We start from the raw sequence: 144179 nt of genomic DNA, 5'->3' as shown, positions 1-144179 counted from the left end.
AGATTAATATAGAATTTAAATGGTTTAGCTCAATACATGTGAACTGAGGTCACACTACAGTCCAACTTTAAAGTAGCCATAGAGCGTAGTACTGAAGGGAAATTGTCCCAGGTAGAAAATGAGATTTTGAGATTTGATTGTTCAGATATTTGATGAGCTCTTGGTTAACCTCCTTTTGGGTAGGAAATAGGATGCTATTAATCCATATTACTCAATGAAATGAAAATGACTCAAATTATTAGAGGTTATAGCATGGGACACAATACAAGTAAGAAGAAAAGCTTTGAGAGATTAAGTGGTTATGGGACTTAGTCACTATGGTGACGAATGGTGACAATTAATGACTACAGAGACTTTGAGGATGGATTTGCGGCCTGCTTTTGACTGTCCTGAAGAGCATAACTAAAGAAGGAAAAAAGAAAGAACTTAAAGATTTGATTTCCAAACCAAGTCTCAAGTAAAGCATCAGAAAATTTTTGTGGAGCATAAAAAAAGTCACCGAAGGGACTTCCCTGATGGTGCAGTGGTTAAGAATCTGCCTGCCAATGCAGGGGACACGGGTTCGAGACCTGGTCCAGGAAGATCCCACATGCTGCAGAGCAACTAAGCCCGTGTGCCACAACTACTGAGCCCACATGCCACAACTATTGAAGCCCACACTCCTAGAGCCCATGCTCTGCAACAAGAGAATCCACTGCAATGAGAAGCCCATGCACTGCAACGAAGAGTAGCCCCTGCTTGCCCCAACTAGAGAAAGCCTATGTGCAGCAACAAAGACCCAACGCAGCGAAAAATAAATAAATTTTTTTAAAAAAGTCTCTGAAGTGGCAAAGCAGACAAGTCTGAGGATCAAGCTTAGAGCCTGCAGAATTGCTAAACCATTTAATTGTGCAATTGTTATGGATTACATGCTAAGAAGGTAAGTAAGCTGTTTATATAAAAATAAGGCTTTGGGACTTGGGTTGGAGACATTTGGACAGACTCAGATGATGTTGAGAGTTTTGACATTCCAATTTGCCTTGAAATTTGCTGAACATTGGAAGAAAAATCCACCCTCTCCCCTTCTAAGAGACCATAATTTTCCTGCATTAAAATAAATAAACATACAACCTTCAATGACCCTCCCTGGGGTACTTGCCTCAAAAGGGAAATCTATTCTATCACTACCCCTCATTCATACTGAGATTTAGATGCCAGCATCACTCAAAAGGAGAAGTGTTGGGCCTTCTTGGGAAACAGATATGTTAAAGAAGTTGTAGGGTGTTGCCTATTTACATTAGAAAACTTCTTGGAGACAAAAATGGTCATAAACTGTAAGAGAATTCAATCACTAAATATAAAGTATTAGATTGAATCAGGCCAAATCTAATGATATGTGTTTACTCCCCTAGGGATTCGGATGAAATGTGTTGAGAGCAGTGTTAACAGTCAGCGAGACTGTTTAATTAAGCCTGGACTTAACAGTAGCCCACAGCGTTTTGATTCAAAGCATAGTCAGAGAACCATCTGGGAACATGATTTAGCCATGCAAAATCTCAGATTCTACACTATATCTACCGAATTTGACTCTGCATTTTAACAAGGTTCCCAAGAGATTTGTATGCATATTAAAATCTGAGACTGCCTTTAAGTCAGAGAGTTTCCTAGTCATTTTGTAGAGGAAGGAGTTCTAAGAATCAGGAATCATAAGTGTTAGAGTAGATCCACTATACTGGTTCAGGTACCCTCTAAACATACCCTGTAGGAGTGTTCTTGGACACTATCTCCATTAAGACATTATGAAGTGTACTAATGAGAAGTCCAGCATATCTGAAATTTATTGAAAAACCTTTGTCATACTTTAGACATTGTCATTCATTAGGCTGAAGATTGCAGTGGGAAATGTTGCCTTAGAGTGGTCTAAAAGTATAATTATTAATTAGGTCTCATGATTGATTATTATTTTTAATAGTTATTTTTTTCTCCTCTATCCCTTTACTCCTTCTGCTACTTTACATAATGAACAATAATGATAGGTAGTATTGCAATTCAGATTTTAAGAGTGAGTGGGACTAAATGGCTGCTTTCATTCTACAGCAGTAGAATTGATTAGTTGTGACAGAGACTTGTATGACCAGCAAAAATATTGGCTATCTTTAGAGAAAATCTTTGTTAACAACTAATCCAAGCAAACCATAAGATTGCAAGTTGAGTGACAGAAGATTTGCCTGTGCTAATTATTCTCCATTTATATCATTAGATCTTTCCTCAGCCTTTCTCTGCCCTCTGTCAGGGAAAGCTGACCTCTATAGACTGCATTGCCTAAGGAACCTTGCCTTCAGGCTTCTGGTTGGATTTGAATAATGGGTACCACAAACAGGACATCAAAAACTGAGAAGAGAGAGAAGAAGAGGTATTGATTTCTCTTCCTCCTCTTCCTCTCTGTCATTTTGTTTTTTGTTTTCTTCTCAGTGACCACAGATCCTGAAGGATAGGCCATCTCCTGTGGCTAGGAGAGGCTCAGAAAATGCTCTCCTGTCTCTTGCCTTTCAGGCCGGTTACTGGTCCCTAAAAACTTTATGATTACTTTTTGGTTCCCTTAGCCCTGATCACAATTCTGGAAATAGTCCTTTCTTTATACATGTTTCCATTAAAATTTTAACTGTTGCATTCATCTCCTTCTGGCAACACAAACAGATTCATAATGTTACAAGTTTTGCGCTGTGCTGTAATGCTGTAACGCTGTAACAGGGAAGAGCTAAATCGGACTCCACGTTGGATCTGTTTCTTTGACTTTAACTCTTGCTTTTCATTGCTTTTGTTATTATAATCATACATAATGGCCTGCCTCAGGGAACCCTGCCCACCTGTGAATGGCTTCAAGAAAAAAAGAAACTAACACATCCCCTCACCAAGGTTGGTCATTCCAGAAGATGTTTTGCAAGACTGATGGCCCTTTTACTTTACTTCCTCACCGCCTTTACTTCTCTATTCTTCCTTTTTACTTTACTTCCTGAAGGCATTTCCCTCTCTGATTCTATAAAAAAAACTGGACCCATATAAGATGGTTTCTCAGAGACACTTGTCTGCCATCTTCTCAGTCGGCTGGCTTTCCAAATAAAGTCGTATTTGGAGCCTCGTCTCCAATTCATTGGCCCGTCATGCGGCAAGCAAAGCAAGCTTGGACTCGGTAACACTACCGCTTTGTATATCAATATATGCATAGGTTTGTTTCGGGGAATCCTATTCATTTCACTGGTCAATTTATTTTTTATCTTCACCAATAAAGTACTGACTTAAGTGTTCCAACTTTAAGTAGTAAGACACTAAGGGGGTAGTGCTTGGGAGGTATTGGCCTCTGCATGGAGGAGAATTTTAACACTGATATAGTTTAGAATTACCAATAATGTTGCTGATATAAAAACAAAAATATTTTAGCTTATTTTATTATTGCTTTTGAATTCTTTACATATAATGCACCTTTCATTGTCTGCAACCAGTGCAAACCATCACCCCCTCAACCTTTGCACACTGCAGTGATTAAGTATAAATGAGTAGGAATAACTTGTTCACCCTTTTCTTCTTCAGAAGGATTTCCTACTCTAGCCAATTTAATTCCTTTTGAAAATAAATTTTAGTGCCAGTTTATCAAATTCTAAAGAAAACACTTTGATTTTTTATTTAAATTGCATTGGATTTATTGTGCTGATTTGTTTGGTCAAATTTTATATTTTTATAATATTGCATCTTTATACAAATGAAGATGGATGTCTTGTGGTTAATTTTTCAATAAAATTTATAATTTCCTATACTACAGCTCTTGAATATATTTTATATTTCTTTCTAGAACCTAATGGTCTTTATGGCCATAAAAATATTGTCTTTTTTAAAAACTTACATTCTCTCTTTTTGATGCTATATCAGTATGAAATGGATTTTTGCCTATTGAGCTTGTATCCAGACAATTTGCTAAACTTCGATTATTTCTATCAATATACATATGAACTTTCTAAGAGATCTTCTACATGGAAAATTGTCACTTTTTAATAAAGGCATTTCTGTTTTTCCTTTCAATCCTTATGCTTTTATTTGTCCTTTTCCTCCTTGCTGTTTTCCTTATTCAGAGGGCCAGACAATGGTGAATGAAAGTGGTGATAATAGACATTTTTGGGTTTTTTTGTTTTTTTATTTTATTTTATTTTTTTATTTTAAAGGGAATGCTACTAATGTTCCCCATTAACAACATGCTCTGCTATATTTTTCTTGTAAAACCCATTGTCAGGTTTAGGAATTTCTCTTTAATCTATTCTTAGATTAGCTTCCCCCCCAAACTCACCCCACCCAAATCAGGAATGGGTTTTGAATTTTATCAAAAATGTTTTTACTGTCATATAAAATTTTGCATATGTATAATCTTATTGTGGTAAATACCAATTATACATTTTCTAACGACAAACCCTCCTGTATTTTAGGATAAATGTACTTTGGCCTTGGTGTAGTATATTTTATATAAACTCGGTGTGTTTTTTTAAAAAAATCCTATCTGGTTTGTTTGGTGTGGATATTTTCATCTACATTTATGAGTGAGTGAGATTGGCTTGCCCAAACTATTATTGCATAGTTCTGGTATCAAGGTTAGGCTGTCCTCATAGAAAAAGTGGGAGCAGGCATTTTTTCATTTACCTATTCTTTGAAAGACTTCTTTATATGGCTAAAATGATCTGTTCTTAAAAATTGGCTTGACACACTCACAAAACTATTGTTCCTATTTCTTTAATAACTAAACCATTCAGCTTTCTCTATTTGAGATAGTTTTTGTAAGTACTATTTCCTAGTCATTTTCCATATCTATATTTTAACCTGTTCCAATATAAAATCAATCATTGTAGTCTCTCTCTAATCTGTGCTGTAATACCTTTTTTTCCCCATAAGGTTCATTTGTGTTCTCTCTGTTTCTCTCTCCATCTCTGTCTCTGTCTCTCTCCTTTCTCTCTTTCCCTTGCTCTCTCTTTCATTTCACAAAAAGTTTGTTTCATTTATTACGCTTTTCAAGTTTGGGTTCATTGATTCTCTTTATTATGTATCTCATTTCTTTGTAAATATATTAATTTTTAATTTTGCTTCTATTGTTTTCTTATTTTTCATTTCTGAGTTGGATACAGCTCACTCATTTTAATTGTTTTAATTTTTTAGGTGATTATTATTTTCTAATTCAAGCATTTAAAGTTATAAATTCCTTTTATATACCAACTTCACTGCATTCCACAAGATTCAGTAGCATTAAAATTCTTTATTTGTGTTTTGAATTTGTGTTATATTTGTGTTATAATTTATTTTTTTACTCTTGAGATATTTAGAAATTATTTTTAATTCATTTCCTGAGGGTGCACAGGCATACCTTGTTTTATGTACTTTACTTCATTGTACTTCACAGATACTGCACTTTTTTATAAATTGAAGGTTTGTGGCAACCTTCATCAAGTAAGTCTATCAGCGCCATTTTTCCAACAGCATTGGCTCACTTTGTGTCTCTGTGCCACATTTTGGTGATTCTTAAACTATTTCAAGCTTTTTCATTATTATTATATTGGTTATGGTGATTTGTGATCAGTGAGATTTGATGTTACTGTTGTAATTTGGGGGTGAACCCACAAACCACATCTATATAAGATGATGAACTTAATAGACCAATGTTGTGTGTGTTGTGACTACTCCACCAACTTGCTGTTCCCCCCTCCCTCTCCTTCTTCTTAGGCCTCCCTATTCCCTGAGACACAACAATATTGAAATTAGGCCAATACACAGTTAATTACCCTACAATGGCCTCTAAGTGTTCATGTAAAAGGAAGAGTCTCATGTCTCTCACTTTAAATCAAAAGCTAGAAATGGGGCTTCCCTGATGGTGCAGTGGTTGAGAGTCTGCCTGCCGATGCAGGGGACGGGGGTTCATGCCCTGGTCCGGGAAGATCCCACATGCCGCGGAGCGGCTGGGCCCGTGAGCCATGGCCGCTGAGCCTACGCATCTGGAGCCTGTGCTCCACAAGAGGCCACAACAGTGAGAGGCCCGCATATTGCAAAAAAAAAAAAAAAAAGCTAGAAATGATTAAGCTTAGTGAGGAAGTCATGTCAAAAGCTGAGATAAGCTGAAAGCTATGCCTCTTACACCAAATAGTTAGCCAAATTGTAAATGCAAAGGAAATGGTCTTGAAGAAAATTAAAAGTGCTACTCCAGTGAACAAATGAATAAAGAAAACAAAACAGTCATTGCTGATATGGAGAAAGTTTTAGCCATCTGGATAGAAGATCAAACCAGCCACAACACTATGCCATTCCTTTAACCAAAGCCTAATTTGAGCAAGGCCCTAACTGTCTTTAATCCTATGAAGGCTGAGAGAGGTGAGGAAGCTGCAGAAGAACAGTTTGAAGCTAGCAGAGGTTTGTTCAAGAGCTAATTTTATTACTTTTGTCTTTTAACTTTCATACTAGTTTTATATGTTATTAATCCACTACCTTTTCTATATATTTACCTTTATACTTTCATATTTTTTTATACTTTCATAGTTTTTGTACTTCCACATGTTTTTTCCTTATTAATTAGTACCCATACTTTTCAGCTTAAAGAAGTCCCTTTAGCGTTTTCTGCAAGGCCAGTTTAGTGGTGATTAACTCCTTTAGATTTTGCTTGTCTGGAAAACTCTATATCTTCTTCAATTCTTAATCATAACTGCCAGGCAGAGTATTCTTGTTTGGAATTTTCTTTTTTTTCTTTCAGCACTGTGAATATATCATGCCAATCCCTTTTGGCCTGCAAAGTTTTTGCTGAAAAATCTGCTGCTAGTTTTGTGGGAGATTCCCTGTACACAAGTTGTTCTTCTTTTGTTGCTTTTAGTATTCTCTCCTTGTCTTTAATTTTTTTTTTTTTTTTTTTGCGGTACGCAGGCCTCTCACTGCTGTGGCCTCTCCCGTTGCGGAGCACAGGCCCCAGATGCACAGGCTCAGTGCCCATGGCTCATGGGCCTAGCCGCTCCACGGCATCTCCGCAGCATGTAGGATCTTCCCGGATTGGGGCACGAACCCGCGTCCCCTGCATCGGCAGGCAGACTCTCAACCACTGAGCCACCAGGGAAGCCCTGTCTTTAATTTTTGACATTTTAATTACAATATGTCTTGGTGTAGGACTCTTTGGAAGTCTCTGGGTTTCCTGGATCTGGTTGTCCATTTACCTCCCCAGGTTAGGGAGGTTTCCAGCCACTATATCTTCAAATAAGATTTCTGTCCCTTTCTCTTTTCTTCTAGGAACCCTATGAGACAAATGTTAGTCTGTTCAATGCTGTCCCATAAGTCCCTTAAACTAAGCTAGTTTACTCATTTTTCTTCTTTTTTCTTTTTGCTGCTCTGATTGGTTGAGTTTCATTGCCTTGCTTCAAGTTGACTGATCCTTTCTTCTGATTCATCTAGTCTGCTCTTAAACCACTCTAGTGTATTTTCCAGTTTAGTTATTGCATTCTTCAGCTCTGTGACTTCCATTTGGTACTTTCTTTTATTTTCCACTTCTTTGTTGAAGTCCTCACTGTGTTCATCTGTTCTTCTCCCCAGTTGAGTAAGCATGTTTATGACCATTACTTGGAACTCTTTATCAGGTATATTACTTATCTTCATTTTAGTAAGGTTTCCCACCCACTGAGGTTTTTTTATCTTGTTCTTTCATTTGGAACATATAACTCTGTTTCCTCATTTTGCTTGACTCTGCATATTTCTTTCTATGCATTAGGTGAAACATCTGCCTCTCCCAGGCTTGGAGGAGTAGCCTTGTGTAGAAGGAGAAACTTATCCTTAAACCTTGCCTTAGCTCTTGGTTATCACCTGAACCTTTGTGACTTTGAAAGGAACCTGATTTATTTTTAACACATCCCATTTGTTGAAGGCATGTCAAAACCTATCAGTGTTCCAAAGGGAGGGATTTCTGTCTGCACCTAGTTTCAGGCTACTTGGAAGTCAGACGCTCGGGCAGCAGCTTTTCATGTATGCAGATATAAATTGTCCTGTGAGACTGCAATTGTAAACCCTGCTGGCATCCAGAGCAGGCTATCTGAAAGTGTCCTCTGGATAGCAGCTGCAAAAATTGGGCCTCCAGACAAGTGTATAAGTTCCTTTATGGGAGGTATCAGAAAGCTGTAGCAAGGCAGAGAGAGAGCATAAAGAGGACATCCCCTGGCCTATGTTCCCTGAGAGAACCGCTGTACACTCCAGATGTGTGGCAAACCTGAAGCCTGCCCCTCAGCCTAAAGCTTCAGGACAAGTAAGTAGGCCTGTTTCACAGAAAGACTGGGACTATGTTTAAGACTGCAGTACCCTGGGAGTGATAGCCTCCCAAAATCTGTCTCTCTGATTGTCATTCCATTGGTCCCTCTACCACAAGCCCCCCCAGGCCACCAACACCAGGCAGTCAAGGAGTGTCCACTAAGTGGACATCACACGGGCATCACATGTAAAGACTGGGACTCCAGTGACATGTAAGAGCTCCCCTCAAAGAGATACTTTCAGATGTGTTTCCCAGTTCACTACAGTCTTTTGGCTCTCATGGATATAAAACCTGATGATTTTCAAAACCAGATGTTTTAGGGGCTCATCTCTCCATTGCAGGTCTTAAGAGTTTAGGGGCCTGGGAGAAGCTCCAGGTGGTGAGATCCCTCATGATTCATTGAGAATCATTCTGCTGGTGGTGGGGCTTTGATAAGACCCTGTCTCAGCCTCTCCTACCTATCTCAACATGGCCCTTTTCTCTTTTGCTGATGTAAAGTAGCTAATTGCCTAGTTTTCAGGTCTTTTTCAAAGTTGTCTCACATGTAGCTGTAGATTCTGTGTGTCTGTGGGAGGAAGTGAGTTTGGGATCTTTCTTTGTAGTCATCTCAGATCATCTTGTCTGTGGGTATGTCTTGGATACTTTTTCTTTACTCTCTTTGAGTCCAGCAATGCATTAAAATTTGATTTTATCCAGAATCTAGTTGTTTTGAAGTGAGAAAACCATTTAGACCACATAGTCTTACTCACTAGCACACAAAAATAAAACTATTAATTCATATACAGGTATTTTCATGATTAAAATATATACAATCAGGGAAATTGGTAACGGATAAAGTAATAAGTATTGGCATATATAGAAAAGAGAACAATTTATTTGAGTACTTAATCACAAATACAGTACACATGTTCATATTCCACAACTTAATTTGATTCTAAAGAAGGGGCCAGATAAATTTGACAAAACTTTATAAAAACTTCTCTGGAAAATACTTTGGTTATTTAAATTAGTAAAAAAAAAATTATAATATGTTAATTACTAAAATTAATGATTGCTTTACTTTCTCATTGAATTCTCTTCCCCACTTCCTTAGCCCTCTGTCTGGGTAACCATCAATGTCTTATTTCTTCATCCCAACTTGCACACTTGTATGATCCTTGGTGTAAGGTATATAGCCCTATTGTCTGTCTCTAACAAAATTTCAAAATTTCTCCAATAAATTATAACTTGACCCATGTTCAGTTATTATTTTATGCACATGAATTTCATTACACAGTTTCATTAAAATTAATAAGCTCTAGTCTACAACCTTAACCCCATAGATTACCTCAACCACAGTCAATATCTTCATTTAATTCATTGAGAAATTAGAGAAAAATTATATTAACTTCCTTGACCATCGTTTCTTCTTTGCCAAAATTTCTGTTCTCCCTTGCCCCTGTTATTTTATATCTGTCCCCTAATATTAAGCATCTTTCTTTAATAAGACTGAGCTTTCTAGCTATGTTCACACTTGAGTCTTCTTACAACTTGACACAAGTCTTTCTTCATCAATTGCCCTTCTTTAACTTCAGTTTAAAATTCTTTTTCTCTGTTGATTCCTTTACCTGGGTCTGCAAATGTACTCATCAATCCTAGGAATAGTCTGCTAGAAATTCCTTCCCTTGTGATAAACTCATTTTTAATATACTGAGATAGGGAATAAAGGAATGAAGAGTAGGAAGTATAACTTTCAAAGCATTCTTATTAAAAGAAGAAAGAGAAGGAAATCATATCCAGAGGTAGAAACACTATCTGTTAATAAACTAAACAGAAATCATCTTACTGACTTATTTATCAAGAGACATAAATCAAAAGAAAATCCAGTTTTTAAAAATTCTTAAATATAGCACTATAAAAATGTTACTACAGCCAAAGAGATGTTTAATCTATTTCTCACTCAGCATTTCAGAACACATTTTGTACCATTCACCTTTCTGTAAAATCTTTTTTTAGAGCCATATCAAAGTATACTATTAAGTACATTATAAAAGATTACAATATAATTTCTTTTGGCACTCTATTTATGTTTACTACTGACTTCAAAGGACATTTAAGATGTAGTAGAGTTATTTTTGCCAGGGGTACAAATGAAAAATAATCCTATCAGCAACTCTCATAGACAAGTGATGCAGAGACAGTTTTAGCAGACATAGTCTCCTTTCAACCAGAAATGATTTGTGTGTTTTCTTGAGGCAATGTCAATTTTCAGCAATGTTAACATTGACATCTGTAGCTAGAAAATGACAGCAGAAAACAAATAGTTCCCAGGTGTGAAACTCAGCAAGGGAGAGCTTTGGCCTTTGGGAAAATGTCAGGGTGACCATGAGTTATCATACCACAAAAGGGCCAAAACCCAAAACTTTTGCTTAGATAAAGGTCATACCCCCTACAATGATTCCTGTAGCATTCAAAGAGCAGCAACACTGTCACAACTAATATGTAGATGAGTCAAGGAGAGTACTTAGGTGATATTCCCTAGGGCATAGAGAATAGTCCTTAGACTGTGTGTGTGTGTGTGTGTGTGTGTGTGTGTGAAGGACTTATCCTGTGCACCTATCCCCAGTGAAACCTCTTGAGGCAATGATACATCATTAAGAAAAGAAAGGTGTTTCCATATTTTCTTAGTAGTAAAACTGGAAAAGAATTGGAAGGGGTGTGTAGAACATTTATTGCTAGAGTGGCATGGTCACTGGAGGGAGGTGGTCAAGGAGAATGAAAAAGACCATATTCAAACAGCCACCCCTCAGGTTAGTGGGCTAAAATTGTTGGTGAGCACTGCAAGTAGTTGCGGTCATATGCAAAGTTGGGTAGGCTTTCACTATTAAACTGTTTATTTCTGTTGTTTAAGGCATAGCTTTATTCACTAAAATAAATAAATAAGTAAATGAATGAATGAAAGAAAAGAAAAAAACTATTGTTAGCATTTATATGATAACATTCAACAAAATAAGTAAAATATGGAGGGATGTGGGAAATATACATTTAAATATCAAAGAACTAAAGCTAAGTCATTCTCTACTTCCAGAAATATACATTGTGCAATCCTAGAACATCATTTAAAAATCTCAGTTCATCGCTTCCTTCATTTGCCTATCATATCTGGTGAATTATCCTTTGCACACATGAGCTCTGAGAATAATAGCTCATGTTCTAAATAGCCAAGAAGGTCTCAAAAGTTCACAATTTCTTCTAAATCATTTATTAGTAACATTTCATGTAATATAATTAAATATAAAATGGCTGATTATGATAAAGGACAAAAAATTCAATAATAGAGCAACAGTACTGACAAAATTTGCATTCTAAAGGGAATACCTCAGTGAACCAACGCTAATTTATGAGAGAATTCTTCATTCCACACCCTTAGGTAAGGTCACAGTAGGGCTAATAAATATCTTACATTTATTGCTGACAAGTTGAGTTTAGAGTTCTTTCTAGAAACAATAAAAATTCTAGTTTTAATATCATTTAATTTGATCTAGTCTGTATATCTTGAGCTTTTCAAAATCTTTTAGCAGTATAGAAAATAAATATTAGGAAAGAATAGACAAAAGTACAAGGAAGATTTTAGAGATATATATTTGTTTGATACAGTAAGATTTTTCTGCATTATAAAAAGTGAAAAAGGCTGGTTTAAATTCAACAAACAGTTATTGAATTTATAGTGTGAACAAAGCTCTAATAATACAAAAATGGACAATTTAACCTAGTAGGGGAGCAAAACACGTAAACAAATAATGAATGTAAAATGTGGAAAAAATCATACAAAATGAGGATAAACATTCAATGAACCTTCATAAAGATTAAAAAATTGCTGAAATAAATTGAGAAATATTTTTCAGAAAGGGTGGAATTTGAACTGTGTCTGGATAGAGATGAGAGAACATTTCTGATAAAGGGAGTAGCACTGTGCAAAGTTTCAAATGTATGAAGTTCAGTGCAAATACAGGGAAAGAGGAATTGTTCCGTAAGAGGACAACTTTATGGTCAAAGTGGTGAAACAAATGAGGCCAGAAAATTATATGTCTTTAAAAGTACAAACTGCAAAATACTTTATCCATGATGTCAAGGTTTGGACCCATTGACTTTTAGGTGGTTCAGGATATCTAGAGAAAATGAGTCTCTCACATTTGACATTATTTAGATTTTCAGTATGGAGAGCATTTGCTGTCAATCAAAAATATTTTTAAGGGTCAATAGGTAGGAGTCAGAGAACTAGATGATGTAGGAGAGATATAGGTAAAGTAGAAGTCTTCTGTGTTTTAGAGTAACTCATACAATGTATATTGGGAGAAATTCCATTTTCAGTCTGACATGTAAAGACCTTGGAAGTTCTTATTTCCATACTGACAACAGGAAAAAAAGCTGAAGAAACTGAAAATCAATTACTTTTCTTGGCCCCATAAGAAAACAGAGTTCATGGGGCAAACAACCACCTTGAAATCTAGAGAGACAGATGAAATCGGGGGGTTAAAACTTAGACTTGGAGTAGAAGCTGCTAGAGACATAAACTAGTAGGAACACTTAAATGGTAATTTTGAAGGCTGAATGTGGACTAGCATGAAAGTGAGAAATTCTCAAGTCTCAGGGCTACCCCCACACTTTATGGGTTTTACCTTCAGGAATACTGCCAGGTTCTCATAATGAGGAGTCAATATTGATTCCCTACTGGCTCTTACAAGGAGTGTGTGGGGTGGGGGAAGTAACCATGTGAAAAATGTTTAGAGCTTTCTCCATAACAAAGACTTACTATATAGGGGAAAAGAGTTTATTAGAGTCTTATGCTGCCTGGGGAAAAAGCATTTCCCTTAATCCATTTCCCCCTTTAGCATACCTGTCTCAACTAATACAGGGAGGAGGGACACTTGTGAAGGTCATGGCCAAGGGACACAGGCTAGGGTTATAGAATACTTACCTTACCCCATGCCTTACTACTACATCAATGGAATGCCAGGATAATAACCATGGATTACATATGAAAGATCTGAAAGGCACAGACTATTTAATAAGACTTCTTAGTGTCACTCAAGGTCATAAACAAGGAGACTGGGAGAATTTTAAGCTTCTATCACCTAAAGCTACAATAAATATTAAATGCATTCTGACTCCTAGCATGATTGTTTTGAATATTCTGCATAGGCAGAATGGATCTGTACCCCAAATTTGGTTCTGATGATAACACACAATTTTCAAGAAGATATGAAAAGATTTATTATTTGCATAATTAAGACTTTCTGGGGAGAATAGGGCAAACCTCTCAAGAGGATCTGTAATGGTTTAAGAGAATGATGAAAAGGAGAATGGCTCACAGTTTTTATTGTGGTTAGGGGGTAGAACCAAAGTTAAATTTCTTGGGCACATTCAGGGGCTTGAGTGGTTTGACTCTCCTATCAGTGTAAAAGGAGGGAGACCAGGGTTTTCTTATCAGCTTGCTCAGATAATAGGGCAAAGGGGAAAAAGGAGGGTGGGGCCAGAAAAATTTCAGCAGTCAAACATCAAAAAAAAAACAACCAAAAGAAGTCAGACTTCCTATTACACAGATGAACATAAACCTCACATTAAAGGCCTAATAACTCAGACAACCTAGAAGAAATGAACAAATTCTTATAAAGGTATAATCTCCCAAGACTGAAACCAGGAAGAAAAAGAAAATATGAACAAACCAATTATCAGTAATGAAATTGAATCAGTAATTTTAAAACTGCCAACAAACAAGTCCAGGACCAGATGGTTTCACAGGTGAATTCTATCAAACATTTAGGGAAGAGTTAACACCTATCTTTCGCAAACTATTTCAAAAAATTGCATAGGAAGGGACACTTCTGAACTCATTCTATGAAGCCAGCATCACTGTGATACCAAAACCAGACAAAGATATCACACACAAAAAAAATCATAGGCCAATATCACTGATGAACATAGATGCAAAAATCCTTAACAAAATACTAGCAAACTGAAGCCGACAATACTTAAAAAGATCATACAACATGATTAAGTGGGATTTAGCCCAGGGATGCAAGGATTTTTCAATATCCACAAGTCAATCAATGTGATACGTCACATTAACAAATTGAAGAGTAAAAAACATATGATTATCTCAATAGAAGCAAAAAAAGCTTTTGTTAAAATTCAACAGCTATTTATGATTAAAATCTCTCCAGAAAGTGGGAATAGAAGGAGCATGCCTCAACATAATAAAGATATTATATAACAAAACCACAGCTAACATACTCAACAGTGAAAAGATTAAAGCATTTCCTCTGAGAACAGGAACAAGAGAAGCATGCCCTTGTCACTTTTATTCAACATAGTTTTGGAAGTCTTGTCACTTTTATTCAACATAGTTTTGGAAGTCTTAGCCATAGCCATCAGAGAAGAAAAAGAAATAAAAGGAATCCAAATTGAAAAGGAAGAAGTAGAACTGTCATTGTTTGTAGATGGCATGATACTATACATAGACAATCCTAAAGGCACCACCAGGAAACTATTAGAGCTCATCAATGAATTTGGTAAAGTTGCAGGCTACAAAATTAGTATACAGAAATCTGTTGCATTTCTATACACTAACAACAAAGTATCAGAAAGAGAAATTAAGGAAACAACCCCATTTACCATCACATCAGAAAGAATAAAATAACTAGGGATAAATCTACCTAAGGAGACAAAAGACATGTACTCTGAAAACTATAAGACACTGATGAAAGAAACTGAAGATGACACAAATAGATGGAAAGATATACTGTGTTCTTGAAGTGGGAGAATAAATGTTTTTAAAATGAACATACTACCTAAGGCAATCTACAGGTCCAATGCAATCCCTATTGAAATGCCAAGAACATTTTTCACAGAACTGAAAGAAATAATTTTAAAATCTATATGGACATAAAAGACCCCAAATAGCCAAAACAATCTTGAGAAAGAAAAACTGAGCTGGAGGAAACAGGCTCTCTGGCTTCAGACTATACTACAAAGCTACAGTCATCAAAGAAGTATGGTACTGGGGGGGAAAAAAAACAGACACATAGATCAATGGAACAGGATAAAAAGCCCAGAAATAAATCCACACTCTTATGGTCAATTAATCTATGACAAAGGAGGCCAGAATATAAAATGGAGAAAAGACAGTCTCTTTAATAAGTGCTGCTGGGAAAACTGGAAAGCTACATGTAAAATAATGAAATCAGAACATTCTCTAACACCATACACAAAAATAAACTCAAAATGGATTAAAGACCTAAATTTAAGATCAGAAACCATAAAACTCATAGAGAAAAACATAGGCAGGACACTGACATAAATCACAGCAATATTTTTTTTTTGGATCTGTCTCCTAAAGTAAACAAAATAAAAGCAAAAATAAGCAAAAGGGATCTAATTAAACTTAAAAGCTTTTGCATAGCAAAGGAAACCATTGACATAACAAAAAGAAACCTACTGAATGGGAGAAAATATTTGCAAATGCTATGATGGATACGGGATTAATATCCAGTATATATAAACAGCTTGTACACCTCAACATCAAAAATGAACAAACAGAAATAGATCACTAGTGGGAAGCAGCCGCATAGCACAGGGAGATCAGCTTGGTGCTTTGTGTCCACCTAGAGGGGTGGGGTAGGGAGGGTGGGAGGGAGACACAAGAGGGAGGAGACATGGGGATGTATGTATATGTATAGCTGATTCACTTTGTTATACAGCAGAAATTAATACACCATTGTAAAGCAATTATACTCCAATAAAGATGTTAAAAAAATTAACAAACAAACAGAAAAACACACCTGATTAAAAAATGGACAAAAGACCTGAATAGACATTTTTCCAGATAAGAAACGTAGATGGCCAACAGACACATGAGGAGGTGTTCAACATTGCTAATCATCAGGAAAATGCAAATCAAAACCACAATTATATACCACCTCACACTGGTCTGAATGGCTATCCTCAAAAAGAACACAAATAAGAAATATTGGTGAGGATGTGGAGAAAAGGGAATCCTCACACACTGTTGGTGGGAATGTAAATTGGTACAGCCACTGTTGAAAACAGTATGAAGATTTCTTAAAAAATGAAAAATAGACCTACCCTATGACCCAGCAATTCCACTCCTGGGTATATATTCAAAAAAAGCAAAAACACTAATTTGAAAAGACACATGCACCCCAATGTTCATAGCAGCATTATTTACAATTGACTAGATATGGAAGCAACCTGAGTGTCCACCAACAGATGAATGGATGAAGAAGATGTGGTATATATGTACAGTGGAATACTACTCAGCCATAAAAAATAATGAAAATTTGCCATTGGCAGCAATGTGGAAGGCATTATGCTAAGTGAAATAAGTCAGACACAGACAAATACTATGTGATATCACTTATATGTGGAATCTAAAAAATACAACAAACTAGTGAATATAACAAAATAGAAGCACATAGATATAGAGATTTCTTCTCATAGATATAGATATAGAGAAGAAATTAGTAGTTACTAGTGGGGAGGAGGGGCAATATAGAAATGGGGAAGTGGGAGGTACAAACTAATGTGTATAAGATAGGCTCAAGGATGCATTGTACAACACAGGGCATGTAGCCAATATTTTGTAATAACTGTAAATAGAGTTAAAATTTTTATACATTTTAAAAAAATTGTATAAATTTTTAAAAATTATTTTATAAAGGCCTATTACCTTAGTTTCCATTACCCAATACATCACTTTGACTTTCAACAAAAAATTATAAGGCACAAGAAAAGTCAAAAAAAAAATATTCTGAAGAGACAAGTGACAAAAGCATCAGAGCTATATATAACATTTGCTTAGTTGGAATACCAGTAGGAAAATAAAAAGGTAATAGAGCAGAAGAAATATTTAAGCACTAATGGTTGAAAAATTTCCAAAAGTAATGAGATCCTACACCAGAAGTCCAGGAAGCTCAGATAACAACAAACAGGATAAATGCCAAAAAATCTACATGTAAGCATATTATATTCAAACAGCAGAAGATCAAAGACACAGAGAAATAAAACATGTTAACTATAAGGAAATAAAGATAAGCATTGCAGTGGAGTTTTTAATAAAAATTCATAGGTGTTAGAAGAAAGTAGATTGAAATACTTGAAGTATTGAAGAAATTCTATATCCAGTGAAATTATCCTTCAAAAGTGAGGGAGAAATAGCTTCTTACAACAAAAAATGAAGGAATTAATAGCAGATTTGCCAGAAAAATTATATTAAAAGAAGTTTGTCAGGAAAAAGAAAAATGATATGCATGAGAAACTAAGTAAGTAAGGAAAGGAAGATAATTGGAGAAAAAAATTAAGCTAAAATATTTTATTTTTTGTTACACTTAATTGATCTAAAAGATAATTGTTTAAGTATTAATAGTGATAATATATTGGGTAATTATATATGTGGATAAATGAAATAAATGACAGCAATGAAAAAAGGATAGAAAAGAGGAACTGAGAATACTCTGCCATAAGTAAATTTCACTACACAGTAATATTTGAAGGTGTACATGGATTAGGTTAAAAATGTATATTGCAATCTTTAGGGAATCTACTAGAATTAAAAATAGAAGTATTATTCACATTCCAAAAGAGAAAATAATGTGAGCTCACAGGACATGCCCAATTCCAAGATCATAGAAAAAGGTCAAAACAAGTAACATGTGCAAAAAAAAGAAAACAGTGATTGATGTTAACACAACCACATTGCTAATCACTGTAAATGAGTATGATGTAAATATGCCAATAAAGAACAGAGATTGTCAGAGAGGAGTAAAAAAAGTCCAACACTATGTTGTCTATACAAACCAGCTGTGAATAAAAAGACTCAGATATGTTAAAATTAAAGGAATAGTGAATTACATCTCAATAATCCTGTTAAAACAATAAATGAATGAAGAATAATTTTTCATGCTACATTAATCAAAAGATACCTAGAGTAGCTATAACATATTCACTTAAACTAAACTTCAGAAAACAGAAAATTATCAGGGGTAAAGGAAAGCATTACACAAAGAAAATAGGTCATTTCTCAGATACTATCCTTTAATGGTCATATAGCTAAAAATGAATCATCAAAATACATTGTAAAAAAGACAAAAACAAAGAGACAAATATAGAAACAAAAAAATTTATAGAACATCAAGGTGAAACAGAAAATTAACTATTAGAGACTCCAATGCCATTCCATCAGTGAGTGATAGATTAAGTAGGCAGAAAATCAATAAGGACAAAGTTGACCTGATATGCACTATCAATCAATTTGATTTAATTGATATTTATATAATATTTTATCAAACAAGTGTATAATACATATTCTTCTTAAGCTCACATGGAACATTTACTAAATAGATGACTTTCTGGACTATAAAATATACATTAACAAATCAAAAATAATAGAAGTCATATAAAGTGTATTGTCATAACACAGTAGAATTAAGCTTGAAATCAATAACAGAAAACTATTCCCAAACATTTGAAGGTTAAACAACACACTTCTAAATAATATATGTGTCAAAGAATGTCTCAAGGGATATATAAAAAATATTTTGAACTAAGTAAACATCAAAATAAACATTAAAATTTGAGGAAAATATGAAAACAGTGCTGAGAGGGAAATTTATAGCATTAAATGTAATCATGGGTAAAGAAGAAAGATCTAAAACAACCATCTAAAATTCCACCTTAAGAAACTAGAGGAAAAGGTACAATGTAACCTTAAAGCAAACAGAAAAATAGTATTACAATTAGAGCAGAGGTCAATGAATTTGAAAACAAGAAAGCAATAGAAAAATATCTGCAGAACCAAAAGTTGGTTCTTTAAAAGATCAATAAAATTGATAAATCTCTAACTACGGTAACCAAGAAAAACAAAGTAGAAGACAGGAATATATGAAATTATATAGGGATCATAACTACTGATATCAATAAAAAGGCTCATAAAATAAGCTAGGAAAATTATATAACCACACATGTGAAAACTTAGAAATAATGGACCAATTCTTAAGACAACACTACCAAAACTCACACAAGGAGAAATAAATAACTTAAATTCGGTTTATAAATAAAGATATTGATTCAACTGTTAATAAGTTCCAAAAAAGGAAAGCACTAGTCCTGGATAGATTCACTGATGAATTTTACCAAACTTTTGAGGAAGAAATGATATCAATTTTTTATTATAGTTTCCAGAAAATATAAGCAGAGTGAAGGATTTCTAACTTCTTTGAAACCATCATTACTCTAATACCAAAACCCATAATAACATAACATGAAGGGAAAATTATAGATAGATATTGCTCATCAATACAAATGCAAAGATCCACAACAAAATATTAGCAAAAGCAATTTGACAATGTCTAAAATGGAATGTATAGTTGATTCTTAAACAACATGGGTCCACGTATACATGGATTTTTTCAATAAATATATAGTTGGCCTTTCAAATCTGAAGTTTCTGCATCCTAGGATTCAACCAACTGCAGATGACATACTGTGTTTATGACCCCCAGCTGGTTGAATCCATGGATACAGAATCCACAGATATAAAGGACCATGAGACTTGAGGATCTGTGAATTTTGCTGTCTTGGCTGATCCTGAAACCAATCCCCTGTGGTACCTAGGGATGACTGTACACCATGACAAATTAGGATTATTTTCAAGTAAATAAGGCTGGTTCAACATTTTAGTTTTTTAATTTATTTTTTTTGTAATCCACCAAATCACAGGGTAAAGAAAAAATATAATTATATCAAATGATGCCAAAAAATCATTTGAAAAATTTGACACTCATTCATGACAAAAACTCTCAGCAAACTAAGAATATAAATGTAAAGTAGAAAAAGAACATCTAAAATAAAATCTTTAGCTAAACAAATGTCTCACTTAATGGTGAGAAGCTGGGTGCTTTTTCCCTCTAGGGATCAAAGTAAGTGTGTTACCTCTCACTGTTATTTATCATCATACTAGAATTCATAGCTAGTGCAATAAGACAAGAAAAAATAAAAAGGTATATATTGGAGAAGAAGAAAAAAATGTCTTAACAGATGTATAATAGAAAATCCCACAGAATTGACAAAAATTCTGGAAACTAATAAGTAAATGTAGCAACATCACAGGATAAAAGATTAATACACACGTGCCAAATGCTTTCCTAAATATTAGCAATAAACGATTGGAATTTTAAACTTAAAAGAAAACAATACAGTTTACAATAGCACCAAAAAAAGAAATATTTAAGTATAAATATAACAAAATATATTCAGAATCTATATGCAGAAATCTACAAAACTCCAATGAAAGAAATCAAAGAAGATCTAAATAAATGAAGAGATATTCATAATTCATGAAGTGGAATACTCAATATTTTTAACATGTTGATTCTTCTTGATTTCATCTACAGATTCAATACAATCCCAGTCACTATCACAGCAAGCTATTATGTAGATATTGACAAACTGACTTTTATATAAAAAAAGTTTATATAAAAAACAAATGATCTAGAATCACCAACACTATATTGAAGAAGAATCAAATTGAAAGACTTGACTGATCCAAGACGCACTATAAAGCAACAGTAATTAAGGCATCATGGTATTGGTCAAATAATAGACACACAGATCAATGAAACAGAATGGAGAGCCCAGATATAGACCCAATAAATAGAATTAACTGATATTTGACAAATGAGCAAAGGCAATTCAAGCAAGAAGGAACAATCTTTCACAAAAATTAATCCAAAATGGATTATTGATGACTTAAGTATAAAACCCAAAATTATAGAACTTCTAGATGAATATATAGGAGAAAATCTAGGTGATCTTGAATCTGGTGGTTATTTTTTAGATATATCACTGAAAACACAACACATAGAAGAAAAAAGAGATAAGTCGGACTTTATTAAAATGAAAGCTTTCTGTCCTGTGAAAGACACAGTTAAGAGCTTCAAAAGACAATTGTTTAGGAGGTTATGATATCCTGGGACAAAATCCAGAACAGAAGAAAATTAACTATATTACAAATGTATGTAATGACTTCACTGAGAGTGGTTGGAGAAAAAGTGATGACCTATGTAACTTTGTTTATGAGTGGAATTTGTAAGACTAAATACAAAATAAATTTTACATAAGCTTTGAAGGTTAGTTCATAAAGTTATTTCCCAATGAGGTATGAATTAAGAATTCTGATACTGCCATGCATTTACACTGAAATTCTACTATTAAGTAAATGTGTGGTAGTGAGATTTCTCATTGTAGGAAAGGGCAGTAACTGATAAGGAAGGAGAATAAGCTAGAATGAGCCATGTAGTAATGGATTATATTTGGAGATATCAGACTGAACTCATGTTTTGCTTAGTATAGATATAGATGACCTTATCTATTTAAAGATTTATAGATATATATACATGCATAGTTAGTATACACACATATATTTCTTTGCTCGGTCACCTCGAAGGCCTTACAGCACAGGCACTCCAGTAGCAATGAACATACCTAGCGCCCAGATTTCTCATTTCACTGTCCATTAAAAGGAACTGGGTTCCCATTGAGAAATGACTGATTCATTCTAGGACTGGGACAGGAAATACAGAAGATAAGCCTGGAGCATCTTAAAGTATCAGAAAGTAAGGACATATTAAAAAAACAAACAAAAAATCCCACAGTCATGAGGTATGTCAAAGAGACACAGGCACCAAAGGAAATAGTTCTCAGTGGCCAAGAAAACAATGGTGCAATATTCTGTTATAAAACAAAGTATAAAATAAATAACCAAGAGTCCATACTGAAGGGGGAAAAGGGATAGACAAATCTCCCCTGAAGAATTCCAAATATTTTATGTAGGTACTCTACACTCAAAGGAGTGTAACTTTCAACTTTTTAAGTGTGGGCTGCACACACTGATTTCCTTCCAAATAATACAGTATGGAAAGCAGGGAAGGGGCAAGAGAGTTGAGGTTTGGGGCAAAATAATTTTTCAGTGGAGAAACCTGACAAATACTCCCTTATCTAGGTGGTCAAGGTCAACATGATAAGTCATGTTGATAGCCTGACTCTTTGACCCTTGAGATGGGGTGATAAAAATGGCGATTTACCTCTGTGAAGTTCCTCTTATTCAAAACACTCACCCAAGTCTAATCATGAGAAAAACATCAGACAAATGCCAATTGAGGGACATTATATGAAATATCTAACAGTACTCCTCAGAACCTTCAAGGAAGGTTGAGAAAATCTTGCAGCCACTAGAAGCCTAAGGAAATGTAAAGACTAAATATAATGTGGTGCCCTGGCTGAGATCCTAGAATGGAAAAAGATATTATGTAAAAATCTAGGAAATCTGAATAAACTATTGACTTAATAACAATGGAGCAATATATGTTTAATAGTTTTAATAAATATATCATACTAGTGTAAGAGATTAATAATTAGGGAAACTGAATGCAGAGTATATGGAAACTCTGTATTATTTTCACATGCTTTCTCTGTTCTAAACCTGTTCTAAAAAATGAAGTTAATTTTTAAAGTGTATGAGAATTTATATAAAAGCATAAAAATCTAATTAAATTGTAGAATATAGGACCATGTAATCTAATATTGGATGCTGTTTCTTGATATATAAAACTAATATACATTATAACTCTTCATTTTCAAAATTTGTAGTCTTTCATAAGACATAATTTATTCATAAGAAAATAAAACAAGGCAATATGTAAATAAGTTCTAGTTGGTATAGTACAGAAAACAAATGTAATTTGAAAATAATAGATTAGTGTTTCAGTTTAAATGAATTTACCTGATGACTTTGAGCATGCACACTCAGTTAATACCATTATAGCATTCTGGTCACCCAGTTTTTGCTTGGAGATAGAAAGAGGTGTGAACAGTGTCACTCCCAAACTTAAACATCAACAACAAAAAAAGGAAGTCATAGAGCAAGTTCACAACTTTTCTTAAACTATTGGAGTGATTAGTTTATAGGAAACCTAAAATCTAAGGAGACAGAGTTGCCTGCTGGGAGAGATGAGATGCAAGCACAGGCTCACTAGGGCAAGAGGCAGCTGGACACTAGTAAGAAGAGCTTGCTAGGATGACTAGTAAATTGTTGGTGTACATCAAGCATGCACTGGTGAACGAGGTTGAAGTCCCTTGACTCTGCAAATATAGGGGGATTCTGTACCTTCTTATAGGCTTTTTCTCCATGAACCCCGCTAGCTCTCACAGCAAAGACTGCTCACTAATGATGCAGAACTGGGGAAGGGAAGCAGCAACCATTGTAGGAAAGGTAGAATAATCCACGAGAACTCTATCTTCTTTATGGGGAAAAAGCATTAAATCATGGGAAAAAAAGCAACAAAAACTGTCACAATTCATGCATCAATGAAGAGAATCCACTGCAGCTGAGGAAAGAGACCAGAAAAACAAACAAAACAGTCTGACTCTAAGGCAGAGGTAACAATGCATGCTGATTCAGGTTACCACCCTGGAGAGTCTGGAACACAGGAAAGGCAATGCTTCCTAGATCCAGAGGTACAGTGCCTACCACAGACTAAGGCTTAATCAGAATAGCAGAGAATATCCCCTACCCTCATTCCTATCAACAGACAACTGCCAGTCAGTAACAAAGAAAGCTAATAATATTTATAGCAAGTTAACCGCAAGAGACAGACCATCTGAAGCACAGTGCAAAAGGAGGACTAAAGGTGAGAGGGCAACAAGCATTAGAAAACAACTCTGGAGAGGACCTTCAAGGTGGCGGAAGAGTAAGACGTGCAGATCACCTTCCTCCCCACATCAGAAATATCTACAGGTGGAACAACCCCTACAGAACACCTACTGAACATTGGCAGAAGACCTCAGACCTCCCAAAAGGCAAGAAACTCCCCACGTACCTGGGTAGGGCAAAAGTAAAAGAAGAAAAAACAGCAACAAAAGAATAGGGATGGGACCTGCACCAGTGGGAGGGAGCTGTGAAGGAGGAAAGGTTTCCACACACTAGGAAGCCCCTTTGCGGGTGGAGACTGCGTGTGGTGGAGGGGGAAAGCTCCGGAGCTGCGGAGGAGAGCGAAGCAACAGGGGTACGGAGGGCAAAGTGGAGAGATTCCCGCACAGAGGATCAGTGCCGACCAGCACTCACCAGCCCAAGAGGCTTGTCTGCTCACCTGCTGGGGCGGGCAGGGGCTGGGAGCTGAGACTTGGGCTTCGGAGGTCAGATCCCAGGGAGAGGACTGGGGTTGGTTGCATGAACACAGCCTGAAGGGGGCTACTGCACCACGGCTAGCCAGAAGGGAGTCCGGGAAAAAGTCTGAAGCTGCCGAAGAGACAAGAGACTTTATCTTGCCTCTTTGTTTCCTGGTGCGTGAGGAGAGGGGATTAAGTGCGCCACTTAAAGGAGCTCCAGAGACCGGTGCGAGACGCGGCTATCATCAGCGTGGACCACAGAGACGGGCATGAGACGCTAAGGCTGCTGCTGCCGCCACCAAGAAGCCTGTGTGCAAGCACAGGTCACTCTCCACACCTCCCCTCCCGGGAGCCTGTGCAGCCCACCACTGCCAGGGTCCCGTGATCCAGGGACAACTTCCTGGGGAGAACACATGGTGCACCACAGGCTGGTGCAATGCCACGCTGGGTTCTGCCGCCGCAGGCTTGCCCCGCATCCGTACCCCTCCCTCCCACCCGGCCTGAGTGAGCCAGAGCCCCCGAATCAGCTGCTCCATTAACCCCGTCCTGTCTGAGGGAAGAACAGATGCCCTCAAGCTACCTACATGCAGAGGTGGGTCCAAATCCAAAGCTGAACTCCAGGAGCTGTGCCAACAAAGAAGAGAAAGGGAAATCTCTCCCAGCAGCCTCAGGAGCAGTGGATTATATCTCCACAATCAACTATGTACCCTGCATCTGTGGAATACCTGAATACACAACAAATCATCCCAAATTGAGGAGGTGGACTTTGGGAGAAATGATATATATATATTATTTCCCTTTTTCTGTTTTTGTGAATGTGTATGTGTATGCGTCGGTGTGTGATTTTTGTCTGTATAGCTTTGCTTTTGCAATATGGCCTGGGGTTCTGTCTGTTATTTATTTTTTATTTTTTTAGTATAGATTTTAGTGCTTGTTATCATTGGTAGATTTGTTTTTTAGTTTGGTTGCTCTCTTCTTTCATTCTTTCCTTTTTTTATTACTTAAAAAAATTTTAATACTCATTTTTATTTCAATCTTTTATTTTATTTCATTTTATCTTCTTCTTTCTTTCTTTCTTTTTTGTCTCCCTTTATTCTGATCCGTGTGGATGACAGGCTCTTGGTGCTCCAGCCAGGCATAAGGACTGTACCTCTGAGGTGGGAGAGCCAAGTTCAGGACATTGACCCACAAGAGACCTCAGAGCTCCATGTATTATCAAACGGCAAAAATCTCCCAGAGATCTCCATCTCAATGCCAAGATGCAGCTCTACTCAATGACCAGCAAGCTACAGTGCTGGGTACCCTATGCCAAACAACTAGCAAGACAGGAACACAACCCCACCCATTAGCATAGAGGCTGCCTAAAATCATAATAAGTCCACAGACACCCCCAAACACACCACCAGACATGGACCTTCCCACCAGAATGACAAGATCCAGCTTCATCCACCAGAAAACACGCACTAGTCCCCTCCACCAGGAAGCCTACACAACCCACTGAATCAACCTTAGCCACTGGGGGCAGACACCAAAAACAATGGGAAAAATGAACCTGCAGGCTGCGAAAAGGAGATCCCAAACACAGTAAGTTAAGCAAAATGAGAAGACAGAAAAACACACAGCAGATGAAGGAGCAATGTGAAAACCCAGCAGACCTAACAAATGAAGAGGAAATAGGCAGTCTACCTGAAAAAGAACTCAGAATAATGACAGTAAAGATGATCCAAAATCGTGGAAATAGAATGGAGAAAATACAAGAAACGTTTAACGAGGACCTAGGAGAACTAAAGAGCAAACAAGCAGTGATGAACAACACAAGAAATGAAAATAAAAATTCTCTAGAAGGGATCAATAGCAGAATAACTGAGGCAGAAGAACGGATAAGTGACCTGGAAGATAAAATAGTGGAAATAACTACTGCACAGTGGAATAAAGAAAGAAGAATGAAAAGAATTGAGGACAATCTCAGAGACCTCTGGGACAACATTAAACGAACCAATATTCTAATTATAGGGGTCCCAGAAGAAGAGAAAAAGAAAGGGACTGAGAAAACATTTGAGGAGATTATAGTTGAAAACTTCCCTAATATGGGAAAGGAAATAGTTAATCAAGTCCAGGAAGCATAGAGAGTCCCATAGAGGATAAATCCAAGGAGGCACATGCCAAGACACATATTAATCAAACTGTCAAAAATTAAATACAGGGCTTCCCTGGTGGCACAGTGGTTGAGAATCTCTGCCTGCTAATGCAGGGGACATGGGTTTGAGCCCTGGTCTGGGAGAATCCAGCATGCCGCGGAGCAACTAGGCCCATGAGCCACAATTACTGAGCCTGCGCGTCTGGAGCCTGTGCTCCACAACAAGAGAGGCCGCGATGGTGAGAGGCCCACACACTGCAATGAAGAGTGGCCCCCGCTTGCCACAACTAGAGAAAGCCCTCCCACAGAAATGAAGACCCAACACAGCAAAATTAAATAAATTACTTAATAAAAAATAAGGAATGATATTAAAAAAATTAAATACAAAGAAAAAACATTAAAAGCAGTGAGGGAACACAACAAGTAACATACAAGGGAACTCCCATAAGGTTAGCAGCTGATCATTCAACAGAAACTTTGCAAGCCAGAAGGCACTGGCAGGACATATTTAAAATGATGAAGGGGAAAAACCCACAACCAAGATTACTCTACCCACCAAGGAACTCATTCAACTGACAGAGAAATTAAAAACCTTACAGACAAGCAAAAGGTAAGAGAATTCAGCACCACCAAACCAGCTTTACGACAAATGCGAAAGGAACTTCTCTAGGCAGGAAACACAAGAGAAGGAAAAGACCTACAATAATGAACCCAAAACCATTAAGAAAATGGTAATAGGAACATATATATCCATAATTACCTTAAATGTAAGTGGATTAAATGCTCCAACCAAAAGACATAGACTTGCAGAATGGATACAAAAACAAGACCTGTATATATACTGTCTACAAGACACCCACTTCAGACCTAGGGGCACATACAGACTGAAAGTGAGGGGGTGGAAAAAGATATTCCATGCAAATGGAAATCATAAGAAAGCTGGAGTAGCAATTCTCATATCAGACAAAATAGACTTTAAAAGAAAGACTATTACAAGAGACAAAGAAGGACACTACATAATGATCAAGGGATCAATCCAAGAAGAAGATATAACAATTGTAAATATTTATGCACCCAACATAGGAGCACCTCAATACATAAGGCAAATACTATCAGCCATAAAAGGGGAAATCGACAGTAACACAGTCATAGTAGGGGACTTTAACACCCCACTTTCACCAATGGACAGATCATCCAAAATGAAAATAAATAAGGAAACACAAGCTTTAAATTATACATTAAAAAAGATGGACTTAATTGATATTTATAGGACATTCCATCCAAAAACAACAGAATACACATTCTTCTCAAGTGCTCATAGAACATTCTCTAGGATAGATCATATCTTGGGTCACAAATCAAACGTTGGTAAATTTAAGAAAACTGAAATCGTATCAAGTATTTTTTCCTAACAGAACACTATGAGACTAGATATCAATTACAGGAAGAGATCTGTAAAAAATACAAACACATGGAGGCTAAACAACACACTACTTAATAACCAAGAGATCACTGAAGAAATCGAAGAGTAATTCAAAAAATACTTGGAAACAAATGACAATAAACATACAACGACCCAAAACCTATGGGATGCAGCAAAAGCAGTTCTAAGAGGGAAGTTTATAGCAATAGAAGCCTACCTCAAGAAACAAGAAACAACTCAAATAAACAACCTAAACTTACACCTAAAGCAATTAGAGAATAAAGAACAAAAAACCCCCAAAGTTAGCAGAAGGAAAGATATCATAAAGATCAGATCAGAAATAAATGAAAAAGAAATGAAGGAAACAATAGCAAAGAGCAATAAAACTAAAAACTGATTCTTTGAGAAGATAAACAAAATTGATAAACCATTAGCCAGACCCATCAAGAAAATAAGGAAGAAGACTCAAATCAATAGAATTAGGAATGAAAAAGAAGTAACAACTGACACTGCAGAAATACAAAAGATCACAAGAGATTACTACAAGCAAATATATGCCAATAAAATGGATAACCTGGAAGAAATTGACAAATTCTTAGGAAAGCACAACCTTCGGTAAATACTGAAAAGTAGAATGGCTGATTATACGTGAGAGTACACATTATATGTTGAGAACCAGTTATTTGATATTCCCATGGTGTTGTCAATATTTTTATTTTAGAAAATTTAGGTAGGTGTATATTGGTACCTTACTATGGTTTAAATGGCATATATTTAATGAATGATGATATTGAAAATGTCTTCATTTTCTTATTGGCCAGATAGCTTACTCTATGAAATGTCATTTCAAGTTTTTATCCCATTTTTTAGTTGAATGGATTACTTCTTCCCTACTTAAATATAGAAGTCACTTATATATTCTGGTTACAAGTCATTTCTCAAACCTGTGTAATGTGTTCTGCACCCAATTCCAGTGTGTGTGTTAAGGGAGAGGGCTTCCCAATACTAGATGGGTGTTTTACAATTCAACTCAATTCTGACACTACCTATCCAGAGATAGTATTCAGTTCCACCATATCACAAGACTGTCCCTCCCCTTTTGACCCCAGTAGCAAGCTCAAGTTATCACCTATGCTTCTGACTGACCAGCTATAGATTTGAAGTTCCAATGGTGCCCTTGTTTGGTTTGATTAATTTGCTTAGAGTGGCTCACAGAACTTAGAGATATTTTACTTACTAGATTACTGGTTTATTATATAAGAATATAAGCCAGGAAAAACCAGATGGAAAAGATGCATAGCACAAGATAGGTGGGAAGGAGCAGGGAAATTCCATGCTCTTTGAGCATGCCACTCTCCCCAAATCAGGATGTGTTGACCAATCCAGAAGCTCTCTGAACCCCATCATTTAGGGTTTTTATGGAGGCTTCATTATATATTCATGATTGATTAAATCTTTGACCATTGTTGATTGACTCAACCTTCAGGCTCTCTCCCCTCCCCGGAGGTCAGTGGGTGGAGCTGAAAACTTCCAACCCTCTAATCACATGGTTGGATGCCCAGGCAACTAGCCCCCAAACTTAAGTCATCTAGGTGTTTCACCTAAGTCACCTCATTGACATAACCAATGACACCTTTATCAATCTCATCACTTAGTAAATTCCAAGAGTTTTATGGGCTCTGTGCCAGAAATAGGGACAAAGACCAAATAAATTCTAATTATAAATCACAATATCATACTATGTACTACAACATTTTCTCCCTTTCTTTAGTTTCCCCTTTAATTAAAAAAAATTCCTCCCAAATTTTATTATGAAAAAATTCAAATAGCCAAATTTCAGTAATTTTACAATGAACACCTGCATAACCACACCTAGATCCTACCTTTAATATGCAACTATACTTGGTTTCTCTATTAATCCATTAATCCATCCTGTTTTGAATATATTTCAAAGTAAATTATAGTCATAAGAATAATTTTCCCTAAATACTTCAGCATGAATATTAGTTAATAGAGTTCTATATTTTTGGTAGCTTTTAAAGTAGTTTTTATCATGAGAAGAAGGTTTTAAAAGTTGATGCAGTAACATTTATCAATTTTTACTTTCTTTATTCAGAATATCTGGTGTCTTCTCTAAATTCACTAAGATCTAATCTTGTTTTATTCTGGAAGCTTTATAGTTCCAGCAGATTTTATGTCTATGACTTTATGTAAAGTTTGGAACTTTTATAGGATCATGATCCATGCTAATTTTTGTAAACAGTGCAAGGTAATAATGGAGACTCATTTATTTTTCATATTTGACTATTTGGTTATCTAGTTACAAGACAGTTTGTTATTTTTTTTTCTTGTCCAAAATAAATTGCTTGGCATCTTAATTGAATATCAATTGACAGTAGAGTTGTGGGTCTATTTCTGAGCACACTCTCCAACATTATATTTGTGTATTTATATGTATGTAATCTTGAAACCTGCTACTCTGTGTCTTCCAATTTTATTCTTGTTCAAGACTTTATCTTGGTTATTCTAGATCCTTTCTATTTTATACATACGTTTTAGAATCAGCTTGTCAACTTCTTACTAAACTCCTACTGGCGTTTGAATGAGATGGTGCTGGGTGTTGAATCTACAGACAATATACTGAGGCTTATCATCTTAAAAATATGGAACTTTCCAATCAGTGAATATGGTATATATCATTCCATTGATTTAGGTCTTTTAAAATATCTCTTGGTAATATTTTGTATACATCAGTGTAATAACTTTTTCCATGTATTTTTTTATACTTACCCTTAATGTTTAATGCTATTATAATGCATTGTTTTAATTTCAGTTTCCTGTTGTTTGTTGATAATACACAGATATAAGAGATTTTACTTTTTTTACATTGTGTATCACGCTAAATTCTCTTATGTCTTATTTTTTGGTAAATTTCTTAGAATTTTTTGTGTACATAATCATATCTTTTATCATCAAATCCAAAAATCATTGCTAAAACCATTGTCAAGAAGCTTTATGGTTATGAGTCATTCATAGGTTCAAATCTTTAATCAACTTTGAATTAATTTTGTGTGTATAGCATAATATAGTAGTCCAGTTTCATTATTTGCATGTGTCTGTCTAATTTTCTCAACACCATTTATTAAAGAGACTGTCTTTTCCCTATTGTATAATCTTGTCTCATTTGTTGTAAATTAATTGACCATATATGTGTGTTTTTTTCTGGGCTCTCTATTCTGTTCCATTAATCTGTGTGTCTGTTTTTATGTCAGTACCACAGTGTTGTAATTACAATAGTTTTTGTAATGGAATTTGAAATCAGGGAGCATGATACTTCCAGATTTGTTCATGATCTGCAGTTGGTGGAATGCCCAGATATGCAGGAACTGCGTGTATGGAGGAACTGCACCTATGGAGGGCCAGCTATAAGTTATATGCATATCTTCCATTGTGTAGAGGGTCAGCGTGCCAACCCCCACATTGCTCAAGGGTCAACTGAAGGGGGGGAGTACATTTTTAAAATCCAAATATTTATATATCTCAAATGGAATAGAGTGAATGAGATATCATTTCTTACAAAGAAAATAGAAAAATACAAATTCATCACCTTCTCATTGAAATGACTGCTGGCAGAGTTGTTAGTAAACTTTGCCAGAATCTTAGAAAAATTCCACTGTATGTATTGAGTAAAGCTTCAATAAGTAACAAGGAAGGATCTCCTAAGTACGTCTAACATTTGTCCATGAAGTAGAATGTTTTCCCCTTAGGACAGAAAGGCACAGTATATGACTATAATAATTTATTTTTCAATGTATTAGTGATCAGTAATCCTTCAGAAGTTTTCAACAGCATCTTTATTTGGTATCTTTATTTGTAAACAGTGTCATTATTTGTAACCCCTTCATAATATACTTCAAAGGAATCAATCTGTAGGAATCTGAAAATATTATTGGATCACACTGGCCATCTTTTCCTCCAGTATTGCTTTAAAAAATTCAAATGCAAACTGCAGACTTTTATTCCTTCTGTATTTGTGGTGAGAGAATTTGACATATGGGCTCAGGCTCTGAGGGAAAAAAAATCTAAATTTGAAGAAAACGTCTTGAAATTTTTACTACATTTAGAATTTTGAAGTATTGAGCTGAAATGTCAAGGGAACAATATTTTGTTGACAGTGTCATAATACAATGAAATTGATTTTAAATAGAATCCTCTGCTTCTAAAAATACATTGTTATTTTTTGTTTGAATTCTCTGTTTTTCTGCTAGAATGTAACTATCATTTCTCTGTTAACAAGAAAAGATAACCAACCAAAACAAAGAAAGCAATTTAGAATCATTTTTATTAACAATGCTGGTAATATAAAATCTATTTATAGGTGTATATAGCACAGAAACAAATACAGTTTAATTTTTCCTCTTTACCTACCATATTTTTGAAAGGAAGTCACTATGTAGGCCCATACTTAAGGAGTGGGAAGTTATGCTTCAATTCCTTAAAAGTATCTACATAAATTATTGGAAATTCTTTTAAACAGAAGATTTTCCTATTTGCCCCATTTGTATATTTATTCAATCATCTATTTATATATTAGAATGAACTTATAGGTAATAACTTTATAATTTAGGTTACAATCCAATGCTAGTTTATTTGGTTGCTCAAATCTGTAAATGGGACTCTTTCAGTTGGCTCATGTGTTCCTTTGACATACCTCCATCGTTTAAAAAAATTATTTCCTTACTTTCTGACATTACAGGATGCTCCAGCATATCTTGTATGTTCCCTGACCAGCCCAAGAATCAGTGCTTTCTCCAGAGACTCTTTGTTCCTTTCCTTGGAGAAATGATATTAGAAAAAAATCTGGGTTCTAGCTGTGCTCATTGCTACTGTGGTTTCAATTCTTTCTAGCCTTTCAACTGAAAGGACACAGAAATATATGTGTGTATATTGACCTTCATATGTGTATATATATATATACATCTGTATCTATATTAATTTAAACTTGAGTTTATATTGATACCTTCAACTTTAATCCATTACCACACAGAACAATCTAGCCTTCTCCTCAATTGTAATGCCCCCTCCAAGAGTGATCAATCCTTCTTTACTCTCTGCCAACCATTTGCTTAATCGTTTCATTCATATATACGTGTACAGTGATTTCTGAATTTGTAATCAATGCTCCCATGATAGAGAACTTCATCAGCTAGAGTAGGGTGCTTATATATAGAGTTCCTTTTGTCTTTGGTCTTATAGACTCCATTTCCCTGCAAAGGTACTTGGGCCAGCGTCTCCACATATCTTGCCCCACCCTCTCACCACACACACACACACACACACACACACACACACACATACACACACACACAACATGCACTTCACTGATGTCATTTCATAAACAATTCTATTCTTTTGTCACAATCTGCATTCCATCATGGGATTCCACTATCTCCTTAATATATGTATTTTTAAGTTTGTATGCATTAACGTTCACTCTGTGCTATAAAGTTCTATGAGTTTTGACAGATTCATAGTATTATGCATCTATCATTAGAGTATCATATGCAATAATGTCAACATCTCCAAGAATCTCAACACACCCCTCCAAATTTCTACAAGCACTTATCTTTTACTGTCTCTATACTTTTGCATTTTCTAGAATGTCCTCTAAATAGACTCATACAGTATGTAGCTTTTCCACTCTGGCTTCTTTCATTTAGCAGTATTCATACAAGATTTTTCCAAGTTTTTACATGACTTTATAGTTTATCCTTTTTTATTGTTGACTGGTAGTCAAATGTATGAATGTACCATAATTTATTTTTTTAATTTATCTAAGGACATCTTGTTTGCTTCCAGTTTTAGTGAGTATGAATAAAACTTTTGCACAGATCTGTGTACGGTTTTTTGTGGACATGTTTTCATAACAATTTGGTAAGACTCTAAGATAATAATGGTTGGATTATTTTTTAAGACTATGTTTAGCTTTATGAGAAACTGCCAAATGCTCTTCCAAAGTGGCTCTACCATTCTGCACCCTGACCAGCAATAAATAAATAAGGTCTTGTTGCTCCACATCCTCAACACTGACTGGCCTTCCAGTTCATCTCTGTAAGGAGCCATAAATACATATATGTGTGTACATATGTGTATATATCTGTCTATCTACCCATATGATAAATTACTATTCAAAATAAGAAACAATTGATTTGAACAATTATATTTATAACTCAATGTAGCCTTACATAATTTCTATTCCGACTTTGAAATTTGACACCAAAATCAAATGCACAAAATTATAGAGTAAAACAATAGCAATTATACCAGAGCTGATTTAACAGCTGTCAGCTTCTACGAAGAGTGGCAGTGCACCAATTCTCTTAGCATTCAACATGCTGTTACTGTGGCAGTTGTTGCCTCTGTCTTTGCTGAGGTTAACAGCAACCATAAGACACTTTTTTGGTTCATTTACTCAGGCTGTTGATTAACACAGATTCAATGTCAGAACAGTGTTACATCAGATGAACTGCCATTTAGACACTGACAGTATCGAGGCTCCTCTTCCAGTAGTGTTTGTTCACAAGTACATTTTAGAACATCATACACTGCTTCAAGGTCATTAATAATAAGACTTTTATGTGTGAATTTGTGTGTTTTTGTGTGTACGTGTACATGGTTTTCATAGCAGTAAGTGGTGATACATTTAGTGTTCAGAGACTCAGAGATTATACTCTCTGTCACCAAAGCCATATGCTGATTGGTCTCATTATTCTATGAATGTGTTTGGAAGTATTGAATAATCACTGCATACATTTACATAATCTTGCCAGTTTTAAAAGCCCATTCATATCCATTATCTTGCTTGATAATTGCTTCTATACAACCCAATTTCAAAAGCAAAGTAGATATCACTATAACAATTTTAAAGGTGAGAAACTGAGGTTCTAGAAGTTAAGTGATAGTTCAGTACGATATTTGGATCAGATGCCAAATCTGATAAACATGTCCATAGTACATTTTTTTTTCCATATAAGCAGATAGTGCTTTCCACATTTGAGTAAGTCACATTCTAATAGCATACCAAGAGTGAATATGCAAGCATTTCTACTATTTCCACACTGATTATCTCATTTTGGATAAAGTAGCACTATGACTAAAGTTTAGGAAATCACAATAATCTTTAGGTCATATTCTGGTTTCCCAAGTATATAAACAGCAAGTCATATTTGAGTGCATTTAATATGTTGCCTATAATAAATATCATACTCCTTCAGAGGGTTACACTGAGAGAAGATAAACATATATTTCAATAGCACCTTTTGATCTCCATAAATAGCTTCTTGGATTTGTTGTTCTTTTTCTCTCATACACCATTTCAGTAATTAAGCTCGTTAAATTAATTAAACAAGGAGGCCATCAGACTGAGGTGGTTCTGATGTGGTGGAGTCTTACTTAAGCAAACCAAAAGCTAAGCCTGTAAATGCCTCAAGGTTACAAAATTGAAACATAAGGGCGACCAGTCACAATCAGCCAACTAAGCTTTAAGCTAGAGTCAATCAAATAATTTTCTTGCTTTGCTTCTACCTTTTGTCTATAAAAGTCTCTCCCTTGAACTCCTATTAGTGGAGCACTCCTAATCACTTCTGGTTTGGCACAGTCTTAGTCAAATTGATTTTTTGCTCAAATAATCTATTAAAATTTTTAATATGCCTCAGTTTATCTTTTTACAAGCTTATTCCCAAATATTGTTGCCATATTGGTGTTTCATCAGAGTCTGGGAGGAGAGATAAGATGATGTCCCTGAAGTTGAGGAGAGGGTTTTCAATAGTCAAAGAATAGTGATACTTGAATGATAAAAATATAAACAACCCATGAACCAGAAATTCCACTCCTACATTAAAAAAATTCTTGAACATGAGCACATGAAGACACACACATAGATATTAATCACAGGTTTGTCATAATAGCATAAAACCAGAATCCTGAAATGTCAGCCCTGGGGAAAGAAATAAGTGCATGTCTATGCTTATCAACCCTTACAATACTGAAATTATATTGTTGAATAAATATAACATGCTTGATAATCTCACATATAGAATAAGTTCATTTACAGACCTTAAAATATCAAAAAAATACTGCTTATGTACATACCTGTTGTGCCTTTAAATTAATGCTTGTTAAGTAGAGCCTGGGGGTGTCAGATGGTGAGCATTGCTCAACAAAGACTGCAAAGGAAAGTGAAATAGAGAAGTTTATTATTCCTTGGTCCTCGAGGAGGTACACAGGGAGGTTAAGGCAGGGTGTGGGCAAAGAGAGCACAACCGACAGGACATGGGGCACATGACTTTATTAGGGTCCCTTGGTGCAGTGCTTTGAGATTCTTTGGCTAAAACCATATTGGTCAATTCAAACCAAAAACAGTGGGGTTTTAGTAAACATTGGGTTTTATCTAAGGTGCACACATGTTGAGGGAGTTGTATCAGAAACATACTTGTTCTGCAGGCTGTTATCTAGGGTGGATGCTGGCAGGAGGGACTGGTGTCAGTTCAAGGTCTCTGCAGGCTTCTTGGCCACATAAAATGCATATTGTGGCAACAATATTATGAAGTAGTTTAGCTAAATGTTCAACAAAACCATAAGTTAGTATTAAGGTATAAAACCAAGGACACCAAATTCATGAGAGTGGTTGCTTCTGGGGAAGAAAAGAGAGGGGTAGAAAACACTGGGAACGTCAACTTTCATCTGCCTTTATGTTGTGATTAAAAACTGAAAAGAGCTTTAATCACATGCAAATTACTATATTTTTCAATTTGGGATTCTTGACATATCAGCATTTATTTTATTTAGTTATTATACTTTTTAAAACAACAATAATATTTAGAGCACTTAGATGGGAAATTTTTCTTCTTACTTCATCCACTACAATAAATCAGAATTTTCTCTATTTTTTAAATGAAGGAATTTGTTCTTTCAAAATGAAGAAAATTATTTATAAAATGAATATAAAATTTATAAAAATTTATGAACCACTGTGATCTTCATAAAAATCATGTTCTATAGTGTTACCTTATTTAACCCTGCAGCAGTTTAGCATTTTCAGAGAATTGTAGACTTTTGTAGATGACATTCTAGGGAACTAAGCTCAGTACAAAACTTCTATAACCATGCAAGTAAATCAATCCATTCTATTGGTGAGTATATTGGTAAAAGATTTCCAGAATTAAATCTGCTTTACATAAAGAACTAGAATTACCACACAAATTACTTCATAAAGGACATTGCTAATCATAGAAGTTTGAAAATATTTTAAGGTACACATATGATTTGCCTATAAAAGGCAAGTAAGTAACACATAAAATTATTTTACCATCAGATTTGCCATGTCTGAGCTAGTATTTAGTTTATTTGCCAAACAATTTGTTTTAGAGAAGTAACTTTCAGCATTAGAGAATTAAATATGACAGAATAAATTATTCTTATTCAAATATCTAGTACTATGACGACTGAGCTCACCAGACTGTATGTATGTAAAGGCTGAATGAATCAGGTGAACATTGTGAAGGAGTGTCAAGTCAGTGGTGAAATATGGAGCCAGATGTGGCAAGACTATCACCAAGAAATGTATTTGATCTGTGGGATCACAGAGGTGTGGGCAAAACCAGGCAGAGAACAGAAAAGAAATAGGCATTCCTATTGAGGAAGAAGAAACTTCCTCTGTCAGAGAGAATAAGTGGTGGTGCTGAGCTGGCTGCAAGAGGTCAAGGAGAACTGTCACTCTTCTCATTGCTCACCAGGTGCAAGTTGAGGCAACACAAAAGGCAGTGATAAGTGGATCACATGAACAAAAGCAAAAGGATGTTCTTTTGGATTTATTGTTTGGAATAGTGTAGGGGTAGGATTTTTCAAGTTTAAAAAATATATGACCATTATAGTACTATATCATCTTCATGAAGGATGTAACATGGATAAAATCAGATAATCAACACATGTCAATACACAAATATTGGGTGTTTGAATTACCAATGTAAAGCAAATCTTTGAGTGTATGGATGGTACTACTAAAAATGGTGAATCAAAGATTAAAGTCTGTATTTATATACATGCATTTTGCTTTATTGGCACAGATGAATCTAGCAATAAGAACATCTGCACTTAGAACAACTTGTATTGCATATTCAGATATTAGTAACTGAAAGAATAAAAATGTGAATTTTAAGCACTTTACTTAAATATTCCTCCATCTGGAAAAAATCCAGTGCCATAAAAATCAGGTTATTTCATGTTTGCTGACACGATTCATCATGGTTTGGCTTATGCACACTCAAAATAAAATGAAGAATCAAAGCAATTACCTGATAATTTATGCCACCATTTTTTTTTGTTTAAATTGAATGAATAACTATATAGCTGGACAAATTTTCCATTTAACTTTTGATAAATTGTTAAATCATTAAGAAATATATTACTATGGATTATAGATTGGTATTTTCATGTTCACTTTAAGCACATATTTTGAAGAACTTTATTTTTTAATTCGAGTTTTAAAATTATGTTGACATATCTGTAAAATTTATGGGTGTTTTATTGAGTCATTATCTTTTTAGACATTCTATTTTGCTTCACAAAACTGAAAAATCATCATAGGACCTGGAAGTCAGTGTTGTCTTTCTTTCTGATATATTAAAAAATGTCAAACTTAATACCCTCAGTTGGAAAACCAGTTGCAGAACTGTCTAGAAGAACCTAGTGTGCATTAGCATCACCATTTCATTATCAAACTCCCAGATAAACTAATTGTTGACTGACTAATCAGTTCAAGAAACTGGTGTGATGTATTTAAAATCTAGACAGTGGTTACATCATTCTGGGTGTAAGACAAAGCCATATTTAAAAACAAAATAGGATTCAAAAAGGTAATAAGGGAGAGAGCTTCAAGATGGCGGAAGAGTAAGACTCGGAGATCACCTTCCTCCCCACAAATACATGAGAAATACATCTACATGTGGAACTGCTCCTACAGAACAACTACAGAACACTGGCCTCAGACCTCCCAAAAGGCAAGAAACCCCCCACGTACCTGGGTAGGGCAAAAGAAACAAAGAAAAAAACAGACAAAAGAATAGGGACGGGACCTGCACCAGTGGGAGGGAGCTGTGAAGGAGGAAATGTTTCCACACACTAGGAAGCCCCTCGGCGGGTGGAGACTGCGGGAGGCAGGGAACTTCGGAGCCGCGGAGGAGAGCACAGCAACAGGGGTGCGGAGGGCAAAGCGGAGAGATTCCCGCACAGAGGAACGGTGCCGACCGGCACTCACCAGCCCGAGAGGCTTGCTTGCTCCCCCGCCGGGTCGGGCGGGGCTGGGAGCTGAGGCTCGGGCTTTGGTCGCAGCACAGGGAGAGGACTGGGGTTGGCACCGTGAACACAGCCTGAAGGGGCTAGAGCACCACGGCTAGCCGGGAGGGGGTCTGGGAAAAGTCTGGACCTGCCGAAGAGGCAAGAGACTTTTTCTTCCCTCTTTGTTTCCTGGTGCGTGAGGAGAAGGGATTAAGAGCTCTGCTTATAGGAGCTCCAGAGACGGGCGCGAGTAGCAGCTAAAAGCGCGGACCTCAGAGACGGGCAGGAGACGCTAAGGCTGCTGTTGCCGCTGCCAAGAAGCCTGTGTGCGAGCACAGGTCACTATCCACACCTCCTTTCCGGGGAGCCTGTGCAGCCCGCCACTGCCAGGTTCCCGAGAACCAGGGACAACTTACCCGGGAGAACGCACGGCGTGCCTCAGGCTGGTGCAACGTCACACCGGCCTCTGCCGCCGCAGGCCCGCCCCTCACTCCGTGCCCCTCCCGCCCCCCCTCCCCCCTCCCAGGCCTCAGTAATCCAGAGTCCCTGAAACAGCGGCTCCTTTAACCCCGTCCTATCTGAGCAAAACACAGACACCCTCCAGCGACCTACACACAGAGGCGGGGCCAAATCCAAAGCTGAGCACCTGGGAGCTGTGAGAACAAAGAAGAGAAAGGGATATCTCTCCCAGCAGCCTCAGAAGCAGCGGATTAAAGGTCCACAATCAACTTGATGTACCCTGCACCTGTGAAATACATGAATAGACAACGAATCATCCCAAATTAAGGAGGTGGACTTTGAGGACAAGATTTATGATTTTTTCCCCTTTTCCTCTTTTTGTGAGTGTGTATGTGTATGATTCTGTGTGAGATTTTGTCTGTATAGCTTTGCTTCTACCATTTGTCCTAGGGTTCTATCCATCCGTTTTATTTTTTTAATTTTTTTCTTTTTTTTCTCTTAATAATTACTTTTTTATTTTAATAACTTTATTATATTTTATCATACTTTATTTTACTTTATCTTCTTTCTTTCTTTTTTCCTTCCTTCGCTCGTTCCTTCCTTCCTTCCTCCCTCCCTCCCTCCCTCCCTCTTTTTTTTCTTTCTTTCTTTCTTCCTTTCTTTCTTACTACTTCTACTAATTCTTTCTTTCTACTTTTTCTCCCTTTTATTCTGAGCTGTGTGGATGAAAGGCTCTTGGTGCTCCAGCCAGGAGTCACTTCTGTGCCTCTGAGGTGGGAGAGCCAGCTACAGGACACTGGTCCACAAGAGACCTCCCAGCTCCACATAATATCAAACGGCAAAAATCTCCCAGAGATCTCCATCTCAACACCAGCACCCAGCTTCACTCAACGAACAGCAAGCTACAGTGCTGGACACCCTATGCCAAACAACTAGCAAGGCAGGAACACAACCCCACCCATTAGCAGAGAGGCTGCCTAAAATCATAATATGTCCACAGACACCCCAAAACACACCACCAGACGTGGACCTGCCCACCAGCATGACAAGATCTAGCCTCATCCACTAGAACACAGGCACTAGTACCCTCCATCAGGAAGCTTACACAACCCACTGAACCAACCTTAGCCACTGGGGACAGACACCAAAAACAACGGGAACTATGAACCTGCAGCCTGCAAAAAGGAGACCCCAAACATAGTACGATTAGCAAAATGAGAAGACAGAAAAACACACAGCAGATGAAGGAGCAAGATAAAAACCCACCAGAACTAACAAATGAACAGGAAATAGGCAGTCTACCTGAAAAAGAATTCAGAATAATGATAGTAAAGATGATCCAAAATCTTGGAAATAGAATAGACAAAATACAAGAAACATTTAACAAGGACCTAGAAGAACTAAAGATGAAACAAACAATGATGAACAACACAATAAATGAAATGAAAAATACTCTAGATGGGATCAATAGCAGAATAACTGAGGCAGAAGAACGGATAAGTGACCTGGAAGATAAAATGGTGGAAATAACTACTGCAGAGCAGAATAAAGAAAAAAGAATGAAAAGAAGTGAGGACAGTCTCAGAGACCTCTGGGACAATATTAAATGCGCCAACATTCGAATTATTGGGGTTCCAGAAGAAGAAGAGAAAAAGAAAGGGACTGAGAAAATATTTGAAAAGATTATAGTTGAAAACTTCCCTAATATGGGAAAGGAAATAGTCAAGTCCAGGAAGCACAGAGAGTCCCATACAGGATAAATACAAGGAGAAATACGCCAAGACAGATATTAATCAAACTGTCAAAAATTAAATACAAAGAAAACATATTAAAAGCAGCAAGGGAGAAACAACAAATAACACACAAGGGAATCTCCATAAGGTTAACAGCTGATCTTTCAGCAGAAACTCTGGAAGCCAGAAGGGACTGGCAGGACATATTTAAAGTGATCAAGGAGAAAAACCTGCCACCAAGATTACTCTACCCAGCAAGGATCTCATTCAGATTTGATGGAGAAATTAAAACCTTTACAGACAAGCAAAAGCTGAGAGAGTTCAGCACCACCAAACCAGCTCTACAACAACTGCTAAAGGAACTTCTCTAGGCGAGAAACACAAGAGAAGGAAAAGACCTACAATAACGAATCCAAAACAATTAAGAAAATGGGAATAGGAACATACATATCAATAATTACCTTACATGTAAATGGACTAAATGCTCCCACCAAAAGACACAGATTGGCTGAATGGATAAAAAAACAAGACCCATATATTTGCTGTCTACAAGAGACCCACTTCAGACCTAGAGACACATACAAACTGAAAGTAAGGGGATGGAAAAAAGATATTTCATGCAAATGGAAACCAAAAGGAAGCTGGAGTAGCAATTCTCATATCAGACAAAATAGACTTTAAAAGAAAGACTATTAAAAGAGACAAAGAAGGACACTACAAAATGATCAAGGGGTCAATCCAAGAAGAAGATATAACAATTGTAAATACTTATACACCCAAAATAGGAGCACCTCAATACATAAGGCAAATGCTAACAGCCATAAAAGGGGAAATCGACAGTAACACATTCATAGTAGGGGACTTTAACGCCCCATCTTCACCAATGGACAGATCATGCAAAATGAAAATAAAAAAGGAAACACAAACTTTAAATGATACATTAAACAAGATGGACTTAATTGATATTTATAGGACATTTCATCCAAAAACAACAGAATACACATTTTTCTCAAGTGTTCATGGAACATTCTCCAGGATACATCATATCTTGGGTCACAAGTCAAGCCTTGGTAAATTTAAGAAAATTGAAATTGTATCAAGTATCTTTTCTGAAAACAATGCTATGAGACTAGATATCAATTACAGGAAAAGATCTGTAAAAAATACAAACACATGGAGGCTAAACAATACACTACTTAATAAAGAAGTGATCACTGAAGAAATCAAAGAGGAAATTAAAAAATACCTAGAAACAAATGACAATGGAGTTACGACGACCCAAAATCTATGGGATGCAGCAAAAGCAGTTCTAAGAGGGAAGTTTATAGCAATACAATCCTACCTTAAGAAATAGGAAACATCTTGAATAAACAACGTAACCTTGCACCTAAAGCAATTAGAGAAAGAAGAACAACAACAACAAAAAAAACCCAAAGTTAGCAGAAGGAAAGAAATCATAAAGATCAGATCAGAACTAAATGAAAAAGAAATGAAGGAAACAATAGCAAAGATTAATAAAACTAAAAGCTGGTTCTTTGAGAAGATAAACAAAATTGATAAATCATTAGCCAGACTCATCAAGAAAAAAAGGGAGAAGACTCAAATCAATAGAATTAGAAATCAAAATGGAGAAGTAACAACTGACACTGCAGAAATACAAAAGATCATGAGAGATTACTACAAGCAACTCTATGCCAATAAAATGGACAACCTGGAAGAAATGGACAAATTCTTAGAAATGCACAACCTGCCAAGACTGAATCAGGAAGAAACAGAAAATATGAACAGATCAATCACAAGCACTGAAATTGAAACTGTGATTAAAAATCTTCCAACAAACAAAAGCCAAGGACCAGATGGCTTCACAGGCGAATTCTATCAAACATTTAGAGAAGAGCTAACACTTATCCTTCTCAAACTCTTCCAAAATGTAGCAGAGGGAGGAACACTCCCAAACTCATTCTGCGAGGCCACATTCACCCTGATACCAAAATCAGACAAGGATGTCACAAAAAAAGAAAACTACAGGCCAATATCACTGATGAACACAGATGCAAAAATCCTCAACAAAATACTAGCAAACAGAATCCAGCAGCACATTAAAAGGATCATACACCATGATCAACTGGGGTTTATCTCAGGAATGCAAGGATTATTCAATATATGCAAATCAATCAACGTGATACACCATATTAACAAATTGAAGGAGAAAAACCATATGATCATCTCAATAGATGCAGAGAAAGCTTTTGACAAAATTCAACACCCATTTATGATAAAAACCCTGTAGAAAGTAGGCATAAAGGGAACTTTCCTCAACATAATAAAGGCCATATATGACAAACCCACAGCCAACATCATCCTCAATTGTGGAAAACTGAAAGCATTTCCACTAAGATCAGGATCAAGACAAGGTTGCCCACTCACACCACTCTTATTCAACATAGTTTTGGAAGTTTTAGCCATAGCAATCAGAGAAGAAAAGGAAATAAAATGTATCCAAATCGGAAAAGAAGAAGTAGAGCTGTCACTGTTTGTAGATGACATGATACTATGCATAGAGAATCCTAAAGATGCTACCAGAAAGCTGCTAGAGCTAATCAATGAATTTGGTAAAGTAGCAGGATACAAAATTAATGCAGAGAAATCTCTGGCATTCCTATACACTAATGATGAAAAATCTGAAAGTGAAATCAAGAAAACACTCCCATTTACCATTGCAACAAAAAGAATAAAATATCCAGGAATAAACCTACCTAAGGAGACAAAAGACCTGTATGCAGAAAATTATAAGACACTGATGAAAGAAATTAAAGATGATACAAATAGATGGAGAGATATACCATTTTCTTGGATTGGAAGAATCAGCATTGTGAAAATGACTCTGCTACCAAAAGCAATCTACAGATTCAATGCAATCCCTATCAAACTACTACTGGCATTTTTCACAGAACTAGAACAAAAAATTTCACAATTTGTATGGAAACACAAAAGACCCCGAATAGCCAAAGAAATCTTGAGAAAGAAAAATGAAGCTGGAGGAATCAGGCTCCCTGACTTCAGACTATATTACAAAGCTACAGTAATCAAGACAGTATGGTACTGGCACAAAAACAGAAAGATAGATCAATGGAACAGGATAGAAAGCCCAGAGATAAACCCACGCACATATGGTTACCTTATCTTTGATAAAGGAGGCAGGAATGTACACTGAAGAAAGGAAAGCCTCTTCAATAAGTGGTGCTGGGAAAACTGGACAGGTACATGTAAAAGTATGAGATTAGATCACTCCCTAACACCATACAAAAAAATAAGCTCAAAATGGATTAAAGACTTAAATGTAAGGCAGAAACTATCAGACTCTTAGAGGAAAACCTAGGCAGAACACTATATGACATAAATCACAGCAAGATCCTTTTTGACCCACCTCCTAGAGAAATGGAAATAAAAACAAAAGTAAACAAATGGGATCTAATGAAACTTCAAGGCTTTTGCACAGCAAAGGAAACCATAAACAAGACCAAAAGATGACCCTCAGAATGGGATAAAATATTTGCAAATGAAGCAACTGACAAAGGATTAATCTCCAAAATTTATAAGCAGCTCATGCAGCTCAATAAGAAAAAAAAATCAACCCAATCCAAAAATGGGCAGAAGACCTAAATAGACATTTCTCCAAAGAAGATATACAGACTGCCAACAAACACATGAAAGAATGCTCAACATCATTAATCATTAGAGAAATGCAAATCAAAACTACAATGAGATATCATCTCACACCATTCAGAATGGCCATCATCAAAAAATCTAAAAACAATAAATGCTCGAGAGGGTGTGGAGAAAAGGGAACCCTCTTGCACTGTTGGTGGGAATGTAAATTGATACAGCCACTGTGGAGAACAGTATGGAGGTTCCTTAAAAAACTACAAATAGAACTACCATATGACCCAGCAATCCCACTACTGGGCTTATACCCTGAGAAAACCATAATTCAAAAAGAGTAATGTACCAAAATGTTCATTGCAGCTCTATTTACAATAGCCCAGAGATGGAAACAACCTAAGTGTCCATCATCAGATGAATGGATAAAGAAGATGTGGCACATATATACAATGGAATATTACTCAGCCATAAAAAGAAATGAAATTGAGTTATTTGTAATGAGGTGGATAGACCTACAGTCTGTCATACAGAGTGAAGTAAGTCAGAAAGAGAAAGACAAATACCGTATGCTAACACATATACATGGAATTTAAGGAAAAAGAATGTCGAAGAACCTAGGGGTAAGACAGGAATAAAGACACAGCCCTACTAGAGAATGGACTTGAGGATATGGGGAGGGGGAAGGGTAAGCTGTCACAAGGCGAGAGAGAGTCATGGACATATATACACTACCAAATGTAAGGTAGATAGCTAGTGGGAAACAGCCACATAGCACAGGGAGAACAGCTTGGTGCTTTGTGACCACCTGGAGGGGTGGGATAGGAAGGGTGGGAGGGAGGGAGACGCAGCAGGAAGAGATATGGGAACATATGTATATGTATAACTGATTCACTTAGTTATAAAGCAGAAACTAACACACCATTGTAAAGGAATTATACTCCAATAAAGATTTTTTAAAAAAAGAAAGAATATAAAGAATGCATATTTGCTAAACAAAAAACAAACAAAAAAAACATTATGCTAAGTGAAAGAAACCAGTCATAAAAGACCACATAGTGAATTATTTCATTTATATGAAATGTCCAGAATAGGGAAATCTATACAGACAGAAAGCAGAACAGCAGTTGGCTAGGGTTGAGGTGGGGTGGGGAGTGAGGAAAAAAAAAATCAAGTTTATAGAACATATTTGCATATTGCTATAGGTGAAAGAAAATGACAGTTTGAAAAATTGCAGATAGAATGCTTACTTTATATTACATGTTATTAAGGTCTTATTGTTAATGTTGATTGTGATAATGCTGTTGTAGGAGAGAGAAAGAAGGAGTGAGGAAGAGAGATTTTTTTTTTTTTTTTTGCTGTACACGGGCCTCTCACTGTTGTGGCCTCTCCCGTTGCGGAGCACAGGCTCCGGACATGCAGGCTCAGCGGCCATAACTCACGGGCCTAGCCGCTCCGCGGCATGTGGGATCTTCCCGGACAGGGGCATGAACCCGTGTCCCCTGCATCGACAGGCGGACTCTCAACCATTGTGCCACCAGGGAAGCCCGAGGAAGAGAGATTTGATCCAATATAGAGATGTGTACTTACATGCTAATTTATTTATGGATTAAAAATGCTATGACATTTGGGTTTTTCTTTGGAACACTCTAGTGAAGGGATTAAGATTTGTGGATGTAGAGTTAAAATAAGATTGTCAAATTTTGATAATTAATTCACTAAGTCCTGAGTACACAGAGGTTTTGTTTGTAGGCAAGTGTCATGATGACCTCTCCTTTATGGGCCAGGAAAGGTTCTAAAAGCTTTTCACATGATCACCTCTATAAACCTCATGACAACCCTAAAAAGTGGCTATCTTAGACTCTAGGTCTATCCACCTCATTACATAACTGAGTCCCAGAGAAATTAAATATTTGCTTAGCTATATCTCTGCAAATCTTAACAAATGTATCACCTCATATCGTATGTATCTTAACATATGTATCACCTCATATTGTCAGACAGGAAACTGGTTCTTCTAAAGTTAGTGTCATATTTCTGGAAGAGGATGCTCAATGATCCTACTATTAAGTGAGGTGATCTAGGGAGACATGGGTACTACCAATTTCTTCTTCCCTTTCATTCTACTTTTGTTATTATTTTAATGTCTTTTTATTGCCATAAAACTAGGTTTGAAATTTTATTTTATCAGGAGCGGCCTGAAATGTTAAAAATAAAGCAAGGATATTTTTGAGGGATATCAGAAATATTAGCCAGAAAGATGACAGTGAAGGCAGGGATAAAGACCCATAATCTGATAAACTTTTGTTAAATGACAGGAAGAAGGGAACTGTTCACATACTTCTGTGATGTACAAAATAAACCTGGTATAACCCACAGCCAATCTTATCCAAGAGTTAGGATCTCTCTCTCTCTTTCGTTTCTCTCTCTGTCTAGCTGTTTATCCACCTATGCTGTTATTATTTTGGTGACTCCATCCTCCACCACAAGATATATTTTGCATAGAGAAAAGTGCATAAAATAGTCAAGTTTGAGGGATTCTCAAAAGCAAATGTCCATTTAACTATTACCTTCGTAAGGAAATTAGAAATTTCCAGAACTCAGAAGCTCCCTATTGGTCATTTCACAACAAAGTCCTCCCTGCACTTTAGTATGTGACCCCAACCCTGACATACATGGTAATAAGTTTATTATTTGTAATTGTTATATAAAAATATGCATTCTTAAAACATAAGATTGTTTTCTAAATTTTAAACTTGAGAGTAGAAGTGTACCATATTTACTGTTTTGTGACTGTATTTTTCATAGAAACTTATGTTTGTGAAGTGTATCTGTGTTGTTGCTTATAGCTGCAATTAACTCATTTTCCTTGCTTTAAGAATTCCAATGTGTGATTATATACCATGATTTATTTATAAATATTTCTACTAGTGGATTTGTAGGTTGTTACCAATTTATTATGTTTAATTGTAATTGAACATTTTAGCATATGCATCCTGGTACACATATAAAGTTTCTGAAGGGTGTTCACCTAGGAATACAGTTAGAAAGTCATAAGGTATGCCTATGTCCTGTTTAAATAGATAATGCCAAGCTGTTTACAAAGTAACTGTAGCAATTTACACTCCCTGCTACTTCTATTCATAAGACATAATATTCCTATTAAAATTTACATTCCATTTTAAATATGAGGTTCAACACTTTAACACAATCATTGTATAGGTGATTACATTAATTAACTGTCAACTGTTTACTGACATTTTGCATAATCCTGATAACATTTTTTTTAGCAAGTTTCATATTTTAATCTAGGTATATACATGAGATGAACCAGATCTACTGCAATGCATAAATACATATTTTGGCTATGTTGTTACTGCTTTCATTCAACTTTTCATGAACATGTGGTATATTTTTGGCTTTATGCCAAGGCTTGTCTTCAAGGAGGATTTCTCTAGGAGATGGTTTTTCAAGGAGAATTTAATGGAGCCATGTGAAACATTCACTTGAAAGGGAACACAATAAATATGATTTTGCTATCTTTTTATCTTCACTTTTTAGACATACATATTCATACTTGAAATTATTTGTTGCTATATAATTTCATATTTCCCTCTATAAAGCCTACCCTCATAAATTTTATCTATTAAATTATATATATTTATTATTCATTGGCCTGATACAATTATTTTAGAGGTTATATTTTTCCATTAAGACAACTAGAAAAAATATTTATAAAGTGATGAATTTTAATTTTAGCAGAAGAATATCTGCCTGTATATTTCATGTATACACTTTTTAAGTTGGAACAACACTATAAACATAAAAAAATTAAAGCAAGTACATGACAATCTATAATTTCAAGATGAAGACTGTACATTAAAATGATTAAAAATGTATATTCCACTTAATTTTCAACTATAAGCAATATTCTTATCTATAAGGAAGAAACTTAATCAAATTTTAAGTTGTTAGTTAGAAGACATGGTATCATCATCCACTATCCTGATTCAGAAAAAGTCCACCTACCAATGCAGAGAGAGAGTATGAGTCCTAGATAGGGCTTTACCTTTGGGGAGACTAGGTGCCATATGGTGGCTGATTAACTATATCAGATCTCTTCCACCTTGGAGGTAGTAAGATACATAATTATGTTACTCATTTTACCTCTGACAGCACAGTCATTAAGAGGCTCGCAGATTGCTTGTTTCATCAGTGTGGTATCATACACACATACATACATACATACAGTGGTATCATACAATGTGGCATAATTAGTACACAACATTTTCTTGGATCAAAGGATTCCGTTTGCGAAAATCTACTGAAGATTTAGCTAAGGTGCTGGCTTATGGGCAACTTTGCAGAGTTGGACAGCACTCCTCAGCCATAGAGTGTGCACACGAGACAAATAGTCAATATATAAGTCTAATCCCAATAGCTAGAATGCATGGGTTTTTGAGCCAAAGAGTGAAATTAGGACTCTCTCATTAACACTCTTATTAATGCACTTGAGGAATTTATGCTGCTTCTATCTGTAACCCTAAGCTCTGATTGGTTTGAGATGCTTTAATTTCTCACTCTTGTAACTGTAGGTTTTATCTCAGTAAAGTCTTTTTACCGAAGTTTTGTTCAGTCTACTTTCATGGGAAACTGGGTTAAGAGAATAAATATTCAACATGTGTATTTTAAAATTTTACTTAGTGATCAGATGAACATAGGGGAATTACTCAATTGGAATTTATATCCTTAATAATTTAATATGAGGCTTCTATTTTGTAATAGGAGAGGGATTTTTTGTTAGTAATTTGTTTTCATTTATAAATGAATGAATGGTATTTTTCACTAAATATTTTTTGATGACTCTTTATAGTAGACATAAGACATGGTATCTCAGCCTCCTTATTATGTAATTGCAGCTATGTTAAATTCTGTAATTAAAAATTTAAAGAATCATAACATTCTTGTCTGTTTCTCAGAGTTTTAGTGATAATAAAATTGATAATGAAACATTCTGAAAGTTCTTAATTTTTCAGTATCTGTAAGTGACTATTTGTCACTTATCACTAATTGTATCAATAATTCATTGTACTGTGTTGGCCAAAAAGTTCATTCGGGTTTGCCGTGTTACAGAAAATCCGAACGAACTTTTTGGCCAACTCAAATTAGGTTATCATTGTTGTCAATATAGCACATTCCCAAACTCCTCCTTGTAATTTTCTTGCAAGACTCTTTGTGGAACTCCCTTTTCACTTTGGATGGAAGCTTCTTATCATATTGCCCTGCATCCTATCTACCCCCCAGGCAACATGTACATGACATAATCAGAGTATCTTAGGTATGACAAGAAATATTTCCTTGATATTTATATATGGATATTGACAAATATTTTTCCATGTGTAAAAACTAGTGAGAGAATGAAGTCAGAGAAGAATGCACAGAGTCAAAATATGGTCAGTGTTCTATCACTGCAATTTAAGACAAAGAGTATAATTTGTACCTAAAGCCAACTCTTCTCCACTCCTCTTTCTGAGAGGCAGATATATTCTCTAGTTGGAATTGGGTTTCTCACTTTTAAAGAAAACAAGCATTCTAATATATTCCTCTATCTATAATCATGCCAACACTAAGCCCATTTATAATTGACCAGATAATTTATCTATGTTGCCGATTGCTAGAAGGAAAAGTTAAAAATAAGCATTATCAAAATAAGTCTGTGTTATTTAAATTTTTCAGCTATCACACTGCTTGTACAGCTTTTCATTAATTTGATATTAACATTCTTTGAAAATATGGGTATTATATGGTAGGTAGCTAGTTTATTTATAAATATAGGGTGCACTGTGACTAACATAAAGATAATGAAGAATATTGCTTGTAAGAGATGAAAAAAATGTTCATATATATAGTGTCCTCTTCTGGAGATGAGTACATAAACTAAATAAAACTTGGTAGAAAGCATGAAAAATAAAAGACATACAATCAACCTGCTGACTTCTTGATGTATAAAGCTCTTGATGTATAAGGCTTCCTATTTTTCTCTCTAAGGCCAAATCTATACAAACAATGTAGAGAAAAGTACACTAAGACAAGAGTCTGAATGATCAAGTTTAACACACACACACACACACACACACACACACACACACACATCTTACATGGTTGAAGAAAATTTGATGTGAGGTTCTGAAATCTGTATCTATCTCTTCAAATGTTCTTGTACTATGTAAAACAAATTGCTTATACCTTAAGAAAATTATACTTAATTTTGAACACCACTATTCAAGAGATTATACAAATTACAGGATATATTATTTCTTCTACTGAAACTTACAGGTATTCAACATGTCCTTGGTAAATTCATGAATTGACCAACAACTATTTGTCTGTCTGGATATACAAAGTCAAAAGCCCTTATCCTCACTCTCAAGATGTTTATATCAAACAGAATAAATTAGTGACTATCTGGGTGTATATATAAAGACTAACGGAATGGTTGAATTGATAGTTGAATAATATATAAGTCTGATTGGAAATATAACATAATTATAGATGAAATAATAGTAATGTAAAGTTATAAATGCCATATTAAATGTTATGTGAAGTAATAATGATTCTAAAGTGTGATATTTCTGGACATAGTCAAAGAAGTATACAAAAGTTGATATCAAAAGGGAAGGGATATTTATTAAGCATAGAAAAATTTAGAACACATTTGGGGTGCAAACATGAGTAAATGCATCTAACCTATGGGGGAGTAAGTAAGTAAACTACATAGAAAGTAAACCATGTAGAAAAGTTGACTTGTATAAGTGCTAGAGGGAGATATAATGAAGTATTAGTTGAATTCTAAAGAATGTTTAGATTATGGGATTTGTGCTTTAACCTCTAAGTGATTCAATGCCATAATATGTGGATACTCTTTTTTTTTTAAACCAGCCCTTTAAAAAATATTAAAAAGGCTTCTTTGTAGCATTTACTGATTTCCTGATATAAATACTACTGATACAACCATGGATAATATCAAGCTACAAAAAGTGATGTTACTGAATGGAACTAGGATGGAATGTACACAATTTCCTTCCAGGAGAAGGTACTAACTGAATTCAGCACACCATTGGCTGATGACACTGATCTAGTATGGAGATCTTCAAGTCTGGTATATCCTATGCCCAGTGAACCAGACTGAAAGAAGCTCTGCTAGGAAACAATTCTAATCATGTGGGTAAGGGCTTATGATAAAATGTGACATTTAGAATGAGAAAGAAGAAAGAAGTCTTTGAGGGTTAACAAAAAGGGAGAAATGTTCAATGATAGATTTGAAAGACTAGACAAGGAGGAAGGAGGAGCTGAGTGTAAAGTGCTCCAGTAAAAAATATAATGATACTTTTTAATAAAATAGGGTTGGGAAGTTTATTTGCTAGTATGAAATATGTACCTATGTTTCTGTAACATTTACATCCTTCAAAAACTGTTACTATTTAATTGGGTTTAATTCTTGTATTTCCATGGTCCTTTAAGCTAATATTGTAATGTGTGTTTCCCTTATCCTTGAAAAATAAATAAACAAAATAACCCATGAAAATTCTTTAAAACCTGTTATCCTTATCTATTCTTTTCTTGCTTATTTTCTTCATTCCTTTATTTTCTTATAAATTCTTTGTCTCATATAGGTTTTAAATATTTCCTCTAGACTGTGACTAGTTTTTTAAAATGTTTTGTTTAATATTATGTAATCAAATGCATTAGTCTGTTCCTTTATGATTCCTTTATCTTGTAGCATTTTATTTTTTTAATTTTTTTAACAGTTTTATTGGAGTATAATTGCTTTACATCATTGTTGTGTTAGTTTCTACTGTATAACAAAGTGAATCAGCTATACATATACATATATCCCCATATCCCCTCCCTCTTGCGTCTCCCTCCCACCTTCCCTATCCCACCCCTCTAGGTGGTCACAAGCAGCAAGCTGGTCTCCCTGTGCTATGTGGCCGCTTCCCACTAGCTATCTATTTTACATTTGGTAGTGTATATATGTCATTGCCACTCTCTCACTTTGTCTCGGCTTACCCTTTGTCCCTCCCCCTGTCTTCAAGTCCATTCTCTACATCTGTGTCTTTATTCCTGTCCTGCCCCTAGGTTCTTCAGAACCATTTTTTTAAAATTCCATACATATGTGTTAGCATACGTATTTGTTTTTCTCTTTCTGACATACTTCACTCTATGTGACAGACTCTAGGTTCATCCACCTCATTACAAGTAACTCAATTTCATTTCATTTTATGGCTGAGTAATATAACATTGTATATATGTACCACATCTTCTTTATATATTCATCTGTCCATGGACGCTTAGATTGCTTCCGTGTCCTGGCTATTGTAAATAGTGCTGCAATGAACATTGTGGTACATGACTCTTTTCAAATTATGGTTTTCTCAGGGTATATGCCCAGTAGTGGGAGTGTTGGGTCATATGGTAGTTCTATTTTTAGTTTTTTTTTTTTTTTTTTTTTGCGGTATGCGGGCCTCTCACTGTTGTGGCCTCTCCCGTTGCGGAGCACAGGCTCTGGACGTGCAGGCTCAGCGGCCATGGCTCACGGGCCCAGCCGCTCCGCGGCATGTGGGATCCTCCCGGACCGGGGCACGAACCCGTGTCCCCTGCATCGGCAGGCGGACTCTCAACCACTGCGCCACCAGGGAAGCCCTATTTTTAGTTTTTTAAGGAACCTCCATACTATACTCCATAGTGGCTGTATCAAATTACATTCTCACCAACAATGCAAGAGAATTCCCTTTTCCCTTTTCTCCACACCCTCTCCAGTATTTATTGTTTGTAAAATTTTTTTTTCTTTTTTTTTTTTTTTTTGTGGTACGCAGGCCTCTCACTGTTGTGGCCTCTCCCGTTGCGGAGCACAGGCTCTGGATGCACAGGCTCAGCAGCCATGGCTCATGGGCCCAGCCACTCCGTGGCATGTGGGATCTTCCCAGACTGGGTCACGAACCCATGTCCCCTGCATCGGCAGGCGGACTCTCAACCACTGCATCACCAGGGAAGCCCTGTTTGTAGATTTTCTGATGATGGCCAATCTGACCAGTGTGATATGATACCTCATTGGAGTTTTGATTTGCATTTCTCTAATGATTAATGATGTTGAGCATCTTTTCATGTGTTTGTTGGCATTCTGTATATCTTCTTTGGAGAAATGTCTATTTAGGTTTTCTGCCCATTTTTGGATTGCGTTCTTTGTTTTTTTGATATTTGGCTGCATGAGCTGCTTATATATTTTGGAGATTAATCCTTTGTCAGTTGCTTCATTTGCAAATATTTTTCCCATTCTGAGGGTTGTCTTTTCATCTTGTTTATGGTTTCCTTTTCTGTGCAAAAGCTTTTAAGTTTCATTAGGTCCCATTTGTTTATTTTTGTTTTTATTTCCATTTCTCTAGGAGGTGGGTCAAAAAGGATCTTGCTGTGATTTATGTCATAGAGTGATCTGCCTAGGTTTTCCTCTAAGAGTTTGATAGTGTCTGGCCTTACATTTAGGTCTTTAATCCATTTTGAGTTTATTTTTTTTGTATGGTGTTAAGGAGTGTTCTAAATTCATTCTTTTGTATGTAGCTGTCCAGTTTTCCCAGCACCACCTATTGAAGAGGCTGTCTTTTCTCCATTGCATATTCTTGCCTCCTTTATCAAAGATAAGGTGACCATATGTGTGTGGATTTATCTCTGGGCTTTCTATCCTGTTCCATTGATCTATATTTCTTTTCTCTGTGCCAGTACCATACTGTCTTGATTATTGTAGCTTTGTAGTATAGTCTAAAGTCAGGGAGCCTGATTCCTCCAGCTTCATTTTTCTTTCTCGAGATTGCTTTGGCTATCAGGGTCTTTTGTGTTTCCATACAAATTGTAAAGTTTTTTGTTCTAATTCTGTGAAAAATGGCATTGGTAGTTTGATAGGGATTGCACTGAATCTGTAGATTGCTTTGAGTAGTATAGCCATTTTCACAATGTTGATTTTTCCAGTCCAAGAACATGGTATATATCTCCATCTGTTTTTATTATCTTTAATTTCTTTCATCAATGTCTTATAATTTTCTGCATACAGGTCTTTTGTCTCCTTAGGTAGGTTTATTCCTAGGTATGTTATACTTTTTGTTGCAGTGGTAAATGGGAGTGTTTCCTTAATTTCTCTTTCAGATTTTTCATCATTATTGTATAGGAATGCAAGAGATTTCTGTTCATTAATCTTGTATCCTGCTATTCTTATACTCTAAGTTTGCTATACCTGAAGAGAAAAGTAGTTTCTCACTTGATCATTCAGATCCCCCCCCATTTAAAAACTTTTATATTACGCCAAATTTGTGTTTCTCTTCATCAGTTTTCCTTAGATCTTTGTTTGTTTACAATACTGCTTTTCCAAAGAAGTTTGACAGAAGCCAGACTGACTGTATAAATTTGACACTCTTGTGAGGGGATAATTTTTCATTGGACATGAATATATCAGACTGATGGTTGTTTTAATGAGTATGTTTAAAGCTCTGATCTCATACATATTCTGAGAAATTTTACACCAAAAAATATTCTACAAGTTTGCAATTACTCACAGTAGTAATATTTGGTAGTACCTAATGTTCTGTAACTTTTTCATAGGCTGTTTCACTCCATTACTCCTTGCAGAGCAAATTCTGTCCTTTCTGCATTGGTAAACAAGTATATCTTTGATTACTAGGGTTTTATTTTGTTTCAGTAATGAGTGTAATGTAATATATAGAGGTAGTAGGTGAGAAAATTAGAGGCATTTTTAATGACTGGTGTAATATTAAAAAATAAACAAATTTTACTCATTACCATCATGTAAGCCTTGTCTCCTACAAGAAAATATTTCAAGCTCTTTAACACAAATTCTTATTCAAACTAGTAACATTTACAGAAAAATATTTTATTCATGTATATCATATGCAGAAAAGTTCACCAATCAAAAGTAAACAATTTGATGAATTTTTCACAAAATGGATGAACTGGTATAACTGGTACCTGGATCAAGACACAGAACTTTACTAGACATTCTGGAACCCCTTCTCTGGGGCTCCAAACACTACTTTTCCCTAAGATTACTATTATTCTAGCTTGTAGCCTCATAAATTAATGTGTCATATTAGTTTTTGAATATTATGTAAATGATGTACAATATATGTGCATTTTTTGGACTGGCTTCTTTCATTCAACGTTATGTTGATCCATATGGTTGTGTGTGATTATGATTCATTCTCATTGCCTATAGTATTATTTTGTTGTAGAAATATCATATAATATACTTATCAATTTGACTATTGATGGCATTTGCATTGTTTTCCTTTTAAGCAAGTATAATTAATGTCACTTTAAACATCCCAGTACATATCTTTTTTGTGAATAAATGTACATATTTACTCAGGACTATACCTATGAATAAAATTTCTGAGTCATAGTATATTTACAGATCAGTTTTATTAGATTCTATCTACCAGTTTTACATTCCTATTAGGCAAGTATAAGAGTTTAAGCTGCTGTCAATATTTGATATTTTCCTCATTTTCATTTTAGGAATTTTGATGGGTGTGTAGTAGTAAGATATTGCAGTGTTAATTTGCATTTTCTTGATGACCAATAAAATGATTAATTTTAATATGTTCATTGGCTGTTTGGATATTCTATTTCTTAAAGACCTTATTCTATTCATTTTTCTACATATATATTGGATTACCCATTGATTACAAAATTATATATAATTAATTACCAGCCACCTATAAAATTAATATGAATTCTGTTAGGTTTATGATGATTAAACAGAGCACAAAGGAGTCTCTAGCCTTGAAATAGAAGATTTCAACTGAAATGATGATGTCAGTGGATTGCTAGTGGTTGTTTGAAGTTCCGAACACACTTTCATGCAATTGTTAATGGGTTTTTCCACAGCAAAGCTATGTTGCTGCTACCAGAACAAGGGTTAGAGGAGTGGTAGGCAATGCTTTCTTGTCAAGAAAATAATGGCAGATATCCACTACATTCCTTTTAGTGGTGGATGGAAGAACAGAAATGGACCTCCCATTGGAGGTTACAATTTGATACTAACTCCCTCATACTAATCATTTTAAGCAGGGAGATAAATTAAAATACTTTAGTAAGGATGAATGACTAGAGTTGAGCAAAAAGGGTATTATACTTATTAGAATATAACACTGTGATATCATAATGAGAAAAATCTTGAGGAATGCTTAAATGGATAAATATTTTTGATAAAATTAATACTGGTGCAAGTTCAAATGTAGGATTCAGGTTTAAATATGGAATCAATATTGAAATATTTTCACTTAAATGCTTTTGTAAATATATTGCAACTCTCTTAGTACAACCTATACACAGTGAATAATGAGATTAGAAATCATTTAAGCATGTGTTTTTTCCAAGTTATTACTAATCATTTGTGATTGAAAATTAAAAATAGCCTTTGATAGTTGTTGCCTTTTTACTGAGTCATGATGTTTGTTGGAAGTACTAAAGAAGAAGTGGTATTCTTTTTTTTTTTTTTTCCAGAGAGTGATTCTTCCAATGTTTCTATCAGGAAACATGGCCACCTCTCATTAAATGACAAGGCTTCATGTGATAAATAAATTAGTTTACCCAAAAGGACTAAAGTAAAAGCGTGATTACAAATAGAAATAAATAAGGAGAGAGAGGGTTATGATTCTATGCAGTGGGGTGGAATGAGAAGAATAAAAGAAAGTCAAAGTAAGAAAGGGAGGGAAAGAAAGAGAGGATAGGAAAATTAAAGAAATAAGGAGAAAAGACTCAATTTAGAAGGCAGGACACAAGCTGAAGAAAAAAGAGAAAATGATCAAACAGTGTTTGGAAGGAACACTAAGGAAACCTTAGAGCCAGCCAAACAGTGATGCTAAGTCTGATGCTGAGATATTTGCAAAGGGAGTTAGTAAGCCACTGCAAAGCATAAAAGAGCAAGATAAGAGAGCCACCAGTTCAGCAAAAGAGATCAATGCTGATGTTCTGGGATATATTGAAAAAGGACAATAAAGAGAGTTAAAATGAGGCACAGGTGTAGCTAACTCTGGTGATTGAACTGTTGCCCAAAACTGTGGGAGGCTGGATTAGTAATCTCAAAAAAAAAAAAATCAGTTTTTATATAGGTGACTTAGAGACATCAGGGTATAGTCTCTTTTAAAAAATTGTCCTTGCTTTGTTTAATTTAAATGCATACTCAAGTTCAATTATCCTAATTCTCAATGATTGGCAGCCCCCCAAATTTATAAAGAACACAGGTACAAATTTCATATTAGCTCACTGGCAACTAAAATACAGCTTTTGTATTTTAATCTGAATTCCATATAACAACTTACAAGTTTATATCTAAGTTTAGGTCCAAAAGATGTATTTCAGGGTTACTTTAAGAAGATTTATTTGAATATTTGATTGCATTTGCCATTGCTATTTCATAAAGCTTGTGGAAAACAACAAAAAAGTACTATTACAAGTGATAGGAAGGATAGGTCCTATAGAGTTAATAGAACTGAAGAAAAATGTAATAAGAACTCATTAAGTATACTGTATCAGTTTTCACTAGACTTGGTAGGATGTATTCCTTGATGCTGTGTCCATTGAAAATAAATTGTTGAAAAACTTGTTTATAATTCAAGGAGTACTTTCTTTTTGTCCTTTGGAAAGAGAGCTACTATGTATAATATTAATTTGTTGTTCAAAGTACTACCATTTGATTTTGGTACAAGATTTAAAACAATGTTTTTATGAAATTAATAATATGAACATAAGAACATAATTTATTCTCAAATCTTAATTTATTCTCAAATATTTCCATTCCCATACTAAAATTCTAGTTAATAATCCTAAATATATATGAATTACTTTAATTTCTGGAAGATCTTGTCAATTGTCTGAATGTCAAACTGATGGCCAGATTGGTTTCTAGATCAAGAAGACTAGGCATTTTGCCTTAGATCTGGTTAAAGCACAATTATATGCAGGCATACAGCTTTAGATTTAGATTCAGAACTAAAAATAATACATATGATCTGTATGATTTTTAAATTTATAGTCTATGTCAGAGGTCATTAAACTGCAGCCCATAAGCCAAATCTGCCCCCTGAACTATTTGTCTACGGCCCATGAACTAAGAATGTTTTATTTATTTTCATTCTTAAAGGTTATTTTAGGGCTTCCCTGGTGGCGCAGTGGTTGAGAGTCCGCCTGCTGATGCTAGGGGAAGCGGGTTCGTGCCCCGGTCTGGGAAGATCCCACATGCCGCGGAGCGGCTGGGCCCGTGAGCCATGGCCGCTGAGCCTGCGCGTCCGGGACCTGTGCTCCGCAACGGGAGAGGCGGCGACAGTGAGAGGCCCGCGTACTGCAAAAAAAAAAATATATATATATATTATTTAAAAAATTTAAGAATATGTGACAGAGACCATATGTGACTAACAAAGTCTAAAATGTTTTTCATCTGACCTTTTACAGAAAAATTGTATTGACTTCTGGTCTATGTGCATGATTCCCCACCCCCACCCCCAATTTGTTGTCCAGTACACAGCCTGTGTAGCTGTACATGGCTGTTTTGAGCAAAGTAATTACTTTAGAGTCACTGAAACTTACAGAACACTAGTTCATGAGTCATGCTCCTTGAATGATTCTTCTCCCATTTTATTTGCCCTTATGTCTAAACCAAAACAATAGCAAACGAAAATCTAGAAGAAACAACGAAAACATCCTCCGCAAAACCAAAACCAAAAATATTGGTTTAGTCTAGGCCAATTCTCAATCCTTGACCTCCTTAGTCTGGTCAGTTTTGAGGAATAGTGTGTATGTCTGGTGTTCCTCAAAGCTAAATAGAAGAAATCTTTCTCTTGCTATTCAATAAAAGCACAACATGAAGCTGTTATCTTACTGTTATCTGGCTACTGGCCATGATTATTCCAGAGAAAACAAGCCAAAAGTAACATAACAAAAATAAGATCCATATTTTTAACTGCTATTTGTGTAGTTGTGGGTTTTTTTCAGGTCAGCAAAGGTTAGAAATAACAGGTGTGTAGAATTCTTAAATGCAAATACCAACTTTAAAAAGCCTTATAGTGAGCTATTCCCATGATATGTAAGCCAACTATAACCTGAATATACCAAAATCATATTCTGTTTCTACACAGAAAGACGATGTGAACTCCCTAGAAGACACAGCACAAATTTAATTATTAAGAAGAAACTAGGATAATAAGAAAATCACTAGGAAAGAAACAAGAAACAGAAAAATTCAGCTAATCTCTTATTTCCTCAATATAAAAAGGAGATACACCACGAGCTTTGTGCTTTCCCTTTTAAGTGAGAATCCAAAAAAGAACAAAATAGATAGAAAGAATAAAAACAACGTCAATCCCAATTATTGTCATATGTTTGGGTAGATACAGAAGTTCTATGCATACCTTGAGGTTGCCGTGACTCGGTTTTATAAAAATGATTTACAGATAAGTTTGTTTCCTTGAGGAAGCTACAGGTATGCTATTTAAATAAGAAATAGAAATAGACCACAGTAAGCAGAGCTATTATAGTTTTCAAAAATCTTTGAAAAGAACGTGTACATGAACATTTAACATCTGGTTTAGAAATTATATAATCATAAAACTTGGTCTTACTGCATATTGAAGGCAAAAGGATAAGATTACACAGTAGGCAAGTATTTTTGAGGGATATACAATGATAAGACACTTATGGTATAAAACACACAATGTCTAATGAAACACAGATTTTAGTTATAATATCACTACATATTTAAGTGTGTATAGATCAAATAACAACTGTTAGAACCAAGTATAGTCATATAATTTTTCCTGTAATCAATCAATTTTATTTTGAAAGATATATAAAAAGGAATAATAAGTTTATGATGTAAAAGTTTTATTAAATACTTGTGGGAATTGAACACATTAGATGTCTAAATAAAAGGAAACAACAAGTAGACAACTGGACATGAGGAGGCCCAATTTCCTTGTTTACTACCAACCATCTATGTGACTTAAGAGAGTCACCTAAAGAAATTACCGTTCATGAAGCATAGATGATGAATGATGTACATAGATGTACAGAATACTTTACAACTGCCTTGAAATTTTACAGTAGCTTTATGAAGTAAGAATTATCCCAGTGTTACAGATAAGACACTGAGATTCATTAACTATTCAAGGTCACACCATAAGTAAATGATAGAGCCATGTTTTGAACTGGAGTCTAACTTGTAAGCTGATACACTCTTTTCATGACTTGATGCCTACGTTTCTCAGGATCTTATTTTCTGCTAAATGAGGGCCCTGAGTTATCTTATCTCCTTTATTCCTTCTAACTCTATCAATTTCTATATTCTTTCTTTACTATTGGGTACATCTCTTCCTTAAATTTACTTTCTTCTCTCAGTTCACTTCTTTATGTTTTTTCTGATCACTACTCTTCTTCCACTTATTCTTATATATAAGGAATTAAAATTTCTCAACATTCTTTTCTTGGCTTTCTTTTATTCTAATTCTATATATCCTAGTTCTGGATTTTATTTACTTTCATTTTTAAAGTAATCCATGCCCATGGCAATAATCATATTATATAAAATGATATTGCTATTTAATTCACAGTATTACCCAAAGAGAAGAGAGATTAAAAAATTTCACTACTGGAAAATATAAGTATTATTTTATAGTTTTATCAATGTTTCTTCATATCTTAAAACCAAAAGTCAGAGTTTCAAAATATACCATTGTTGCCAAGGAATACTATGACCTGAAATTACATGTAGGTGTATGTACATATATGTTTGTTCTTAAGAGCAATGATATTTATTTAGTCTATTCCTAAAACAGTGATTTTTGTTTGTTTTCTGGAGAGTTTTCTTTATACTGGTGTAACAAGTTCCTAAATAATTGTCACATTATCAGATTCTGTTCTGGACCATAAATACAAATGTGTCAGAAAGTTAAAATGCTATATCCATTTTATAGGACAAAGGTTTATGACATTTCTACTTAAAAGTTGTGCAAGAAAATAAACACCATACAAATGTTGCTGAAGCTTCTATCTGGATAAAAGAATGCCTAAGAAGACTAAGTCTTAAAAAACAAACAATTCAGTAAACTAACATCTGCCAATATACCTTCTAGAAAATATTAGTATAATAGGTCATGACAACATTTTAATTTTCAATTTCTTGCACATGCCCCAATTTTCTATAAAACATAAATTTGTTGGAATTATGGCACTTTATTAGAAAAAAAAAAGCCCAAAAGCTGGAAACCCCCGACTATGGATATCAATTGGCACACTTTAACCATCAAGGTGAAGTTTACATCTCTTTAATGGAAGGAGTAGTCAATAGATTGACAGAGGAGTATCTCAGGTTGGGGAGCACAGGGTGGCAGCGCAAAATTTTAAATTTTAATTAGATCTAATTTATCATTTTTTATCTTTTATGGACAATTAATATGATAAATGTCTAATTCATGAGTATATAGCTAGATCTACATTTGCCAATTCACATAATTTTCTGTTTCTATGCAAGAATCAAGGATGTCTTATTGTATCCAAAGTTTATCATAGGCACTATGTGGAGTAAATAAGGATGTTTGGAACTTTTCTGCCTTATCTAAATAATGAGTGTAAATAAAAGTCAAGGTAACTCTCCCCTCAGAAGTTAACATTCATGTAATCTGTTTATCATGGCCTCAATTCACAGAGAGTAGTCGAGTAAAAGTATGTCATATGTCCCAAAATAACCATCCTCTCCATAGATTAGTTGATGATCTTGAAACTCCCTCTGAAACTTAAGTATGCTCCATTCAGTAAATATATGCTCCTAAAACCTGTAAAGTCACTCTATTTAATATTCCCCCAAACAATACATTCAAGTTGACCATGATATGGCTGTTTCCAAATTTATCCCCATTTGAAAAAAATGAGAGAGAATGGTGACAGAGACAGGGATGGGGAAGTTGCAGAGAGAGAGAGAGAGAGAGAGAGAGAGAGAGAGAGAGAGAGACCTTCCCAACCAGGTAGTTTCTATATTTTAGATCAATTACTTGGATTACATGTCCTGAATGTTGTCCTGAATATAAATACGGCTTTTATAAAGATGCATAACATTCATTGTGAAGGTGCTTTTAAAATGTGTAGTCCAACTGGATTGTTCTAAGTATCTCATTTTGAATAATAGCTCAATAGGTGAGTCGAATCTTTTTTAAATGGTTTGAACATTTAATGGTGTGATTATTAATCCACTGTAATAATCAGACATCTTTATCATTCATTGTTGTATGTTCTATCTATTCAATCATCTCATTCATCTTAACTTTAACAAGTATTGCTACAAGTAAGAGGTTAAATATTAGATGTGAGCTGAATTTGTAGTCTAATATATTAGAATTTTCCTAACCCAGCTGGAGGATTTTCAATTCCTGTTTGATATGTATTACTTATCATGTCAACTAAGCACCCAAAGAGGAAAATATCTTTAGACGAGATCACTGATGATAAATATCATAAGTTCACTCTTAATTCCTCTCTCTTTATCATTCACTACTGCTGCGTAATGTTATAATATTGGGCATTAGCAAAACTGGGAGAGAATAGGAAATACTGTTGCCACGTATAGTGAAAATTATAGGTAGAACATTTTGTGGAAAACTAGTCCTCACAATTAGGTTTGAGGTACAGCAATTTTTACTCCCATAAAATTGGTATGCGTGCCCAAACCAATAAAACCTACACTACTTTCTAAGTAGAATGATCTCTCTCTAGTACCATATTAGCCAGGTGATATTATGGATGTCACAGCTGCTTGTCAGGGCTCCTGTACCAGTAAGAATAAATGGAGAATCTTTAATAATACTTTTATTTCATATAGTTAAATAGAAAATTGCAATCCCACTAATTGTTTTTAGACCACAATAAAGTGTCTATCATATCTTATTCCTTTGTCTTGCTTGATTATTTTCTCCTCCATCCCAGTTCATTTCTTTTACCTTTACATTTAAAGAAAAAAGAGTATTTTGTTATTGTGAATTAACACATAGCACAGCAAGATACTTTTAATATGGTTAAACAATATTAATTAGTCTAGTTACCCTTTTTATTGAAGTCAGAGTAAAATATACACTGACCAGTGGAAGTTAAATGGGCTATGAATTCTAAGGATCATTTGACTCAAATATCTTTCCATAACATGCCCTGGGAAAGATGTGAGAAGTGTAATGTCCAGTTGTGAGTGTCCAGAGATGTAACTCATGTAACTATTATGTGAAATTGTGTTTCAGGGTCTGATATAGACATAGTGCAAAATAGACTCACATCTTCTATTTGTTGCCGTGTGCCTCTTTGATCTAAAGAAAGACCTTATGACTGCATCAAAGTATACATTCCTGAAGGGGTGACTTTTATCAACTATTTTTTCAAGGTTATCTTTTATTATGCCATACTGGCTTTTCCATTTTTTTTAGTGTCATAAAATTTCTGTGTTAATATAAATAATCTGAGTTAACCATATTTAGGTCAAAGATATGTCTAATTAATATAAGCCAAAGAACTAATCATATACTTTATATAAACAGAGCTTTGATATGTCACCTGAAGATGTTATACATGGCATTTTTTTCTATATACAACCAATGTGGCTATATCCATGTAGATCATTCTCTAAGAGCTGAAAACAACAAGCAAAAAAAGCATTATGCTTTTCATAGTACAAGAAGGAAGGGAAATACTATTTCAAACTTATTTTGGAATCTTCCTCTGAACAAGCTTAAGCATTTAAGTAAATCAGTTTCCAAGGAGGCTCTGAAATGGGCCTCAACTGATATTCAGTATGAAAATATGACCCTGTCAGTGTAGCACCCATATGTATCACATTTTTCTTGGTGCCCACCCACATTTCTATGCCTGAGATTTTCTCCCTTTACTAGGGAAAGCGATGCTGTCCCCCTAAGAGTACATGTAACAAGTGAAACATACCAAAGAATGAACATTCCTGTGAGAATATTTCTCAACCAGTGAACCTCTGCTGTTGGTGTATAATTACCCCAGCTCTCTCACACCTTAGATGGGATATTTCTGAAGTGTGTGTTATGCACCTCTTCCCAAAGTTTTCTAGCAGAATTATTCTCAGTCATCCACTGTGGTAGCTGTTTAAAGTGCAAACTTTTTTATCTTCCTTTTCTTCTGTGTATCACTTCTACCACTTTCCCACTAATGTTAACCCAACTTCTTGGTATCCATCTTGCATCAGTACTGTTCTCAAGATCTAATTAAGGAAGGACACAACTTAGACTGTTGGTATGAGATGAAATAACTAAGATGTACATGGACTGTGAGAAACTATAGTGCATACCTTGTGTTAGAGGGCTTATCACTACTTAGGCCCACATTACTGTCACCACGAGAGAAGACAGGACCAGTATTCCTACAGGGCAATAAATATCAGTATGCCAGATTTGGGAAGATAAGCTAGTATTCTCGATTTTTATGTAAAATCTGTTTCTTTTAAACATTGACAAGTAATTAAATTTTATTTAAATCTGTGTGACTATTAAATAAATACATCAAACTAAAATGGCCAACATGGAACAAAATTAATCTGTTTTGAATGGTGCTCTAGCTCCATTGGATCTATTACACATAGCCTCAGAGACCTTATTTGCCAGGCCACCCTTAAAATTTGTACCTTTAACTAAGCTGTTAAATGGGTATATTAGTACTTTTAATTGCTGTATATTCTCCTTCCAAAATACAAAAAGACCTGCAAAAAATCTGCATTTTTCTTAATGGAAGAGGTTCCAAAGTGCAATAATTTGTTCTTTACTTTAGAATTAATATCTTGGCATTTTCCAGATCATTGGACTCTTAACAATTTAACCAATGTCATTGGTTTCTGAATATCTATATACTTATCTCTCATCCTCTGATAAGCATATATCTCTGTTCATTAGGTTTGATTAATATGATGTCATCAAGATAGTGCCCCAATGTGGTATGCTGGAGAATGTTGTAATCTGGGGCCTTCATACTATATCAGTCAGTTTTATTGACATAGTGTTGTATGACAAAACTCAATGACATGGACCAATAACTATTTTTTTTTTTTGCTTATTCCTCAGTTAGGTAATATTTGGATATTCTAGATTGTACTCAGTTTAGCTTTATTCCTAGTTGTAAGAAAAGTTTCAGGCTGCTCCATATATTTCTCATTCTTCTAAAGCCAATGGGCTGCTAGGATATATTCTTTTTTGGCAATAGCTGAAGTCCATACACAACTTTGCAAACACATTTCAAGCTCAGTTCACAGTGACATCCTATTGGTCAGAGCAAACACTGACTTCCTGTTGGCCAGAGCAAGTCACATGCCAAGTCAAATATCACTGGAAAAAAGTAGTTTCCTTACATAATTGTAGGGTGTAAGAAGAGAGAAATTATTAAACAATAATAAAATCTATTGCACCCCATCCTCTTATAAATATATATTCATGTCCTTCATGCATAGAAAATACACTTAGTAACATAACAAGACTCCCCAAATTCTCATTCCGTCATGATGGTAAGCTCAAGATTCAGTTTCTTATGACTTAAAATCAGGGCCAAATGAGACTCCTTTTGTTCCAGACATATATGAAGTGAAAGGCTAGTTACCTGTCCTCCACATATCCAACATACGAGGATGAACAGGGAACTATTAAACACAGCTAATGCCCTCATTTTGAAAACAGAAGGGGATGCCAAGAATAGTTACTCATCAATAGCAGAGAGCATTTGCTTACATTAGTAAATAAAGATCTCTCACTATCTCAGAGGAGAAGAGGGGCAGATGTACCAGTCATACTATAGAAGCTCTGAGTATAACCATCGTGGAGTTCCTCTCCTGTGGTGCAGATCCTGTGGTACATGCAGGTACATTTAGCCTTCACCATGTCCCCCCTTGGGGAATTGAGGTGTGAGGAATCAGCATTGCTAAGATACTACATGAGCAAATAAAGACTTGTTCTCTGATCCAGAGATCTTATCCTTCTTGTCAATATATATGTATGTATATGTATGTGTGTGAAATTACATACATTATTCATTTGAAGCTTTTCATCTCCAAGGAATACCTTTGCTTCCCCTTTCCCCCAGGGCAGCCATACATTAAAATGTATTCTATAAATATTTTTATAGCACTCTTAAATGGGCTATACTGGAGAGGTTTCTCTGAATATTTTATTCCTATATTTTACCAGAAATTATAGCCTCATTTTCCAAATATGTATCAGAGACTTCTTTGCTCTTAAGCTGAGCTGTTCCACATCTATTGTTTTCAGCCCTTTTCACTCTCAGACAGGATCTATATTAAAAAATATTTATGATTTTTTTTCCTGGGAACTAAAACTGATGGGAAAATATCTTCTGTTTTCAATATTATCACACTTAAACCATATAAAAGTCAGATTTCTTAAAGATTCGGACATTTAGATAGAACTTTTATTTTCAGTGTGGCATGTAGTCATGATTCTTTTTCTTATTTACAAATCCCTTGTTCTATTATTGTCTTGATTGGAGGAGCTCAGTTTCTCAGTTCTAACCATGTACTGTCTAAATGTCCCTTCTAATCGTCATTTTTTTTCACTTATAGTTATACTTATCATATTTCTAACTTCATTAGCAAGTTATAAGAGCTCTATTTAGTTCCTGCATGGAACACCAGCCTGATTCTATAACTGCAGCCAAAAATGACCTCTAAATTTCCATAATTCTGAACATGCAATTTTTTGATATTCATTCTGTGATCATACCCTGTCTTGTAAACATTTTTGTTAAGATTTTATTAAATGTTGTACTGTTGCTTAGTTTCCCCCCTTTCATAGGTTGTCACCTCCACTAAATGTTAAATCCTTAGAATAAGATCCAAGTATCCCATGGAGAATTAAAGTAGGCACTCAAATACATATTAAATAAAATAACTGATGAGGAAATAAAATAATCCCTTTTCTTCCACTATAGTTATATACAGGATCATAAGTGATAGTAATATTTTCTTTGCATCACCATATTTAAAAACACAGTAGGTGAAAAGCCTAATAAGCTACAAAAACACATCGTCGAATTATTATAAACACCTTGTATCTTCTTCCTGTTTTGCTTTTTATATCCATATTGCATAGGTTTTTACCCACAATCATAGTACCTATTTACTAAGTCAGCTTGCCAAGTAATGAGAGATTTTGTGCTGCCTATTTCAACAAAAGTCACAATTAACTTTAGATGATTTATTTCCTGTCATTGACTATAACACTACCTAAAGAAGAAACTTTGTAAATAGTGAAGAGCTTTGATGCCTGAAGGTTTATGAGAATGCTGGTCAAAGCGTTCTCTATTTTGAGATATTGTTCCTAAAACTTGTTTATGACATCTTTTAAATGCCTAGTGTCCAATGTTTCTTACCATATTCCCAAATCAAATACAAAAAAGGACTGTAGTGCCAACATGTGACAGATTATGTCACTGTGTGCAAGAATGTCTAAGAGTAAATATGTGTGTCTGTGTGTGTAAAAAATTGTTTTAATGGAGACCAATGTACATATGCATCTAGAAATATAAATAGCAAATTAGGGTCCCATGTAAAGTTCCGTTTGGAGTAATAATAATTTCTCATCTTAAAGAAGAGTATATGTCTTAATTATTATCCTTTATTTAGTTATTGCTATTGTGATTACTATGTGGAAGTGCTGAATGTTCTGAGGTGCTAATAGAGATCACTAAGCTTTTAAAAGCCTCATGTTCTTAAGAAATGCATGGTCATTAGTGTCTTCAGTAACTCTAGAGGTCCTTAAGTCAAATAAATTACAACCACCTATTTAATATAGTGATTTTCCAATTTCCCTTATTAACACTCCCTTAGAAATAATACTTGAGGTGAAGGCCTAGACTCAGGCCAGCCATCTACCCCTGCCTTGGGTTCCCAAACATGACCAAGTTTAGCCTTCCCAGAGCTCTGAAAAATGAAGTTGATATCACTGAATGCCCTGTCTCCACGTTAACAGGGTTGGTATCCAGAAAAACCAAGCTTTGTGTATGCTAGAAATTGTATCCTCCCAGTCATAATAAATGCCCACAGAAGAAGGTATATTCATACAAGTAAATAAATTTCCTTTCAGGCCAGGGAATATTTTTGTTTTTGCAAAGTCTTGTGTTAGGTTATGGGAGTTGTCATCTTCCCTAGAGACAGACTCCATTACAAATACATCATTCCCTAAAGTCATTTGTATCAACCCAGTTGAATAAAAACACAAAATTTGAGAGTCTTGGATATATACTCACAGTAACCCTTATCATTACTTATGCAGTACATTCTGCATAAGAATATAGTGGGAGCAGTTTAGCTGACGCTGCATTTCATTTCACAGACTCTATAGACTTCTCACTATTCATCCTTAAGTGAGCAAAAGTTTAATTTATGAAAGTTTCATATCAGTTTTAAACTATAATACACATGTACATCAAATCTATTAAACAGACATTTCTAGCAGGCATGTTTTAAGTGTACACAATTTTTTTTAAAAGGCTTGCCCTTTTGGTTGGCCTTGTTAACATTTACTCATCTCAAATCTCTTTCATTATAAGGCCCCAAATTAAAGTCACTTTACCTTAAGGGAAATAGATTTGATGTTAGGACATCTAGGATTAAAATCTAGCTCTGACCTTTATTGTCTGTGTGCCAGGTCATCCCACTAAGCCATAATATTCTCATCTGTAATTTGGAGATAATAGAATTTACAGGGTTTGTTTTGAAGATTAAATTATATAATTCATATCATTTGATAGATATACTGGCAGCTTTCCTTTTTCCATTGTGCATACAATGTACAAATTCTGACTTTATTGTTTTGATTGACATAAGTCATCAGTGATTTGGCCAACAGTATCCTTTAGGGTTTGGTTTATCCTAGAGTCACTTGTTTCTCTCATGTAAAAGAAGTTTGGAGACAAATTGTTGGAAACTGGTATAGTAGCTTTATGCTAATCTTGAATTTAGGTCTCCCTTTCTTCTTGGATCACAATCCTTAGTGTTTTATTTCCATACTCAAGGCTTCCTAGTGGTCCTATATGACTGCTGTTACTTCAGCCAGCATGTCCACCTTCTAGACAGGAAGGGGAGGAAGGATACAAAAAGAGCAAGCATGACAGTATTTTCTTCTCAATTGAATCAGCACTCTTCAAAGAGATTTGCTCAACCTCCACCTAACAATTTCCACTTGTGGCTCATGGACCAATAGTAGCTGCTAAGGAAGCTGAAAAAATTTTATTTTTAAATTTGGGTACATTGCCACTATGAGTAAAATCAAGGTTCTATTATCAAGGATAAAGGATTCTAGATAATGAAATCTTTGGTGCAGACAAATTATTTTTTGTACACTTAAAATTTTAACATATTTGAAAATAGTTAATTTTCTTTTATTGTAACTGAGGTTGTTGGAGTTAATTTTTGGTCAAAATGAACTAAGTCTGCAGTTTGGTGGTGACAAAAATTCTCTTATTGTGGTCCTTGGTTGCCTCACAATGTTCCCACTGGGTGGTAGAAGAGCCCTTGATTTGGAATCAAGAGAACACATACTGTTAGGGTTTGATTCTGAACACTTATTAAAACCTTCAATCAGCTTCAGTGACTTCAAAATAAGATAATAATGCTTTCTTTAGGGGTAAACGAAAATGTATAAAAGGTGATTCTTTTTTTTTTTTTGCTGTACGTGGGCCTCTCACTGTTGTGGCCTCTCCCGTTGCGGAGCACAGGCTCGGGACGCGCAGGCTCAGCAGCCATGGCTCACGGGGCCAGCCGCTCCGCAGCATGTGGGATCTTCCCGGACTGGGGCACGAACCCGTGTCCCCTGCATCGGCAGGCGGACTCCCAACCACTGCGCCACCAGGGAAGCCCTAAGAGCTGATTCTTAACTGAGAAATCTTAATAGGCAAAATGTAATTCACGCAGCTGTATTAGACAATCCTCAACTCAGGTTTGTATCCCTTAAGTTAATTGAAGCCTGTGTGCCTTAAATAGTTGATTGACAGTTTAATTACAATAGAGTAGTTTGAATTTAGGAGTTAATGCCATGGTCCAAGTTTAAGAATGTCATTTATTTTAGCTCTGCATTGTGAAAGAATGACCTGGGTACCAGCCTCTTCCTGAAATTTCTTTCTAGTCTTGATGATGATGACAATAATGTTGATTAAAACAATAATAGGCAAACTTTATCCAATGCTTACTATGTGCAAGGCATTGTTCTATGCACTTTCTATGTTTCCATACATTTACTTTCATAAAGCCTAAGAAAATGGTAATGTCATTAGTCTCATTTTATAGATGAGGAAACTGAGGCACAGAGTTCTTATGGAGCTTGCATAAGTTCACATAGCTAGACAGTGACTGAGCTGTGATTTGAACACAGAGTGGCTCTGAGCTAAAAAGACTGCACCCTCCTGCCCCAGGAAAGCAGCACACAGTGGGCTCATAAATATTAGGGAAAGCCTGATGTCTGTCTTCCCAAGGCAACTTGCATCAATAAAAAATAGTTTTCTAGTAGCTGTTTTTGTTACTGCTGAGATGGAGGTAGTGATCTTCCCAGATAAAAAAATGAAGGACTTGTTTCCAAGGAGACACAGAAGCTTCTAGAAAACTCTAGTCCTTTTCATTGATGTCAGCTTATTATCCAACCTGACAAGAATAGTAAAAAATTTACTGTTTTTTCCTTCTTACTTTTTTCCTTATCATCCTTTATGGGTCTTCCAAGGACAGGGTTTTACACATACCTCAGTTAGATTGTGTTCTCTATATAAAGTACCACATATTTAGAGAAAAACTATATGTTCTTGATTCTACTTTTGGAACTAAGATATAAGCCCTTAATCAATCAATCTTAATCAATTTTCTTTACCTCAGCACTACTGACATTTTGGGCTGGATAATTCTGTGTTGTGAGGACTGTTCTGTGCACTGCAGGATATTTAGTAACATTCCATACTCTACCCACTAGGTGCCAACAGTTATCCCCCAGTTATGACAACCATAAATGCCCTATAGTTTGCAAAATCACCCCAGTTAAGAACCTCTAGACTCTAGCACTTTAGTTCAAACATAAAATAAGCTTGATGACAAGATCAATTCAACTATAGTGAGAAAAGTGACCATTACAAGTGACCATTTACTTTGGTCATTTGAGGAATTGTTCCTCCAAAACCAAAGGTAATCAATTAGACAGAATTCTTTTCTTTTTTTTTTTCTAAGTGGTGTCAAAATGTTTCTGTATACCTCACCTATGCATAGACCAAATATCCAACTTGTTCTATTTTCTATTGATAACTCCAAAAAGATTGTCAAACAGGAAATTTACATGACCCTTGTCTTGTATAGGCCTAATAGTCACATAAACCAAACATAATAGATTTACTTCTGCTCCATGACATGGCATATAACAAAATAATGAAATAAACCAAGGCAGGAAATGAATGAAACAGTACAGCAATTTGAGGAGGCATTCCGAATCCAGAGAGTCCCCAGAAGTTAGAAGTCCATAGAGTATTAATTCAAAGTCATAGTGAGCTAAAGGCCACACATCAAGACAGAGTAATAGGTTAAAGCTAGCCAAGCTGCCAGGGATTTAAACGCAACAGTGTGTCTAAAAATAAGCATACCTCAAGTCAGAGAAAAACCCTACCTCACAAATGCAGTCTTTTAGAGCCAGTCCCAGTGATTGATTTCCCAGTGCAGACTATGGTATAGTGTGGTCCACTTAGTGGATGTTGAAAATTACCAATAACAGTTTAAGAAAAGATGAAGAAATAGTTGAACAAATATATTTCCTTAGAAACAAATGATGCAAGTGGTGAATATGTGTCTCATGACTAGAGAAGGTTAGAATAGAAATACAACAGTATTCATAAAAGATGCACAAATTGATGTCCAAAAGAAATTAAATAACCTGTTTCTTATTTAAGCAGATTATAAAAAAATAACTTATAGCTATTAATAAAAATATAAGTCCATTTTTTTTTATTGCTCTGGTGTTATTTCCATTGCTTAGTGCTTGTTTTAGACCAACAAAACATTTCTGATTTTAGCAGTTTGGAAAACACAGAATTTTTGTAGCATATTTTTTTAAAAAGCCCAGTCACATCCCTACAGTTATTGGTAAGGCAATGCATTTTATCAATGAATGAAACTGACAGCAAGATTAAGTACAATTTTTCAAAAACACACTGTTCCTCAACATCAGGTATTCTGTTTGGCTTATTTGGGAAATTACTCCAACTGTGAATAGCTCTTCCTTGGTATATATAACTATAGTATAATTTGTACATTTATGTCTTTACCATCTCTCCAAACATACTGGAAGATAAATGTCTCTTCTGTATCAATACTTCCTCTGTTTTCATAAACCTTCTAAATATAATATATAGAAATTTTACTGAAAGCTGAACTTTTCAACTTAAAAACATATCTTCTTTGAAAAAAGCACTATTTATAATACATCTGTATATTTTTTCTCTAAATATGCCTAAGGACATACAGAAGGAATCTTATGTAAATAAATACATAGCATGTGTAAAATAAATGCATCTCTTAATCAAAAAATACATTTAGGGTAGTGATTTTTCTCTTTGTGTCTCTATCTTAATGAAATTTATCAGGTAAACTATTAATCTTTACTTTCTTGATTAAACTTGCTAATAAAGAAACTTCTTTAATTTTTAAATGATTATAATTGATGCAAATATATCTGTTCACCCTAAAAGAGTCCCTATATTCCATTCCTTTTGAGTATTTTGTCCACAGAATACTATTTATGAGACATCACACTAGAAACTTAAATGTATATTTAAAAAATCTGCATTCAGCATCTATGAACTGGGTTTTCTATATAAGCATAAATTTTAAAAGTACACATTTTGTCATGGAATAATGGTTTGGGGCCATATAACAGATACTCTCAAGACAGAAATGGCTGTGTATAACTCCCTGGCATTTAGGAAGCAACAGGGCATGTCTGTTACCAACCGTCTAAAGTAGGCTGTGGAAACTGAGAACTGGTGTGTGTTAAATTAAAATTGAACCCCTGCATTGTTAACGATTATCGAAAGATAAAGAGACTCATGACCCAAAACATGAAGTCAGTAAATCCATTAGCAGTCAAAGGTATTCACAGTCAAGGCGAGCTTATGTTCAGTATCCTCATGGAGGTTTTTCCCAAGTGTTAAGGTTTTTAAACTGATCCTCACCCCATCACCCACACCCAGTTTTGTCAGGGTGCCTTCAAAATGCTGTATTCTCAAAGTATCACACTGGATTGTGATATAACACAGAGCCGTTCTAGAATTATCAGTTTTAGATTCTATCATGAATTAATTTCTGTTCTGTCATGAGCAAATTATGTACTCCATTTCTCCTGTGGATTGTAACATACTAGAGTGTATTTTCTAGACAAATGGAAAAGTCAACATTAGAAAAATACAGAACAATTTGACTGCATACAAAAAATATTACACTAAAATAATTGGAGAAATTATGAGATTATTGATCTAAAAACAAAAATGTAAATAGCAAGTGTTGGCAAGGATGTAGAGAAATTAGAACCCTTTGTGCACTGTTAGGACTGTAAAATAGTCTTACTGTTATGGAAAAACATATGGAGGTTCCTCAAAAAGTTAAAAATAGATGACCATATGATCTATCAATCCCACTTCTAGATATATAGCCAAAAGAATCGAAAGCAGGGACTCAAACAAATGTTGTTTGTATGTTTATTGCTATATGTTCACAGCATTATTCACAATAGCTGAGAGGTGGAAGCAACCCAGCTGTCCATCAATACATGAATGGATAAAAAAAATATGATATAAAAATACAAAAGAGGGCTCCCCTGGTGGCGCAGTGGTTGGGAGTCCGCCTGCCGATGCAGGGGACACGGGTTCGTGCCCCGGTCCGGGAAGATCCCACATGCCGCGGAGCGGCTGGGCCCGTGAGCCATGGCCGCTGAGCCTGCGCGTCCGGAGCCTGTGCTCCGCTACGGGAGAGGCCACAACAGTGAGAGGCCCGCGTACCGCAAAAAAAAAAAAAAAAAAAAAAAAGAATATTATTCAGCCTCAGAAAAGAAAGTTGGACATGTGCCACAACTTGGGTGAATCTTGAGGACATTACGCTAAGTGAAATATGCCAGTCATGAAAAGATAGATAAATACTGTATGATTCCACTTACATGTGGTATCTTAAACAAATTCTTAGAAACAAAGTAGAATGGTGGTTGCCAGGGGCTGGGGTGGGGGCAGTGGGGACGAGAAAGGAATGGTGAGTTGATGTTCAATGGATACAGACTTTGACTCAAGATGTAAAAGTTCTGGAGCTCTATTCCATAGCAATGTAAAGTTACCTAACACTACTGAACTTAAAAACGGTTAAGATGGTAAAATTTACATGTTTTTTGCCACAATAAAAAATCTAAGAAAGTACAACTGAAACTAATACAACATTGTAAATCAACTATACCTCAATAAAAAGTTGTTTGTTTTGGAAAAAAAAAAGTAATTGTTTTTATTAAATTACCATCATCTAGAATCCATTTTAAAATGTGGAAATATTTGCAAATTTTTTAGTAATGTGCTTGTTGTTCACATTATAACTTTGTTTCAAACTCTATTAATGTAATTACGGCATGACATTTTTAACCAATTTCCTTAAGTTCTTTACTTTTTAAAATTTTGCAAATAAAGATATGATTTTCCACCAGCAAGACCCCTTGAAATATTTTTATATGTTATGACTTGGACACATAAAGAAAATTATTGGTTCACTTCCTTTACTCATTCATAACTAAAAATAGAACAAAATATTCAAATAGTTTAAATAAATACATAACTTAAAGTGAAATATTCAGGAGTTACAATGTTGTAGTTAATACTATCCCACTAACAATGGTGAATTCACAACTTTAGCATTTTTTCAGGTCAAGTATGATGCTTATTGAAGCAAGTATTTGTCTGGATCTGTCTATATGCATAGTCACTTTCATATTTTGGTTTAAAAGGTATAATCAGTTAAATAAAATTGCTGCATAATTAAATAATTTTTTAAAAGGAGACTCAATCATTAATAAGTTTGTAGTATTGAATTAATCCATTGCTTTATTTCTTCACTTTTCAACTTAGTTTTAGCTTTGAACTAACAGTATTATCAATAATGAGCCAGTAAAACATTATCACTCATTTTAATGTCATAATTACCCGATATCTTTTTTTCCAAGTGTGCTATGTATTTTAATGCCTTACTTATTAACTGGAATACTTAGAATCACCTAGGAGAATAATTAACATTTTAAATAAAATGTAATAAGATCCATAAAATATTGATGTTGCAATTACAATAGTTTTTAAGGATAATTGTTAACAGAGAAGTGTACTACTTTTGAAATTTGTAGCAACACTTCTTGTCATAACAGTAAGTCCTCACTAGCAATCCAATTAAAAGCAACCCTGTCACATTCTACTTAGCATACTGTTTTTCTTTAATGGCACTTACACTATCTGATAGTTCTTTTTTATTTACTGTCTTCCACTAATAGAATCTAAGCTACAAAAAAACCAAATAGCTTAGTGTTTTATTTAACACTGTGTCTCCAAAAACCAGAACAGTATTTGCAATGTAGCTGCCACTTAATAAATATTTGTCAAATGAATTAATGCAAGAGTACATAAGTGAATAAATAAATGAAAGATTCCTGGCTGCTGCTCACGCTAGAGCATGCTTCATAGAGTTTTTCATGTGAGAAGCAGCTTAATCCCAAATTAACTCTTGAAATTTAGAATGTCTTCTCTCATTGCAGTAATAGAGCCCTTTACATTTGGAAATAAAGGGATGATGTAAGAAAATCAGTGCTATCAGGGGAAAAATCCTATTTGTTTTGCTGTACCTCCTTGAAATGTGTAGATGCTGTTTTATTAAAGATGTTCAAATTCCAGATGTTGATCTATTGATAAAGATATAAGTGGTTAGAATTGGCATACTAGACTCATTCTGGCTCACGTTTCCATGGCAGGGCTAAGAAATAAAATCACTAGAGATCTGAGCTAAGAACAATATCCTTAGTATAGACAATTTGGGATTGATTTTTGAAATCTCTCCCCTCCTCTCCGTTTCCCTCTTCTCCATACTTCTCCACCTTCCACCCCTCCCCTCTCCTCCTCTCTTCTGTTCTCTCTTTCATCTTGGAAAGAGGCATCCCACACACAGAACTCTGCTTTCTGAGGGCAAGGAAATAAGTGGCTCTGTCACCATGTGTAATCACTAGACCGTCTTGTAGTAGCCCCTTTTCCACTTCTCTGGAGGGTGGTTGCCCACCCATCTAGACACAGGGAAGCATTAGGTTTGGTTTTCAGGAGAGAGGATGCCTCTTCTCTCTGGACAACAAACATTTTTCTTTGCTTTTTTCTGTCAGTTTCATATGCCTTTGAATTATCCTCTCATTCCCATTTGATCATTGTCCTTTTAGACTTCCTCAAATTTTTCCCTAAACAAAAACTCTTTCTGAAAATTATTAAATCCGAATTTAAAAATATAAATAAAAGTCAAACTTCAGAAATATCTGATGTCACTATATTTAAAGAATAACAGTATTTTTCCCAGTTTTATTGAGGTATAGTTGACATACATCACTGTGTAAGTTTAAAGTGTTCAGCATAATCGTTTGACATATATATTTTGAAATGATTACTGCAAAAAGTTTAGGCGGCATACATCATCTCATATAGATAATATAAAAAGAGAAAGCAAAAAAGGGAAAAAAAAGAGACTTTTTTCCCTTGTGTTGAGAACTCTTAGGATTTACTCTCTGAACAGCTTTCTTATATATCCCACAGCAGCATTATATATAGTCATCATGCTGAACATTGCATCCCTGGTACTTATTTATCTTGTAATTGGAAATTTGTACCTTTTGATTGCCTTTCTCTAATTCTTCCTCCCCACAACCCCTGCTTCTGGTAACCACAAATCTGATCTCTTTTTCCATGAGAATTTTTTTGTTTGTTTTAAGATTCCACATATAAGTGAGATCATAAAGTAATTGCTTTTCTCTGTCTGACTTATTTCACTAGCATAATGCCCTCAAGGTCTATCCATGTTGTTGCTAAAAGCAGGATTCTCTCTTTTTATGGCTGAGTAATATTCCATTGTATATATATACACTACAACTTCATAAGCCATTCATCCATGGAAAGACGCTTAAGTTATTTCCATGTCCTGGCTACTGTAAATAATGCTGTTATGCACACAGGGGTAGAGATTCAAAGAGTAACAGTATTTTAGGTGCACTTTAAAGCACAAAACTAATAAATACGAGAGGCCAGGTGATTCAAACTCAAGCCTATTTTATGTTAAAATCTTGTTCTTTCTACTGTACTCAGTGTTTATGGCCAATATTATAGTTACTGTCCTAATCTTTTCCATTTGTCAAATAAAATTAATCTGGAGACTAGTTTGTTCAAGTCATCAAGGAGAAAATTAAATTATGTCAGTAACAAGTCTATATTATAAATAATTTTAAACCTTCTATGACATGAAGGTTACATTGCAACTAATGACAATTTTATTAAGAAACTATATTACTATTTTTGACAATTTCATGTTTTATAAACTACTCAATGTGAGAATCACTCCTTTACTCAATATAAGAAGTCTTGAACTTAATTTTCTGATTTGACCTAAAACAGGTAACTTAACTCTTATTAGCACCCCTTCCTCTTCCCACCATGAAAGTGCATTAAATTTTACTTTTATGGACTCTCTTGACTGAAAAACAATGGACTATGGTCCTTGCATTTTCCAATGTCCCTTTTAAATTTATATTTTAAAGTTAACAGTTTTCACAAAAGCATCAGTGTATTTTAGGAAGTCAGTTAATGTTCAAATTTTTTTCTGTTGAAAACCAGGGGTGTTTTATAATAAATTCCTACAAATTCTGAAAGTAAATTGGACAAACTTCTTCTGTAGAAAGTCTCCTAGAAAACTAATTCTCAATTTTGTCTCAGCTTCATCATCACACTGTTATTAGGAAAGTGGTTTCATCTGTTAGGGTTTCACTGAATCATGCTGATAAATGACTAATATTCTATGTTTTCTAAGGTGTAGCAAATGTATTTTTTTACCATTGTTTCCTCTGTATGAGAATAACCTCCATATAAGAAAGATGGATAAGGCACGGAGCCAGGTATTTGTTGCCTAGATAAAATAAGGCACCACCATTTTCAATAAGTCTTACAAAAGCTCTTTTTGCTTATGACAAAAATTTCCATGGAACTCCTTTTCAGGAGTGATATAGTCTTTGAATATAGTTCTGTAATGAAATTATAGAGTTCATGAAAGAAAGTTGCTTTCTCTTTCATGTTCATCCACTCTATACTATATCTGAACTCAAAACATTCCTTGTTCTGTTCAATGCAACGCTTAATCTCTAATACGCGTTAGACAGGAAAACACTGTGGGTTTATGGTGTCATGGTTAAAACAGACTTCCCTAAACTCCTGTTTCAAATAGTGTCTTTTTGGTGCACTGAAGGTATTTACACTGAGATCAAGGCACCATAGTACCATATGGAGCGGAAAAAATGTGAGCTTTTTTCAGCACTGAAAAACAGCTGGGGAAATGGGAAGTTTTATTCACTCTGAGAGAGTATCATTTTTCAGCATATTGAAGAGGACAATTTGGCAGTATCTATCAAAATTAAAAATAAACATTCTGTATTCTGTGGTAATCTAATTTCAAAAATACTCTCACTCCATACCAAGACATTTGTATAGGGATTCTTATAGTAGCAGCATTTGTAATTATATAAAAAAAATTATAAATAATCTGAATATCCACCACAAGTGCCATGGATTAACAAATGTGAAATAAACGCTTTAAAATACTATGCATCCATTTAAAAATCAATTACATCTCTGTGGACTGATATTAGTAGCATGTTCAATGTTAAATACAAGTTGTGTTATATTTATTTTATTTAAAAAATATATAGGGCTTCCTAAGTGTCAAATACTGTTCTAAATGCTTTATAAATATTAATATTTATTTTTTGTAAGAAACTTGTGAAGTGGGACTGTTATTATTCCTCCATTTTCCAAAGGAGGAAACTGAGGTATAGAGAGGTTAAGTGATTTCCTCAACATCACACTACTAGTAAGCAGGAAAACTGAGATTTGAACTCAAAGGTAGAGGGCATATAGACGTTGGATGGTGCCACATTATTGCCTCCTGGATTAGGAAACAATGTGCATTATTTTCTATGATTATGAAATTCTTTCAAAGAAAATTGTTGAAATGAGAATGATAAAGCATTTTGAATCTTAGGATATTTTTAAACTCAGTATACAGATTTAAATGCCAAGATTTCTTTGAGATTAAAATAACAATACCACCAAATGTGTCTGAAATAATTTGCTAATATTAGTCTTATCTTCTTCATTCCTGCAGACAGATATGATGTCTACTCTCAAATAACTGAAAATAAATCTCTCCAGAACTTTACAATAAAGTGACTTCCTGAGAAAGGCTGCTAACCTTAATCAGAAATCCAACTCATTGTGCTCAGAGATAAAATGCTGCTTAAAGCCTACACTTGTACTAATTTAGATTCCACTTAATAATTCCATTTATCAATTGAAAGGTAATCATACTTTTACTTCCTTAATTCTATTTATTTAATTTTTCAGCTTTATTGAGGTGTAGCTGGCAAATAAAATTGTAATATGTTTAAAGTATACGGACTGATGATTTGATTTACATATATATTGTGAAAGGATTTCTACAATCAGGTTAATTAACATATCCATCATCTCACATAGTGACTTTTTGTTGTTGTTGTTAAGGATGGTTAAGATCTACTCTCTTAGCAAATTTCAACTATACGATACAGATACAGTATTAACTGTAGTCACATCACACTATGTATTAGATACTCAGAATTTATTCATCTATAACTGAAAATTTGTATGCTTTGACCAATCTCTCCCCATTTTCCTCACCCACCAGCCCCTGGCAAAAACCATTCTACTCTCTGCTTCTATGAGTTTGATATTTTTTCTTTATGATTCCACATATAAGTGATACCATACAGTATTTTTCTTTCTCTATCTGATTTATTCTACTTAGCATAATGTTCTGCAGCTTCATCCATGTTATTGCAAATGGCAAGATTTCCCTTTAAGATTGAATAACATTACTCTGTGTGTGTATGTGTGTGTGTGTGTGTGTGTGTGTGTGTGTGTTTCTTTATCCATTTATCTGTCAATGGATATTTAGATTGTTCCCATAATCTAGATATTGTGAATAATGCTGCAATAAACATGGGTGTACAAATATCTCTTCAAGATAGTTATTTTGTTTCCCTTGGATGTATAACCAGAAGTGGGATTGCTGGGTCATATGGTAGTTTTGTTATTAATTTTTTGAGGAACCTCTGTACTATTTTCCACATCTATATCAATTTACATTCCCATAAAGGGTGTACAAGGGTTCCTTTTTCTCTACATCCTTACCAACATTTGTTATCTTTGCCTTTTTAATCATAGCTATCCCAAGAGGTATGAACCCATTGTGGTTTTGATTTGCATTTCCCTAATGATTAGTGATGGTGAGCATCATTTTATATACCTATTGACCATTTGTATGTGTTCTTTGGGAAGATATTTATTCAGGTTCTTTGACCATTTTTTAATTGAGTATTTGTTTTTTCTTTTTGCTATTGAGTTGTATGAGTTCCTTGTATATTTTGAAAATCAAACCCTCATCAGATATATAATATAGTTTACAAATATCTTCTCTCATTTCATAGATTGCTTTTTTTTTTATTTTGTTGATGGTTTCCTTTTCTGTGAACAGTTTTTTAGGTTGATGTAGTCCTACTTGTTTATTTTTCTTTTATTGAATTTGTTTTTGGTGTCAAATCCTAAAATAAAAACATTGCCAAGACCAATGTCAAAGAATATTTCTGCTATATTTTCCTCTAGTTTTACAGTTTCAAATCTTATGTTCCAAGTCTTTAATCCATTTTAAGTTGATGTTTGTATGGTGTAAAATAGCAGTCAAATTTCATTCTTTACATGTGGCAATCTGGTTTTCCCAACACCATTTATTAAAAAGACTATCCTTTCCCCATTGTTTATTCTTGGTGTCTTTGTAGAAAATTAGTTGACCATGTACCATGGGTGTATTTCTGGGCTCTCCATTCTGTCCATTAATCTATGTGTCTGCTTTTATGCCAATGCCATCTTGTTTTGATTACTAGAGCTTTGTAATATACTTTAAAATCAGGGAGTGTGATGCCTCCATCTTTGCTCTTCTTGCTCAAGATTGCTTTAGCTACTCAGGGTCTTTTGTAGTTCCATATGAATTTATGGATTTTTTTCTATTTCTGTTAAAAATTCCATTGGGGGCCTCCCTGGTGGCGCAGTGGTTGAGGGTCTGCCTGCCGATGCAGGGGACACGGGTTTGTGCCCCAGTTCGGGAGGATCCCACATGCCGCGGAGTGGCTGTGCCCGTGAGCCATGGCTGCTGAGACTGCACGTCCAGAGCCTGTGCTCCACAGCGGGAGAGGCCACAGCAGTGAGAGGCCGGCGTACTGCAAAAAAAAAAAAAAAAATTCCATTGGAATTTTGATAGGGATTGCATTGAATTTTTAGATCACTTTGGGTAATATGGATGTTTAAAATATATTAATTCTTCCAATCCATGAACACAGAATATCTTTCCATTTATTTGTGTCTTCTATTTTTTTTTATCAATGTTGTATACTTTTCAGTGTGCAGGTCTTCATTTCTGCAGCTTAGCTTTTCTGGCTAAAGTATTCTTTGAATTATTTTTTTCTTTCAGTATTTTGAATATATCATCCCACTCTTTCCTGTTCTGCAAGGTATTTTTCTAGCTGAGAAATCTGCTAATAGCTTATGGGTGCTTCCTTGTATATGAGGAATTTTTTTCTCTTGATGCTTTAAAAATTCTCTTTGTCTGATTTTAGGCAGTTTTATTATCATGTATGTTGCAGAAGACCTCTGTGAGCTGAATCTGTTTGAGAACATTGAGCTTCATAAACTTGGATGCCCAAATCTCTTTCCAGATTTGGGAATTTTTGAGCCATTATCTCTTTAAATAAGCTTTCTGCTCCTTTCCCCCTCTCTTCTCCTAGGATTCCAATAATGCATAAATTGTTTCATTTGATAGCATCTATAATTCACTAAAGCTTTCTTCATTCTTTCCATTCTTTTTTCTTTACTCTTCTTTGACTGGGCAATTTCAAACGATGTGTCTTTAAGTTCAAAACTTCCTTCTACTGCTTAATCAAGTTTGATGTTGTTTCCTTTCCTTATTGTAATCTTCATGTTTCCTTTCATTATTGTAATCTCAGCTCCAGAATTTCTGTATTGTCCTTTTAAAAATTTTCTGTCTCTCTGTTAAACTCAGTTTATTCATATACTGTTTTCCTGATTTTGTTGAATTGTCTTTTTTTTTTTAAATCACCTGTAGCTTGCTGAATTTTCTTAAAACAATTATTTTGAATCCTTTGTCAACAATTTGTAGATACTCATTTCTCTGGGGTCAGTAACTGGAAAACTGTGGTGTCATGTTTCCTTTATTTTCCATGATCCAGGCAACCAGGTATGGAATTGAAGGTGTTTGGGTGAGGCAAATGGATTGTGGGGTACTGAATGGCCAGTTGTGGGATCCACAGATGAGCTGTCCTTAATGGCTTACAGATAGGCTTCCTCATGGAGTCTGAGTGATTAGTAGGATCTAATTACTTTGATATGCTCTGAGCCCTGGCTGTCATTCTCCTAGCCCCTACCTGCCCCTCAGTCATGCAGCTTATCTCTATATTCTAGGTAGGATGAGAAAGGCGTGAACCCTTGAGCAGCATCACACATAGTGGGGAAAGCTTTGTGCTCAATCACATGTTCTCACTTTCCCCTGTGGGAGAAGCTGTAGGCCAATGTGGTCTATCTTGGCACTGAGCTGTGTTGCCTTGTGAGAGGGGAATGAAGTGAAACTGTTATCTTACTCTCTTTAATGCAAGCAATCTTGGATTTTTTTTTTTGCTTCAACACTGTGCTGGGATTTCTCTGCTGAAATCTCAGACTTTAAGACTTTCACAAAGGTACCTTTGTCCATGGGTAATTATCAAAATTGGTGTTTTTCATGGTAAGATGGTAGAATACTTCTATTCCACCACTTTGCTGATGTTAACTTAGCCTTAATTCTTCATTAATGGTTCGTAGTTGAACATGAAAATAATTGTTTTTTACAAACTATTGACTCACTTAACTGTATATGTTACTATTCTTGGAATGAAGGCTGCAGTTTTACCAAATAAAAATTCCAATGCTCAGTTAAATTTGAAGTTCAGATAAATAACCAATATTTTTGTTAGTAGAACAAATGCAATATTTGGGACATATTCATATTTTTAAAAACTTTGTTTATCTGAAATTCAAATTTAGTAGTGTGCCCTAAAATCTGTGTAGTATTTTATAAAATGTAAGTCTTTATATAAATATAAATATCTTGAATATTTCTATATTCTCTTCATTTCTGTTTTTAAAATTTATCCCTCTATGCAGACTAAAATTTAGAAATATAGACATCTATCTATCTATCTATCTATCTATCTATCTATGTTAGGTAACTCTTTCATATATATACATATATACATAAGACAGTATATATATGTACATACATATACATATATGTATGTATATATGTGTGTGTGTGTATGTGTGTGATTGCATCTTATATTGCAATTGACAACCTGAAAATTTGACTTATCTTTACATGCAGGGATCAAGTATATCAAAATACTCAGGTTACTTTCAACCTCCCCTGATACATTTCAGTAATTAAAAATATATGCTAAATATATATACATATATACATATATAGCATATATGCTAAATATATATACATCAGAATGATTCCCAGGTTAGAAAAATGTTTGAGGATATATTGATTTTCTGGCAAATATTGTAAAGTTCATGAACTCTACAAGTAGAGTTCTATCCAAATGATCTTAGATAGCTTTCTATCAAAAATTTTGGAGCCTTCTAAGTAATGAGTGTTTTAGCTTATCTTAATAAAATTTATGCTACTTTTAATCTTAACAAAAATCTCAAGACTTAAATTCTGAAAACAATATTATAAATTACATTGAAATAGAATTTACAATGTGATCATTGATAATTTTATATACTTTGTAGTCTTGCATATTCATTTCAGTAAGGAAAATAATGATAAAATAATAAAATATTGAGTCCTATGCAGGCTTTTATAGGCAGAGTGCCACTGAGTTAATGTTAAAGGACTGATTTAACATATTCTATATTTTAGAAGTAGACAGTTGATTGATTAGTGTTCTTCAGTGAGAAATACAGGTGCTTGTTCTTGAGGCCCTTCTTCTTTACTCATGTTCCTTTGCATGAGCAGTATGTTGCCCTTCTACCTACTAGGCCTATAGAAAACACTAAAATGAGTTTATCCATATGAGTATATTATGATTTTACTATTTAAAGTAGTAGGTTACTGGCTGTATTATATGAAAGTATAACTTTAAATTGGCTATTCTAAAACTTTCCTTACACTTTTTGGTAGATATTGGCTTAACTTGGGGTTGGCTTATAATTAACTTATAAGTTAAAATAGGAAATAACATTACTTGAAGTTAAACATTAGATGAATGCTTTCCTGAGGCATTATTAGGACTGAAATGAACATTTGGTTATACACAATAGAAAGCATAACATCTTGTAGGCTAGAATTGTTTAGCTATGTTCTAGAGAGCAGAACTTTGGGACCTTCAATGACAGTTCAATATTTCTAAAATTTCAATTCTAGAAGTTCAGTTTCCTTCCTTCCTTCCTTCCTTCCTTCCATCCTTCCTTCCTTCCTGCCTTTCTTCCCTCCTTCCCTCTCTTCTTCTCTCCCTCCCTCTTTACTTCCTTCCTCCCTTTTTTCCTTCATTTTTACTTGAGGAGAAATTTCTCCCTGATAATCATTGCTGTCATTATAGACACCTCAGTTGGTAAGTGGGTATGATATTTTATTCAAGTGATTTTCTTTTATAGGCTTTGTCATTAGTATTCCAGGATGTCAACTGTAATTGGGTCTCATTTAAATTGGCATGAGAGATTATCTGTATTCTAAATACTCTCCAGAAAATAAAACCTTGAACAGACTTCTATTCTTATCAGGACAGAAAAGATCGATAATATTCCTGATGACCTAAATATCATGTGGCCCATTCAGGTTTCTAGATTCTCTGTAAGTGCCCTTAGATTAGTCTAGATCGTCAAATGACCTGTGCTTGCATATATTGTTTGGGTCTCTCAATATTGCTTTCACTGAACAGCTCTTTAGTATTTTGTCAGCATTTTATAATGAAGGATGTTTTATGGATCAATTTTCTGAAGCGTGTTAGATTTGTTGTGAGGATATTATTGAGGATAATATTCATATACTAAAAGTAAATTTTTTTTTTGAGGTTATAGGTTTAGGTCCAGGGATAGAATCCCTGAGCAGTCATTTTGATTTCTTATCTTTTGAATACCATAAGTCAAAGGAATTTATTTTTTCACCTTTTACATTGACTCCTTTAAATTTAATAGTTTTCATATTTAGATTCTATATTTTTACTTACTGTTTTTATACAATCAAAATCATTGAAAGACAAAGTGAAGACAGCAGGTTTCCATGCTTTTTCCTTATGTAAACTTTGCAGAAATCAGCTTGTTTGTAAAATGCAGAGTAAGTCACTCTCTATCAGAGGGCATCTTATCTGCCAGTTCTTGGCCAGTATTCTTCATCCAACAGAAGTCTAATGTTAAGGACAAGACAAGTAGAGTCAATTGCTTTCTAATAGCTGTAGTCCCTATTTGACCCTATTTTCAAAATGGTAGGAGGTACTAATAGTTTTGTAATTCTATCTCAGGGTCAGCAGCTGCAAGGCTGCAATAATCAGTGCAAGTTTACAGTCTGGAAATTCCCTCCGTTTGCCATTTCTTAGCTTATTATTATTATTATTATTTTGACTCTTCATGCTTTAGCAATTAGTAGATACTTAGCACAATAATGTAGATTCTAATTCATTCACAGGGATTCTTTAGCTTCTCCATGGTGAATCACAGCAGAGTAAAAATACATGAAATTATATTTAACAACTTCTAAAATAGTTATCCATAAAGCAGAGAATATATTTTGGAGTAAAAAACTAGCTTACAAAAAACTATTCTTAAAAATGGAAGAATACAAATAAATTTTTTATAATGAGGCAAGATACACTTATGTCTAACACCTCTGACCTCAACATAGGTCACAAGCTTGTCCATTCAGATAAAGGAGTGTCATGAAATTCTCAGAAAATAATCTCAGAATAATTGAAATTGTGAAAAAACATGATCTACTTAAATACATTTTAACTGGAAGTATAATTGTAAGATAATTAACATTTTTTTGCACTTTCCAAACTTTTGGATATTCCTGTTGGATAAAATAACATGATAAATACTTGCATGAGGATAATAGAATTGTTGTCAATTAATGAAAAAATAGAAAGACATAACCAGTGCTCTGGTTAGCCTCCCTGTAAAATAAAAAATAAGATGTCTCTGTAACATATGTTTGCATTATTCTTTGAAATTGCTTATAAACAACATGATAATATGTTAAAATGAAGTGATATGATATGGCAAATGGTTATCACAGAAAAAAATAAAGTCTGTTTCCAATTAAACATAAGTACCCCCAGAATCTTCTTCAAGGATGTATTTTTGTCTTGATGAACTCAGATGTTACTTTTCTGTAGACTACAAGTTTGAAAATTAAATCACTATTTCTAATGCTGTTTTCTCCTTTCCTGATTATATTTTAAGACCCTTGCTGTCTCTACAAAACTGGCACAATTCAAATTGCCATTCTTTTTTTTTGGGGTACGCGGGCCTCTCATTGTTGCGGTCTCCCCCACTGCGGAGCACAGGCTCCGGACGCGCAGGCTCAGCGGCCATGGCTCACGGGCCCAGCCGCTCTGCGGCATGTGGGATCCTCCCAGACCGGGGCACGAACCCGCGTCCCCTGAATCGGCAGGCGGACTACCAACCACTGCGCCACCAGGGAAGCCCCAAATTGCCATTCTTAATTTTACATTCTACTTTTGAATAATTGAGTGAATCAAGATTCATGGCCAGTATGCTGAGAAAACAATTACCTATAGAAAACAGAGTGATAACTACGGAGACCCATTGAGGAAATTAGCTAAAGCATGTGTATAGATTAGAAATATCTTGTTGCTTCGTGTGTAATGCTAATTTTTAGTGTACTTCATTTGGCTAAAATGGCTGTTTCATCACAAACATAAAATCCCAATGACTGTAACAGTAAGTGATATTGCTGATTTTGTATTTTAGTTCTTTAAATTACACGTCAGGATAATTTTAAAATTTCTGACACTGGTACCAATGTATGAATTAGAGATAGTAACTAGTAGCCCTTAATTAAACACATTTTACATCTTCTCTACTTCTTTTATATTTTTCTTCTTCTTTTGGGATTTTGTTCTCCCCATTTTATTTCTTTCTTTTTCATACTTCCCTAAAACCTATTTTCTAGATCCCAATTTATAACATCCTTTGGTATGTTTTGACATGAGAAAAGTTGTGTTAATTTTTCTGTTAAACTATTTTTATGAATTAAAACTATATTTTTTCAGAATTAACATGTTTATCTTAAACTACTTATAGATTCATATTACTTCTGTGAATTGTTTCTATAATGTATACGTTTTTAATAAAATTTTGCTCCACAAATAATTTTCGTTAAATAGGAAAGTATTTTCTAAATACCTGAGCTCCATTTCATTCCTAATCATTGCACATTTTTATGTTGTTCCACCTGCCTGCTGAACATTTCGATATGAATGTTATTCAAACAACTACATTTATATGTATTCACAAACAAACTCACTTCTGCAGTAAACTTGCTTCTCATCTGTAACTTTCTCATTCTAATTTTAATATGAGCCTTCTAGGGAGAGACTTTTAACCTCAACATGGCTTTTACAGAAATTTAACATAAAAATTAAAATATCTGCAAACACTTGAAAATCCAGCATTGGTAAAGTGGGTATTTGGTCTTATTCACAGAAGGTTCTAAATGAATGATAATATTACTAATATGAAAGGGTGGAATCCTTTAAGTGATTCTTGGATTTAATGGTTAGTCCCACTTCTTCCTGGAAATCCAAACAAGTTGAGCAAAACTTTAGGCAAATCATGGAAAACAGAAACCATTATGGCCATTTTCCATTACTGAGCTACAGAGTTGGAACATGATGTAATAGGGATTAGAGATGTATAACCATTCACTTGACATTTTAACAATCATTAATCAAATGCCCTTTCTGAAAAAGAAAAAGAGCTGCAAATTGCAAAGCGGTAGTACACTTAGCTTACATGATCATTTTTTGGAACCATAAATGACATTCCATGAAAATATGTTCATTAAAGCACTTGTATGAAATTTCTCTAATTTCTAATCAAATTAACTCACATACAGAGTTTTAAAAAACTGTAATAAACACAGAAGGAAATCGGATTAAAAAGAAAGAAAAATGAAAGGCAAACAGTACTAGTTGCTGCTCCTATTTCTTGAGTACATTCAGCATAAAACCCATTTAGGTTCACATATGCATAATGGTCAGAGGGGTTATAGGGATTATATAAGAAATAATTTCTATACAGTAATATGATGACTTGGGAAATTTAATGAATGTCATGACCTTACTGAGGACCTATTCTAGAGGGAAACATTTTTATTATTACTTGCCATTTCACAGAATTTTCATTTGGATTTATATTAACTGGCCAAGACCAGAAAACAGTTGTTCTTGAAACCACTCTTAAGATGTCTGCCCATACTAATGGTATATGTCTCTATGTCTATCTATCTACCTATCTATCTATCTATCTATCTATCTATCTATATTTTAACTTATTCAGACATGTAGCAGGGGACAGAGAGATCAAACGTAATCTTAATAGAGGTTAAAGCTGTACTTTGATTCATAATCTACTTTGCTTCCTAACAATCTGAAAGAAACACACACAGTTACAGCATAAAAAAAGACAGTTGCATCTTAGTAAGAAAGAATAAATCTTTTTGGTGTAGAAGACTTCACATTATCCTGGGAAATTATCTTTGAAATTAGTGGCAATCTGTAATTAGGGGAAATGACTCCAGTTTAAAATTCAAAAGATTGAAATAGACAAATTTAGTATTTATAGCAGTAAAATAAAATTATCAAAGATATGGTTACCTATATTTTGTAATTCACATTGAAATATACTATTTCAATTAAAATGAAGAGAGCTGCTCTATACTGATCTTCAAAAGTTTGTTGTGTAGGATAATAATACAAAATTATAGCTTGCCCTTATATCAAATTATGAATTATTATAATCTTATTATTTTATCATTTCTTGAGAAACAGCTTATGCAATTTGAGATCTAAAAAAACAAAATGTGTGACATTTGTCTGTTTCTATTCCAAGAAATAGATGGGAAATAAATGGGAAAGAAAGGTCAAGAGTTTTTAATACTATATTACAGTATAATTTGTCCCTAAATATTAGGTGACCTACAATATTATCTAGAAGTTTTAAATGCTTTCAAATTCATGATGAGATAGAGAAAGGAAGACAAGGATGAAAAAGTAAAGAAGAAAATTAGGCAAATTAGAGATTTTCTTATATTTAGATAGAAGATGAAGATAGATTTCTGTCATATTTTGTAATAATTTCTTGAGTAAAATTTTTCTCAGGTTTAGAAACAAAATTGATATGATGTATTTCTATTAAAAGTGTGGTTATACTTTTTTAAGACTTAAAATATATCAGAGTAAGAATTAACAATAGAATGATTATTGTAGAAAAAATAGAAAATTAAAAATTCCTGTTTGAGATATTCCACCTCACACACACACACACAGACACACACGCACACATACATATGCACAAAACAAGTAAAGCTGCCAGAAACAAAATTTTGAGACAAAATATCATCTCGAAAGATTATAAACTTCTAGAAGATTGAAATATCATAGCTATAAAATTTTTAGTTCTGTTAGAAAGCTCTGTTTGAAGAACAAATTATGAAGTTAAACATTTAGAATTTTTAAGGTTTCTGCAATCGTTTACACATTGCGTGGAAAAACCCTGAAGAATTTTTCTTTCTTTTTTTTTTAACATCTTTATTGGAGTATAATTGCTTTACCATAGTGTGTTAGTTTCTGCTTTATAACAAAGTGAATCAGTTATACATATACATATGTCCCCATATCTCTTCCCTCTTGCATCTCCCTCCCTCCCACCCTCCCTATCCCACCCTTCTTGGTGGTCACAAAGCACCGAGCTGATCTCCCTGTGCTATGCAGCTGCTTTCCACTAGCTGTCTATTTTACATTTGGTAGTGTATATATGTTAATGTCACACTCTCACTTCTTCCCAGCTTACCCTTCCCCCTCCCCGTGTCCTCAAGTCCTTTCTCTATGTCTGCGTCTTTACTCCTGTCCTGCCCTTAGGTTCTTCAGAACCACCTTCTATTTTTTAGATTCCATAAAAATGTGTTAGCATAAGGTATTTGTTTTTCTCTTCCTGACTTACTTCACTCTGTATGACACACTCTAGGTCCATCCATCTCACTACAAAAAACTCAATTTCATTTCGTTTTATGGCTCAGTTATATTCCATTGTATATATGTGCCATATCTTCTTTATCCACTCACCTGTCGATCGACACCTAGGTTGCTTCCATGTCGTGGCAAGTGTAAATAGAGCGGCAATGAACATTGTGGTACATGACCCTTTTTGAATTATGGTTTTCTCAGGGTATATGCCCAGTAGTGGCATTGCTGGGTCATATGGTAGCTCTGTTTTTAGTTTTTTAAGGAACCTCCATACTGTTCTCCATAGTGGCTGTATCAATTTACATTTCCACCAACAGTGCAAGAGGGTTCCCTTTTCTCCATGCCCTCTCCAGCATTTATTGTTTCTAGATTTTTTGATGATGGCCATTCTGGCTGGTGTGAGGTGATACCTTATAGTAGTCTTGATTTGCATTTGTCTAATGATTAGTGATGTTGAGCATCCTTTCATGAGTTTGTTGGCAATCTGTATATCTTCTTTGGAGAAATGTCTATTTAGGTCTTCTGCCCATTTTTGGATTGGGTTGTTTGTTTTTTAGATATTGAGCTGCATGAGTTGCTTGTAAATTTTGGAGATTAATCCTTTGTCAGTTGCTTCATTTGCAAATATTTTCTTCTATGCTGAGGGTTGTCTTTTCGTCTTGTTTATGTTTTCCTTCAATGTGCAAGGCTTTTAAGTCTCATTAGGTCCTGTTTGTTTATTTTTGTTTCTATTTCCATTTCACTAGGATGTGAGTCCAAACGGATCTTGCTGTGATTTATGTCATAGAGTGTTCTGTCTATGTTTTCCTCTAAGAGTTTTATAGTGTCTGGCCTTACATTTACGTCTTTAATGTATTTTGACTTTATTTTTATTTATGGTGTTAGGGAGTGTTCTCATTTCATTTTTTTACATGTAACTGTTCAGTTTTCCCAACACCAGTTATTGAAGAGGCTATCTTTTCCCCATTGTATATTCTTGCCTCCTTTATCAAAGATAAGTTCACCATATGTGCGTGGATTTATCTCTGGGCTTTCTATCCTGTTCCATTGATCTATATTACTTTTTTTGTGTGCCAGTACCATACTGTCTTGATTACTGTAGCTTTCTAATATAGTCTGAAGTCAGGGAGCCTGATTCCTCCAGTTCTGTTTTTCTTTCTCAAGATTGCTTTGGCTATTCGGGGTCTTTTGTGTTTCCATACAAGTTGTGAAATTTTTTGTGCTAGTTCTGTGGAAAATGCCATTGGTAGTTTGATAGGGATTGCTTTGAATCTGTAGATTGCTCTGGGTAGTATAGTCATTTTCACAATGTTGATTCTTCCAATCCAAGAACATGGTATATCTCTCTATCTGTTTGTATCATCTTTAATTTCTTTCATCAGTGTCTTATAGTTTTCTGCATACAGGTCTTTTGTCTCCTTAGGTAGGTTTATTCCTAGGTATTTTATTCTTTTTGTTGCAGTGGTAAATGGGAGTGTTTCCTTAATTTCTCTTTCAGATTTTTCATAATTCGTGTATAGGAATGCAAGAGATTTCTGTGCATTAATTTTGTATCCTGCTACTTTACCAAATTCATCAATTAGATCTAGTAGTTTTCTGGTAGCATCTTTAGGATTCTCTACGTATAGTATCATATCATCTGCAAACAGTGAGAATTTTGCTTCTTCTTTTTCAATTTGTATTCCATTTATTTCTTTTTCTTCTCTGATAGCTGTGGCTAAAATTTCCAAAACTATGTCGAATAATAGTGGTGAGAGTGGACATCCATGTCTTCTTCCTGATCTCAGTGGAAATGATTTGTTTTTCACCACTGAGTATGATGCTGGCTGTGGGTTTGTCATATATGGCCTTTATTATGTTGAGGTAACTTCCCTCTATGTCTACTTTCTGGAGGGATTTTATCATAAATTAGTGTTGAATTTTGTCAAAAGCTTTTTCTGCATCTATTGAGATGATCATATGGAGTTTATTCTTCAGTTTGTTAATATGGTTTACCACATTGATTGATTTGTGTATACTGAAGAATCCTTACATTCCTGGGATAAACCCCATTTGATCATGGTGTATGATCCTTTTAATGTGCTGTTGGATTCTGCTTGCTAATATTTTGTTGATAATTTTTGCATCTATGTTCATCAGTGATATTGGCCTGTAGTTTTCTTTCTTTGTGACATCTTTGTCTGCTTTTGGTATCAGAGTGATGTTGGCCTCGTAGAGTGAGTTTGGGAGTGTTCCTCCCTTTGCTATATTTTGGAAGAGTTTGAGAAGGATAGGTTTTAGCTCTTCTCTGTTTGATAGAATTCACCTGTAAAGCCATCTGGTCTGGGCTTCTGTTTCTTGGAAGATTTTTAATCACCGTTTCAATTGCAGTGCTTTTGATTTGTCTGTTTATATTTTCTATTTCTTCCCGGTTCAGTCTTGGAAGGTTGTGCTTTACTCAAAATTTGTCCATTTCTTCCAGGTTGTCCATTTTATTGGCATATAGTGGCTTGTAGTACTCTCTCATTATCCTTTGTATTTCTGCAGTGTCAGTTGTTACTCCTCCTTTTTCATTTCTAATTCTATTGACCTGAGTCTTCTCCCTTTTTTGCTTGATGAATCTAGCTAATGGTTTATCAATTTTGTTTATCTTCTCAAAGAACCAGCTTTTAGTTTTATTGATCTTTGCTATCATTTCTTGTTCATTTATTTCTGATCTGATTTTTATAATTTATTTCCCTCTGCTAACTCTGGGGGTTTTTGTTGTTGTTGTTCTTTCTCTAATTGCTTTAGGTGTAAGGTTAGGTTGTTTATTTGAGATGTTTCTTGTTTCTTGAATAGGATTGTATTGCTATAAACTTCCCTCCTAGAACTGACTTTGCTGTATCCCATAGGTTTTGGGTCATTGTGTTTTCATTGTCATTTGTTTCTAGGTATTTTTTCATGTCCTCTTTGATTTCTTCAGTGATCTCTTGGTTATTTAGTAGTGGTTTGTCTAGCCTCCATGTGTTTGTATTTTTTACAGATTTTTTCTTGTTATTGATATCTAGTCTCATTGCATTGTGGTTGGAAAAGATACTTGATATGATTCAAATTGTCTTAAATTTACCAAGGCTTGATTTGTAACCCAAGATATAATCTATCCTGGAGAATGTTTCATGAGCATTTAAAAAGTATGTGTATTCTTGTTTTTGGATGGAATGTCCTATAAATATCAATTGAGTCCATCTTGTTTAATGTATCATTTAAAGCTTATGTTTCCTTATTTATTTTCATTTTGGATGATCTGTCCATTGGTGAAAGTGGAGTGTTATTAAAGTCCCCTACTATGATTGTGTTATTGTTGATTTCCCCTTTTATGGTTGTTAGCATTTGCCTTATGTATTGAGGTGCTCCTGTGTTGGGTGCATAAATATTTACAATTGTTACATCTTCTTCTTGGATTGATCCATTGATCATTATGTAGTGTTCTTCTTTGCTCTTGTAACAATCTGTATTTTAAAGTCTACTTTGTCTGATATGAGAATTGCTACACCAGCTTTCTTTTGCTTTCCATTTGCATGGAATATCTTTTTCCATCCCCTTATTTTCAGTCTGTATGTGTCCCTAAGTCTGAAGTGGTCTCTTGTAGATAGCATATGTACTGGTCTTGTTTTTTTATTCATTCAACCAGTCTATGTCTTTTGGTTGGATCATTTAACCCATTTACATTTAAGGTAGTTATTGATATGTATGTTCGTATTAGCACTTTCTTTATTGTTTTGGGTTTTTTATTGTAGGTCTTTTCCTTCTCTTGTGTTTTCTGTCTAGAAAAGTCCTTTAGCATTAGTTGTAAAGCTGGTTTGGTGGTGCTGAATTCTCTTAGCTTTTGCTTGTCTGTAAAGGTTTTTATTTCTCCATCAAATCTGAATGAGATCCTTGCTGGGTAGAATAATCTTGGTTGTAGGTTTTTCTCTTTCATCACTTTAAATATGTCCTGCCACTCCCTTCTGGCTTGCAGAGTTTCTGCTGACAGATCACCTGTTAACCTTATGGGGATTCCATTGTATGTTATTTGTTGTTTTTTCCTTGCTTCTTTTAATATTTTTTCTTTGTATTTAATTTTTGTTAGTTTGATTAATATGTGTCTTGGTGTGTTTCTACTTGGATTTATCCTGTATGGGACTCTCTTTGCTTCCTGGAGTTTATTGACTATTTCCTTTCCCATGTTAGGGAAGTTTTGAATTATAATCTCTTCAAATATTTTCTCAGTCCCTTTCTTTTTCTCGTCTTCTTCTGGGACTCCTATAATTTGAATTTTGGTGCATTTAATGTCCCAGAGGTCTCTGAGACTGTCCTCAATTCTTTTCATTCTTTTTTCTTTATTCTGCTCTGTGGTAGTTATATCCACTATTTTATCTTCCAGGTCACTTATCTGTTCCTCTGCCTCCATTATTCTGCTATAGATTCCTTCTAGAGAATTTTTAATTTCATTTATTGTGTTTTTCATCATTGTTTGTTTGCTCTTTTGTTCTTCTAGGTCCTTGTTAATACTTTCTTGTATTTTCTCCATTCTATTTCCAAGATATTGGATCATCTTTACTGTCATTACTCTGAATTCTTTTTGGGGTAGACTGCCTATTTCCTCTTCATTTGTTTGGTCTGGTGAGCTTTTACCTTGCTCCTTCATGTGCTGTGTATTTCTCTGTCTTCTCACTTTGCTTAACTTACTGTGTTTTGGGTCTCCTTTTTGCAGGTTGCAGGTTCGTAGTTCCCATTTTCTTTGGTGTCTGCCCCCAGTCAGTAAGGCAGGTTCAGTGTGTTGTGTAGGCTTCCTGGCTGAGGGGACTGGTGCCTGTGTTCTGTTGGATGAGACTGGATCTTGTTTTTCTCTTGGGCAGGACCACATCCGGGGGTATGTTTTTGGGCGTCTGTGAAATTATTATGATTTTAGGCAGCCTCTCTGCTAATGGGTAGGGTTGTGTTCCTGTCTTGTTAGTTGTTTGGCATAGGGTGTCCAGCACTGTAGCTTGCTGTTTGTTGACTGAATCTGGGTCTTAGCATTGAGATGGAAATTTCTGTGTGAGCTTTTGCCATTTGGTATTATGCAGGGCTGGGAATTCTCTGGTGGACCAATGTCCTGAACTCAGCTCTCCCACCTCAGTGGCTCAGGCCTGACACCTGACCTGAGCACCAAGACCCTGTCAGCCACTTGGCTGCTAGTTTTCAAGGGCCTTCTGCCGAGTAGGGGGTGGCTCTCACTCACCACGGGGACAAGGACACTGAAAGCAGAAATTCTGGGAAATATCCCTTGGCGTGAGCCCTCCCAGAGTCCACCATTAGCCCCACCAAAGCCTGAAGTATTTTTCTGATATGAATAACAATATCCTGAAGAGAACAATTTATCGCCGGGTTCCTTTGTCTAGGATTTCTTGATATCAGTTTATAGGCAATTACTCATATACATATCTGATACATATCTGATTCCTAAATAATGTTGTATAGATTACCAGACCTTTGAATCATTTTTCCTACCTTTCTTGATAACCTCTCTAAAAGTTGTGGATGGGCATAAACCATATGAGAAATGTCAAATCAACTCCTGTTTGTCTTTAAGTCATTTCTTAAAAACAATGTTAAAAAACACTCTTTCTAGAAAAGTGAATGAAGAGACAATAATCATGGATTCTGTGAAAAAATGAAGTTTAAAAAGAAAGAACTCCAAAGCATAAAACCCTACTCATATACAGGGAAAACACTTTAGGGTAATTTCACATACAGTTTCACAGTAGGATGCTGCTATGAAAATATACAACCAGAATAAAAACAAGAGAAAATACTAAAAATAAAACAAAGATTGAGGTTAAATATAGTTTCTAAATTAGAAATTATGATAGAGATATAAGTATGCATAATGATTGAAAACTGATACAGTTTAAAATAATAATGATAGTAAAACAGAGACCAAATTGTACTAACTAAAACAGAGAACTTAAATGTAACTCTAAATTATGTTAAATAATTCATTCTACTGAATAAGGATGAGAGGATATTTTTCACTGATTTTTCAGTTAGGTTCAAATATTTGTCTGAAAAACAAAAGAGAAACCAAGAGTAGACTTTAATGTAGATTTTTAGAAAAGAACAATTTTTTTTCATTAAATGAAAATAATTTGAGAGCTTACTCTATGCTAAGCCTTTTACAGTCATAATCAAGTAAGTTGAAAATATGGTTACTATCACTTAAAAATGATCTGATCCTTGCTCTAATGAGACTTACATTCTAGATGGAGAGGGAGACAACTATGTAAGTTACTGTAGAGCAGAGTACTGTGCACCACTCATTAATCCCAGTACTCTGCACTGATTACCAAAACTCAGGGAGGACTCTAAACAACCTTCTGGCCATTTCATCTCAGTATCTGGATCACCAAACACACAAACACACACATACACACACAGACACACACATACCACAGTCAAACATTGGATAGAACAACACTTAGAAGAGACAGAGCCAGATCAGCTTCAGTAAGTGTGCCTTGGTCCTTCATGGCCAGAGTCTCTCCTGCAAGAAACTGTCTTGTGCTGCAGTGGAAGGAAACCTGTCCCCTCCCCACCAAGGACAGATATCACAGTGGGGTTGGCCAGGTACCATATGATACACAAGTTTTAAGCAGAGACAAAAGAGCACTCATTGTACCTGGAACAGGGATAGGTATTTAATAAGCCTGGCACAGCCTGTGTGGGCCCTTTATCTCTTGCAAAGGGAGTATTCCAAGCCCAGGGCCCATTCTTACACAGCAATTCAAGTCAAAAGACCAGGTGCATGAGACTACATTTCCCAACAGGCTATCACTTGCCCCTCACTTAGCTGCTGAAATAGCAGATAAAGCATACAAAATCCGGCAGGATCATTGCCCATCTTTCATTTGGAGGTGAAGTCAAGTCCAGTGGAGCCCCTGAATAACTGTCTGCAGCTGGTTTGCTCACAGAACCTATCATTTTGAGACAGCACTTTGCCAGGGTCACTAGAAGAGACAGACCCAGGAGAATGATGAGTCTTCCCTAGAAGATGGCCAGAAACCTCAATCAGGAACCCCAAGTGCCATGGTTGAGCTCACTAAACAGGTCAAAGAATGAGTGTAGGAGGGACTGTGTGCATACTGCTGACAACCATCCATCCACCTGAGCATGGATTTTCTCCAGCTTCTCCGAGTTATCGATACATAGTTGATCCTTGAACAACACGTTTGAAATACAGAGGAATCACAGAGGAACCACAGATACACAGGAACTGAGTACTGTATAGGAGGGCCAAACAGGAAGATTTTCAACTGTTTGGAGGGACAGCACACTAACCCCCACCTTGTTTCAAAGTCAACTGTATATACAACAAGAGGTGTTGGCAATAACACAAATAACACTCTGTTCTGCCAGCAGATTACCATGGGTTATTTGTTTGTCTATCACCAACTTGGCTAATGAGCTCAGTGAGTCTTACTGGTCCTGAATAACTTCGGTGGTAACATTAGCCATCTCTGCCATAGTTAATGACACGTTGTGTACTATTTTTTCCAAGGCATGTATGCCTACACCAGAAATGAAGACAGGGACAGCAGAGGGGAAGTGGCTGTCTGATTGTTTTCCTGGTGGTGTGCTTGGAGAAACTCTGCTGTGTGTCAGAAGTGTGGGGCTCACATTCAGAGTGTCATTTGCACTAACAACTGAGGACATAATATCCCAGATAGCTCCCTATCTGAGGGTGATAAGAGCTCCAGTAGCCCAACATACTCCACAGAGGGAAATACAGCCTGGAGGAACACGTGAATACCAAAACCAGACAAATACACTATAAAAAAGAAAGGAAAGAAGGAAGGAAGGAAGGAAAGAAGGAAGGAAGGAAGGAAGAGAGGGAGGGTGGGAGGAAGGAAGGAAGGAAGGAAGGAAGAAAACTACAGACCAACATCTCTTGTTATCTTACATGAAAAATATTTTTTAAAAAATTGGTAAACCAAATCCTGAAATATATAAAAATAATTATATACCATTACCAAGTTAGATTTATTCCAAGAATGTATGACTCATTTAACATTTGAAAATTAATGTGTTTCACCATATCAACAAGCTAGAGATAAAAAATCATATGAGCATATCAGTTGATGCAGAAAAAGCATTTGAGAAATAAATGTTTGTTGTTTATAAGCCACACAGTCTCTGGTATTTTGTTATAGCATCCTGATTGGACTAAAAGGGTATGCTTATTACACAACTGTTGATTAGGAAATGTGAGGATGTAGTGTTTATAACTGAAGATAAAAGGGATAAAAAAAATCAGAGAAGAAACACATAGACAACTGGTGTATGTGTGTTACAAATTAGGGTGAATATCAATCCTAAAACTTTACCATGTATCTTAAAAATCTGATCAACATTAGAAAGCAAATAACTGTCAGAAGTCATCACCTAAAATGTCAGGATTTCTCAGGTTAATCTGTTTCAATTTCTTTCTGAAAAGCTGATTTAAAAGCATAATGAGAGGACACAGAGAGTACACCAGTACCAGATAGAATGGGAAGAGGATGTTAGGAACCTAGATTATGATCTTCTATACTGTGGCAACTAAACTTAGTTAGCGTTTCTTTGTGCCTTACATAGTACTTAGGACACAGGTGCTTATCAAACATTTGCTGTATTAATTAATAAAAAAAGGGAAAAAGAAAGGCCAGAACAGGAAGAATGAGGATAATATAATTTTGGAACAATACATATTTAACAGTAATTAGAGGTGATCATAAATATTTCTTATTACTTTATTCTATGATCAGCATTCAGCAGAACATGTAATCTCAGGCTGCCTATGTATGAAAGACTGAAGACAATTTTCACACATTATTGGGCTGATAATTTTTGATTAAACTTAGTGATGGTACATGGTGCATAGCAATGACTTGATCAAACATTATTTTTAAAAATGGTCCCATTGAAGAGAAGTAGCATAGCAATAATGCCTAAAAGCACAGTCTGGCAGTGAGACTGCCTGGTTTTAAATTCAAATCCCCCTATTCAGTAGCGTTGTGGTGTTAAGCAAGTTACCTCATCTTTATGGTGGAAAAAATAATAAAATCTACCTTATAGGCATTTTGTGAGAATTAAGCAAGTTGATGTTTGCAAAATCATAGAAAAGTGTGGCATATAATAAAGGTTATGTAAATGTTTGTAGTTAGGACTGTTATGCTTTTGAGCAGAATAACTGATAAAAGGATTCTATCAACCTTCCGCTGTGCATTTTGTTGTTGTATCTCCTTCCATTAAGTGACCTGTCCACCAATTCTGTTTTCATGAGACCACCTTACTCACTGTTTTCACACAGGTAAGACCACCCTGCAAGCTCTAAAACACCTGTTGCTTCCTTACTCCTAATGTGGAATGTGCCTCTCCATTTTTCTCCATCAATACACTAACCAGGTTAGAAACACGCATTGACTCACAAAGCATACAAATATCTTTCTTTAATTCTATCTCTACTTCTGTATATAATTTCATGCAACACTCTCATTCTTGTCTACTTATTCTTTTAGAACTGCTTTCTAAATACTTTACAAAATATTTTCTGTCACCAAAGAGTGTAAGCTTATTGAAAAGAGTGCCTATATTCTCTACTTTTAGTTTGTTTTCTTCACAGTTCTTCCATGGTGTTTGGAACAGAGTAGATGCATAATTAGACTGGTTGACTAAATATAAAGTGTTTCAGACTCTCATGCCTCTTCTGTTTTTTACCATTTATTTTAAATGGTTAAGTGAGCAGAATGTTTTATAATAGTGTTCGCTCAATTATTTGATATCCAAAAGTATTTCATACAAAATTGGGAAACTGAATTGTCATAAAATTGGTATTTATAAAATTGGATGTATTCTTTAGATCTAATATATATTCTTACATTAGGATAATTCTTTTGAAATACAGAAAACCACTCCAAGAAAGAAGAATATGATTGCATAAATCAAAATCATGTCACCTAAAATTACATAAAGTGTTGTTGAAATAGAAATGTATTTCCTCGTGTTTCCTATGTGTATATGACACAAATGCTTCTGTAAACCTGTTTGTATCATTGGCTGAAATAAACTCATGCTGAGTAATACTTTAAATAACCATTAACATGATTCAAAGAACAATAATGTTTGGATTTGTTGTAAGACTCATTGTTACTTATGATGCTGGAAGAGCTCAGTACACCTTAAAGAGATGTTTGAATATTTGCTTTAAAATACTGCTTGCAACAAAAGAATTTTACAGTGACATTTCTTTGGCAGTGCTGTGGGTAGCATCACATGCTACATCTTATGAAGTGCTTAGTAATCAGGTCTTCCAAGGCATTTAGCTCCAGTCAACACAGGAAAATGTGATTTCAATGACAGTATTCATAATAAACGTTCTCCTGGGGAGCATTTACATAATCATGGAAATGGAAATGATCATTACTTGTCCTTTACTATTTTACTATGTCCCCTTCAAGAGTACTATAGATGAATCCATCCATCCATCCTCCTTCACAGATTGCTCTAATAGAGCTCATCTATCCATCCTACTTTGTAATCTCCATAATAAAAGCAGTTTAGACTCTGAAAGAAACCTTTCATTTATGCAATTATTAAGCACATTCTAATGATGATAGCAAAAAAGCAAATGGGCTCAAGAAAAATCCTGTAACAGAGTAGGTGTCCTTATGTGTATTCTGTCTCTTAAGTCTAAATAATCTTAGAGAAGGTCCACTCCAAATTACAAAATGGCATTTGCTTTTGGTTTATGAATATCTGACATTGCTGTGTAGTTCCCTGAAATATGTTATTTGAAATATGACTAAGTACTTTTTTCTAAATATATAGTATAAATATGTTAATGTGAGATATAAAAGTATAACTAAAGAGTCAAGGGTTTTAATTAAAAATATTTAGTTAGTTAATCATTGAATAATTTAATATGTTTGGAATATTCCCTGAATAGCTTTCTGTTTAATTTCCTCTACTGTGTTATGAAAAGTATACTGTTCAAGTGACCAGCTATAGAACAGATGTTCTATAGTTTCTGGTTCTTTCCTGAGGTGCTTGTGTTTGTCTCTATACCACCCTTATGTGATCTAACATTTGGAATAATTGCAACCAACAAAACTTTCTCACGAGGTCATACACTATAACTCTAAGTTTGTTCAAGCAAGCCATAATCAAAGGAATTATTTAAAAGGATATATTTCGTTTAGATATTTCACAATAGACACTCAGAATTCACATCTGAAATTGTAAAAACCAAAATCCTCAGTCATCTAAAGTAAAGCCTTAGATGCATTTAGCTAATTGTGTATGGTGGCATTCTGCCTTTTGGTACAGAGGAGAGAGGAGATTAACATATCTTTCTTTTCCTAGTTCAGAACTTATACCATATATACCTGTGTTTCTTCCATTAAAAAAATCTCTCTCTCTCTCTCTCTCTCTCTATCTATCTATCTATAGCAAGATAGCCTACATCATAAATATATGGGGAAAAAAACCAAAAAGACAAGGCGAAGTAAAACATGGAGTAGGGACTGTAAGGCACATCCTCAGTTTCATAACATTAACTTAATCTATTTGCAAAATATAAAATAAAAAATGTATCTTCAAGATTCTGATCACCTGCCAAAAAATGTTTCTAATCAACAGGTTAAATATATGTCTATAAGAAATTCAACTTTTAAGATAAAAGCCTGCTATACTCTGATTCTAAGGACAAGGAAAACATTTGTATCCTTTAAAGATAACATTATGAAGGGCATTATGATTAACTCTATTAATAAACAATGCATTGGTTTATTTATTTTTATGATGTTAGTCAATATAGGCTGATAGCATCTCACTAAAATTAAGTTTATAAAAGCTGAATTAAAAATATATAACCAAATCATTTTCCAGCCATGGCCCTTTGATAATATGCTCTAATTATGGCATAAATTTTGCTTGTCTTGCCGGGTGGATAAACTACATATCTTTTATGCATGGATTTTAACTGTTTCTTGTGAAAAACTCAGCCTGTAGTGAATTTAAGTTCATACTCTTTGACAATTATCAGGAATGTGACTATGGCTTAAAGAATCCAGATTTGTGGTAATTATCACTCCAGTTTTAAACCTACCTGTATTTCAATGAAGAATTACTACAGTTGTTACCAACCCCCTGCCTTGTTCCACTTAGATATTTCACAGCAAACACTCTGAATTCACATCTGAAAACACAAAATCCTCAGTCACCTGAAGGCTTTAGGGAAACAGTATAGTACACATTTAAATGAGTATTCGGTTCCTTTAAAATCTGTATTCAAATTTTATAAATATTTATGTTTCAGGGAAGATGGATAATCAGTTATGTGTTGCATTTAACTACTTGTCTATGGTAACATTCTGCCTCTTGGGGCAACGGGTAGAGGACGGAGAGGAGTAGCATATCCTTCTTTTCATAGTTCAGAACTTACATCATCCACACCTTTGTTTGTCTCATTAAAACAAAAACAGCAACACTTTGTTGTGACTACTCATAATTTCAACCATACAGGTATACATATCTTCTGACTTTGTGAGTATCTGGCATAAACAGCAGATAAGAGCACACAGGCTCTTGAAATGCGCAAACACTATTCATCGAACACTCTCTACCACTTACTGCTGTTGTCTTAAAGGCAAGCTACTTGATCTTTCTAATCCTCAATTTTATTCCCTCAGTTATAGAATGAGAATAATTAGAAAACATTTCCCAAGTAATTATGAGACAAAATGAGATACTGAATATAAGATATGCCTGGAACAGGGAAGAAAATGTGTAGACAAAATAGTAAATTGACAGTTTCACCTGAAGCATCATAATAAAATAGAGTAAAATTTTCTCAAGTTATTTACAAGATGGAAATATGTTGACAAGAAGTTGTTTCACAATTCATCAGTTTCTCATCCATATCCAGGATGTCAAAGAGTCATAAACTGGAGAAAAGAGAGAAATTTTGCTAGTTTACTTCTTATGACAAAGCTGTGGTATGAGTCCTAGCTCCTTAATCCCAGGAGGGCCAAGATGGCAAGTATTTAACCCCTTTCCTCAAGCCTCAGTGACACCACTGAGATAATTTGGTATGTGTTTCCTGTATCTCAGGGATACAGTGACCTGGTATCTGACTTCCATCTCAGGGAATTTAGAGGGCAGCAGAGACAAAACTGAGTTACTATATCTAGAAAGTAGCTATACTCCCATCTGAGTGATAAATAAGAAAAAAGACAATGTTTCTCAAGGATGAAATATGGACCATACCTGAGAGAAAGTTATCTGGGTGTTGTTTCAAGTTTTGCCTAAAAGGACCTACTGGAAGGGTTAAGGGCTCAAATGAAGAGTATCTATGTGGAATGGAGGTGACTCTAGAGCTGAGAGAGAAGTGGCACCACGAAGATCACATAGGTTTCAAGTAGAGGGTCCCAGTAGAAGTTATCCACATGAGAAAGTCAGTGCATCCACAAACCTAGGTGACAAGTACAGCCTATGAGTAAGCCTCTGTATTCTTTCTCTGATCATTATTTGCCCAGGATCCATCTCAGAAGATCCAACAACTTCAATTAGTAACTAAGGGGTGGAGAATTTCCAAGTGGGGAAAAGAAATATAAAGGACTAGCCTCATCCAGAGCAAGCAGCCAGATTGCATATGCCCCAGCTGGGAATGAAGAGATCATACACAAACACACACACACACACACACACACACACACACACACACACACGCACATACAGGTGAGCTTGTGTATTTAGAGATTGAACTTATAGCTGCAGTTTTGAAGTTAATGTGTTCGTTATGTTGCCTAATATTTAAGTTTAAACAGAGAAGTCATGGATAGTTTTCAAGTTTTTATTGAGGTATAGGAACTACCACTTTTGAACACATTTTAAAGTTAAACAAGGAAATAAAAATAAAGTGTTTTGATTACATCATTTTCTTTGGGCTTGTTAATATACCAGTCACTTTGGTTCAGGAAGCTATTGCTTGTTTTTACATATTTACTGTGAATGCAAATTTTATGTTTGAAAACTCAGAAACTCAGATTTATATCTAAAATATTTATTAAGGGCCTGTAAATATGCAAATTAATAATATTACATGTTCTTTGGCTCAAAAAATCAGAATCTATTCCCATTCGTACGTATTGCAAATTTTGATAATATTATCATTCTGTCCTGTAGTTCTAAACACAGAGTTAAACATGATTTTCTTTACTTATGAAGCCATAGTACTTTTCCTCCACTTGAATATACTGTACATATACTGGTGTCTGTGTTTCCAACCATCAGCAGCCCTGGAGAGTTTATTCTACAATGTTCTACACTAATTCAAAAAAGACAATCAGGTGAGTGTTTTGTTTGTTTGTTTGTTTTGTTTTTTGTTTTGCCTTGTGGGATATCAGTGTAAGGTTCTCTAGCTTCTGAGAAGTTCATCCATGAAATTCATCACCATTTTAACATAAATTCAGGACACTTTAGAGTTCAGGTAGTCCCTTGGTAAAATCTAGCTCAGTACATTATACTTTTGTCTTCTTGCTATGAACAATTTTCCATAATGGAACAACACTTTAAAAAGTAAAAGTTATAGCATAATGATATTAATGATAGTAGAAGACATTAGTAGGAAGTTAGAAATTCATGTTACAAATATGCATAAGATCCAATACAATTTTTTCATGATTATGTCAACTCATACAATTATCTCATTTATATACTAAGTAATAAATCACATTACAAAATAGATACTAAGAAGGATCATCCTATAATTCAATGTGAACCTGAAATTTTGTCCTTCTTAATTTCAATACTTGCAGTCATAGTAATTAAATACTATTTTTTCAGTTGATCCAAGAATCTTTTAATGACATATGCCAAATTCTCCTTTATTCTTAACAATCTGAAGAGTCAGATTCTGGACCTACTTTTGAAGCTGGCTCATTTTTCCAGCCATCTGAAATATTTACACAAATGGCATATGCTCTCAAGCATAAGGCCATAGTTTTTCCTTTGTTTAATACAGAAATTCTCCAACCCTTTGCTTTTTTTAAGACAAAAAATATACTTTATTTTTAGAGCAGTTTTACATATATAGAAATATTGAGTGGAAATATTGAGTGGAAGCACAGTTTCCATGCCCCCCACACTTTCCTTATTAATGTTATTAATATAGTGATATATTTATTATGACTACTGTAACAATTATAAAAATTGTTGATCATACAATTGATTTAACAATTGTAATAACTGATACAGTTGTTATACCTGATGAGCCAATATTTATACAGTTTATTAACTAAAGCTCATAGTTTACATTAGGGTTCACTCTTTATTGTACAGTTTATGAATTTTTACAAATATATAGTAACATCTATCCACCATTACGGTATCATGTAAAATATCTTTATTACCCTAAAAATCCCTTGGGCTCCACCTATTCATCTCTCTATCCCCATGAACTCCTGGCAACCACTGAATTTTTGACTACCTCTATGGTGTTGATCATTCCCAAATGTCATACAGTTGGAATCCTACAGTATGTAGCCTCTTCAGATTGGCTTCTTTGACTTAGCACTATGCATTTAAGGCTCTTCTACATCTTTTCATAACTTAAAAGCTCTTTTCTTTCTATCATTGAATAATATTCACTTGTATGAATATGCCATAGTTTGTTTAATCCATTCATCTAGGCTTAAATGGCTCTTCTTTCTCTAGAGTTCTTTGGTGGAAGCTTATATTATTGACATTCTATCTTTCTTCTTTCCTAATATATGCATTTAATGTTATAAATTTCCCTATAAGCACAACTTTTACTGCATCCCCAATATATTGCTAAGTTGTATTTTCACTTTCACTTGGTTCAAAATATTTTAAAAATTTATCTTGAGGCTTCTTTTTTTATCCATGTGTTTTTAAAAATGTGTTATTTAATCTCCAAATATTTGGGGCCTTGGGCATTTTTTGTCCATCTTTCTATTGTTAATCTCTAGTTTAATTCCATTGTGTTTTGAGAATATACATCGTATGATTTCTATTTTTTAAACTTTTTAAGGTGTTTTATAGCTCAAAATTTGGTCTTTTTTGATAAATATTCCATGTGAGCTTTAGGAAGATCTGTACTGTGCTGTTTTAGGATGAAATATTCTGTAATATCAAATTAAATCAAGTTCACTGATATGCTCTTCAGGTCAAATTTATCCCTGTAGAAATTTTTTCCTTAATCAATTAATCACTGAAAGAGGGTGAAAGTCTTCAACTGTAATAGTGGTTTCTATATTTCTATTTGCAGTTCTTGCAGTGTCTCCCATCAAGGTACTAACCAGACCTGACTCCAAGTACTAAGGCCCGACCCTGCTTAGCTTCCAAGATCAGGCAAGATCAGGCGCATTCAGGGTGGTATGGCTGTAGACATTGCAGTGTCTTAATGTATTTTGATGCTCAGTTCTTAATGTATAGCTGTTTGTGAATCTTTATATTTAAAGTGGGTTTCTTGTAGACAAATTATAGTTGGTTCTCATTTTTTAAAATTAATTCTGAATATCTCCACCTTTTAACTGATGTATTTGACCATTCATATATAAGGTGATTATAGTCTTAGTTGGGTTAATATCTACTATGTTTGTAATTACTTTCTACTCATTGCACTTATTATTTGTTTCTTTTCCCTCTTTTTCTGTGTTCTCTGGTTTTAATTGAACATTGTACATGATTCCATTTTATTCCCTCTTTTTGCATATAAATTAGACTTCTATTTTTAGTTGGTTTAGATGCTATCTTAGAGACTGAAATATACACCCATATCTACCTTCAAATAACACTATACTGCTTCATTCGTAGTGTAGGTAACTTATAGTAGAGTATAATTCCTCCCTCCCACCCCTTTTTAGCCTTGCTCTCATTTATATCATTAACCTATATCTATAGTATGCTAATAGATTTTTACAAATATTACTTTAAATAAAACTGTCTTTTAGATTAATTAAGAAAAGAAAAATCCAAATTTTATTTTACTTTCATTTATTCCTTCTTTAATGATATTCCTTTCTTTATGTAGATACTAGTATTTGATCTGTGTCATTTTAGTTTTCCCCTGAAAATCTTATTTTAAAATATCTTGCAATGTAATTCTGCTGTTAATGAATTCTCTCAGTTGTTGTCTGTCTGAGAAAGTATTTATTTCTCCCTTACTTTTACAGTGCAATTTTCATAGATATACAATTCTAGGTGTGTGTTTCTTTCTTTCTATACACTAAATATTTTGCTATGTTTTCTTCCTGCTTATACGGTTTCTGATGAACAGTTCACTGTAAACCTTATACTTTTCCTTTGTAAATAAAGTGTTTTACTTCCTCTAGCTTCTTTTATAGATCTTCACTTTATCTTCTTCAGCAGTTTGAACACAAAATGTCTAGGAATAGTTTTTTTTTTTTTTTTTTTTTTGTAATTTGTTTTGTTTTGTATTTTCCTGCTTGGTTTCTCTGAGATCTTGAATCTGTAACTTGGTGCCATTAATTTTGGAAACTTCTTGGCTATTATTACTTATTATTTCTTATGCTCCATTTCCCCTTTTTTCTTCTTGTGGTAGTCTAAGTAAGTTTATATTATAGCTTTTTTATTCATTTATATCTTTATATTTCAATTTGTGATGTTTCTATTGAAATATCTTCAACTCATTGATTCTTTCCTCAGCTAGCTCCAGTCTACCAATGAACCTATCAAAGGTATTATCCATTCTTGTTATAAAGCTTTTTAAATATTTAACATTTTCTTTTGATTTTTTCCTAAGTGATTTCCTCTCTCTGCTTTCATTACCCATGCATTCTTTGTATGTTGCCTACATTTTTCTATTGGACTCCTTAACATATTAATCATAGTTATTTAAAGTTCCTGTTTGATAATCTCAAAATCTGTGCCATATCTCAGTCTGCTTCTAATGCTTGCTTCATCTCTTAATTTTCTTGTTTTTTTTGCATGCCTTGTAGTTTTTTTATTGTTGTTGAAAGTCAGACATAATGTATCAGGTAATAGAAACTGAAGTAATGGGCCTTTAATGTGAGGATTTATGTTAATATAACTGAAAGCTGGGCTGAGTTTATGTATGCTATAGCTTTGGATGCCAGAGGGGCTTTAAATTGTCTACTTCTAATGTCCTTGTTTTTTTGTTTTGTTTTGTTTTTTCCTCTCCTCTTGTCTTTCAGCTTCCCTTTGTACTCCTGTTCAAACAGAGTCTGCATCCTCAAAGTCTTTCAACTCTAATCCACTGTTATTTTGATGAAGCCCTTTTGTGTGATGGGAAGGTATGTTGGCCGGGAAGCATTCTATAGTCTTTGGTTAAATGTCCATCTTTTAGTGTGCCCATGACCCTGAGCTGTAAGATTCAGAAGTGTTTTTAGCCTCTCCCACTCATAGGTGAAGCAGGAAGGCAAGATGGGACTTTAGCCAGAGAAATGCCCTTTCCTCTGTGAGATAATGCTCTGGTAATGTCTTTTGCCCTGGAGAATCAACCTTTGTTATGGAAAATGCTCTGGATGAATTGCACAAATGTTATTCTTCCCTCCCTCTGGCTGGAACAGTATAAGGGTCCCTTTTGTCTCCTCCCCATGATAATCTGGTGGTGTTCCTGGAGGTAAACCTCATAAAATATGGGGGCCTCTCTAACACTGGAGCTCCCAGAATTTTCTCATTCTCACATTAGTTCACACTTAGCTTCAGTGAAAATTACTATTTAAGTGTTGCCACCTCTACAGCTGCCGTGTATTCTGCTCCAGGTAAGCGTTCTTTGGCTGTAACTCTGAATAAGCCTGTATCCCCAGGTTTCAGGGTCATGGTTTTCCCTACAAACTCAGTTCTCTGATGGGTCCATAGAAAGTCCTCAATTTTCAGTTTCTTCAGCTTCTGCTTGTAAGGCTAGTGATGACTTCTAAGATCATTACATGACTGAAATGATACTGGAAGTCCAACATTCCTTTTAAAATTTTGACTACGCCACTGGATTTTTGGTTTGTTTGTTTTCATCTACAATTCTCTGGAATTATCAGGTTTCTGTGGTATAAATTGCCTTGGTCTTCACTGGTGTCCTCTCCTACTGGCATTTAGACTTCAATATGACATTCTGCTAATGCCATCCATCATGCTTTTCACTTCTTAACAATATTTTGACATTTCTTTTTTGGAGGGGTCAATTTTCTCTCTTCTTAGCAGTTGGGAATTTTAAAATGCCAATTTTAAAATTAAATCATTTACTGTCTTATTAGTTGACTTTTCAAGAGGGGGCAGAGAAAAGTACTTGTATTCAATGTGTAACTTTCGTAAGAAAGAATACATATATATTTCCTATATATATGCATATGTATATGTGTATATATTTAGTGAGTAACAAGAGGCATTCAGAAATAACATTCCATTACGTGGACAATTTCTCTTTTGTGGAGTATCTCATTTCCTAAAGGCGTTTCTCAAATAGCATATATAATATGAAGAAAATAATTCTCTAGTTTTGTTTTGTAAATAATATCTTACTAAATATGTTATTTGGTAAGATGTTATTTAAATATTAGTAAAATGTTTTTTAGTAAGATGTTAATAAAATTAGGTCTCATACTAATAATGATCCAAATTGTTATGCTAAAGATTTTCATAAAATATTTAGTCATGTATTTAAAATTGCCCTAGACACAAGAATTAAATGTTTAGACATAAAACTTCTCTTGAAAAAATATTAATTATATATCTTTCTCCAGAATTAATTCATTAAATTAAATATGACATTAACTCAATTTGCACAACTCAGTGCAAATATACAAAACATCTTCTGGAAGTTAGGCAGTTTTGTCATATTTCTCTTTACACCACAAAAGACTAAAAGGGCTTTTTAAAAGACTTTAAATTTTCTTTCATGCCTTGCTGGTTTATCTTTCTGGTGTTGGTTTTTTTTTTTTTTAATCTAATAGGCTTTGCTCTTGGAACTTTGCTAAGAAAACAAAAGAACCTTCAGGCAATGTGTTCTTAGCATTGTTTAAAAAAGTAATCCAGTAGCTGCAATTTTTCCTCACTGTCAATTTTCATGAAATTGCTGTAAAGAGGGTACCTAGAAGCCTATCTAGGTTAAATATGTGATTTCAGAAGTTTTGGAGTGGTGTTAAATATAAGAGTTTTATGATTCTTTGGAGTCAATAAACTTTCACCTGTGGGAATATATTTGACATCTACGATTGTGTAATGGAAGTCAACATGAAAGTATATTGGATTTAGACACTTCTTATGAATTCTACTTCTACAGACATTGCTGCAAATCGTTATAAACTTAATGAATGCTCTACACCACTGCCTTCATGTCATTGATTCATCTACCAGTTTGTAACGCATTCTAAAGTAAGGTTTAAAATTACAATAAGTGGTATGAAGCAGGGTGAGCATATGTATACTGTCCAAAATTTTTAAGCTCTGCTAATGATTTTATTTATTTTTCAATCTATCAATTTAACTTATCTGACTGTTACATTCATATGTAATTGATACATAATTTTTACATTCACATATAATACAATATAAGGATACTCTGAGTTTTAAAAATCTACATTAGAGTTATAATAATAATGAAAGTTAATATTTACTAAATGTTGGAAGTGTTCTTAGAACTATCCTTCCTCCTTAACAAATATCTTATTTAATCCTCACAACAACCCTATATTTTGGTTATTATTGTAATCTCCATTAATACTTGAGGAAAGTGAACATTAGGTAAACTTCCCAAGAATTTCCAGAGTTCATATGAAGGAGATAAATTTAAACCCAGGCTGAGCTTTTTAACAATAAAATAACTTTTTACTTTCCCATAGGAAGGAACTAACAATTAACCCTCATAAAATTAAAAATAAAATACACACATACATGCATATACACATATATATTTAAAGGCTTTGTTTTCAAGTCATGTTTGTATTCCACCAGTTAAACTGAGTCCTATATAAAATATGTAATTCTTTTTTTTAATGAGAATGCTAACTCCTAGTAATTTATCGACCTGATTTGCTGATTTTCTGTCGTTAGCCATATTTATGACTATCTCAGAACATAGAGATAATAGTATTTTGAAATAGATAGTAACTAATTCAATATAAAATATGATATTTCAAATTCTTCTTGATTCTCTGAAAAGTGTATGTATACTATAATTATTGTTAATTCTCTAATAGGAATGTACAGATTTTCAAATGTCATACTTGTAAAATTATGTCTCAGCTATAAATATATATTTTTTCAATAAAATTATAGAATAGAGTTTAATAATGGCAATTTAATAATGGTAATTTTTCTTAATCATTGTAAAATATTTGATTGAATAATTTGTCAATAATAAATTTTAACAGTATTATTTTAAAAATGAGATCAATGAACATTAATTAAATGACAAATGATCTGTTTTTCTTTAATTTTCAAGTTATTTTTTCTAAAATATTTGCATTATTATAGCTGAATGATTAATTGGAAAATATATTGGGTCAAATAATTTAAAATAAATACAAAGTTAAATATCACCATCCCCCCCCCAGCATATATTTGGAAAAGGAAGTCTGATTCACAAAAACTTAGATTTAGAGAACAGAGCTTTCACATAAGTTTCCCTTTCTTCTTTCACATAGATTTTAAGAAATATATGTGTTTCTATTTTTATTTTTCTAGAGGATTTAGCAACAAACACAGTGGGCACAGTATAGAGGGTGGGTAGAAAAAAATATACAACAAGTATAGCTCTTCCTATTCTGGTGACATTTCATTTATTTTTGCTAATGAAGAACCTTTCAGTGAAACAAATTCTGGCCTTGTAGATATAATTCCTAGCCAACTTTTCATTCAAGTTAAAATTTTATTGTGTCAGTAGACATATTTCAAATCTGCATAGGAAACCCAGCCTGGTTACCTAGCTTAATGAAAGCTCTCCTTCATTAAAAATGTACATGGAGCATTGTGGTGACCCTGAGGATGTGCCTCTCAGATCTCCAATATAAGGGAGCATAATTAGCTGAAGGACTCACCTGTTGCACTCTAAAATCCACCACTGTGTTTCATTTCCCACAGGCTGCTACCATTCAGTGACTGAGTATGGGTGGGATACTAAGACAGGCTCCTTCCTGAAAGATGTGGGACTCCTTTGTTGGAAGACACTGCTTTGAGGACTATCTGATTATCTTGATGAACTTTACTTACAAATGTACTATAACTTAAAATGTTTCCACCTAACTTTGCAACCTCCTGTCCTCCTTTCTGTCTTCCCTCTCTCCCTTGACTAGGATCAGACTTCCATCATGGTCTGAAGGTTCTCCCAGCACTTCTGCTCCCTTCTTATTTTCTTTCAGTGGTACTTTTCAAGGAACCCAGACTAAGACAAGTTTGAATAATTTTATGTGCTGGTTGGAACATGAAACCCATGAGGTTGAGAACTAAGTGAAGTGCAATTGATCTGGATGATAGAAGAATAGGCTGGATCAGGGAACATTCCCATTGGATAAGGGTTATACCTAGCAAGAGCAGAGGAACTCACAGTTGGGTCTTTGGGGCCATCTGGGACTCAGAGATGTCAGGGCAACATTTTAGGTCTTACAATTTGAGTCTGGCATCTTTCACTTCAACATAATGTTTTTGAGGTTAATTTGTGTTATAATATATGTACCACATATGGCATGATAACAGTAGTCCATTCTTTTTTATTGCTGATTAGTATTCCATTTTATATATTTAACACAATTTGTTTATCTATTTACCTGTGGAAGGAGCTTTTGATTCTTCCCAGCTTTTGTGGATAAAGAATAAAGCCACTAAAACATTTTTCAGGATTTTTTTTCCTTGTGCATATGAATTTTCAATTCCCTGGGGAAATACCTATTAGTGAAATTGTTGGGTTATTTGACAAGTTTGGGTTTTACTTTTTAAGAAACTACTAAACTGTTTCAAAGTGCCTAGAGCTGGTAGTTGGTGCCCACAGGGGGTATTGGTTCCAGGAATCCCATGTGGCCAAACGGCCAATTGTATATGATTTTACATTTCCATAAGCAGTGATTGAGGATTCTAATTTCTCCACTTCCTCACTAAAATCTTGGTATTGTCAGTTTTTTTTTTCATTATAGACTTCATAGTAAGTCTATAGTTATATTACATTGTGGTTTTAATTTGCATTTCCCTGATGCAATAAAAATAATAAAAGTGGAATAAATAAATGAATGGAATAAAATGGTGATAATAATGAAGGTATAGAATCTCCTTAAAACAGAAAAGAAAAATAAAGCTTTTCAAAGCCCTGGGTTGACATGGGGGCAAGAAATTCTATTGGGAACTTATGTTTCATTTGTGAAGCAATCATTTCTAGCATGACTTGACGAATTGATGAAGTGTTAGGGAAAGTAGCTTAGAGGTAGTAGATTCTCTGTATCTGAAAAGAAGAAATCCCTTGACACATTGCTTTGATGTGTTGTGAAAATTGTTCACGAACTTATAATAATGCAAATGTGTTGTTAATTTGTTTTTAGCTTTAGAATCATCCTTACTGAAAAACATTTAGGACTTAATTTTGTCTATAAATCTGAAAGTAAATCTATCAATTTTGTCAATGGATGGATTGAAGAACTGTTTCTTTTTCCATAAACTGTCATAGTATTTACTAGTATCTTTTCTATAAATAAAGTAAAATAAAACAAAGGGGAATGACATATATGGGAACATAGGTATATTTATCTTTTGCCAAGAAGCAATATTAAAATTTTCATTCAAAATAGCACTAAAATGTTCATGATACTCCTTTACTATATGACAAGAAATGACTTTTCCTCATCTTGTGGTCTGCAGGCTATCTCTCCCTGATGTGAAGTGGAAAGAGGAAGAGACCTACCTATAGCACAGGGAACTATACTCAATATCTTGTAATAACCTATAATGGAATATATATATATAAATTTTTAGATAGGTATATAAATATATACATATATATATACATCTTTATATCTATCTATCTGAATAATTTGCTGTACCCCTGAAACTAACACAACATTGTAAATCAACTATATTTGAATATAAATTAAAAAAAAATTCCTGAGGGATTGCCATCTGTAGACAGATATTGTATTAGATTCTCTAAATATCTTATCTCTTTAATCCTCACAATAAACCTGCAAGGAAGAGATTTATCTCTTTACAGTAGACAAGAGCAGTTTTATAGTTTAGCAGGTATGAGACTAAGCTAGATTCTCCCTAAAGAAATTCACTGTAAGAGATCTTTTTCATTTAAACATCAGGGGAAAATGATTCAATCAATATAACTTTAATACAGGATTTTTTACACAGATGACAAATCTTTTCTTCAATTACCTTGCCATTCAAAGAAATAATGTATACTCTCTAAGAAGCAACAGTTTACATAACATAAGGCTGCCTTTTATTAACTGTGTAAAATATGGATCATTCAACAAAAGATTCAGTTTCTTCAGTTTCCTCATATCTCTCTAAATGACAATATTGAAATCGACAGAAATATACACAAACACATTCATATAAAATTATATATCTTTATATTTCCCTTTATGAATTTAAATTTACAACAGGCAAATTTTGCTATATGTTATTTTGTTGTTTTCCAATTTAGTCTTTTTGTGTTATATAGTTGACTCTTGAACAACTTGGGGGTTAGGAACACTGACCCCTGAGCTGTTGAAAATCTACATGTAATTTTACAGATCATGTACTACTGTAATATGTATTTACTGAAAAAAATTCACATATAAGTGGACCTGCACAGTTCAAACCTGTGTCGTTCAAGGGTCAACTGTATTATTATATTTAAAAAGTACTATGCTCTAAACCAAACATTCAGTGTGGAATTCTGCGCATACAGAATAACGTCTCTTTGGTTCAAGTAATTTAATAGACTTCTTTCTTATATATGCATCTCCCTGTTTGTTTACTTTAACTTCAGTTGAATTGTAAGAATATAAATTGTTGTTAAATAAATGTATTGAACAAATAATATAGTAAATTTTCATAAACAATTACAGTTTTACCATAATTTGACTATATAATAAAACCCAATGAGACTTTTAAAGAAAAACATCCAGGGAAATTTAAAAATAAACAGTAGCCTGAAACAAACCTGAATATTAAGTCTGAGTAGAAAAATGTGTAATTACATTCACTAATATATATTTGACATACTGTATATTAATCAAGTATACATTTAATTGCTTTTAATACATATTGATTCAGAATATATTTAATGACCCAAGAACAGTCTACTCAAATTACTACTTAATATGTAGTTAACCCTTGGCATCTAATTAACTATAGTTCTTTCTTTAATTGTATATGTCAAGAGTTATTTAGGAAGAATGCTGAGGGAGTACAGTAAGATTTATTAATAAGGTTAGGAATAAATATTTTCAGAAAAATGTGAATGCTCTATACAGAAAACCCATGCACTGTTTCAAAATATATGAAAATGATTTTTCAAATGCATTATGTATAATGCATACAAAAATGAAAAAAGTAGTAAAAACTGTAAGACATAAAGCTCTTTTCTCCAGATATTATCATTTTATTTATTTGTCAGATTTTTTTTGTTATTGTATAGAAATGCCACCAATTTCTATATGTTGATTATATACCCTGCAACTTTACTGAATTAATTGATTAGTTACAATAGTGTTTTGTTTGAGTCTTTAGGATTTTCTATATATAAGATCATTTCATCTGCAAATAATAATAATTTTACTTCCTTTCAATTTGTATGCCTTTATTTTTTATCTTGACTAATTGCTCTAGCTGGGATTTCCAGTAATATGTTGAATAAGAGTGGTAAGAGTGGGCATTCTTGTCTTGTTCCTGATATAAGAGGTAAAGTTTTAATCTTCCACTGTTGAGCATGATGCTAGCTATGTGTTATCATATATGGCAGGGGTCACCAACCCCTGGGCCATGGACCACTACTGGTCCGTGGCCTGTTAGGAACTGGGCTGCACTGCAAGTGGTGAGCAGTGGGCAAGCAAGTGAAGCTTCATCTGTATTTACAGCCACTCCCCATTGCTCCCCATCGCCTGAACTCCGCCTCCTGTCAGATCAGTGGTGGCATTAGATTCTCATAGGAGCTTGAACCCTACTGTGAACTGCACATGTGAGGGATCTAGGTTGCATGTTCCTTATGAGAATCTAATGCCTGATGATCTGAGGTGGAGCTGAGGTGGTCCCATCACCCCCAGATGGGACCATCTAGTTGCAGGAAAACAAGCTCAAATCTCCCATAGATTCGTCATTATGGTGAGTTGTATAATTATTTCATTACATGTTACAATGTAATACTAATAGAAATAAAGTGCACAATAAATGTAATGTACTTGGATCATCCGGAAACCATTCCTGCCCACCCCTGGTCCATGAAAAAATTGTCTTCCATGAAACCAGTCCATGGTACCAAAAAGGTTGGGGACCGCTGATATATGGCATTTATTATGTTGAGGTATGTTCCTTCTATACCCAATTTGTGGAGGGTTTCTATCATGAAAGAATATTGAATTTTTTCAAATGCTTTTTCTGTGTCTATTGAGATGATTATATATGTGTGTGTGCATATATATATATATATATATATATATATATACACACACACACACACACATTTTATTTGTCATTCTATTAATGTGGTGTACCATATTTATTGATTTGTATCCCAGGGTTACATCCCACTTGGTCATGGATATAATCCTTTTAAGATATTGCCCAATTTAGTTTGCTAATATTTTGTTGAGAATTTTTGCATCTATATTTATCAGATAAAATGGTCTATAGTTTTCTTTTTTAGTAGTGTCCTTATCTGATTTTGGTATCAGGGTAATGCTGGCTTCTTAAAATGAGTTTGGAAGTGACCCCTCCTCTTCACATTTTGGAAGCGTTTGAGAACACTTGGCATTGATTCTTCTTTAAATGTTTCACAGAATTCACTAGCAAAGGCATTTAACCCTGTTTTTTTTTTCTGTGTTGAGAGGTTTTTGATTACTAATCCTATCTCCTTACTCATTATTGGTCTGTTCAGATTTTCTATTTCTTCCTGATTCAGTCTTGGTAGTTGTATGTTTCTAGGAATTTATTGATGTATAGGTTATCCATTTGTTGGCATAAACATGTACATAGTAGTCTCTTATGATCCTGTGTATTTCTGTGGTATCAGTTGTAATGTCTCCTCTTTCATTTCTGAATTTATTTATTTATCTTCCTTTTTTTCTATGAAGTTAGTGTAGCCAAAGGTTTGTAAATTTTATTTATCTTTTTGAAAAACCAGCTCTCAGATTTGTCGATCTTTTATATTGCTTTTCTGGTCTCTATTTCTTTATTTCCACTCTGATTTTTAAAATTTCCTTCCTTCTCCTAACTTTGGGCTCAGTTTGTTCTTTTTTGAGTTCCTTGAGGTATAAATTAGGTTGTTTATTTGAGATCTTCCTCTTTTCTTAATATGCACATTTATTTCTTTAAACATCCCTCTCAGAACTGCTTTGGCAGCATCCCATAGTATACTGTGTTTCCATTTTCATTGTTTTGAGAGTTTTTAAATTTCCCTTTAAATTTTTAAAATTTCTTCTTTAATCCACCAGTTGTTCAGTAGTGTATTGTTTAATTTCCACATATTTTCAGAAATAAAGAAAACTATCTCATTCACAATGGCATCAAAAACAATAAAATCTTAGAAATAAATTTAACCAAGAAAATGAAAGATCTATGCAATGAAAACTACAAAACTTGATATGAAAAATAAGTGAAAAAGACAAAAACAAATGGAAGAATATCTTGAGTTTATAGATAGGAAGAATTAATATTGTTGAAATGGACATCCTATCCAAAGCCATCTAAAATTCAACACAATCTCTATCAAAATTCCAATGGCATTTTCCATAGAAATAGAATAAACGACCTTAAAATTTGTGTGGGATTACAAAGACCCTGGATAGCCAAAGCAATTCTGAGAAAGAAGGATACTGCTAGAGGCATCACACTTCCTGATTTTGAAATATACTACAAAGCTATAGTAATTAAGACAAATTGGTAATGGCATAAATATATGCTCATAGATCAGTGGAACAGAATAGAAAGCTCAGAATTAAATCCCCACATATATATAGTCTACTAATATTTGATAAGGGAAACAAGAATACTCAAGGGGAAAGAACTATCTCTTCAACAACTGGTGTTGGGAAAATTGGATAACCACAGAAAAATGAAATCAGACCCTATATTACACCCCTGACAAAAATTAACTTGAAATGTTTAAGAGTTAAACATAAAACCTTATACCTTGAAACTCTTACAAAGAAACATATGGAGGAAGCTCCTTGATATTGGTCTTGGCAATGATATTTTGGATATTATACCACAAAGCACAGCAACAAATGCAAAAATCAACAAGTGAGACTACATCAAATAAAAAGCTTTTGCACAGCAAAATAATCATTTAACAAAATGAAAAGGCAAACTGTAGAATGGGAGAAGTTATTTGCAAATCATATATCAGATAAGGGTTAACATCCAAAACATATAAAGCACTCATATAAAACAGGAACAGCAACAACAACAAAACATTTGATTAAAAAATGGGCAGAGGAATTAAATAAACATTTTCACAAAGACGACAACCAAATGACCAGCAGGTACATGAACTGATGCTCAACATCACTAATCATCAGGAAAATGCAAATCAAAACCACAAGGAGATATCACACAATACCTGTTAGGATGACTATAATCAAGAAGACAAGAGATAACAAGTGTTGGCAAGGATATGGAAAAAAAGGGAACACTTGTGCCCTGTTTGTTCAGCCACTAGGTAAACTAGTATGTAGGTTCCTCAAAAAATTAAAAAGAGAACTACCATATGATACTCCAATTCCACTTCTGGGTATATATCCAGAGGAAATGAGAACAGGCTATCAAATAGATATCTGCACTCCCTTGTTCACTGCAGTATTATTTACAATAGCCAAGATATGAAAACAACCTAAGTGTTGTCAATAGATGAATGGATAATGCCTGTGTTTCATTACACTATCAAGAGGATAGTGAAGGGCGCCCTGTGCCAAATATTGTGTAGCAACTGCAAAAGGCAACTTCCACCCCAAGGGCTGTGAGAAACAAAGGGAAGAAGTTGGAATCATTAAAATTTAGAAGCTGGGATAAAGTCCCTACAGAGCTGAAACTCATATATCTGAGGAAAAGGAACTGAGCGAGTGCTGCAGTTTCTGGGTATGTATTTGTTGGGGATCAGTGATTCAACTACAAACATGAAGGATCTGCTCTTGCCAAACTGAAAAGGTGGTTCTCCAGTGACACTCAAGGGAACTTCAAGCAGAAAGCATGCAGGAAGGGAGATCGCAGGGAGCACCTAGAGCACTTATTATTTTAATAATTAGATGTAATTGGCAGAAAAATACATCTAACATCCTCATATTCCAGTATAACTAAACATATTCATGTGTGTTATTTCTCTTTTTATCCAGTTCATTTTACATGACTTGCTGTTACTTTTCATCCTCAAACCTTCCCTGTTTTCCTTAGAATGGTCTTACTGTGCCACTTTGCTTTGGGTAGAAGAGATTATTGTAGTTATGGTTACCTTTATTATGTTAATTTTTAAACTCTGAAACTACATTTGTAAATGAATTATGCACCACTATTACCATATTGCAAAATCTGACTATGACTATATATTCACCATTATCAATGAGATTTACAATATATTTTTTATGTTTTATGTTGTTAGTTTGTGTTCATTTTACTTCCATTCAAAGAACTACCTTTAGCATTTCTTGTAAGGCAGGTGGTAATGAACTCTCTCAGCTTTGTTGAGTATAGAATTCTTGGTTGACTGTTATTTTCCTTCAATATTTTAAAATATGTCAACCTATTCTCTCCTGTCCTGAAAAGTTTAAATTGAGAAATCCACCCACAGTCTTATAGGAGTTCCCTCGTATGTAACTTCTCTCTTTTCTCTTACTGTTCTTAAAATTCTTTGTCTTTGACTTTTGACAGTTTAAGTATAATGTATCTTGTTGTAACCCTATTCAGGTTCAACTTATTCAAGATCATTTGGGCCTCATGGATCTGGATGTCCATTTCTCTCCCCAGATTCAAGAAGTTTCCAGTCCTTATTGCTTTAAATATACTTTATGTCCCTTTCTCTTCTCTTTCTGGAATTCCCATAGTGCAAATATTGTTCATTTTTATTGTGTTCCGTAATTTCTTTGGACTTTCTTCACTCTTTTTCATTCTTTCATTCTTTTTGCTCCTCTGACTGGGTAATTTCCAATGTTCTATCCTCCAGGTCATTGATTCCTTCTTCTGCATGTTTGAGTCTACTTTTGAAACTCTCTGTTAAGTTCTTGAGTACAGTTATTATATTTCCTAACTCTAGGATTTCTCTTTTTATGGTTGCTATTTCCTTATTGAACTTCTCACTTTGTTCATGCATTGTTTTCCCATTTTTCTTTAGTTGTCTGTCTGTGCCTTCTTGTAGTTCACTAAACTTTCTTAAAATTATTATTCTGAATTCTTTGTCTGACAGTTCATAGATCTCCATTTCTGTAGAGTGAGTTATTGGAGCTTTATTAGTTTCCTTTGGTGGTGTCATATATACCTGATATTTTTGTGATCCTTAATTCCTTGCATTGGTATCTGTGCATTTAAGTAATCAGGCTGCTCTTCAAAACTGTACAGATTTCCTTTGGCAAAGGCAGTTCTTCACCCTCAGCTCAGTTTGGGGTTTCTGGGTGTGTTTGCTTGTAATGTCCTTGGGCAGGTGGGGCCTGCTATTATCGTCTATTTTGGGGCAAAGCAACTGTTTAAGCTTGAAGGATGGGGATGAGGGGGCATGCCACTGGCTGAAAAGAGTTGGATAGGACTGCTGGCTTGGTAACCTATCCAAGTGAGGCTGTAGGATGGGATCCACAGTTGCCTGGATTATCTTTTCAGTCTTACTAGATGGTTGGGACTAGGTATTATATTCAGTAATAGACGGGGCTCTGAATTAGCTTCCCTTTCCTGGCAAGGCAGCAGGATGGGACCCTGAGCCTATATAAAATCAGGCCAGAATGTGCACTGAATTCCCTGCTCAGGTGGGACCACCAGTTTTGCTCTGCAAATGCAGAAGCCATGCACTGTGCTCTCTGTTCAAGTGCCACTGTACATAGGGATGTTCAATGAACTATGCAGCTTCCTGTGTGCTCTAGTTAGTTTCCCTGGTCAGACAGGCTAAAGGCTGTATTCAGCGATGAGCAGGACTATAAAATAGACTTCCTGAATGAGCCTAGTGAGAGACGCAGCCTTAAAGCTGGTAAAGCCCTTTGTTGTCTAACTCACATTGACCCTCACTCCAAGTTCCCATTGGCTTTGCTTTGCCAACTGTCAAGTCTGCCCACTCACCTCTTATGATGTTGGGTGGCACAGGTTCCAGGAGTTAACTGCAGCCCTTCTGGTCAGATAAGGGCTGGAATATCCTCTCCACAGTGGGTGAGGTTGTGATTGAGTTCATTGCCTGGGTGTGAGTAAACAGGCTCTAATGCTGGCAGAACTCCTTGACTGAGGTTCCAAATCAGGCACATCTGCACCCTGCAAAGTTCTCTGGTCAGAAAGAGTGTGCCCCTAATTTGGTTCTGCAGATGAGCAAAGCCATTGGCTAGGATTACCATTTGGGCATTGCAGGTATGAACTCAGTCAGCAAAGATCCATGTGCTGGTTATTGCAAGCTTGTCCCTTTTCTCCATCACAGTCAGATTCCCAGTGTTTGAGTCCTGCAGATTCCCCCCAAATCCCTGTGGTACAAGATCAGAGTAGGAGCTCTTGCAAAGCAACTCACAATGTTGGGGTGGTCTAGTAGTCCCACCTTGGTTCTCTTTTCTCAGTGGAGGAACCAGAGGTTCGGGGGAAACCTCTTTATAAGAGGCTGCACTGGCCTGGGGGAGAGGCAATGTGTCAAAGTGTAGCTCCTTCTCTTTCCTTCTAATGAAGTCTGTCTTAGTCTGTGTGGTATGGGGAGTGCTTTAGCCTCACCACCGTGTTCTAGGATATTCTCAGTGGTGTCTTGTTCTTGGATAGCTGTTAATTGTTCTTCTTGTGAACAGAAGCAAAGTCAGAAACAACCTATGTTGTCATCTTGGTGAGGATATTTATTATGAAACTTTAGTAATGAAGACAGTATATTATTGGCACAAGGGTAGACAAATATGCACATGCTCAGATGAAAGAGCCCAGAAACATACTTATGGTTCTATGGACACTTGCTTTATAACAAAGTTCGTATGGCTAAAAACAAGGGAAAGGACAAACTTTTCAACTGTGTTATGAAATTGGTTATCCCTATGTGGGTGGATAGTTTAAGTGAATGCCTTTCTCTCTCCTACGTAAAACTCAATTACAACTGTATTATAACTGAAAGGCAAAACACTAAAAAATTTTAAATAAAATACAAGAGAATATCTTCATATGTTCAGTGGAGAGAAATACTTTTAAAATAAAAAATTAATCACAAAGGGAAGAAAAGAGATATATTTGACCTTATTAACATAAAAAATGTTCATGAAAGGCCCCCATTAAAAAATTAAATATATTTACCAGGTAATACTGGGGAGATGATATTTGTAGCACATCCATTCAAAAAAAGAAAGCTGCAAATGATTGAGTCAGATAACAAAATCAAAAAAAAAAAAAAAAAAAACCCGGTAACATCCTAAAACAGATGTTTCACAAAGAGGAAATATAAATGGCTAATGCATACACTACTTTTCACAAGCCAAAGGGTTAAGATGAAATGCTTGATAATATTGTTTTAATTGTGGGTGGAGAGCAACTGGATTTCTCAAACATTACAGAGATTGGGGGGCGGGTAAATAACCATTTAAGTTGAAGACAAACATTTTCTGTGATCAGGGATTCCATTTCTAGTTATGTACTCTATAGAAAACTGTGATTTTTCAGTTTGTCTTTCTAGTACATGTCCATTTAATCTAGGTTATCTAATTTGTTCACATACAATTCTTCATAGTATTCCCTTATAATTCTTTAAGCATTATTTTAGCCACATTGCAAAGTATTTTCTAAATGCACCTGTGATTTCTTCTTTGCCTTGTTGACTACACTTTAGTATAATGTTATATAATTTGTGGATATCCCAATTTTCCTAACGCTACTGATTTCTAATTTAATTCCATTGTGGTCAGAGAACATACTTTGTGTTGTTTGAATGTTTTTAAATTATTGAACCCATTCTTTCTCAAAATATCCTTTCTTCTTTCTCTGTTTCTTCTCCTTATTGACTCTCATTATGTGTACGTAGTGTGTTTGATGCTGTCCCACTTGTTTCTGTGGTTTTGCTTTATTCTTCATTCTTTTTTTCTTTCTGTTTTTCAGACTAAACTCATAACCTATCTTCAAGTTTGCTTATCCTTTACCTATCTGTTCAAATATGCTTGAGGACCTTTAGTGATTTTTTTTAAATTTCAGTCATTGTATTATTAATTCTAGACTTTCAAATTTATTAAATATTTTAAAATTTCCATCTTTTAATTTGTTTTTTTTAAATTTTGAGATTTTTTTTAACACTTCCTTTGAATTCTTTAGACATGGTTTCCTTTAGTTCAGAACAAAATTAATAGCTGTTTTAAAGTCTTTGTCTAATAAATCTAGCATCAGGGCCTGCTCAGGGATAGTCTCTATTGTTTTATTTTGTTTTGTTTCTCTTTTTTTTTCCATGTATGGGCCATATGTTCATATTTTTCCTTGTCTTTTTGTTGTTGTTCAAATTTTAAATAATACAGTGTTTCAGCACTGGATATCTGATTCCTCCTTCTCCTAAGGGTTTGTTATGTTTTCTTTTTGTTACGGTTTCTGTGTGTTTGTTTAGTTATGTTTCTGAACTAATTATTTGAAGCATATTCTTTGTTACATGCAGCCACTGAAATCTTTGGTTAGTTTTGTGGTTAGCCTAGGAAAGGACAGAGGATTTTCTCAAATGTCTTGAACCAGTAAGTCTCCCAGCCTTTGTGTATGGGCTCTGTTTTTGTGTTGTGGTATGCTTTTAATGCTCTGGTAGCTTCTTATGTTCATCTCATTCCCCAGATTTTCCTCTTAAGCTTTTGGTCAGCTTTCCTGTTTGACCCTACTTGTGTCACTGCCTTGGGCAGCTGCAATATTAAATATTTACTAAATATTTCAATATATGCCTTGGAGTTAGGGTTTTTCACATTGAGTGCACTCTGAGTCAGGAAACATAAAGAGAAGCCCTGAGAACGAACATATCAGGGACCTGTCAAACAGACAAAACAAATTTTAAAAATCTGGAATGAGGATTTGGGGGAGTGCCAAAACTGTTTTGGCCCCTCCAGTGACTTTTAAGCATTTTGTTTTCACAGCTATTGTGGTTTTAAGGTTGTTGTTTCCCAAGGATACTGTGAAGCTTGTGAGAGGAGGATAGGAACAAGATAAATTAGACAGGTAAAAACCTTTCTGTTCTTACCAAGATAAAGCTGTTTTTCTTGAATAAATGTTCTTGGAATTGTTGAAAGTATTTGATTAATTCCAAGAGTTCTGAGGAAGTTGAAGTTGACATTCTTTTTTTTTTTTCTTTTTTTGTTTTCTTTTTGATTATTTGGAGAAGTGGATTTTCATAATTCTTTACCACACTACTGGAAAAATGTCTCATTATGAAATGCTTATGTGTGTGCATATATTTGCATGCATATATATATACATACATACATGTATATATGTAAACACATATATATGCTAATAAACATAAAATTGATTAAACAGTGTATCCTTTGTAACTTCATATTGTTAAGTATGTATGTAATTGCATGTTAGAGGTAACAAAGAATGTTTGGCAATCTTTTCAGGGAACTTATCACTAACTGGTGGGGTTACTAGTGATCTTTTGCTTTTTTTCTTCTGTCAATTTTCTGCATTATCTTATTTTTTCTAAATAATAATGAATTACTTCTATACAATAATAAAATCAATAAGCTTCTTTTTAATTTGAAAGTAAGGTGAATCTATTTTCCCTTTTTATCTTTAAAACTCCTTCAGTTGCATCTAACAGGTGGCTATAACTCCTGAATATATAGAGACTGAAAAAAAAAAAAAAGAATTGATACTATAACTTTGCCCTAATTTGAAATTTAGAAAATGATTGTATCATTAGACTATTTTTTTGATTGAGTAGCCTTTTAACATGAAATTGAAGAAAAATAACTGAAAACCATAAAAGTATGCTGCAATTTTGAATTGTTAATTTTAGGGAATTAATAATATTGTGTGGTCGATTTTTTTTTTTTTTTTTTACAGTAGGTCCTTGTTAGTTATCTGCTGTGTACATGTCAATCCCCAACTCAATCTATCCCCCCACTACTTCCCCCCCGGTAACCATAAGTTCATTCTCTAGGTCTGTGAATCTGTTTCTGTTTTGTAAATAAGTTCATCTGTATAATTATTTTTTTAGATTCCACACATAAGCGATACCATATGATATTTGTCTTTCTCTGTCTGACTTATTTCACTTAGTATGATAATCTCCAGGTCCATCCATATTGCTATAAATTGCATTATTTCATTCTTTTTAATGGCTTAGTAATATTCCATTGTATATATGTACCACTCCTTCTTCATCCATTCATCTGTCAATGGACATTTAGGTTGCTTCCATGTCTTGGCTATTGGAAACAGTGCTGCAGTGAACATTGGGGTGCAGGTATCCTTTCAAACCATGCTTTTCTCCAGATATATGCTCAGGAGTGGGATTGCTGGATCATATGGTAGTTCTATTTTTAGTTTTTTTAAGGAACCTCCATACTGTTCTGCATAGTGGCTTTACCAATTTGTATTCCCACCAACAGTGTAGGAGGGTTTCCTTTTCTCCACACCCTCTCCAGCATTTATTATTTGTAGATTTTTTGATGATGGCCATTCTGACCAGTGTGAGGTGATACCTCATTGTAGTTTTGCTTTGCACTTCTCTAATAATTAGTGATGTTGAGCATCTTTTCATGTGCTTCTTGGCCATCTGTATGTCTTCTTTGGAGAAATGTCTATTTAGGGCTTCTGCTTGTTTTTTGATTGAGTTGTTTGTTTTTTGGATATTAAGATTAATCCCTTGTGGGTCACATCTTTGCGAATATTTTCTCCCATTCTGTGAGTTGTCTTTTCATTTTGTTTAATGTTTCCTTTGCTGTGCAAAAAACTTTTGAGCTTAATTAGGTCCCATTTGTTTATTTTTACTTCCATTACTCTGGGAGATGGATCAAAAAAGATATTGCTATGATTTATGTCAAAGAATGTTCTGCCAAAGTTTTCCCCCCAAAGTTTTATAATATCCAGTCTTACATTTAGATCTTTAATCCATTTTTGAGTTTATTTTTGTGTATAGTGTTAAAGAATGTTCTAGACTCTACAGTCATACATATATTTCTATAGCCAAAGCAGTACCTCAACCCAACAGTATTGGTAGCCTGGATATTCTACCCTTGTTTGCTTGCTAGAAGTTACTTTCCTGATTTCTTCAGACTTATTCAAGAGAGTATCTCAAAATCCCATGAAGGGGATACCTTTCTTCAATCAGTAAATTTCTAATTGTCCCTAGAATATTGTGTTATAGCATTGTCAATATCACACATACAAATTGCAGAGCCTCTGATTCAAATGTTTAAAATGTAACTGTTTTAAAGGTAGGCATTTGTTCCATAAGCTCCCACAGCAGAAACAGTGCCATGGAAAGAAGTGGAGTGAAACTGTAAGCCAGTTTTCAGCCATCCTCTTACCTTTAATAACCGTATATAATAGTCTGTATTATTCACTTCCTAAAACAGAGTTTTAAATGTTTCCAGACAATGACAATCCATAGCAATATATTACATTTTTTTCAGAACAGAAAATTGAACATTTTCTCATTTAAAGTTTTGAGAATAAGCCTTTGTTTCACTGGGAATAAACTTCAGAAATTTTTACTTAGGCATGTAATAAATTAGGTATGATTAAAGGGGTAGTTACAGATTATTAATGCATACCAGGAACAAATTATAAAGTGGCTAACAAAGTAAATAATGCAAATGCAAAATTTTGTGTAAAATAATTATATACTCATGCATCCATTTTATTTTAAATGGATGCATGAGTATATAATTATTTATTTACACAAAATCCCACATAGGAAAATAATCATGAAGTCCAATGATTATATGAAATAAAAAGGTCATGTGAATTCTTGTTTACTATATTTTACATCTATTTTAATGTCCTAGCACTCTTTATTTTATGACTATATCCTGATTCTACTTGCCTCAGTGATGATTTAGTTCAGTTCTTTCCCCTAGGAAGGCCTTTTATTTTGCAGATCCAGTCCTTCCTCCATTCCCTTTTAATGCTACCTGTTATAAGAAATGTTTCCTGATATACTGGAAACCCCTCCACACATCAGAAATAATCTCTTCTTCCTCTTATACCCACTGCAATGCATATGCCTCTATTGAGTATAATATTTTAATGTCTTTTAAAACTTATTTATTGCTTCTACAAAATTATTAAAATCTTTAGGCCAAGAACTATGCCCTAACCACCCAGCATAATGCAGAGAGCATCACATATAATAAATGTTTGGTTAATGTATAAATGGATTAACTAAAATATATTTTGTCAAAGGAATTACATAATAAACATATATAAGATTTTTTCTAATTATTGACTGCCCTTTTAATGTTCATATAGTGGAATTTTGCATGGTTTTTGGCTGCTCAACTTCATTTGAATACTCCCTCTATGTTTAGTTAAAGTTTCCCAAAGGAAACTCCTCTGAAGAAAGCGGGGTCAGAGTCTCCTTTCCCTAATATTCTTCATCTAGGTTATAAACATGTGATACTGCCAGTTATACTCACTGTACGAAAAGAAAGCATCAACAGTAGGCAGGCTGGCATCCACTGTCCAGCATCACCATCATGAGCTTCATATCTGGGCATAGTGGGCAGGTACAATACAGTCTTAGGTGGAGTAACTCCCTCCTTGTCCCTGAATATATAGCCTCCAAGCCTAACTCTGATGATCTAGTACATTTCTGATCATCAGATCGAAAAACTTTTAGTGGATTCCTCAACTCCTTAAATTGTAAATTGGGTTCTGTTGCTTGCAACTGAAAATCTAATTAGACATATAGTTACTGACAGTAAGATTGACTCCAAAATACAGAGTCCAAGGTGAAGATTTCAAACACAAAAAATAGAAACCAACACTAGAAAGTTTAAAAATGAGAAAATAAAACATTATAATGTTGTGTAGTTCCAGATATCAGATCCCTCCCAACAAAAAGATGGCAAAACCTGTCTTAATTAAAAAATAATAAAATCTTTTAAGCAGTTTTCTTTATGGGATCCTTACTTGGCCCATTAATAAATGGCATTTAAACTAATGAAAGGAACAGTAAATTTGGTTATTTAAATAAATAATGGTTTAGGAGGACTACTAGCTGTGAGGTTGTTCAGAATAAAGATAAAAAATTCATTGATATTTTTGTCCCATTACTTTGTTAATAAGGCATAGCCAAGGTAGCGGTTTTACACATTATAGAAGCCCTTGTGAAAATTCTGGTGAAATTTTGCATTTGAGACCAAGGTAATTAGATACCTTTTCTCTGAACCCATCTTGATATCAATTAATAAATGTGTAGCTATGTAATCCTATATATATTTCCAAGACTGAGATCTATTTAGCTTAATCATTATTTTAAAATTACAATTGCCACAGAATATAAAATCAAATATTTTCTTCTGTGATTGATTATATTTTATTTAGTTTCTTCTTTCTTTATCTGAATGGTTATAAGTGCAAGAGAATATAATAACCCATCCTTTAAACTTTTAAAAATTCCTTGGATTGTGTGGTCTTACCTTTTCTTCTATTTTCTCTCCTAAGTGTTTTATTCTTTTACCAATTAGCCTTGCCTCTTTTGTAGTAGAAAACATTTATTTATCTCTGATCATCAAAATTAGAATCCTATTCCTCAGTCATGTTTTATTTTCCACCACAATTTATACCACGTATTGACCATCTTTCTTTTCTCTTTCACTCACCTGAATAGCCTATCTTATATGCTCTCCTCCAGGCAACAGTGGCATTGGTTCTTAGAGTTGAAAACTGTCTCAATTCTTTTTTTTTATTTTTTTTATTTTTTTTATTTTTTTAAACATCTTTATTGGAGTATAATTGCTTTACAATGGTATGTTAGTTTCAGCTTCACAACAAAATGAATCAGTTATATATATATACATATGTTCCCATATCTCTTCCCGCTTGCGTCTCCCTCCCTCCCACCCTCCCTATCCCACCCCTCCAGGCGGTCACAAAGCACCGAGCTGATCTCCCTGTGCTATGCGGCTGCTTCCCACTAGCTATCTACCTTACGTTTGGTAGTGTATATATGTCCATGCCTCTTTATCGCTTTGTCACCATTTACCCTTCCCCCTCCCCATAGCCTCAATTCTTTATTGTTAGAAAAATGAGTTCCTTTGCAAATGTTGTATTACTTAGTAAAAATGATCCTTTTTTCCAGAAATTAGATTTAAGAAGTAATTTAATGATGGGTTTACTCTAATATTTTGCCATCTGTATCCAGTGTTTATTCCTATTAAACTTGACTTCAAGTTTACCATTTTTACTCAAATCAACTGTGAAGTGATGGGAAACAAGTAATTAGATGAGAACAAAAGTGAAAATAAGAGAGAAATGTGCAGTGTTAAAACGTAATTTTTTTTAATTAGTGAATTAAAGTGTTTGATATTTAATCAACTTTTAAGATAGGCTATCATAAAATCATTCAGAGGTTCTTAACTTGTATTGGTGAAATTGTATAGTAGGTCATAGTTCTCTGTAATTAAAGTACTCTACAGGATTGTATAGTTCACAGGAATTTTAAAACTAAAAAGTTGGAATTCTCTAATATTGTTTAATGGAAGAGGAGACTATACTAGTGTGAAATTATTGAGCTTAGAGTCTGAACAAGTGTATTGAAAATCCGACAGCAGCACTTAAAATCTATAAGCCTTAGTTTGTAAAACACAGATTGTAAAATACAGATTGTACTTCTTTTTAGTTACAGCACACTGGAGATGAATATGACATAATACATAGGAATGCTATGAATCTCAAATGAGATACAGATGATGAAATTGTATTATAAAGGCCTATAAAAGCGTAAAGCAGGGTGGGAATTTTTTTTTCTATAAAGGGTCAGATAGTAAGTATTTTTGACTTTGCCAGCTTTAGAGCCTCTGTTGCAACTATTCAACTCTTTGTTATAGCCCCCAAGCAGCTATACGCAGCACGTAGAGGTCTAATTGTGTTGTGTTCAGTAAGCTTTATTTATGAACACTGAAATTTGAATTTCATATAATTTCTACACGTTATGAAATTTTTATTCTTATTTTTTATTCTCCTTTTTAAACTCTCCCTGCCCCCGCACCCATAATTCAGAACTGTAAAAGTAGTCTTAACTTGTAAACTAATGAATATACCCAGTGGCTCTTTGTCTTTGGGCTGCAGGCTGTAGTTTTGCTGACCCCTGACATAAAGTATCATAAATGTTGATCTACTAACTTTCCATTACCTCTTCATACCTTTAGAATACACAAAAATCAAGTTTTCTGATTCAGTCCAATAATTATTTGACCTTAGTATGTGTCACACACTGCTTTATGACAATGGAGGCCACAAAACCAAATAAAGTGACCCCTACTTTTAAGAAGATTATAACAATGCAGTTGGGAAAACAGCAGTGAAAGCAAGGACGTAAAGCAGAATACGATATGTCATAAAATATGTTATATTTAAAATATAACAAGAATATGAAAGGACTGACACTGGAAACTTCAATTTCCATTAAATAAATTAAGAGCTAATGGCATAAAACTGGCCTTTTTGGTCTCATCCTTTCAAATGTTTCTTTTATTTAGTGATTAAAGTAGTATTTATAGAATTTGATAGTCCTTTTCCTCAGTAAATTGCCCTTTTCAGTCTGATATTTGAAAACATCTATCACTTCTTAATTCTACAAAATTTCAAATCTTAAATAATTATGAATTTTTTCTGCTGTGATAGGGTGGTGACTAGTTGTATCATTTCTGCCTCCTGCATAGTGTTAAAATTCTGTTAATATGAGGTGATGAATTATTTTAGATACAATAGAAGTAAACACTGACTTTCCACTAGAATAGGAACTACATAATTTTATACATCGGACATAATATCTATTTCAAAGTAATAATGGAAAATTATATTGATGGTAAATAAATATATTAAGGAAAAATATATATTAATATATTATAATTATTATATTAATATATATTTATAAATATATTAAGCAAAATATAACAAAATTAATCACCATTTACTAGTCTGATTTTTTTATAAAACATTCAAAATTCATAGGCATACCATAGAAAGTATAAGTTATAATATTATTCATAATAGGGATATTTTTCTGCCAACCTTGAAATGACATTGTCTTCAATTCTAGCTCTTAAAATAATAGTGGTAGATAAGATGCTGATAGTACATAGAAGATAAGTGAATAGTAAATAAGTTTTAAAAAGTAAATAAAATTGCAACTATGTACTATACAGAAAAAAATGGGTATTTATTTTTCAAAGCAAGAATCTGAGAATAAGCTGGCTAAGTATGCAGTCACACAGAGTTTTGCTTTTCAGTAATGCCAAGTAGTTGAATAAAACAGCAAAGAAATGAAGGAGATGGCTAATTAATGCAAGTTCATTGCAAAAATGTACTTGTGAAGACTGAACATTAACTGGAATAGTTATCATGCTGATAATAATGATTAGTGTAATAAAGCGTCAAAATTTCATGTAATTTCATATTTATTTTTATGTAAGCTTCTTAGATAAAATACTCTAAGATATAAATTGCCTATCCCCAATTCATAGATGTTAAGTTACTTCTCTGAGTTCACACAAACAGTAATTTGTAAACTTTGGATTTATGTATAGGTTAAACAGAGGCCAAAGGCGATGTTTGTAAGAACTTCTTTTCAGTCCCAGCATCACTATATTCTATGGCTAAACATTGGGATCTTAGAATAAATTTTCCATTCAATAACTACACTAGTTATGTGGATTAATCTAGATAAAAAATAAGCTAAAACATGTATCATTATTCATCTAGCCCAGTGTTTCTCAAAGTTTGTTCCAAGAGTAACTCACAGTTTAACTGATATAGTCTACCTAAACTCTCACATTAGACTGAAACAGATTATTCTGGGGCCAGAAATACTGTTTTAAAAGATACTGCAACTGACTCTTACAAATGTCATTTCTTAAGAATGTAAGCAGCATTTGTTCAAATGTGGATGGGACAGATTCTCTGGCGATAATTCAGCATAGACTTTAGGATTTTCTAGGTAAGAGTAGTGCTGATATTCAATTGACCTTTCAGTAGTAGAATCACTGACATTTTTTCCCCACAAAAATGACTTTATGATCACATAATGTGAATGCCAGCAGTGAACTGCTGAAAACTGGGATTTCTGTTTTTTATTCTCCAGACAAATTGCTATAGATAAATACAGTAAAATTTTCTAGTAAATGAAAATATACCTGTGAAATTAGACAAGTAAAAACTGGAATGTAAGATGTTTATGGAATTTTAAGTGTGAAAGAATATCTTGCACACAATTTTGAGAGGAGACAACTGAAATAATGTTTTAATTGATTACATAGTTCATAAAAGACAGCTCACTTCTTAAGCTCCTATGTCTCCATGGGCTTCAATCTCTTCAACTTTAAAATCAGGCCAGGGTTGTTCTAGGGAGTATCTATAATTCCCATCAGTTTTTATTACCAGTGATTCTATGACTGAACCAACCCCGAGTTTTTTTTCTCCTTTCTTCTCCTAAATCTCCATAAGTTAACTGGATATTTCCCTGCTTTAAGTAGCTAGATTATTAACCTTTCATATGAAGAACTAGTATTTTTTTAGTATCACAAGAATTTTTCTTCCCTATGTTCATAGCAACGCTAGCTGGAAATGCTTGATGACCCTTTTGATGAATACAGAGCACTGAAATATCTGCATTTTTATTATATGTATGATATATGTATGATAACATAAATGAAACGGTGTCAATTATTGGGTATGAATAAATACACTAATTTAAGCTAGATAGTTAATGATCAATTCTTCACACTAGAGTACTATGTGTATCTATTGCCTGCTTTAGGGCATTAGATTTCTGAAAGAATGCTTTGCAACTGAAGAAGAGCCCTAGAACTTAAAAATTTTTTAAAGGGGAAAAAAAAGCTTATCTAAAACATCTACATTTTGCTGCTTGAGGCTAATTTTACCTTCCTTCAGAGGCCCAATTGATACTTTGGGCGTTTTGAAGGCATCTTCCAAAATTGTTACACAAGTGGAATCTCCACTGACAAGAATGGGCATTTGGCAAAACAAGCATCAAAGACCACACCCCAGAGAAAAAAGCCAAGGAGCTTGACAAGCCTTACAGAAGTTTGGGCAAGAAAGTAAACTACCTGTCAATCCAACTGGATGCAACTGTAACAATTATTCTTCTACAAAATGTGGTTTTGTCAAACCGTCTATTCTACCTGTGCTAAACAGTTTCCATTTTGTTCCTATTGTATCAGATGTACAGAGTCTTATGTGTTCCCATAACAACTAAATGTAATGTCACATTTTATAAATGTTCTATAAGTCCTAGTAATATTATTAAGTATTTTTTAAGACTAGTCCTGGGTATTAGCTGTCATTTTGAAAAGTGAATGGCAGAAATCTGATTTATAATGCTGTGTGAAATTTAATTTGATGTGTGAAATTATAGAAACCATATAAAGTCTAAATATAAATAGATTTTAAATGTTACTCTTCCTAGTAACCTTCATATAAGATTATCAGCCTTTGTAATACCAAAAGCTATTTTAAAAGCCTGTTTATCTATGCTACATAAGATGCAAATGTACATATGTCACTGTCATTTGCATTAAAATTGATAATATAGTTTATCAATATGTAGCTAAAAGTCCTTTTAGACTGAAAAATTGAGAAGTTCATTTTAAAGTAAATGTGTTTGAATCATATTGGTACTCTGCCTTCCTGACTTTCTATATATTAGAAACATCCTATCTGAGATGGTGCATAGCAGTATGATCTTCTAGTTAGTTTACAATCCAGCAGGTGGCCATTATGAATTGATAAAAATAGTGCCAAGATTTCTGAATTCATTGACAGCTTCTGATCTCTTATTATCTCTGGAGATTTCCTAACCTGTAGAATAGATTTAAGCAAAGTCCCACAAGCTGGATCAAATAATAGTACAAAAAATTCATTAATAGGTCACCTTTAGTTTTTATTTGATATTATTGTATGCTGGCCTAACATTCCTTTTTTCTTGCTAAGTTATTTAGCTAGTATCACCAATTTACAAAATCAGTTTGATTAATAAAAATAGAGAAGACCTAGTCTTTTCTTTAAATATCAGTGAGTATGTGTCTACAATGCCAGATAATTTTTACCTTAAAGAATAAGAAGTGCTTTAAAAGCAGAGGGTAAATGTCAAGAAAACAGATTCTGAGAAGATCTGCAGAATGGATAGTCAGTAGGTGAGCACAGAACATCAGATAATTCAGAAAAGCAATGATTTAAAAGTTACGCTTAAAGGTCTCCTGCACCTATCATTATTGTAATGATTAAAATTCAAAAGATTAAATTTTTAGGAGTTTTCCCAAGGGCATTTGAGCAATTTTTAAATGAATTATTAAATACACAAAATATACCATTCATTGTCCTTGCCAAAAGAGACATACTGTACACAACTACAACTTCCCTTTATCTCCTGTTCCAAGTGTCTTTCCCTCCTATCCAGAAGTAGACTCTCCTAAATGTTTAGTAGAGACTGACTAGAGTCCTTACTCTGCATTAATATAATGTATGCATTTATGTGATATATCTATTGATATTCTATATCGATATATTTTAAAAACATAAATGAGGTCCTTTTCATTGTATCATTGCATAACTTGCTGTTTTCACTTGTTAGTATATGTAAGTAACGTGTTAAACAAACATTATGTGGAATTGTGATCAAAATATAGCTTTATTGTTTTTCCTCTCCCTTTTACTTTAAAATTCGTTCTCTGAGGGTGAATATACCCTGCAGCTTGATGAAGATTTAGACAGACCCAAGACTGAGCTGATCATTCTCTGATGATAAAATATGCTTTGTTCACTTTCTCATAAAAAATTCTCAATTTTGAAAATAATATATCCAGGCCTATGTGATAGTCAACATTTTCCAATTGTTTAGCTTTCAATTTTATCTTAACCATTTGGGACTGGCCCAGGTTGAAGCTTCAGGGGAAAGAAAGCAGGATGCTTCTGTTTTCTTAATATAAACTTAATACCTCCAAGCTCATCTCTTCCCCCACTGGCCGGCTGCAAATTCAGCCAGCCATTTGTCAAGTAGGGGGAGGGAGGAGATGAAAGGAGATTGACAGTTCTTATTTGGTTTTGCAGTTTGAACTTTCTGAGACTGACAGATAATTACATGTGACTCCTTCCCTCCTGGCACACTTTCCTGGGCATTTTACAGGCTCCCAGCTGAATGCCTCTCTTGCAGTATTCTTGACTAATGTGAGGCATCTTGGAGCTCTCTGAGTCATGTATTTTAGCCTTCCTTCACTCCTGGACATTTAGTTGTTTACCTCCGTCTCTATCCACTGAGGTCTCCCCTCAGGCAGCACTCTTAGACAAGATACAAGGTGATCCCACAACCATGCTCTCTCTTACATGCCCCAAAACTGATCAAAAGGAAGAACTTGGGGTCCCCTTTTACCTACAAATACTGAAATTGTAAGGGTAGTAGGAAAAACCCTCTAGCTGTCATAGTGTAACGCACCATCTTCCAAATTGCAGAAAAACACTTCTAAAGTTCTCCCAGTGGTTCTTTTTATAGCGACCTTCAAAAGGCTTGGGGGTAAAAAGCAGCATCATACTCCTTAAATGCATTTACTTCTGGACCAGCTAAAAATAGGTGGAATTGTTGGATCCTGGGATGTGTACATTTCACATTGTCATAGAATGTAGTAAATTATTTCACTAAATGATTTTGTTAATTTATATTAGCAACATATGAGAGTGTCTATTTCCTCATATTCTTGATTTATTTATAAATTTATTTATTTAATTTTTTTTGCATTTTCATTAGGGTAACAATTCCTAAGTCCTCCATTAGAGTTAAAAAATTGAATATCGGTGAAAAATAAGGAAACAATATTAATAGTTACTCTGGTATTTTTTGTGAAGTGAGAATTTGCTCTCTGTATTTTGTATAATGCTATATTATTCACTCTAAAATGCTATCAGTTTTATAGCCATTTAAAAATAACGTTTAGGAGGACCTTCAAGATGGTGTAAGAGTAAGACATGGAGATCACCTTCCTCCTCACAAATATGTCAAAAATACATCTGCATGTGGAACAACTCCTACAGAATACCTACTGAACGCTGGCAGAAGACCTGAGACTTCCCAAAAGGCAAGAAACTCCCCATGTACCTGGGTAGGGCAAAAGAAAAAAGGAAAAACAGAGACAAAAGAGTAAGGATGAGACCTGCACCTCTGGGAGGGAGCTGTGAAGGAGGAAAAGTTTCTACACACTAGGAAGCCCCTTCACTGGTGGAAACGGGGGTGGGGTGGGAGGGGGGAAGCTTCGGAGACACAGAGGAGAGCACAGCAAAAGGGGTGCAGAGGGCAAAGCGGAGAGATTCCCACATAGAGGATCAGTACCAACCAGCACTCACCAGCCTGGGAGACTTGTCTGCTCACCTGCAGGTGGGGCGGGTGGGGGCTGGGAGCTGAGGTTCAGGCTTCGGAGGTCAGATCCCAGGGAGAGGACTGGGGTTGGCTGTGTGAACACAGCCTGAATGGGGCTAGTGCACCACAACTAGCCGGGAGGGAGTCCAGGAAAAAGTCTGGAACTGCTGGAGAGGCAAGAGACCATTGTTTCAGGATGCATGAGGAGAGGGGATTCAGAGCACGGGCTAAACAAGCTGCAGAGATGGGTGCAAGCCACTGCTATCAGCACGGACAACAGAGACGGGCGTGAGATGCTAGGGCTGCTGCTGAAGCCACCAAGAAGCCTGTGTGCAAGCACAGTTCACTATTCACACCTCCCCTCCCGGGAGCCTGTGTAGGCCACCACTGCCAAGGTCCCGAGATCCAGGGACAAGTTCCCTGGGAGAACACACGGCACACCTCAGGCTGTTGCAACATCATGCCGGCCTCTACTGCCACAGGCTTGCCCCGCATTCCGTACCCCTCCCTCCTCCCGGACTGAGTGAGCCAGAGCTCCCAAATCAGCCGCTCCTTTGACCCAGTCCTGTCTGGGCGAAGAACAGATGTCAGAGGGTGACCTACATGCAGAGGCAAGGCCAAATCCAAAGCTGAACCCCAGGAGCTGTGCGAACAAAGAAGACAAAGGGAAATTTCTCTGAGCAGCCTTAGGAGCAGTGGATTAAATCTCTACAATCAACTTGATATACCTGCATCTGTGGAGTACCTGAATAGACAAAGAATCATCCCACAACTGAGGCAGTGGACTTTGCGAGCAGCTGTAGAATTGGGGTTTGCTTTCTGCATCTAATTTGTTTCTAATTTTATGTTTATTGTAGTTTCGTATTTAGAGCTTATTATCATTGGTAGATTTGTTTGTTGATTTGGTTGCTCTCTTCCATTTTTATATATATATATATATATATATATATTTTATTTTCCTTTTTCACTTTTTGTGAGTGTGTATGGGTATGCTTCTTTGTGTGATTTTGTCTGTATAGGTTTTCTCTCTATTTTTTTTTTTTTTTTTTTGTGGTACATGGGCCTCTCACTGTTGTGGCCTCTTCCGTTGCGGAGCACAGGCACCAGACGCACAGGCTCAGCAGCCCTGGCCCACGGGCCCAGCTGCTCCGCAGCATGTGGGATCTTCCCAGACCAGGGCATGAACCCGTGTCCCCTGCATCAGCAGGCGGACTCTCAACTACTGTGCCACCAGGGAAGCCCTGTATAGGTTTTCTTTTACCATTTGTCCTAGGGTTCGGTCTGTCCGTTTTTTTTTTAGTATACTTTTTAGCACTTGTTATCATTGGTGTATTTGTTTATTGGTTTGGTGGCTATCTTCTTCTGTTTTTTAAATTACTTTTTAAATTTTTATACTTTAACAATACTTTTCTATTTTAATAACTTTATTTTATTATTTTCTCTTTCTCTCTTTTTTTTTTTTCTTTTTTCTCCCTTGTCTTCTGAGCTGTGTGGCTGACAGGGTCTTGCTGCGCTTGCCAGGTGTCAGACCTGAGCCTCTGAGGTGGGAGAGCCGAGTTCAGGACATTGGTCCACCAGGGACTTCCTGGTCCAGCATAATATCAATCGACGAGAGCTCTCCCAAAGATCTCCCTCTAAACGCTAAAACCCAGCTCCACTCAACAACCAGCAAGCTCCAGTGCTGGACACACCATGCCAAACAACTAGCAAGATAGAAACACAACCCTACCCATTAGCAGAGAGGCTACCTAAAATCATAATAAGTTCACAGACACCTCAAAACATACCACTGTATGCAGTCTTGCCCACCAGAAAGACAAGATCCAACCTCATCCACCAGAACACAAGCACCAGTCCCCTCCACTAGGAAGCCTACACAACCCACTGAACCAAACTTACCCACTGGGGGCAGACACCAAAAACAATGGGAACAAAGAACCTGTGAACCTGTGAAAAGGAGACCCCAAACACAGTAAGTTAAGCAAAATGAGAAGACAGAGAAATACACAGCACATGAAGGGGCAAGGTAAAACCCCACCAGACCAAACAAATGAAGAGGAGGAAATAGGCAGTCTACCTGAAAAAGAATTCAGAGTAATGATAGTAAAGATATCCAAAATCTTGGAGATAGAATGGAGAAAATATAAGAAAAGTTTAACAAGGAACTATAAGAACTAAAGAGAAAACAAACAATGATGAACAACACAATAATGAAATAAAGAATACTCTAGAAGGAATCAATAGCAGAATAACTGAGGCAGAAGAACTGATAAGTGACCTGGAAATTAAAATAGTAGAAATAACTACCACAGAGCAGAATAAAGAAAAAAGAATGAGAAGAATCGATGACAGTCTCAGAGGCCTCTGGGACAACACTAAACACACCAACATCCGAATTATAGGGGTCCCAGAAGAAGAGAAAAAAAGGGACTGAGAAAATATTTGAAGAGATTATAGTCAAAAACTTCCCTAACATGGGAAAGGAAATAGTCAATCAAGTCCAGGGAGCACAGAGAGTCCCATACAGGATAAATCCAAGGAGAAACACACCAAATATATACTAATCAAACTATCAAAAATTAAATACAAAGAAAAAATATTAAAAGCAACAAGGGAAAAGCAACAAATACCATACAAGGAAATCACCAAAAGTTTAACAGCTGATCTGTCAGCAAAAGCACTGAAAACCAGAAGGGAGTGGCAGGATATATTTAAAGTCATGAAAGGGAAAAACCTACAACAAAGATTACTCTACCCAGCAAGGATCTCATTCAGATTCGACAGAGAAATTAAAACCTTTACAGACAAGCAAAAGCTAAGAGAATTCAGCACCACCACCAAAGCAGCTTTACAACAAATGCTAAAGGAAGTTCTCTAGGCAGGAAAAACAAGGGAAGGAAAAGACCTGCAATAGCAAACCCCAAACAATTAAGAAAATGGTAATAGGAACATACATATCGATAACTACCTTAAATGTAAATGGATTAAATGCTCCAACCAAAGACATAGACTGGCTGAATGAATACAAAAACAATGCTGGCTACAAGAGACCCACTTCAGACCTAGGGACATGCAAATGGAAATCAAAAGAAAGCTGGAGTAGCAATTCTCATATCAGGCAAAGTAGACTCTAAAATAAAGACTTACAAGAGACAAAGAAGGACACTACATAATGATCAAGGGATCTAACTGGCATTAATGGCTTTAGAGATTTTCTTAAAAATCTCTATGAACATTCTATGACAGAAGGTCATCTGAGAGTCTTAAACCTCAGATACCCTTACCTTAAACATAACATATCTTAAACTTATACAGAGAAAGAGAATGTATAATTTGGTTAATGTAATAGAGATCAATTTCTTCCTGTTGGGGCTTGAATTGTTTCCCAGTAGCTCCCTTTCATGTCTCCTTTTTTCCCTCTTATCCTATCATTTTTTCACCACTCAAAAATAAATTTTGTAATATTTAAACAAGGAAACATGAGCATGTATTATGCTCCCTATTCTGCATTGCTGTTACTTCTTTGTTTAACCATTTATTTGTTTCAGGTGCTGTGGTTTAAAGGGGCGTTTCCACTGAAGTATACCCTGGTGAGCACCCCAATGTGAACGTAGGAGAGCACAGGCACAATGCCATAACTATACAAAAAGGAAGCAAGTTGGCAAAATGCACACTGCAAATATGCAGAATGACAAGAAAAAGGTCATCATTTCTTCCTCTGTGGCAAGCTTTTTTTTAATCTAGAAATCAGATTTTATTGGGAAAAACAGTTCATGACTGTAACAATGATTTTCTATATTTCTTTCCCATATATGGATAGAAATGCTTACAGAGAACGTAGGAGGAGTTTATATTTAAACATATTTTCCCCAAATTAGCATTTTGACTTAATGACAGTGGATAGATAGACAGTGGATATGGATAGAAATGCTTACAGAGAACGTAGGAGGAGTTTATATTTAAACATATTTTCCCCAAATTAGCATTTTGACTTAATGACAGTACAAAAATAAGACATATTCTTACTCTATGTTAATCAGAATATGAAGTAATATGAAGAAACATATTTTTACAACTAAAGTATAAAGAGTGTTGTAGGTGTATATAACTGTTTCCCTTAAATATAATCTAAACACAGGACTAACATTTCTCATTAGTCTCCTAAAATGCATTTCAGTTACCTGTGAATGCTGAATGTCTCTACTTTGTGTATATACAAACACATATGCATTACAGACACATGGGTGGATAAAATAAATAAATCTAAGAAATCCTCAAACATATTCTAGGAATATAATATTATTTTGATATCATTAAAGACTTCCAAAATTTTTTTAATTATACTACAATACTTCCATTTAACTCCATACTACCTAAGTGGATTAAGCTCTTTGTAATACTTTGTAAATAAGAAAGCCAATAATTAACTCTTTTTTTTTAACTATTTATACTCACTTTATATTGCAAGGCTATAGCCATAAGTAGAAAAAGTGTTATTTTATTTACTTTGCACAGTATTTGAGATCTGTTTTATCAGTGAAAAAAAAATCCATTAGATTACCCTTCATAGTACAATTTTGATAGAGGGAAAAATATGTTCAGCTTTTAAAAGTTTCCCAGGTATTTATATGCTCAGATAAGCACAAAAGTACTTTTGTTTAAGATCTCCTACATGACATGTAAATGGTCTTTATAAAGCAATGCTTGATTTGCTCTATTTGAAATTAAATTCTTGTGACTTTTTGTCAGTCTACTAGATAGGAACATGGCATCTGACATATTGAATCAGTCCATTGCTCCCTCAAAATTAGACTATTTTGCTTCCAATAATAGTCAATAAAATGAGACTTGAGAGAAAAATAAAGTATATTGCACACTGTGAATTTTGAAAGAGCTTACCTAATGTTCTCGATTCAGCCTCATGTAGGCATTTCACTGTGAACTTTAAGGTGAGAGCAATGCAAAATTTCACATTTCCTTTACCATGGAAGTACTTCAAGTGAACTTCTTATTTCTAACTAAAGCAATTAATGTGGTAAACTTTTGTTATTTTTATTAGATTGTACATTTATAATGTTATAAAAGTGATAATTTAATGTGTAACTATATATTGAGTAAAAGTCTGAAGTACAATAGTTGTTTTGATGGTGATTATTTTTTTGGAAATGTTTTTGCAGCTCTAAATAGGTTGGGTTATTCTAAACTGAACAGTGTTCTTTTCAT

Source organism: Leucopleurus acutus (assembly GCF_964270905.1).
Source record: "Leucopleurus acutus genome assembly, chromosome: 3".
Classification (NCBI taxonomy): Eukaryota; Metazoa; Chordata; class Mammalia; order Artiodactyla; family Delphinidae; genus Leucopleurus; species Leucopleurus acutus.
Note: the sequence above shows the minus strand (reverse complement) of the source record.